This window comes from Chelonus insularis, unplaced genomic scaffold (genome assembly GCF_013357705.1).
Source record: "Chelonus insularis isolate UGA/USDA-ARS -01 unplaced genomic scaffold, ASM1335770v1 contig_131_pilon, whole genome shotgun sequence".
In the NCBI taxonomy this organism is placed as follows: Eukaryota; Metazoa; Arthropoda; class Insecta; order Hymenoptera; family Braconidae; genus Chelonus; species Chelonus insularis.
Genome location: NW_023276372.1, coordinates 2,621,326 through 2,728,826, shown reverse-complemented (window position 1 = coordinate 2,728,826; position 107,501 = coordinate 2,621,326). Strand labels below are relative to the sequence as shown.

The 107,501-nt window shown below is 31.4% G+C and overlaps 10 protein-coding genes across 20 annotated transcripts; 6 read left to right on the top strand and 4 right to left on the bottom strand.

Annotated features, from left to right (window-relative positions):
• Positions 1 to 3,730: 3,730 nt before the first annotated feature.
• Positions 3,731 to 12,639, bottom strand: LOC118074111 (probable ATP-dependent RNA helicase CG8611). Of its 2 annotated transcripts, XM_035095032.1 has the most exons (10): positions 12,441 to 12,639; positions 11,643 to 12,368; positions 11,487 to 11,565; positions 11,299 to 11,417; positions 10,995 to 11,215; positions 10,377 to 10,836; positions 10,051 to 10,284; positions 9,134 to 9,476; positions 6,779 to 6,977; positions 3,731 to 4,811 (listed from the first exon to the last, which is right to left on the bottom strand). In XM_035095032.1, the coding sequence occupies exons 1-10, from the start codon at positions 12,510 to 12,512 to the stop codon at positions 4,682 to 4,684; spliced, it is 2,583 nt and encodes an 860-aa protein (XP_034950923.1). In that variant the 5' UTR covers positions 12,513 to 12,639; the 3' UTR covers positions 3,731 to 4,681. The 2 variants fall into 2 exon arrangements, with proteins under 2 accessions (XP_034950923.1, XP_034950922.1); XM_035095031.1 differs by having other exon boundaries at positions 11,299 to 11,565.
• Positions 12,640 to 13,315: 676 nt separating this feature from the next.
• On the top strand, positions 13,316 to 16,212 carry LOC118072985 (uncharacterized). The gene is made up of 5 exons (XM_035093221.1): positions 13,316 to 13,561; positions 13,668 to 13,815; positions 13,890 to 13,972; positions 14,058 to 14,214; positions 14,315 to 16,212. The coding sequence occupies exons 1-5, from the start codon at positions 13,499 to 13,501 to the stop codon at positions 14,527 to 14,529; spliced, it is 666 nt and encodes a 221-aa protein (XP_034949112.1). The 5' UTR covers positions 13,316 to 13,498; the 3' UTR covers positions 14,530 to 16,212.
• A 7,163-nt stretch (positions 16,213 to 23,375) lies between these two features.
• IntS10 (integrator complex subunit 10) lies at positions 23,376 to 25,687 on the top strand. Its single transcript, XM_035095250.1, has 6 exons — positions 23,376 to 23,562; positions 23,632 to 23,699; positions 23,765 to 24,008; positions 24,086 to 24,943; positions 25,012 to 25,176; positions 25,243 to 25,687. Exons 1-6 carry the CDS (start codon positions 23,410 to 23,412, stop codon positions 25,666 to 25,668), a joined length of 1,914 nt encoding a protein of 637 aa, XP_034951141.1. The 5' UTR covers positions 23,376 to 23,409; the 3' UTR covers positions 25,669 to 25,687.
• Positions 25,688 to 25,771: 84 nt separating this feature from the next.
• LOC118074204 (mitochondrial mRNA pseudouridine synthase Trub2) lies at positions 25,772 to 27,230 on the top strand. Its single transcript, XM_035095251.1, has 4 exons — positions 25,772 to 26,061; positions 26,144 to 26,552; positions 26,614 to 26,750; positions 26,847 to 27,230. The coding sequence occupies exons 1-4, from the start codon at positions 25,905 to 25,907 to the stop codon at positions 27,152 to 27,154; spliced, it is 1,011 nt and encodes a 336-aa protein (XP_034951142.1). The 5' UTR covers positions 25,772 to 25,904; the 3' UTR covers positions 27,155 to 27,230.
• drosha (ribonuclease 3 drosha) lies at positions 27,150 to 33,384 on the bottom strand. 2 transcript variants are annotated; one of them, XM_035095248.1, is made up of 4 exons: positions 33,277 to 33,384; positions 31,539 to 31,977; positions 30,556 to 31,451; positions 27,150 to 30,469 (listed from the first exon to the last, which is right to left on the bottom strand). In XM_035095248.1, exons 3-4 carry the CDS (start codon positions 31,413 to 31,415, stop codon positions 27,247 to 27,249), a joined length of 4,083 nt encoding a protein of 1,360 aa, XP_034951139.1. In that variant the 5' UTR covers positions 31,416 to 31,451; positions 31,539 to 31,977; positions 33,277 to 33,384; the 3' UTR covers positions 27,150 to 27,246. The 2 variants fall into 2 exon arrangements, with proteins under 2 accessions (XP_034951139.1, XP_034951140.1); XM_035095249.1 differs by lacking the exon at positions 33,277 to 33,384 and having other exon boundaries at positions 31,535 to 31,906.
• Positions 31,908 to 34,183, top strand: Rab9 (RAS oncogene family member Rab9). The gene is made up of 3 exons (XM_035095252.1): positions 31,908 to 32,986; positions 33,296 to 33,552; positions 33,897 to 34,183. Exons 1-3 carry the CDS (start codon positions 32,558 to 32,560, stop codon positions 33,913 to 33,915), a joined length of 705 nt encoding a protein of 234 aa, XP_034951143.1. The 5' UTR covers positions 31,908 to 32,557; the 3' UTR covers positions 33,916 to 34,183.
• A 564-nt stretch (positions 34,184 to 34,747) lies between these two features.
• On the bottom strand, positions 34,748 to 37,474 carry Ctr1A (Copper transporter 1A). 3 transcript variants are annotated; one of them, XM_035095135.1, is made up of 5 exons: positions 37,193 to 37,474; positions 36,003 to 36,190; positions 35,693 to 35,925; positions 35,575 to 35,604; positions 34,748 to 35,381 (listed from the first exon to the last, which is right to left on the bottom strand). In XM_035095135.1, exons 2-5 carry the CDS (start codon positions 36,186 to 36,188, stop codon positions 35,180 to 35,182), a joined length of 651 nt encoding a protein of 216 aa, XP_034951026.1. In that variant the 5' UTR covers positions 36,189 to 36,190; positions 37,193 to 37,474; the 3' UTR covers positions 34,748 to 35,179. The 3 variants fall into 3 exon arrangements, with proteins under 3 accessions (XP_034951026.1, XP_034951024.1, XP_034951025.1); XM_035095133.1 differs by lacking the exon at positions 37,193 to 37,474 and adding an exon at positions 36,882 to 36,952; XM_035095134.1 differs by lacking the exons at positions 35,575 to 35,604; positions 37,193 to 37,474 and adding an exon at positions 36,882 to 36,953.
• Positions 37,475 to 37,496: 22 nt separating this feature from the next.
• On the top strand, positions 37,497 to 38,465 carry LOC118074156 (anaphase-promoting complex subunit 15B). Its single transcript, XM_035095137.1, has 3 exons — positions 37,497 to 37,914; positions 37,995 to 38,054; positions 38,151 to 38,465. Exons 1-3 carry the CDS (start codon positions 37,789 to 37,791, stop codon positions 38,361 to 38,363), a joined length of 399 nt encoding a protein of 132 aa, XP_034951028.1. The 5' UTR covers positions 37,497 to 37,788; the 3' UTR covers positions 38,364 to 38,465.
• Positions 38,466 to 38,523: 58 nt separating this feature from the next.
• Positions 38,524 to 107,286, top strand: Eip74EF (Ecdysone-induced protein E74). Of its 7 annotated transcripts, none has more exons than XM_035095127.1 (8): positions 38,524 to 38,657; positions 61,412 to 61,665; positions 61,931 to 62,204; positions 62,267 to 62,374; positions 93,376 to 93,621; positions 94,102 to 94,269; positions 94,724 to 94,966; positions 104,593 to 107,286. In XM_035095127.1, exons 2-8 carry the CDS (start codon positions 61,522 to 61,524, stop codon positions 105,141 to 105,143), a joined length of 1,734 nt encoding a protein of 577 aa, XP_034951018.1. In that variant the 5' UTR covers positions 38,524 to 38,657; positions 61,412 to 61,521; the 3' UTR covers positions 105,144 to 107,286. The 7 variants fall into 7 exon arrangements, with proteins under 7 accessions (XP_034951018.1, XP_034951020.1, XP_034951022.1 ...); XM_035095129.1 differs by lacking the exon at positions 38,524 to 38,657 and adding an exon at positions 39,856 to 40,484; XM_035095131.1 differs by lacking the exon at positions 38,524 to 38,657 and adding an exon at positions 46,433 to 47,364 and having other exon boundaries at positions 94,727 to 94,966.
• On the bottom strand, positions 52,606 to 60,763 carry Lsm11 (U6 snRNA-associated Sm-like protein LSm11). Its single transcript, XM_035095136.1, has 5 exons — positions 60,593 to 60,763; positions 60,459 to 60,495; positions 56,841 to 56,968; positions 54,181 to 54,319; positions 52,606 to 52,805 (listed from the first exon to the last, which is right to left on the bottom strand). The coding sequence occupies exons 1-5, from the start codon at positions 60,761 to 60,763 to the stop codon at positions 52,657 to 52,659; spliced, it is 624 nt and encodes a 207-aa protein (XP_034951027.1). The 3' UTR covers positions 52,606 to 52,656.
• Positions 107,287 to 107,501: the final 215 nt, after the last annotated feature.

Sequence of the window (107,501 nt, the reverse complement as noted above, 5' to 3'; positions counted from 1 at the left end):
TCACCTCCCCAGAGATATACTCATTTACTGTTGGAAAAGGTGTTTACCATGACAGGCGTCATTTACACATAATTTATCATTGTTCAAGCCGACTATCTCTTACACTTTATGTGCTAAAATCACCCCGAATTATCTTTAAATGATTCATGTGTATCTACAAGTATTTATCTCTTATCGAAGAAAACTCTTTTATGCCTTTTTTTTTTTTTAGAAAATTTCAATTGCTGTTTATCGACTTATTATGTCATTCAAAATATTTTACCAAGATTAAATCAGTTAATAAATGATTCTACATGCGTACAATCTACCCTTTCACCCTCAAATAATTATTCTACTTATCAATAATCCATCTATTTATCTCAATATTATTCTCTTCTTTACATACACATATTTACTATTATTTTTTTCAATTATAATTAAAATAAATAATTTAAATATTTATAAAGAATAATTTTTTTTGCACTTAAAAATTATAATAAAATTTAAGTAAAGAATTAATTGAAATGATTAGAGTTATTTTTAGTTAAAAAATTAATTAATGACAAGATAAATGAATTTATGTAGTGGAAAATTTTTCCATTATGTACAAAAAAATGAAATAATTAATTTCTATGTTTCTTTCTTTTTGTTTAATTTCTCAATTATGCAATATAATAAATTAATATCACACATGCTTTTTATAAATATAATATCGCATGCAATCCCATATAAATTGCAAACCAAAATACATAATGCATTTTCTAATTAAATATAATATAATTTGACTTTATAGATAAATTTATGAGTAATGATTTCTTTAATTTTTCACAAATGTTTTTTTTATGTTAATAAAAGCTATTTAGTGTTGTTATTGTTGTTGTAGATGGAACGGTTGATTCAAGATATGTTTAAACTACTTACGACAATGTAGAATTGCACAAAAAAATTATCAAAATATTCATTTGTATCTAGAACATCTTGGGTTTCATCATACACTCATTTCCAGTAATTCACTAAATTGGCACACCTTGAGAACAATTTTCTGAAAAAAAAAATTAATAATTTAACAATGTGTTAACACAGACTCATTATGTAGTTAGACTGGAGACTATCTCTTTTAATAAAAGAATAGAATAAATTTAGAGTTGAAAAGGCAAGACAAAATTTTTCAATAGAAGTATAAATTTTCTAGTCAAAGATCTGTCGGCAGGAGTAATAATAGAACTGCCAATAAAGTTGACGTCCGATTTGCCATATGTCGACATGTGGAGGTTCGCGTGTGCTAAGCTGGAAGGCTTTTTAAAATTCACAACATCTCACGTGAGTGCGGCGAAGACCCGTCATCGAGCTGTTAACAATCGCTCGAAGCAATTCAATTAAACTATACATTCAACCACCAAAATGGTGTTAAAATAACAAAACTTAAAAAAACTATTTTTCGTTTCAAAAAAGTCTCTACGACTTTGTAATTTATTTTATAGCTCGTTCCGGTGTGCACGTTAGCAGATAATAAGAAGCCCTAAAACGTTGATGGTTTGTGAGTGTTAATAATCCTTCAAATGATAATAACAATGATGATGATCATCATAAAGTAAATAAAAAGAGAGAAAATTTCAAACGTTCTTTTTCAACCACAAAGAAGAATATTCAAATAAGTAGTGGATGGATAAATTACCTGGAAGTTTACCAATTCGAAGCTTTTTTTTAATTCATTTTTTTTTAAGTGCCGCAACGAAGCGCACAAGTGGGAGAAAAAAGGAAAGGCAAAAGGGAGAAACTGATAATCTTGGAAGGGGCTTTTTAAATTGGCTCCTTTGACGCCAACGTGCCGGGATGAGTTTTATATCAGAATAATTTTCGAGACCTCCTCCCGCCTTTCCTTTACAATTTGCTTTTTTTACTACTTCTCATAGCAGCAGCTACAGCAGTAGTCAGATATCGTACTGCTGATTCGTTAAATACAAGATCAGTAAGTAGATTATATTAAAGCTCATCATTTTATTATTTTTTCTTTTATTTTTTATAAACAGTTCAACAAACATGACACATGATTGAGGCGCGAAATGATATTTAATTATTAAATTGTGATGACACTGATTGTTACCAGAAATAGAAAAAAAATTACAATTAACTGGAAAGTATGATTTACACATGACACATGGACTCATCTACCACCACCAAGACCTACAGCAACGTTTTATCATTATATTCATTGGACATTATTTAATTATGTTATTATGGCGAGTGAAAAGAAAGTTAAGTGAGGATTTCTCAAAACAAACGAAAGATCGCCGCGTGATTAATGCTAGAAAATGAAATTACAGGTAAGTTGAGAACCGGGAAGATGAGTAAAATAAAGTAATTGTTGCTATTACTTCAAGTGTATAAGAACGCGCGTGTTTTGCGCGCGATGAGCGTGAGCACGATAGAATGCGCTCAAAGAACGCGAATACAACAAGAAGAATTATTATAGCATTTTATGTGTGTGTATCTTGATGTGAGAACTTGAGCAATTATGACTTCCATTGAGATCAGGATCCTTGTTTATAACTAATTAACTTAGATGTCTCAATTGCGTAGATTAATTGTCCTATATTACAATCTTAACAATGCATTAACGCACATTAATCAATCAGAATTAATTTTGAATTATTTTTTTTAAGAAGTTTAATTAATAGCTATAAAAAATTTTTAATTTTACTGAATAAATAATTAAATGAATTATATCTGAGTATATAAAGTTATAGAGTGAGGATACAATAGTTATATCTTGAGGAAATGGTACCATTATAAACGCATATACAACGTGATTACAAACATACGTCGCTCTCACTTTCCTCCTGGGAAAGTTTACGCATTGAGCGTGTTAATTATAATACAAGTTAAGTAATGGCAATACACTAAGCTATTATCGTTATTCCGGTACAAGAAAAATCACGAAGGTTTCGTGACACTAACTGCTAATATGAAATAAAAAAAAAGTTGGAGAATTTTAAGCGGATATAACTATATACAAACGGTATAACGTGATGATAACATACTCTTTTAATTAAAATATCAAATAAAATAATAGAAACATTTTATTCTTAATGATTTTTAAATTATAGATTGATATGTTCGGAGTTCAGGAAAGATTTGACGGAACAATTTATGATAAATGTGTACCATATCATTTGCTTTACGATTTTTTGCATATTTTATTATAAAAAGTTAATCATATGATTTACATTTCATATTTCCTCGTTAGTATCTTCTTAAATATATGTTATATTTTATTTCTAACTCTACTCTAACAAGAGTACTTTAACTTAATTCATATATTTACATACAGTAAAATTATTTTGTAAAATATATTATCATATTTTAAGTTGAATAATTTTCTCTATGTAATGTATATTCTATAATTTTGATGAATTTTTTTTTTCTTTTCTTTCGATATCAAAGTATCAAAAAATTTAATTCATTGCTTTACTTACAACTACATATATTATTATTAACCATGATTAATCTTCTATCTTTTTTTGAAGAAGCACTTATATTATTTTAAAACTAACTTCGCTTTATCGATGTGATTATCTATAAATATTTTTCTTATAAATCTATTCACTAGCTAATTAAAAAATATGTACTTAAAATTGTTACAACATTTTTTTACATCTAAATTAACGTGATTTTTTTCTATTCTATCGAAATGTTTATTTCTATCATAAATTAATTCTTATCTAATTCAAGTAATAAACATTTAGCCATTTGAAAAAATACACAGCAATAAAAAAAACATTTTCTATAAAAAAAATTTCTCTAGCAAATAAATCATTTTTGAAAGTCTTCTCATATCTCCAATCTATTCTAAAATCACGGATTAACATGTTTCAGGCGTTAAACCGAAATGTTAAGTAACCAATGAGAGTCAATTTAGTGGTGAATGGCATAAGTAGTGAGAGTAATATACATGCGAATATGTGAAATAACTCGCCACGTGTATATTTGAACCGACAGCGGTCTATGGCTTCTTTGCACGACAGGCCAATAAACCGTTTCCACACCGTAGTATACACCGCACCCCTATAAAATGCTAATTTCAAGGATGCCAGTGCGTTACCAAACAGATTTCGCAGTAGTTTGGTATAGAAAACTGCACTCTCAGGTAATGAAAATAATTAAATACAATGAATAGCTCCAAGTGGGAGTGTGGATTTTTATCGTAACTCCAATAATACACCATGTCGCATTGCCTTTTCTCATCAGGTAAATTAAGATCCGGTAATTCACGCTATCAACCCTCTAAGGCCATCCATCTCTCCATGCAATGATAAAGAAAAGAGAGTGCATAATTAAATTGAATTAAAATCCCTTTATAAATTGTGCATACCACCACAATATCTTTACGAGACACCGCCTTTATTTGCAAGTAATTTTCATTGACCATTGCACCACCGCAAAAAATTGGAAAATAATGCAATCGTATTAATCATATCTGCCTCCATTATACAATTATCTTTTCTCTTTTCATCTTGCTCCTTCTCTAGCTCATATAACAACCCTTGGCATTCTCCAATGTACCAGTCGGCTCGGAGGCACTGCAGCCAACGAGACTCAGTAATCACTCGTATGGTGAGCACAACCATCGATCATTGTTGAACCATTGAAATTCATGTAATTACTTTCAATATTTTACCTCGCGACAATTGACATCAAATCATCAATGTTTTGCTTTTTTTACAGGCTCTAATCCATCACCATACTCGGAAACATTCAGCATTCGCGATCTCTTTAGCACTTCAGCTCCTAATCCTTCATTCTTTGGCTTCTGATGTTTCATCCTTTCAGGTCTGGAACAAGCAAAAAAATACAAGTTATACAGTCTGGAACAAGCAAAAAAATACAAGTTATACAGTTATCCATCATAAATTGAAAAAAATTTATGAAAACCTGATATTTATTAATGATTAAAAAGTGTATTTATTTTTTCTGCTTATTCATTACACAAATAGATATTTTTTATGAAATATTTTGAAAATAAACTTATCGTATCACTCATCAAATCTAAGACGAACTAAATTAAAACGTAATTAAGAAAAAAAATACCACGTGCTGACTGCACAATTTTTTTTCAAACGATTAATACATGTGAAAGCCTGCAAGAGAGTTTTGAACTTTTACATCTATAGTTAAACTTAGTAATTTTTGATGATTTGATGTAAACGACATGTGGTCCACGTCGGGGTGCCCGGCGGTGAGGATAGCATTATAATGAGAAATTGACAAAAAATGATTCGCTCCAAAGTGAGATTATACCGGTGAGCAGAGCGTGACTACCAACGGCCGTGCCGAATTCTTTCTTGTTCCCATCCATTTTTTGTCTTCTTCGCGACGTTGTATAGTATGACATTCGAGGGCTTATTCATATATACCGCCTACGGTTAAATTGCCATAGATCTGTTCAAATTTAGTAATAACCTCCGTACAGTTTGTCCATATTAGTGACAAGTAATTTTTAATATTCACACGTTTCCTAACAGCTTTCAATTCAATCAATGAACTAAAACTAAAAAAAATGATTAAGTAATAATCAAATATAACAGATGTTGGAGTTAAGGGTGTACAATGTCTATAAGATGAACAGAAATCGAATGACAGGATAGCTCTTAATTTTTGCTTCCATAAATGACCGAGTTACAGGCCGGAAGTGGTGGTCGCATCAGTCTGTTTAATAGCCGTATTGTATAATTATGAACAATGGAGAAGCCTCGAGAGGCAGGAACGATGCTTAGTGAGTGGGGCTTGGCAAGTGAGAGCATATACGTTCACATCAACGAATGCTACACCAAGTACAACCCCGTGCAGAAATCCAGAGACAGAGAGAGAAAGAGGAAAGGCTGCGTATGCCATTGCTACCATACGACATCATGTCCGCTTGTCGTACATGACGAATGACACCACACGAAGCTTTCGACGTCCAATGTACGCTTCTAGCTCTTGTCTCATCGTCCGTAATATAAAGCCACCCATAAATCCTTTATCAATCCTTAATTCGATTTCATACATTTCATGTATTAATTAAGGAAAAATTTTTTATCATTTTATATTTTTTATTTTCACGTCAACTTTTGTAGATAATTGTTTAATTGATCTATTAGCATTGGGTAATTATAATTAGTTTGAATTTTCATGAGACCTTGATGGTAAGTGATTTTGATTCAAAGAAATGTTGCATGTTGCAACAATGTTACATGTAAATAATTTACGCAGAATAATTTTGTTTTGATCTTTCATAGGAGTAAGTTATGCTCTAGAAGATTGTAAAGTAATAAATAATATTTTAAAATTAGTTCTATTAAATGTAATCACTAAATAAAACACCAATATGCATAAATAATTATGACGGGCACTATGCTATTATTATAGTAATTGGACATTTAAAATTTTATAATTATTTCTGTATTCTTTAATTATTGACTTTATATGGATACATTAAATAAAAACACTAATTCGCTGAAAAGTTAATTACTTGAAAGCATAAAAATTTAAGATAAATTTAGAATGAACAAAATTATATATTCTTTTGTTTAATTGTTAATATTGATACGTAATCAATAAACATAATATAGAAGTTTATGATATCATAAACTAGTTTTTCATAATGTCAACTATGATTATGTGGGTCAAAATAATAAGTGAGTCATTTACAATTGGCAATAGATTAGATATACTACTTGTGATTGCTTGGCCTACATCTCAACTCCAATAGATTTATTTAACTAATTGGAGATATAAAAATATTTAGACAACTTATTACCTTTCATTAGAGAGTCTATTATTGTGAACCTTGGTTGGATTTTTTTCTCGAATTTTCTTTCCAATGCCTCCTATCCTTTGGGGTGGATCTCTTAAAGCGAAGGACTTAGCATAATGTCCCAGGTGAAGATCCTTCCGGTTGAAAATCCCTCTCATTTCTCGTGGATAACTTGAATAAAATCTGATCCACGACAAGTAAGCTGAAAATAAGATGAAAAAAGTTAGAATGAGATTTGAAGTGGATGGTATAAAAAATAATAGGAATAACAAAGGTTGAAGATGCTTATAATTTTCTTTGTTATAGTTAATCCTAAAGAAGTCACAGGATAAAAAAGAATAAATGTTTTTCTCCATTTAACACATAAATCTAATGAAAGGCGGTGACGAGAGGGCGGCAGCAAGAGAGTGATGGGTGGAGAAGCCTCTGAGCGCCGGGTAAGCATTGTTCCTAAGTGATGTAACTGCGTCTTATTGTATTTGTATCCTGTATCGCATTGTTAAGACTCTCTCGCCACAAAGCGTAAGTGGTTTCGGCGGAAGCCACATTCAGTGGTTGGATTGTGTCGGCCCTCACACCCACTACTACTATACCCTCCAAAAGGCGTTCGTGCTTACTAAAACCACATTTGAAGTAACTCGTTACAATGTCTATCAGTTTTTCTAATTAAAAAAATTACTTTTACTCAGAACAAGCTTCGTCGAGATATTAAATAGAAAAGAAATTCAGCTTAAATTAATGTATGGGTTAAGTAAATTGAATTGTTGTAAGAAATGAAAAAAGATCAACATCAAAATTATGGCAAAGAGAGTATGCTTCACACTTGGCACGAGTGAAGAAGGGTGTGAGTCGCATATATGGGATTGAGTGGATGAATCCCTTAGCTTAGTGGCGAGGGATAGAAAACCCAGGGGGTTGTTCTATAAAGCAATACTTGGTATTAAGGACTGTTCAGCTCTATTGGGGTGATAATATTAGGAATTAGCGAGATTTCCACTCCACGCCTTTGGGTTATAGACTTTGATAGTTATACGATCACATCGAATAAATTTCAAAAATATTTTTACTCATGAAATAAATTTATGTCCTCTTTCCACATCAATGAAATTTCAACAAAAATATTTATCCAAAAAATTCAACATATTGACTTAAAAGTAATAAAATTTCTTGATAAAAAAAAATTATTCATTTATAAAGTTAATTATTTATTTGAGTGTAGTTAATGGATCGATTGTATTTTATAGAATAAAGATTGGGGACCGTATAGAAGGATTTGATATAGCTACAAACAATGTGTGATAAAGTCTCCATAAAAGTTTATATAGATTTTTCCCACAGGCGTGACAAATTGCACTGAATTCTATTGATCTCGCAATTTTTATTCCCACGAATTGCCGTTGGCAATTAATCTATCAATCATTCGACACGAAAAAAGAAATGGTCAAGTGGTTTGCCGTGTACCGTCAGTCAAATCTAAATCTCTTAACTGCTGAAAAAGCGTGCCTAACCTTCGTGTAAAATTGAGTTCAATCGAAGAAGTAAAATATAAATTATTGTAACTCTAAAAAAAAAAAAAAAAATAAAAAACATAATTGAGAAATCACAATTTAAACTTGTTATTGAATTGCATATTAGTTTAATTATTAAATAGCACAAAAACTATCAGAAATATAAACCCAAAAAAAATTCTATTATTCATATAACCAATAAATGAATATTTTCATAATCATGGTTATTATTACTTCTACTGTAATCATTTCAATGGCGTCACGCAAAAATGATTGGTGACATGGAAAAAAGTCAATCTTTGACCCAGAACAAATAAGTACTTGTTTAAATGGAAATAATGATAATTCATGAGAAAGGAAATGTTTTTTTCTTTCGAAAAAACCACAATTTATTAATACTTAGTTAAAAAGAAATGTATCTATTAACTTGAGAATGACATTAGGAAGATACATTCAGAATTTAAATCTTAATCGAATAATAAAAAACAATCTTTGAAAACGCCTCTGTGAACGAATGCGAGTGGCCTCGGTAATAGATTTATTATTACAGCAAATAAATTCCTCCCTATAACAACCCTAATAGAGTAACCATGGCTTGACAAACAAGATCATCCCTCCTTGCTCATATACTATGTAAATATAACTGCTAGAAATGACAAAGAAGGAAAGAAGCTCCCATAACACGACAGCATGTGGGGTGACTTTATATGCTACCAGGGTGCTATAAAAATTGGCTGAACCCCTCGCTGTTAGAGTCACTTGGTTTCCGTCATGATCAAACAAAATCAAGTCTCTCCAGCTACTCAACACTTCATTACAAGTTTAGGCAAATATTGTATTTAATGCTCACCCTTGCAAGCAGCTTTATGCAGCTTAGAATCATTCAATACAAGATTTTCGAATTTATTTTGAAGGTTTGTTGCTGCAGACTGTAGAGAATTATATCTCGATAGAGGCCCGATTAACTTATTCAGCATGTCATCCATGTCCTCTTGCTTTATTCGTACTCGCCTAGACTCCAACATCCGTACAAATTCCATTTCTGATGGCGTGAGGAAAATGACAGCAGAACCAGAACATCCAGCACGTGCTGTTCGTCCTATTCGATGCACATAGTCTCGTGCTGATATTGGTCCTGTAAACTGTATGACACTGTCAACCATTGGCAGATCCAGACCACGAGCAGCCACGTCCTGTAACAAATAATTGGGTTGTCTTCTATACATAATGTTGGCGGTAAACTCCAAAGCAAACTCCTCATTCTCATTCTGCCTCTTACAAATATCTTACAAACTGAATCAATTTTTTGTTTTGTGACAAACAACCAACTCGAAATGATGCCTGCTGGGGTCTCCAACGGTGAACGTTTGAAACTAAGGGCGTCCTTCAACGACTCTCTATGTTTGGCTAGCTTATGATTTAGTGTCGCGGGTATACAAGACTCCACTTGATGGTCCGAAAAATCTTACAACAGTAGGGGGGCACATCCAGTGGATACAAAAATTCTTTCACGGAACGATTATACATCAATATATTTTATTTTATATTTTTTATTCATTTCTTTTGTGGTGAGAGTTGATTAATTAAATGAATGCAACACAGTTAGGTACGAGTTTCGGCGCCAAATGAATAAAACAGCGGTAGTTAATGTACTTCACTAAAGTACAAGTGATGGGTGAAGGCATTACAATGATATTACAGTGTATATTAAACAACATGCAATAAAAAAAAAGTTTAAAAAATAAATAAAATTTATCATAAACTTACCGTACTTAAAAGTACTCCACTTCGAGTTTCTCTGAATGTTTTAAAGACTTCTGTTCTTTCTTTCTGTGTCATGTTTCCATGTAATTTAAAAAATTCTACATCTACTAGTGGCTCCAACTCTTCTTCGTCTTCTTCTTCCTCTGACTCGGTCAAGACTGATGATAAAATATCGATATAATAATCCACCATATCCTGTGTAGCCATGAATATTAGTATTTTATGATGTCCAGAACTCTGAAAAATAGTCAAAAAATAACAGGTTATATTTTTTGAATATGATTTATTTTTGTAATGAAATTAAAAATATATTTATTTTATCAATTTACCTGACATTTTCCAATAATGTAAGCACACAACGTTGCCAATTTTAATTTTGGTGGAACAACAACATAACTTTGAATGACACCATCAGGGATAATAAAATCTTCATTAACTTCATTGGCATTACCATTAACATCGCGTAAATTTTCTTTAGCAGCATCAATGAATATCGGATTAGTCATCGTGAGTCCTGCTAATTTTTCAATGGCATTTGTCAATGTAGCAGACAACAATATAGTTTGTCTGCCTGAAGTAACTTTATTCACTGCTGAATCAACCTCCTGCTTATTTTGATCTTCTTTTATATTTGTTTTATTGTCATCATCATTTTGTATTTTAGATTTATGATCTTCAGAACCAGTCTCATTATCGGTGAAAATTTTCCTTCTATTTTGACGAAAAATTTCCATAGCATCGTAAGTGGTATTTTCTTGTGACTGAGATACATTTAGAGCAGATACGATACTAAAAAATTTATTTCACGATTAAAAAAAAAAGTTTAATAGTTTCAATTGCTTTTTGATGATTGAATTTATTATAAAAGTTTTATCATCTTTTATAAAATAATATTTCATTCAAATGGTAGGTATAGATAAATCAATAGATATATAATAAGTACTTACTCAGATATATCTTTCTCATAACCCATATCAAGCATACGATCAGCTTCATCTAATACTAAACACTTAACATCGCTCATTTTTAAGGCTTCTGTGTGCTTAATGTGGTCTAATAATCTACCTGGCGTTGCTACTAAAATAGTACAACCACGCCTTAGTCTAGCTTTTTCTGCTTTCCTCTTTTCACCACCTAATAAATACCCTGGTACAATCCACGCAAATGACTAAAATAAAATATACATTTTGCTATTTGAATAAGATACATTATTCTTTACGATGTTAATTAATAAGATTGTTGTAATCTTACCCTAATAAGTTTAAGAAAACATTCATAAGTTTGCAAAACCAATTCTCTTGTCGGTACAACTACAAGTGCTTTCAAACCATCATTTCTCGATAGCTTTGGTCTGATTCTTTGTAATGATTCTACAATAGGGAGAGCATAAGCCAACGTTTTACCAGAACCTGTTTGAGATCTAATCAATACATCATTACCGGACAAAATCATGGGTATTGCTTTTTGTTGAACTGTGGTTGCTTTCGTAATTTTCATATTTTGCTCCAAGTTTGATATCTAAAGTATTGATAATTGTTTTATTCTTGAAAGACTAACAAAAAAATTAATAATAAAATATTCAAATAAGTACAAACCATATAAGGATGAATCCCAAGGTCAGCAAAATCAACTTTAGTAAAAACTGGTTCATGTACAGGTTTAACGAACCTCTGACCTATTCTTGGAATCTCTGGATTATTTCCAAATAATGAAGAAATTTTTCCGGATGGTCTATAAAAAGTTTTATCTAATTTTTCTCCTGACGCTGAAGAGTTTTCTGTATTGTTTAATTTTTTATTTATCTTTTTATTCTTTGGAAAATTTTTATCATTTGCAATTGGTTTAGAATTACTTCTAGATTCTTCAGAAACTACTCTATTTTTTAATAAAGTCACATCATTATCCTTTTGTTCTGCACTATTATCTTTTTTTGAGTATATATTAGTTAATGATTTCTTTGAGTCTTGATTGACTTTTGTTTTAGCAATAATTGTTTTTAATTTAATTTCTGAAGGTTTAACAAATGACACTAATGGTTTATTAACTGTATCATCAGTATTTGATTCTACTTTATTTTGTTCATGTTTTCTAACTTTTACTATTGTCTTATCTTCAATATTTTTACTACCTTTTAAAATTGGTTTTAAATTATTTTTAGCTAAATTTTTAGATACAATAGCTGCTAATGATTTTTGTTTTATTCTTTTTTTAACTCCGGAACCAACAATTGGAGTTTGAGTATTTTTAAGGTTATCTTTCAACCGTGACTTTTTATCTGCCTTTTCAGTAAATGTTTTTAACAACTCACGGTTGATTTTCAACTAAAAATAGAATTTTTTTAACAAAAATATTTTCACTCTGTAAATAAAGTATAAAAACATTGCAAAACATACCTGTGAATATTGCGAATCTTCTGTTGTTCCATTAAATATGTTTAACTGTATATCCATATTTTCTATTGTCATCTGTCTAATTATTATTTAATTTTCACTAAAATTATTAATTTTAAACACTTCCAAATCACTATTTACGTAGTAATAATGAGAAAAAATTAAAAGAAAAACAATAAACACGTGTCTACGAGAGAACTAATCGAGCACCGGCGTCATAACTACAAAGCATGCGCACTAGTCAAATACTGAACGCATGCGCCGTGATTGAAGTCATGCGCGCGGCTTATTAAATTCGAATTCTAAAAAAATGAGTCATTAACCCATATATGCCTATCGTAATTGTGTTATTTATTTAGTTAATACATTGAAACGTATTTGAAACACCTTTTTAATGATTTTTCATGATAATTAACCGACGCACTAGATGTTTCCATTAATTGTTTATGCTCCAAAAATATTTATCAACTTATATCAACAATTAAAGTTGACTTGGATAATCATTGTTTTGAAAAATATTTAAACCAAGACATTTAATTTATAAAATATTTTTAGACATTCAATCTTCTATATTTGAAGATGAAATATCTTAAGACAATAATGGGGTGTTTAAATAATGATTAATTTATCATTTTATCCCATTATTTTATTTGTAACTTACTGTTCATAACTGCAAGTTGGTTATAAATGAACATAAACATGTTTTATCATTTTATGACAGTGAAAATATTAACGTAAAAACAACTACTGCAAGGATTGCATTCCAAGACTGATAATTTTGAGATTTCTGCTAAAAGAAGAATCAATATTTTGAAGAAGCTTCTAATAATAAATATGAGTCTTTACAATAATACAAATACCATCGACATTGCTATACCCATTATTACACTTGTGTGTAACCCATGTGTATTTACATTTCTTGCTAGAATCATTATCACGCAGTGTCCTCGCTAACCGCCGCACGGAATAGAATAAACGTTGTCATTCGTGAACAGTTTGTACGCATTAATATAATTTAAACGTACGCAAGTGGTTTAATAAATTGAAAAGTTTATCAAATTATGACTACTCTATGTTGCATTAGTTTAACCATAGCAGCAAGGATTATTGCTGCACTAGGATTGGTAAGTCAATCTATTACCATTAATAGTGTTCATGATTTTTTAATATGACACAGATCTTCAAAAGTTAATCGTTATCTAATACATTATTTATTTTTATTCCATTTAGTCGACTGCTATTCTGATGATCAATGTAGTTGTGAGTGAATATTTTGTAAGAATTGAAGACGACGAATTTCTAACTGCTATTAAATCCTGGACCTTGATAGGACTTAACTGGACTAGATGTATTAAAAGTTTAAAACTTACCAATGAAGGTATTTTATTTATAATGATTTATCATAACATACTTATCAATGATATAATATTAATGTATTTTTTTGTTTTGTAGTTCAAGTTACTTTTATCTGTTTACTTTCCTACGCTACATTGTTACTAACTGTCAATGGATTGCTAGCAATTGGAACTATTTACGTAAATACTACGATTTTAAATTCCATTTATTATTCGACACTATTTATATTTAGTTAAATATATAATAAGACTTTACTATTTTTAGAAAAAATCTAAACATGCACTTCCATGGATGTATGTACAGATATTTAGCATTGCAGATCAAATGACCTCAGTAATCATTTTCTTGACATCTTCAAGTATCAACAGTAATCAGACTTCACAAATACAAGCGAGTTCACCTTTATCATGCATTTACCTCAGTAAATAAATATATTGTTAACTCTATCAATTATATTAAATTTTAAAATTCGTTAAACAAATGGATTTTAAATTTTGATTAAAAATAATTCTTTTTTTCAGTTACCAATATGTATTTCTGGCTGATAGTGTTCTCAGCACGTGAACAATGGATTAGAAAATCAGAATTATCTTTAAATAATGGAAACCCAAGTGCAATAATTACAGAACCTCCGAGAGATTCTAATGTGCCTAAAACTCCATCATATTTATCACAAAATCAATCATTCTTCCAACCAGTAGTACCGGAGGTATCAAATAAGCCTGATAATTTATGATAAAAAAAATCTAAACATTTTTTTGAGTAGTATTAAATTAAGAAGGCTCGTGCAAAATGCTAGATTCTTTGAAACTATTAATGGCTCTCTAAGTTATTAATTAACATCAAAAACGATATTTTAACAAAAGTTAATCTTAACTTATAGTAAAACTTTTAATTTAAACGTAATATTTAATTTAATGTCAAACAAAAAATTGTGACAAAAAAGAAATAAATGAATTCTAACGAACTGATTAATGATGACTGATGACAAATGTATTCTTTTTAATATAAATAGAAAAACTGAAAATGATACACGATAAAAGGTAGTTGATAGTGAATGTACAATTGAGTAAAATCTAGTAGTCACGATAAATCAAGGCGGACACACGACTAATAGCGTGTATCAAATGTGCGTGATCAGCCGAGCGTAGTAGCATATAAAATATGAGAAATGACCACTATTTACGTCAAAATACTCTTAAACTCTTAAACTTTTTTAAAAACATATTTTACATTCTCCAAGATCAAGAGATTGTTTGATTAATTTTCAAACATTCCAACATGAGTCTTACATAAGCCATCACTAATACTTTATTTAACTCATTGAGCTTGCGTCATTAACCTCATCAACACTATCAGCGACTATAAAATAAAAAATCTACACACCAATAATTATTATCAAAAAAACTCGACATTAACTCAAATAAAAAATAATGTTGGGAATAATATTTTATGGATGTATGTAATTACAAACGAATGAAATCTATGTAAAACCACATGTGGCTTATCTTATCGCACAATCTTATTATAAACCGATTAAGACGTATCATTGATAAACGATAAAACAGAGCAGTGAATAACATAAACGTTAATCATTTACTTTTTTTTTTGTATTTAAATATGTCAAAGATTTTTTAAAAAAAATATCTGCTCTCAGTTTATCCTTATTCATCTTGTTGATTCATGTCTGCAAGCTCTTATCAATACATAATATTATTATCCGTATTGAAACGATCAGTATCACTATTTCATACTGGAACATCGTCAAAATTCATAGCTTGATACTCTCAGCTCTCTGCTTAGTTGCACGTGCTTGCAGACTGGTCTGGTGATATTATACATAGATATATTAGATAGTATGTAATCTATAGATGTACATATTGTGGAATCGAGGGTGGAAGAAAAAGATAGAGAAAGCTACGCGGTTGGTTGGTTGTGCTTTTAAAAAGAACTGAGCGAGTCAATTTGTAGTCTGTCGCAAACTTTTAAAACACTAGTTGACAACCAGCCTCTCCAGCTTGCTGGCAAGGGGTTTTTTATCTCACTCACTCCTTTGGTTTCCTTTTTGTAACATCCCCTACCCTGTTGAGAGTCCACCCTCCGTGTCGCGGGAACCGATGGATTGTAAAATAAAACTAACTTGGCTCTTTCGTGGCCTGAGAACGAAGTACCTACCAAGACTAAATTTCATTTCCTCAACATCTTTCCTCTTTTTCTTTCGTATCTCATCTTAGTGTCTATGTTCAAGTTGTAGTAAAGACCAAAAAGTTTATCAATTACTCACAGTATAAAATCCTCATCAAGTCTCGTAAATCAAAACTATGTATCCATTATACTCTGGTGGTATCATGTAATCAATCTGAAATGTAAGAAAAAAAGTAATTACTTAAGAGAAATAAAAACACTTGACACGTTTTCATTACAGTAAATCTTAGTAATATACACATTAAACATGCATTAAGATTTCAAGCAAAAGAATGACTTTGACTTTTGGCCAAGAACTTTCAAACGAACGGTCTTTATTGATCCGCGATACTTGAACGGAACTGAACGGTCCATAAAGCTAACCAATGCTAATACTTCGTATCTCCGCATTGGCGTCGATGTGTCCAGGGGTGAGTTTAGTTTGTATACAGAAAACACGCTACGAAAATACGAGCCGATGCCTTTAACTCCCAACCGGAATCCGCAATAAACGCGTAACCGAACCTAATTCGTAATGTCGGTAGAGTCATTGTCTAGGTATTGTTGTGGGAAGCGGAGAAACTGAGAGGGCAAACCTCACCCTTGTGACTGTCCAATGCACATAAAACCCTTGTTGGGGTTATTGCTGCAAGACTGCCAGTAATACTTACTTCTAAAGCATCCCCATGTCTGAATATAAATAAATACAACCTCATCTTTGCTAAAAATCAATTAATTCTTGAGATAAAAAAAAATCGTCTGGTCTTCAGTAACATCCCGGGCGTCCATATCATTTGCCAAGATTGAAAATTTGCCTCATTTTAGCATTGAAATTTATTTGAAAAAAATTGAAAATGTTTACAGTGAAATTTATTACTTGACCTATAGCCTACACTTGTATCCATTTATTTTTTCTTCGATCAAGCAATAAAACTCTGATAGAATGTTGAAAAGTAGGGAGAGAATATTGCTTTTGAATTTGTTTGGGGATTTTGACGACACGTGCTAGCCTTTTTCCGCGACTGAGGGAAATGGACCTACGGAAGTAAATTTGTGAAGGCGATGAACGATGGGCACAATAGTCGTATTTAATAGTACATTGAATACAACGGTTAGCCATAAACTTACATAGCAGTATGATGGTACAGCCCATGATGTAGTTTGTTGGACTTTCTGGGGAAAATGTGGGTAACGGTCTACACCAAGATAGCATTAAATTCTCAGTATATTTCAACGTCTACTCAGGAAACGATGTATCGTCAATTGCCCATACTGCTGATGATAGTAATAGAGTCTATTGAATTTCCTGATTCAGTTTTGTCTGGCATAAAAGTCTCGGAATGAGTATAAAAGGTGGAGAAATAAACCGAGAGAAGTGGCGTAGTATATTAATTGAGTGTAATAGAAAAAAAGAGAAACGAGTAAAAATATTGGGGATCTCTTTCAGAGGGTCGGAGGCTTCAACGAGCCACAATTAGGCGGTCCCGGTTCCTCGACTAGCTTTAGCATTATGCAAAACAGATTTTAAATTTAGATGCAACGTTGGTGGGTGAAATGTCCAGAGTATGTATATGGGTGTTGAAAATATATCCATACATTTAAACTACTCACACTCTACTAAAAAGAGGGTGTCGTACGTGGGCTCGTAGCGTCGACAAATTAGCGCGTTTTAAATCCAATCCAAGCTAAAAGAGAACTACTTTGCATTTCTCGCGTACACCCAACATTTGAGGTGTAAAATATTAAATCCCAACGCCTCTGCCTCTGAGCTTCGTCGTCGGTACATGATTCTATCTCACTCGTTGCTCCTGACGCTGCGCCACTCTACGAGTTTACATTTAAATGTAAAAGTGTCGCGAGTGCCGTGGAAAGCTGCTGTTTTGCATTCGAAAGCTCATGATTGCCTCTGAGCTTTGCTTTTGACGTATAAAGCACAAATGCCATCATCCGAGGAGCACTTGCGTGAGAGCTTTATCCATGGAACTAGTGACGAAGGAGTCTGAATGGTGTTAGTGAACAAACAGAATATGCTATTATCTCACGCAAGAGACTAGAGAAACGTTTAATTAACTAACATTACCCTCTTTGATTTCATTTTTTATCGGATTATGATTGCAGTAGACATGCATCATTGATTCTCATACATACAAAGTACTTAAATACTGAGTATTGTCAATGTGAATAACATACGTACATCTATTAGGTATATATGTTGACCTCAATAGGGCATATGCGGACAATTTATTTCTCAAGGCCTGATCAATTCTTAGAAGTCTACAGAATACACCGTGAACAAGTATTAAAGGAGATTCAGGATAAAAAAGAGAAATAAACGAGAGAGACAACAAGATAAGCCGTTGCTATTTTTCTAATATGTATGTTTCTCGTGAGCGCGATAAAAGAGCTTCGTGCAATTTACTATATGATAGATTGTGCTCACGGACAAGTTCCATTACCGAGCTCACTGAATTATTGAGTGGGCAATTTCCCGAGACACGCGGTATCCTGCATCAAAGTGTCAACGTGCGCATCGAGCCTCCATCTCTCTCTCTCTCTCTCTCTCTTTCTCTTTTCACTTCCCCTCAGCTTTCGATAGATCCCCGAATCACGTGAAACGATGCAGCAACATCCCAACATCCATCGTTCGCCATTCATTCGACCGTTAAACATTATAATTTAACGATTATTACCCCTTGCTTATTACTTTTCCACCTGGGTGATCTCCAACTTTGACAAATTGTTGCAGTTCTAAAAACATATATATTTATAAATTATTATAGGCAATTAATAAAATAGTAGTCGATATAAATTTTTTGATGTGATGATTGAGTTTAATAAATCTTCAAGAGGCAGGAAAATTATTTATGAATATACCTTGATAATCAGTAGATCAATCTATTTTAGATTGTTTAAGTATTCTTACTGGTGTAGTGTCCTCTGCAAAATCCCTCGATATCCAAGACTTGTATGTATATAACTGTATTATAATCTTGCAATTGGGGCGTTAGAGATGACTATCTCTACTCGTCCCTCTCGTCCATATGCCAGGCTAATAAGAGCCCTAATAACAGAACCACCCTTCGACCTGTCACTAAATATTTTTCTCCTCCAACGGTCTCTCGTTGGGAATTGGCCCATGTTCAAGATGGTCAATCAATATTTCTTCTCTATCTTGTTGTCAATCAAAACGAGTTATTACCACCACAAGCGCTCTCGTTGATGATGACAGTCAAAAAGGTTTCAAGTGCTTCTGATAAAAAATAATGCAAATATAAAAAAAAAGAGAAGAAGAAAGAGGAAAAGAACAGAGAGATGATGATGCTTTCATAGCAGGGCATGTTCTCTCGCGCCAGAAAATTATGCAGATGGCGGAGAAAAGCTTTGATAAACACGACAGTCTCTGATCGTTATGCAGATTCACGGTGCTGTAAAATGGCGGCAATATCACTGCGTCGAGGCCAACCCGTGTATAGTAGCAACCCCTCTGCGTATCCAAGGCTGAGGCTGGACCCCGCGGGGATACGTGTTTCGGTTTCTCACCCTCTCGACCATGTCCCTCCCACGTTGATTTTCACACCCCGGGTATTGCCTTGCCATTTCTGTAAGCTCTTTCTCTCCCTCTCCATCTATCTATCTCTCTTCCTTTCACACCCCAACTTTTCTCTTAAGGGGGTGAACGTACTCTCATCTTCACGCGTCTGCGCGTCGCCTTCACCGGATCTGATTGGAAGGCAGACTAGACTTTAAGACGTGCAAACTCTGTTGTCACTCTAAACCCCCACTGCATCTCTATTCTCTCTCTCTCCGTCATCATATCGTTCAAGCTTTTATTGTCCAATCTAAGCCACGAATTGTTCCCAAGTACCTACTTAGAATGTAGAATTGACAATTATCTGTCCATGGACTAGCTTGAGAGATAAAAGATGTTCATTATCAGTCCCTTTAATTCTGTCCGATGCTGATGTTGAGATGTTTTATTCATGGCTACGAAGAAAAACACCTTGAAGACATAACTTTGTTAAAACTAAAGTCTACTGTTCTAGTTGTCATTGCTGAGGAATAAAATACAATTCATGGATAATCATTATTGATGATGCTGATAGCATTGACAGATAAAATATAAGAGCTATTTTGTATATGTATATGATGAATTAGAATCGATTGGTGGACGTTTAAACCGTTGGTTATTTTTAAACAGAGTGGTTGATAATTCATGAGAACAATTATTGAATACTAAAGTTGTGTTACTCACGCGATTATACCGAGTGATCATGGCATACTTTGGGTGTGGTATGATATTTATATATTCCACGCTACATGTCCAACAATCAGTCGTTAGTATAGATATTGGATAATTATTTAATGCTACAAAATAGCAAGTTCAATAACAAATTATAATGAGCAATGGATTCAACAAATATCTCTGAGGTAAATAGCAACAGTAAGAGGGAGAATTAGCTTGACAGTTTAACTATGACAAAAGCACAATAGAATACGCCGTTTCCTGAGTTCTGTATGGCATGCAGCTGTAATTTTTTATTCTCTCTTGCTCATCTCCATTTATCTCTTACTCTGTCTATTTCCCTTTATTTTTACTCTGTTTCCAGTGGTGGCTTATTTCGAAATGGCGGATATTGCGGACAGTTTAATGTCGTGCTGCCGTCATGCATGCTCGTTAGTTGACGATACTTTAATTTAATCGAATCACCGGTAAAACCGAGTCCGCACGAATGTCTCTACTGTATCACGACGTGGATCACTGCAACTATACACAGTATTATACCTACGCATCGTTTTCCCTCATTTCCCACTAGAATTTTCCATTTCCTTTCATATATTCATCAACTACATTAACTCGACATACCCATTATTTTAACAATAAAACAAAAATTCCTCTTTTCCATACGTTTAAGTGATCATCAGTTGATGATAGTCATTATGATGATATGCTGTTTCCTGCGACCATGAGTATATATTCAAATAATGCGACAGCAGACTCGTATGTCATTTCGATGTCGAGGGGTTATAAACTTGAGGGCTGAAAATCCATTAAAGCCAATTTTAATAATTTTATAATCGTTTGCTAATGACTGACTATTTTATCATGTTATCTCATCAATTATTTGTTTAGAAAATTTGCGATTCACATTGTCTTATTGTTAAGTATATATTTCATGGAAAAAGGAAAAATTTCCAAGTTTCAATGACTTGTCTTCAGCTAATAATATAATTCAATTAGTTGAAACAAACGAGCTGGCGAACGCTTCAATAAGAGATTGCCCCTCTGGTGTATTATACAGCTCTACCTCGTTATCGGGTTACTACATTACTCTTCAAGGTGATATCAGCGGAATATCAATTATAGTGATTAACTACGACGACCCAAAGAAACTTTATCCACGAATAATAGATAGACAAAAGCATCCAGATCGCTGCTGTAGACCATTTCTTCGTTGACAGAAGAGTGAATAAAGTCTTTTGTTTTAATTCGATTTGCAAAGTATATATTCAAATGTCCCTTCTTTTATTATCGGCATTAAAATCTTCGGGTACACGATCTGCTTTCAAATTGATTAATCTTTTTGTAATTCTCATAGCTTAGAAAATTTGATCATCCTTGCAACAATAATTTCGCGATGTCACCATCATGGACCATATGAACAGTAGAAAAACTCAATTCGCTATGGGTTTGTGAGCTGTTTCAATTAGATCCAGGCTCATGTATTATAATGTAGAATCAAATGCCTTGCGGCCAAGTCTCTCTTAGTACAGCTGTCATCTCGCGTGCATTCGCACGTAGTAAATACATAGATGAGTAGGAGAGAAGGATGATGACCATTGTGTAGACCAGATCGCAGTAAACCAACCGTAAATATTGAACGTCTAATTGACAAATTCGATTTCACATCCATAATGGAATTACCAATTGGTTTGGTCTCTACGTCCACTTATTTCGAAACTTTCTCCAATATTTCATCAATACTTTGACAAATTAACACGCCGATGACCATTCTAATGTTCATCTAAATATAGAAACGATAAAAACGTTTGATTAAATTATATTAACAATTAAAAAAAAAAGTTATTATAAACTTTTTTTTGAAATTGCAAATTAGAATAATAAGAAAGGGATAAGTGAAGAGAGATGTCAGGTGGTCGAAATCAGAACAATAACTCAATCTGCAAGCAGTAAATCCTGCAACAAAATCGTCCATTCAAATGCAATCTTGATCCCCTGTGTCAAATGGATCTAAGTAGGTACTTAGTTGCACATTTGGCTTAAATTTTATACGATGCCACCCGTTCAATGTTATCAATCTTTAGCGATCTTTAGATAGGTATAGCTTACGTGATATTTTGTAGTAGTAGATGAACATTCTATTAACCTCACGAATCCTTTTGTAAATATAATAAGTATTAAATATTCAAATTATCTTAAAAGTATAAGGTAAATTTGTGATGCTCAGGAGACTATTCCCTTAACGAATATCAAGGCCAAAACTTAGAGAGAAGTCGGTGGGTGATTTAGGTTTACCGGAGCATAAGCAGATAAGGTACACTACGTGCACTACGTGATACGGTTGGTAAACTCAGACCTGGCTTTGTTAAGCTCGGATTCTGAGTGCCTTTGATACGTGTACTTGCTTGCTAACTAACCAACCTAAGCTATCTTACGATGCTAGACTCTATTTAATAACATTAACTGTGAATATACTCTCTACTAGTTCTCATGACCTGATACTCACATTAGATTAACATTTTTTTTTCTAACTAATTTTCTTGATGTTGTCGCAGAATCATTCCCCAGTGTAATCCACTATCAAAACATCATCATTACATTATCTAGGAATTTATAAAATAGCTATGCACGTATTACCATTGCAATGGATAACCTGAACAGAGAAAGTAATTTGAGTTATGAAAGAGGGAAAAAGTATATTTATGACGTTTATATTTAAAGTTTGCTATAACCACTTAAAAGCTCTCACCCTGGCAAACGGAAATAATGCTTTCAACGTAAAAAGTAAGCAGCTTTCGCTCGTTGAGTGCTCAGGGTTATATCTTTATAAATGTAGCTACTTCAAGACTATCCACATTATTCACCGGATTTGCGAGACATTTACTATTGATCGTAATAATTTTTTCCGTATATTCATCAAGACAATCATCTTTTTCACTCACAAAAATACAATAAATTTTTTTAACCGTTACGATTGTTGAGGTTTTTTATTTAACAAAAGATGAATATTTTGAATTTCGATACTAACAACATCTTTATGACTTCATCAAAAACTTCGACGTCTATCATATGCTGGTAAGTGAAAATTTATACTTTATCAACAGCAGATTATTTCATTCTATTCAAAAGTGACCTGTAATTATCATTTAATTCTTGTTTAGTAAACAGTAAAAAAATTAAAATAGGAAAAAAATGTTTGAAAATCATAATATAACTGATACAAAAGGATCTAAAGAAGATTATTTATTATTAAGGGCTAAAGAAGCCATGTCTACTGATATTTATGCCGCAAAATCATGGTTAATAACAGCAAAATCACTTTTTCCACACAGTGTAAAAGTACAGGTTAGAACTAGCTGGAGAATAACATCATAATAAATATAATTTATTCTTAAAGTGTCTTTTATTTTCCAGTTCGAAGCTTATAGAATAGAAAAACTATCAAAAAATGTTAAGGAAGCAGCTAAATGTTTCAGTGAAATGTAAGTTTTATCATGTTAGCTACTAACTACTTATTTGAATCATAAATCCATTGGCAATTTAACAGATTTCAGAATTTCCCCGAAAATGCAGAAATTTGGAAAGAAATTGAATCTATTACTGCATGTTTGAGATCAGAAAAATCAGATCCAGAATGTGAATTATTGTGCCAAATGTTTCAACATATTCCTCAAGAACTACAACATAGATTACTTATTATGACTGCTGATCATAGTGAAGATACAATGGAGCACTGTAAATTATTATTATTGTTACTCAGGCGGTTTCCACAAACGATAGCTACACATGGAGTAAATAATTATCTAGTTATTTGTTTATAAACATAGTTTTATTTTTTTTTAATAATAATATTGTTTAACTTTATTAGCCAAGATTAGTAGAAACATTGCTGACTGCAGAAAAACATAGCCATCCATGGGAAGCTGTAAATGATTTTCGACGTCTATTAGCTTGTGATGCTTTACCTTTATTAGGTGAAGCTCCAGTTGAATTAAATGCTAGACTTAGCCTTCGATTGCTCTGTAAAGCAGTCGAATTTTATTTGGTTTATATTCAACAAACTACAATCCCAGACTATGATATTCAACTGGACTACGGGGGTAATCAAATCCAACAACCATGGGACAAATTATTCAAAGTAATGGAAGTTATGGGAGCTAAACTCAGTTGGGAATTAGGTGAACTTTTTTCAACGCCTTGGAATCAAGAAGCTTACTGTGACAGGTTACAACAATTCAGTACAAATCATACCAGTAATTTGAATGACGAAGCAATGGTCAAACAATTGACAATTTGCACAATTGTTGTTTTAATAAGAATTTTAAGTGGACATTTATCGAAAATTAATCATGACAATACTGAATATTGTCTTGTCGAGGCATTCGCAGAACCATATTCAACTACAGAGACAAAAATAAAAAAACGAAAAAGAGAAGATAATTCAGGAATAGTTTTAACAAGTGACGACGACTACGATGGTCAAGGATTAATTTCTGCAGTAATGTTATGGGATATTTTAAACAGAACTGAATTGATGAAAAGAGAAATAGCTAAACTTAGTCAACAAATGCATTTAGAAACTTGGATAAATCCATTTCTAAATGATGTAGCGATATACAAAGGTCAGCTACATGATGTATTGACGAGATTTTCACAAGTAACTATTAAATCAATAGCAATACATCTGCGACTAGCTAGTACATACTTTTTTCTTAAAGATTATGCGGTAAGTATTGGAATAGTAAGATAACTTTAATGGTTTATATTTAATTTTAATACGGATGACATTTTCAGGCCATGTTAGAAAATATTGTCAAGATAGCAGAGTCACGTTTTCAAGTACGTGGTAAAGTATCAACGAAACTTTCCGTACCTGCTATTAGACATGTACACTATTTACCAATTGAAGAATTACCTGTTCTACAATTTTGCTGCAAATTATTGTTAGCAGGAATGAAAGTAAGTATGATTAAAATAAAAAAAAATTTTATTTGTTTTTAACATTTCACCTTTAATATTTTTCAGACTAAAATACATTTTATCAGTGATCCTGGAGATTGGACGATAGGCAATTCTCTTGTTCTTATGCAAATTGATTGGCCTCAAGAGGCAAATCTTTTCATATCAATTATTGAAGCTATTAAAGCTAACAAAACATTTCAATATCCTTTATTTCTAACATACATAATTAATATTGATATACTAGAAGAATTGACGTATCTATGGACTGAGCATGGTGGTGGAATTTCTTTAGATATTGCTATCGGTTCTGAAGTTCTTCAGAAACGTCGTATAACAACCAGAGGTACAGACAAAGGTGTTCGAGAAGAAGTAAGACAAGCTATGAGACATCAAGCTGCTCGAGATTCAGTAGATCCAATAGAGAAATTGATTCAAAAATTTATTGTAGATGAAAAGGCTGCATTACTTCATAGTTTGTTAAGAAAATAATATTTTTGTTACCAAATAAAATAATTTTATAAAAAAAAAAAATTTTAATACAAAATAAATACCAAGTTTTATTCAAAATGGTCTTTATCAAGATTAAGAGATACCAATTACATAAAATTAAATGTAAGATACACGAAGTGCCAAGTACAAAAGCTGACTGTTATGTATACGTAGCGCTGTGATCTAAACATATTGCAAACAGCATGCAAACGTTTTGAAGGTTCCAAACAAGTATCATGTCTACAATAATTGTACCACCAAGTTCAGTTTATAAAACTACTACACAAGCTCCAAAAGTATGGAATGCATTAAATGGATTAGTAGCAATATATAAACCTCAAGGAATATGGACAAATGTGCTTCTGAATCAATTAAAGCTTCATTTATGTACAGGTTAGTTTTTTGAATCACTTTTATTCCAACCAAAATTTTATAAAATATTTTGATGTATGAAAAGCAAGTAATATTTTCTTAGATTTAAATGAACTTGATAAACGACCACCTGAACCATATGTTCATATTCATGGTGAAACAAACAAAGAACTGTCAGTGACTGTTGAACCAAGTTATGCTGATCATGAATTGGTTGTTGGTCCTCGATATCAACCATCAGATATCAGAATGTTACCGGTTAATCTCTTATCGGGAAAAATGTCAGGAGTTACTATTATTGGTATCAATAACGGTACTGCTGCTGCTCATCGTTTGCGAAACATCAAACCAATTTCATATTTCAAAGTTAAAGGCATTTTAGGTAAAGCAACAGATAATAATTTTGTCGATGGAAGAATTATAGAAAAAGCAAATTACCACCATATTAAAAGACATCACATCGATAAAATATGTGCTACTTTACAATCATCTTACCAAAAATCTATGTTTGAGTAAGTTTTCAATTTATTTTGGATCATTGTTCTACATTATTTAATCAATATTTTTTTATAGAGCTTGTGGTGTTGATATTCAGTCTCAAGCAGCTTATGAATTAGCAGTTCAAGGTTTAATTCGGCCGACACAAAAAGAAATTCCATTAATATACAATCTTAAATGCATTGATTTTAATCCTCCTGAATTTACTTTGGGTAAAAAATTTATAATTTTCAAAAATGAAAAAACATAAATTTTTTAATTAATTTTTAGCTTGTAATAGATAATCTTATTCATTAATTTTTTTTCAGAAATTGTTTGTCTAAATACATCTGAATTAGCTCTTAAGCAACTAGTACAGAATCTAGGGCTGGCAGTACGAACTAATGCGACATGCTCTTTGCTTCAATGTTTTCAAATAGGGATATTTAATATTGAACATGCATTATTGAAACGAAATTGGTCAGTACAACCTATTATTGATAATATGTATATGATAAAAAAAATTATGCAAGAACGAAAAGAATTGTTTATGCCAGAAGATCCAATTTTGAAACAATTTTTGGCAGATGATGGTTCGGAAGTCGATACAGATGTAGAAATTTATGGAAACGTTTAATGTATTTAAATTATTTTATTGTATAATTATGTACAGTTTTTAACTTTATATTAATACTAAATACTATACATATTTACTTGAATCTATTTTTCTTAATACCCATCTTTATTTTTTTGATTGACATAATCATTATCATTACTACTACTTCTACTTCGATCATTGCTCCTGCTCCGATCACTTCGGTCATAGCTACCGCTCCGATCGTTGCTTTTATTTCTATCATTACTTCTACTTCGATCATCACTCCTACTTCGACGCCTGCGTGATCTACTTTTGTACTGTTTAAAACTATCATCAGAATCTCTATCACGACTTCGACTTCTTCTCCACCTTCTTTTATTTCTTCTGTTTCTTTTTCTCAGCTGTTGGGTCGAATCTGAATCATCTGATTTCTCTGACATGGTTCCTTTGATCCTTGGCCATTGCTGCATTTTCATACTTTTAGCTATAACTCTCTTTTGATGATCTAATTGAGGGAATAGATCTTGAGATTTTTCTAAAGCTTCTTTAGCAGCATTCATTTCAGCTTCTTGAATACTGTGACCTGATGCTTTAGCTAATCGTTTTCCTTGGAAATATACCGCAACAGTATACACCCGAGTATTAGTGGGTCCTTTGCATTCGATAACTTTGTAGACAGGAATATCAGGCTCTCCACCATCCATCGTCCTCAAAGTTAGACAACATTGTTGCAATTTACTCTTAGGATCGTTCCAATCTTGATTCATGATAAAACTCTGAAGTCGTGGGAAGAAGCAAACATTACAGAAAACTTTGCAAAATTCTAAACCTTTATCAACATATAAAGCACCAAGGAATGCTTCAAGTAAATCAGCTCTGTCTTTGGTTTTAAGTTCTGCTTTAGGATTACCATACAGAGCATACTGAGTCATTCCTAAATCATCACAGACAACAGCTTGGGTTTTATTATTTACTAATGAACTGCGTAGCAGTGATAAATGTCCTTCGTGATGCTCTGGGAAAAATTTATAAAGGTATTCTGATACAATCAATTGTAAAACTGTATCTCCAAGAAATTCTAAACGTTGATTAGAGCCCAACGTTAAATTAGTGTATCCAATACTGCGATCAGTAAATGCTCTTGCCAATAATCTGATGTGCATAAATTCAATACCTATAGACTCCTCAAATTTGGTTAATTTCTGTAATAACTCAAAACTTGGAATCCACTGTCTATCACCAGTTGGTTCTTGCTCTTGAAGAGGATGCTTTGGATAATTAACCCATACCAAAGCAAGATTTTCTTCATCTTTAAATAATGTTTCCCCAAATACTCTATCAGCTACTGTAACTCCTCCATCTAAAAAAAGAGATCCCATTAAAGCTTCAAAGCAGTTAGCCATAGCGTGCCTTAGTTCGAGATCATGACATAAATCGCTGCCGTGAGCATACAACATATACTGTTCTAAATTTAATTTTTTTGCTAAAACAGCAAGATGTTGATTTTGTACAATAGCTGCTCTATAAGTAGCCAAGCCTCCTTCTTCAAGATCAGGAAACATGTGAAACAGATGAATTGAAGTGAGAAATTCAACTACTGCATCTCCAAGAAATTCCAGACGTTCATTGTGGGCTATTGACGACTCTGTTTCCCTTCTCGCTCCAAATCTTGACATTATATTTATCAAAGTATTGATTCCTCTTTTTCTTGTATTCATGTAATGAATTCTTCGATCTCCATATTCAGGTTGGCTAATTCCGCAATTAGTTAACGAATTACGAGCATGATCAGGATTTGTACCAAAGTTTTCGCGATAACTAGGATGAGTTAAAGCTAATTGCAATAAATATCGATTTTTAAATTTATATTTAAGCGTTTCTTCAAGATTATCTAGTGATTTATGGAATCTTAAATGACAGACAAGGACTGGAATCAACATCGCATGTTGAACAATATCACACATTATACCCGTACGAAAGAATCCTTCAGAGCTTACATCTACTGTGACATCTCGTTTCATTTTACTCTGAGTTCTCAGCTCTTGAAGTCTATTTTCTTTTGCTTCCAATTTTCTCTTATCTTCAAATGATGGCTTTGGCATATTTGCCAATAAATGTCGAAACTTGACATAATCTCTCCAAGCTTTCTGATAATCAGCATTACCAGCATAACTGAGTTGTGGAGGTCGAATTCCAAAATGAACTATTTCAGGATAGGCAGTAACGCCTGGAGGTTGGTCTCCTTGAGTTCTGTCCAATTGATCAACTCTAACACTGCATGGTTTTTTTCCTGGGTAAGTTACAACCATTCCTTTAACTTCATCTGCGAAATTTTGCCACTCATATTGTGGCATTGCAATTAATCGATCAAGATCTTCAGGATTTATTAACAGAGTACTACTTTTAATAAGATAATTTAATACTTCATTCATCGATAAAATTTCTTGTCCTTTGTCAGGCAAATCTCGAACAAAACGTGGCATAAAATGAAATTGGCCGCAGCCTGATTTATCTTGAGCTGAATGTAAATCAAAATCCACTAATTCCAAAATTTCCTTAAATAAATATTCTTGAAAGTAGTCTAGTTCTCGTATTGTAAAATTTTCCGGCAGTTTTTCTTCGATATACAGAATCGTATATTCAATATTAAATCTAATGACTTTACAAGTAGGCAGTTTCACAAGTGGAAAGTGTGATAGCATTGAAAATCCTTCAAAGATAAATTCGTGTTCGTCATGTTTAATGATTGTTGGAGTTTTAGTCAGAAAGTTGGTTGGTGGACTTATAGTAATCCTGTAGTGATACAACTTATCAGCATTATTTGAGTTTAATTCACACCGATTAATTATTCCTTCTCCAGCATAAATTCCATGTCTAATACCAGAACGTCTGGATTTGGCACTGCAACGACAAAGAGGGCCATCATTCATTTCTCCGTGATCATTAAACCACATTTCAGGATGAAGCCTTTGAGGATGTTGTTTCTTTGCCATTAATTCTTCCATTGTACGATCATCATCGTCCAGTGAACTATCACTATCAGAAGAAGAACTGCAAGCCTCAGATTTATGACGACATAATCGAGCTTTTGTTTTTCTTGGTGGTGGCTCATAGGGTGGTTGAATAGAACGTGCTATTTTTGCTCTATCCAAAAGATAATGTTTAAAATTATCGCACAATTCATGCAATTTACTTGTACCTTTCATAATTTTAGGATTATTATCATCTCGAGAATAATACAAATCAGCTGGGGCAGTTCGTGTCCAAACTTTTTTATCACATTCTAAGATTCCGTCCGGTCCTAATTCATCTATCTTGCGTTCGATGTCTTTACTTGTGGCACAATAATTACGCCTGAAATTAATAACAATAAAAGTTGATATCAAATAAAAAATACTTTAAGCAAAATTACAATAATGAACATTTAATTCTAAACTCACCGATATTTTTCAAGAATCATTTCTCTTTCAGTCATTTCTTTTTTAGGCTTCGTTGATCTTGAGGATTGTGATTGAGAATCTGGCGACTTAGATCTTTTCCTACTAGATCTTGAAGATAAATATCGACTATCTCTACTAGGGCTCCTTCTATTAGTTGAATCTTTTCTTATTTTTTTCTCTGAATCGTCATGATAATCAATGCTACTTTTTTCTCTACTGTTATCTCTGCTATAATCATTATGATGATCTTTATAATCCCTATTTCGTGATCTGTTACGATAGGGCCGATCGGATTTGTCTGTATTCCAATGGGAAGACTTTTTATCATTATTTTGCCAATCAGATTTTCGATCGGTATAATGAAAAGGTCTTTTGGAATCATTATAAGAATTTGTAGAAGAATCTTGTCTTGGAGGATGAATTGCTTTCCAATTTGAATTTGAATTCCAATTAGAATAATCAGGAGCTTTATTCCACTGGTTTTTATCGTTGTACTCATAGGAATTTTTATTTGTCCATTGAGAATTATGATTTTCTGGAATGTATGAACTGCAACTGGTGGATGCTAGGTTGTAATCTTGATAGGGATAGGAATTATATGAGTTAGTATTATCAACAGAATAAGAGGAATACTGTGAGTCAACATACTGAGAATTAGGTTGATAGGTAAGTGGATTATTGACTATGGGAGGTGGTGGAATATTAAACGAAGGTGGAGGATAAATAACATTTTGTGGCGGATACGATGTTGTTGGCGGAGGAGGTGGAGGAACAGAATAAAATCCCATATCTTGATTTTGGAGCACTGGTGGATTCCACAATGATTGCTCACCAGTGCCAGTATTTGGTAAATTAGCCATTTTTAATTAAATTATATTATAAAAAAGGAAGTGACTCTGAAATCAAAGTTATTATAATAAATTTGTTTATAAAAATTAGATTAATAAATACAAATTCACAGCAAAAATAAATTTTATACCTACAGTTGGAGGTTATGTCGTGTGAAAAATTTCAAAGAGAATTATTTGGCACTTGTATTGTGCTAAAAACAAATATTTATGTTTTTTTTAAACACTTTACATAAATTTTAATGAATACACTACATGAGTCTAATTATTGATAAGATGGTTTTCTGTAAACAGAACTTGTTTTTCTTACGACGTCGATAACAAAACACATCAGAAATGCATTTGCAAAATTTTGGTATAGTCGAGATAACCAGAATGACGCTATCCCCTCTCTCTCTCAAATGTTGTATGAATCATGTATCCCCACTAGGAATTGGACGGCGTGGGGACAGCACTTCTTTGGCCAATTCAACTATACCTATGTCACCAATGTCAAGTTGCATTGAAGTGAACAGCATGGGCGTTCCTCGTTCTAAATAGTAGACTGTCAGTGATGTGTCAAAAGATTATTTTTCTACAAATAAATAAGAATTAATTAATATTACTAATAGATTAAAAGAAATAAAAATTTTCTTTACAATTATCTAATAAATTAAAAAGATATAAAATTGACTGTCAAGTGGAAAAAGATGAAAAATTTATAAAAGATTATCAATTATTCAAAATGTATAAACTGACTGTATAAAAAATCGAAATATTCTTCAGTATTATCATCGTCTTATATTTATTGAATATTTTGCCAACGTAATATCAACATCGACATTTTAAAGTAACATTTTATTACATCGATGCTACCGTACATGAAGGATTTTTCAGTTCTTTGTATCCATGATAAATGTAATATGAGTAATGTTTTTCTTTTTATGAAACATTAAACAAAGAATGATAATCGTTTTTGTTATTAATATCTACAAAAAAGCGATATTATGATTGAGTAGCGTATTGTTGATCATTTCTAGTGTACCAATAATGAAACATCGTAGAAAATTATCAAGTTAATGACAAAGTGATTATTGAGTAGTGTAGCTATTAAATTGAAAAAATTATTTTATTATTACACTGTTTAATGAGAGAAAGAATAAGAAATCCTAACTATGTCTGCCAATAATTCAGCTGCTACACTTGTCAATGCAACAATACCAAATAGAACTTCACAAAAGTCTACATTACTGAAAGTAGTCATTTTGGGCGATGGAGGTGTTGGAAAATCTTGTCTTATGAATAGATTTGTATCGAATCATTTTGATGAGCACAGTTTTCACACAATTGGAGTAGAATTTTTGAATAAAGATATTGAAATAAATGGAGAAGCTTATACTCTACAAATATGGGATACTGCTGGTCAAGAACGATTTAAAACTTTGAGAACTCCATTTTACAGAGGTTCTGATATTTGTTTACTTACATATGCAGTTGACGATAGAACTAGTTTTAGAAACTTGGCTCTTTGGAGATCGGAATTTTTATATTACGCTGATGTGCAAGAAGGCTCTTTGTTCCCATTTATTGTTGTTGGTAATAAAGTACGTAATATTTCATCTAATAATCTATCAATAATGTGGAAAAATCAGATAATCCAAATAATCAATATTTTTATCGACTGTATTAAAGTTAATTATTTTCATGAGATAAATAGTACAGCTAAATATTGAATTGATAAATGAGTCATTATAATTTAATATCAGTTTTTAATGACTTATTATCGTCAAAATATAAACTTAGAAGTTAATTTTATTAAGAAAATATCATTGATTATTGTATGGATTCATTTGAATATTCTACTTATATTATTTAATTGAAATATTTTACTTACTTTTTCATTGAATTGTCAGGTTGATGTGCCAGAAGTAGAAAAAGAAATTTCAACAGAAGAAGCGCGTGCTTGGTGCGCAGAAAATGGTAATCCACCGCTAGTAGAAACGTCTGCAAAGACTGCCACTAATGTGGAAGCAGCTTTTGGTGCAGCAGTAGCCACTTGGGCAAAGTTAGAAGCTAGATTAGAACGTCCATTAGTTGAGGATACTGTGGATCTCTCTAAACAACACTCGCCTCATCGTTCGAGTTGTTGTATGCCTATGACTAGTACTGAGTAGGTGTCTAGCATCGGAATTAAATTTTATCAGTTGTATAATTTCAGATAATTGCATGTAAACAAAATTTTTACTATTATATCGAGTAATTATGAATAATTAACGGTGGAGAGATGAATATTTAGATCAATTGTATTATTTTTTGTAATTTAAACCAAAGTTTTTAATGAATTCTATTAATTGATGTTATTTTTCTGATCGTAGAGATTACGATAATAATAATTGTAAATGTAATATCTAATGCTTTAAATATGATGTAGTTTTCAATGCACATTATATTAATGTTTTTCATTTAAATTTTAAATGAAAGTACTGCACTTCTTATCAGCAGCTTTTTTTTTAGGTGTAACAAAGTTATTTGAAGGAACTGCATGCTTCTACTATAAAACGTTAGTGGCATTACAATTAACTGTTTATAAGAATAATCAAGCACTATTGACTCAACGCATCACTCATTATTATTGATTATATGTATCGTGATTTAATATTAATTAATTCCATTATATAATAATTTGCAGTATTAGAAAGTCCATCAGCTTGTGATAATCAAATAACATTAAATAGTATGCTAAATTGGCTTCTAATTGTTTGTTCTTATCTTCTGCTTTACTGTAACTTTTCGTACTGTTTAATTTTAAGATATGTGTATAAGTGAAAGTCATGCACCTTTGTCGCGGGTACAAATAATTTAATAAATATTTTGATTGTGTTTAATTGTTATTTATCGGTGCTTTTAAAAATTTATACTGTTATTAAAAAAAAAATATTAAATACATAAAGCGCAAAATAAATCATATCAATATTAAAATCAATAGTAATAATTCATAAAAATTATCAATATTTTCGGAAAAATATCATGATGTGTCATGTTTTTATATTGTAACAATTATAATCCTAAAATGTTTATCAAACGCCAACATCTTTTTTAATAAATGATGTATTGATAATATTAATAAAAAATTCTCATTACAATGATACTGATGATAATAATATTTATAATATTAATAATTAATAACATTTAATATAATGATGATACTTTAAATTATTGCGCCTTAAAAAATTTTATATAATAGAATTGATTTTAAAAATAAAGTTACACTGTGCTTGTTTATAATTAACTAAAACGTCTTTTTATTAAATTTTTTTCAAAAATTCGTACAAATGTACGATGTAAAAAATAATTTATTTATATATTAAAATCCATCATAATTCATCATTTCTACATTTAACTATTGTATATATTTATACTAACTCGCAACGTTTCAACAATATTTACAAGTAAAACATCACAATTATTACAAATTGTAGAAGATTCAAACCCTCATTCTTATAAACACCTTTTATAGCTTATTCAAATGAATCATGCGTTGCGATGCATAACATATAGTAAAATACTGTTGAAAAAGATTTTTTCTTATTTTAAGATATTATGTTTCACTTGAAAAATATATTTTCAGATGAATTTTTCACGCTTTACAGTCAGGCAAAAATGGGAACGTAAAAATACGTTTTTATTACAGAATAAAAATTTTATCTTTCTGTTTGTTTCATATTGGCGTAATATTATCATTACCCAACGAATGATAATTCAATCTATGTGCGATATTGTAGCCTATAGCATATTTATTAATGACAGTGTTCCGTAACGTCTACTATTACGGATTTCTTCCATCCAAACAAGAAGTATCCTATTGCTGCACCGAGCACTACGGCAAAGCAGAGCCATACGTTGTATGTCATGAAGATTAACATGAGGAAGTACGACAAAACAATTTGGACGATATGTAAAAATGTTTGAAAAGTATGCATCCATGATAACATTGTCGGTCTGCAACATAAAAATTATAAGAATTTTAATTAAATATTTAATTGATTATATAATTATCGTGACTAATCAAGTAATTATCTTTCTCTGACATGCAATAAACTACAGTCTGTAAGTAAGGATGCAAGAAAAGAAATATACGAGTTCATGCAGGAAAACTTCTGGAAAGAAACGTTAAGATTAATTTTTTACTCACGGTTGCTTGTGGATTACTTCACCGACCATACTATAAGATTATAAATATAACATTAAACTTATGGTAATAATTAGAATTAATACTATGTTAATAAATGTAAGTGAATGCCAGTACTTACTGCACCACCCGATTGTCTTCAGCAACGACATTTTTATCTTGAGGCATCGAAACACTTCTGTACTGTAAAGCGTTATATGTTTTCCAAAATAGATATTCTCTATAGTATTTTAACCCCTCATATAAGGCAGCCATTATAATAATTCCAATCATTGAGCCAATTAATCCACCAACTGAAGAAATTTGCCATTGTTTGAATAAAATTGTTTCAGAACAACCAGAATGAAAATACATCTGAAAAAAAATATTTTATTTAAAAACCAACAATATCTTATTATAATTATGAATAAATTATTAAACACGATAATTACAATCATTGTGTGGGCCATATTTCCATGATGCATTGTAGAATGATCTACGTCAGCATGATGCATACCGGAGTGGTCTATGGCTTCCTGGTGCATATTCGAATGGTCCATACCATGATGCATTGAATGATCGTGAGCGCTATGATCAGACATGTTCATTTCCATGTGCGCTGAATGATCGTGAGCCATATCTAAAAAATAAATTGCAAATATACATTGGAGTAAATAAGGAAAATATGATAAAATATTTAACCTTGGTTTTCTAACTCCTTATCGTATATTTTTTACTAGCACGTGCAAATTCAGTAACATAATAATTTAATGAAATCATTACAAAAGGATCTCGGGAATAGATATGACAACAGAAATATAAAATAAATATCTTACTATAAAGTGTTGACTGCGTGTTATTTATTATCAAAATAGGACATTCTAATCTTGATGAGAAACCGCAGACAACAAATATAAAAACAGAATAGATAGTGGAAAAAAACTTTTGACTTAGAATAAACTCAACAAATTTATGATGCAATCTAACATTCTCTGTGAAAGACGGATATTATTATTGAGTCGATGAAGGTCTTGGAATTTTTTAATAACATTCTGAAATATATTAAAAATAGTTGATAGAAAATTTTAATCAATAAGTAATAAAAGTAGGAACTGAAATGGTATTTGGTGATTGTAATGCATGTTACATCATCAAACAAATTTATTTTTTTAAATTTATTTTTCTCCAGCTTGATTTTATTAATTTCAATTGGATCAATAAACGCATTTCATTAGGGTTCGATAGTTAAATAGGATAGGAGAAAAGAATGTGGAATTTGCAGTTCGTGAGAAGTAATCTTTCTTGAAAGTGAGTTCAAGGATATTTTATACCTTTCTCGTAGAACGTTAAGTAGAAAGTGTGATGGATATGTGTCATTACGTTGCAATGTTTGTGACTAACTACAAATTTTATATCACATAATAATTATTTGGATTTGATTGAAGTGATAAAGTTATCAGTATCGATAAGAAAAAACTAAAAGAAAGCAATAAAAACATGATTGAAACAAAACAGCTGTGAAAATGAATAAAGATAAGCAAGAACAAACTTTTAGTTTAATTAAAACATATCAAACAATTCGTTGTCTTCGTGATAAGGTCAATTTAAATGAATGTCAATGATAGGAATAAATTAAGCTTACCCGTTAATGATCAAAGTAATAACACAAACACTAATTTATTTATATTCTTTATTATCTACTATTTTTCTTAGTGTTCATTGGAAGTATTCAAGAAAAAGTTAAATTTTTTCACAAATGTTTCGGAGCAACGAAAGGGAGTGACTGTACAAAACTAGAACAACTTTCTGCTTGAGAAAAGAACTGGGGATCGTTGCCCGCGTAATATAAAAACCATCGGGAAGAACAGTACAGAGCAATCGTAAAAAGAAACTCAGCCGGAGTCAATATGAACAAACTACTGTGAAGTTTTAATGAATTAACCTCCGCTTTACTTGAGAAATTTTTCTTAAAGTGTATTTTTAATTAAATTCATCAGATGGCTCTAAAAGTCAATTCAAAAATCATTATTTTATGTCGGTAATGCAGAAAAAGCCAACAGTTTACCAACATAAGATACAAGTCAACAATAATTATATTCAAATGGCGCTGTTGATCAAAAACAAAATTGAAAATGACGCCATATTGTTTGTGATTCTTCATGAAAAAATAACGCAAATCTGTAACGCTCGTCAAAACATAATCAAACAACAATTTTTAACGAAATAAAAAGTATTATTATGGCGTTTCGACCTTTATGGCCAAATTTACAACCTCGAGCAACGGATCCATTATGGTTTAATGCTGATAAACCTTGTGATGATGAAGAAGAAGTAGAAAAATTGGAGGCCCAAAGTCAAATTTGGGTTTGTATATGAATGTTGTCATAGATGAATGCATGTACATTTTTCATTGAATTCTTGATAAAAATGATTTTTTATTGCAGAAAGATAGATATCGAACAATTAGTAGTGATCAAATACCTATAGGAAAATCAGCTAGTGATGTAAGATAACCTCTTTTATTTATTAGATTGTATTCAGACTAATTTTATGGAGTTGATTAGTATAAATTACCATTTAATTATTTGTTTGTTTTGTAGTTTAGAGGTTCAGAGGAAGAAGATGACGAAGAGGAAGAGGAAGAAGGTGAGGAGGAAGAAGAATCTGATACTCATGAAGAGGAAGAAGAAGAATTTGATGAAATTGACATGGAAGTGAGTTATACACAACAACAACAAAGATCTAGTCCAACTGATACTCCTACTGATCCGGTATCTATCCGAATGGTCACTCATACTCCTCGATATCCTTAACAAGATCTATTATCTCCACTATTTTCTTTATAATTTGAAAATAGTTCAAGGCAAGAATTATGTTCACGTATATACATATATTTATTTATTTCCAAGTTATGAAAATAAAATTTTTTTATTTAATACGTTAGATGAATGGTGAATAACTCTAGAATGTTGACGTATTGTCAAATCCGTGAATTTCGACAATTTCCTCATATGAATCCAGATGAGAATTTTTATCCTTTGTGATCCTGTTCGTACTCCTGTATGAAATTTTTTTCTAATAGCTACAAATAATTTCATCCACTATTGGTAAGTCATTTTTTACTTCAAATAATTAGCAATTTTAATACAAATCATGATGAATTAAATATTGAATTGCATTATCACGTCTTTTAAGTAATTTCAAGGATGTCTCAGTGAGCAAATATTCGGGTTTTCAAGGTCAATCGATTTTTGACCGTTAAATGATGTATTTAAGCCCCCTGAGTAAACGTCCGTAAATTTCAAGTTATTTTTGCTTTCAAGCATAATTATTGATAATATCGTATGTGAAGTTTCATGGATCGTTTTTTTCTTTTATTTTAACAATAGTAGTTGGATCGATAATGGTTTTAATGGATATTTTCTTTTATTTTTGTCAAATTATTATGTTGGAAAAGTACTAGAAGCGAGTGTAGGATTCTTTAATGGAAAGTAAATGTTTTCTATTTAATTATTAGTTTGGTTAGTTTCATGGCTTGACTTTGAGCAAAGGGTTAAATGCTCCGAACATTTGATTAGGATACTCTTATAGGATTCTTCATAGATTTTCACCTATACTTTAGGTGTGTGAAAGTATGTACCTATAGAGCGCGTCGACTCTTTCAGCGAGTAACTGAAGTAAAGCCAGGTTGGTGCCCCCGCTAGGGTGAACGAACGGCTATGCTCAGGCAAAAGCAATCCCACCTCTTTCATACATATAACGTTGTCCTCTGCGAAAGGCCTTCGCCTCTGACGTCATCGTATTTAAATCAGCTAAAAATTCACAAATTTAATAAAAAGTTGCATAAACAAAATTGACCAAAAATATATTCCTTTAAGATGTGCAAGTTTTCACCTTTTATTTAGCCATGTATTATCATACATTAGCTAGTGATGATTTGAATCACAATAGAATTTAAATCTTTCTCCTGAATGAGTCCCCTTTCACTCTAAACCTGCGGTCCAGGCAATTACGAAACTGCCCGAAAGTTTAATGCTGTTTAAGTCCTAACCTGCCTCAAAAAAAAAGTTACAGCATAGAAGATAATAAATGGGCAGGGTTGGCAGAAAAAATAAAGAGTGCAACGTTTGAGCGTGAAGTTTAAAGTCAGGTTGCAATTGGTGGGCAATAGGGAGAAGAAGCAGCAGCCACAAGAGAAGAGGATTGCGAATCAGGGAAATAGCGAGAGCGATTTTCGAAAGTGTGTGTGGGGGTGGATTGTAAAATGATAGAAGGGGGCGAGTGTTGTGTTGATATGAGTTAGGTAGAAGGGGGAAAGCGGCGCTTATAGTAAAATGAATTAGACGAAAGAAATGAAAGCAGATGAAAGAATGAGTAGAGATGTACGATAGAGAGAGAAAGAAAAGAAAGATAAGAAGCAGAGAGATGGGTGCGCACGCGAGAAAGAAGGTCGGGGAAAGAGTAAAGGAGCAAGAGAGGAAAAGGTGCGCAAGCGGGACGGCGCTCATGCAAGGAACAAGACGGACAGTAGGAAAAGGCGCAGAACGAACTTAGCCAGAACTCACTCATCGTGCTCTCCGGTCTTCAGACGCACGTTAACAAGTACACGATACGCGTGGATCGGCAAGGCTAAAGTGTCGCCGCGACCACGTGTCGTTCGACCTACCGGAGTTCCCATTTATTTCCAGTGCTGCTGTTTTATTTTTGTATCACACTTTATACACACGTTGGAGATTGCTCATTTTTCCAGTGTTCTATATGTTAAATTATTTTTGGGAAACATCATAAAAACACGTGGTGATTGTGATTTGATGAATTCATTTAGAACTTCTAATAGAATACTTTTTTATTCAAGTTGGAGATTATTTGCTAAATATCTGCAATTGTAGTAATCGAAATAAAATAAGGAATACATCAGTGATCTCTCTTGAAAGGTATTTTATCATATTTTTTTCTTATTATAGCCAGGTTAGTTTTCGGCGTAATTGCGGTAATTTATCATCAGCTATTGACATAAACAAAGATTCAATTGAGTGGCTTTAAAAAAACCACAAAGTCGACACAAAGTAGAGCCGCATCCACGAGGCATTATTTAGTATATTGTTGGGTCCAGGTTAAGATAGAGCTTGGTCGAGTGGGTAATGCTGTACTGTTTGCACCGGCTCTGCGGGGTCTCTGACCGCCCGTCCGCGCCTCTCAACTCAGCTTGTGCTTTAACTTGTCCACAGTGGCCGTTGCTACATAGCCCGTATCTATTTACTCGTCATTATCATCATTTTAATGGCTCCATTACTTTTCCGAAAGTCACTTATTCTGTTAATTAATCATTCTAGAATGTCTTCTTTTAACCCAATATTTTGTAATCAAATTTTTTGCACTATTACATCAGCTATTATATAGATTTTCACTCTAGCAATATAATGCTAAAAAAAAATCTAATAATGTTTTTGATGGGAGTATGAGTCGCGCTAATATGTTATAAAATGAACAAGAATCTCTCCAGCAGTGCAGTAAATTTCCGTGAAAATAAATGTGAATGTTTATGTACGTTGGAGATAAGCATCGTGCACGTGGAAGAATCCTCAGAAACAGCAACAGAGTCTTTTGGTGGCAAGAATATTCTGGATGAGAACTTCTCGAAGAGACCGTTACGTAAGAAACGATCGAATGCTCGCTCGCAAAGCATAATAGTATGGCTATATACATACACTGACCATCGTTGGTTCACTATGAGTTAAATCACTAAATATATATATGCTTGTTCCAAAAAAACTCCAATTACACCTGCTAGAAATCGTCTTTTTAGTCGTCTGTTTTTACATCTTGGGCAAAAAGTACTTATAGAGGTAGCCAATAAACTCATGTTGAGCGAAATCGTTAAAAATTAAATATATGCTCGGAAGAGTTCAAAAATTTATTACAAAAAATTAACTAATCTTTTGCAAACAATTTTTTGTCATAATGAAACATAATTTTAAATTAGAAATATTTTTAAAATCAAATAGACGATTGAATTTCGTTTCTGTAAATTAAGAAAATAGGTCAAAACGTCCCATTCATTTGATTTAACTACTCCATCTAAATTAAATGGATGAGTAATTTTTCCCCAACTACTCTGATATAGCTACCTCATCTAGTTTTATCCCAATTGCGAAAATCTTGCGAACAAATTATTGATAAAATGATCAAAATTAATTTAAAAGTTAAAAGCAATAATTTTTGTAGTACATAACAATATTATTCAAATTAATCGATTCATTAGATTTATTTAAGTGTAAAGTTGGAAAAAAAAAGTAATAAGCCATTACGAAAAACGGAGTTGATTGCAACATTTCAAATATAGTAAATAAACATATTTATCGAGCGTAACTAAGCTTTTCTCTCGGTGTATGAAAATCGATAATTCCGTCGATATATTCTCCTTATTCGTACTCTCTTCCTAGGTGGTACAATTTTGCCGTCGCTTAGAATAGATTGTGCCGATTACCCAGACTTCCAACGTCGTGTATTAGGAGTCAGCTACGGGGTACAAGATACTAAGACAGAAGCTGATGTCGAGATAATTATAAATATCACAATCGGAAACTATTTATGATATTCTTCATCTTCTTCTTCAACTTCTTTTTCTTATTTTGTCCCTCGTCTAAAGCTACTACTGAACCATACGACTTTGGTTTTCGCTAGATAAAAAAAAATCCAAATTTTTTTCTCGCGATGTGTACATGTGTGTTATCTGTCCGCGTTGCGGCTTAGCTTTCTGGTGAAACAACTCGAAGAACGGCCGGCTATATGGCTCGTATATGCCCCGCAAGAAAGAAACGCGCCCGAGAGAGACTCTGGTGCATTGACCGCAGTTGACCACACGTCATCAAATAAGTGACGTCACAAGCATGCTGCTCAGAGATGCACGTCACGGTTGGCTGCATCCCCAAGGGGCGGACATCGAAAATACCACATCGATACTCACTCCCTTCATCTCCCATCCGGCAAAAAAATCTTCATTTTCTTCTCACATTTTTTATTCACCCTTAATTATCATTTTAATTAAGTTAAAAACTAGTTTTTCAGTCTCTAACGATTGATATTAATTTTATCAAGCTTTTTTTTTAAATGTCCGATCAATTTAACCCTTTGCTTTAATGGTGATGGTAATGATAATGACGGTGATAATGATAATGATGATAATCATGCCTCCATTATTTAGATGCATTCACACGTCGATATATAAAATGATTTGAGCGATTGCATCGACCGTGCACAGAGACAGCGTGAAAGTCTTGGCAACTTTCTCCAGTGGGTTTAGCTTGCACCACACGGGTCACCAGGCACGGACATTAAGAGCAATCGCTCTAGCATTATATTTCTTGGATATATAAAGTCTACGAGAAAGAGCAACAAGCTTGATTAACTGCTAACACGCGTTTGCTCAACAAAAAAAAATTGCTACGTAAAAATGGGAATAAACATATTGAACATTAATGAAGCTACAATGTGTGTTTTATCTGTCGTGATGACATGTAGAGCCAATGTAACATTAACGTAAATGATGATTAAAATTATTTATGAGTACGAAAACATGAAGCAATTGACTAGTAACATTGGCCCAAATATTGGCCAACAACCTCACTCAAGTTAACTATCTATACTGACAGTTAGTCATTCTGCTCATCAGTTTTCTCAGTTTCCTCCTCGCTTTTAATTCATTCGCGAAAGAGTCGATGACTGACACTGGCCCACTATCAGGACGTTAACATTGGACCAGAGCTTGCTTTTAGTTGTTCATAGAAAAAATTTTATTCAATTTTTTTCTATCAGTTTATTGTACTCGATACAATGGATGAAAGTTAATAAGCAGATTGGATATTTTTTTTTTTTTCAATTTGCTGACATTCAAATTATGTTTGTAATGAAAGAAGTACAAGATTAAATTCTTCTTCCTTTTAATCAAAAAGTTATGAGATTAAATTCCTTTACTTTAATAATGAAACTTTATGGAATTGGGTTGTTAGTAGATCTTTATTATTTCATTAATTCTCACAATGTTATAGATTTTGATTATTTTCCTTTAATAAGCCTACCTAATCCATTCAGATCATCAACTACATTATTTCCAAGTAATTGTAATGCAATTTATACTTAAGTTTCCTTTTCTTGCTCAAAAATAACTGTTTTAGAGTAAAGAATTGAATTCAGCAATAAACTTGGTTTATTCATTTTTTTTATCACCTCAATTAATTTCATTCAAGTTTTAAAATTCGTTCCTGGTAAAGTATCTCATTATCCCATCAAGCAATTGATATTATATTTATCATTTTTTTTATTCGTCGAATTTGATAATTGATTTAAGAGTAGTAATCATAAATTAACATCAATTATGAAAAAAAAAGTATTGTCATGAAAGATAATTACAATTGTTGGAAATTCTTCAACAACTCCAAAATAGTCTACAATATTTTTTTAAAAAATTGATAACACAGATAAGAGTCCTTGAAAACAAATTACATGAAACAATGTTGCTTTTAAATTCATTTGATTTAAAAAAAAAATGAAACTATTATGTAAGCGTTCTAATGTAATAATTGAATTCTCTAGAAGAGTCAGAGAAGAGTATCAGAAAGAATTCTTTCTCTGTTCTAATTAGTTTCATCCGTCCTAAATAGCTTGATTTCGCGGTGTGTGTATTCTATTAAAGCATCCAAATGTCGGAATAGAAAAAAGGCCATCTGAGTTGTTAGCTGAAAAGCAATAAATTTTATTACATCATTATGCATCAATAAAAATTTAATTAGTTGAGGTCAGTTGAAGTGTGAAGTAATTTTCATGCGTGTATAAATCGCATCCTCTTCCATGGTCATTTAATAATTCAGTAATTTAATAGATTTAATTCGCCTTGAGACTCATGCTGCAAGTTCAGTGGATACATTGTAAAGATAATAGATAGACCCCCCGATTTATATGTCATGGCAAGTCATTGGCTGAACCTTGACTATCTGTGCCGCGGGCAAGTCCGTGGCCGTCAAAATAAAATATTAGGAATTTCGTTTTGGTCCATGGATGAGTGAAGGTCTGTAACATTTAATAAAAGAAAAAAAATTGCAAAGATATCATGGCAGAAAAAGAAATTTGCTTTGCAATGAATACTATGAAGGAGAGAGTAATTTATCTGCGATTCAATTTAAAACAGTACACTGAATCATTAAAATTAAAATAGGAATTAAAGATTAGAGGAAAAAAAAACGGAAGTATAAAAAGATAGTTATCGAATCAGTCTCGTTTGGGAAATCATGGAAAAGCAGCGCGGGAAAGTCTCGTCAACGCTTTGGACGGTTACGCAGACCCGCGCGGAAAATACTTACACTTTCGTTAGAAAGTAGAGAATCATTCATTGCAACTGCGCAGACCCCGACGTTTAATTATATTTCCGTGTGCATTTACCTTGTTGGCACATTCATTAAATTTAAATATAATATCTAAACTAAATTTATGTTATATTAAATTACATTCAAGAAACCAAAATTACTTGCATCGTGGTATTGAAATGATAGTTGTTTATGAAAAATGTTGAAAATTAAATCAAATTTATTTTAATCACACTTATTTTTTTTTTTTTTTTTCTTAAATGAAAGATGATGTAGTAATGAAAATCCGTGAAAATGAATTAGGAAAATTAATAAATTACATAAACCTTTTAGAAATAGAGTTGGAGAATTGTTTATTTCAATATTTATCTAAAATACAAAAATATTTTAATTAATTTTAGACAGAAAAAAAATAATATTAATAAATTTAAAGAGATAAAATTTTATTATAATGATGTATATTTAATAATTAAACGTGTTTTAATACATGTCAAGTTACTAAAGTGTGGATATCAAATAAATTATTCTTACGATAATAATTATTCCAATCGTTAGTCAATGATGAAGATAAAAATGTGTAAATGTAATATTTTAAAATATATGAGTAATAGCTGAAAAAAATATAAACTAATAATATTAAGAATGGTTTTAAATAACAATAAAATCGAATGAATTTCTAATCAGCTAAAGAAGATTTAATTTCTTAAAAAAAATATTACTACGACTTGGAATAGAATTACATGAATAATAGCAAAGATTTCAAATTATTAGCATTATTATTAGTGTGTAAAAATAAAAGTAATAATAATGATAATGATAGTAATATCAACAAAACGTTTTTCATAAAAAATACTATTCAACATAACTATATAAGAAAAAATTTATGCAATACAATGGCTTGCGGTTTTCATACTGTAAATCTGTATATGAATAATAAATCATTGAAATGACGACAAAATTACCATCAATAAAATAAATTTTTTTTTTCTCTGTTGAAAATGTCATTTCAATTACATTTTATCGGGCTTTCGAGCGACGTAATAGAGTTATTTTTGAAGATAATTTTATAAAAGGTTAAAAAGTGTTTAGCATAGCCATTTTTTTTTGTTCTTATTATTATTCTCCGCACATGGATTAAAATATTAAGATTGACAGTATGAATATTGATAATAATAATTGAAGCATTAGTTGTTGATTTAATAATTAATAAAGAGAGAAAGAGCGAGGGAATAATTAAAAACAAAATAGAATAAGACAATTAAAAGAGTGCAGCAAAAAGTGTCTTGACTTTGTCACTAGACAACACATCGTATTCACTTGGTTTAGTTAGTCGATCTCTGTCTCTTAGTGGCGTGAATATGTAAAACTATCTCACTTGACTTTGCGTGTGAGAGCGCGCGTGAGCTCGACTCGGTGGCCGTGGCTATGGCCTTACGATTCCCCTCTCATTCTCGCACCGAATCCATGCGACGTGTGCACTGTATATACCGTCTAGGAGGTGGTGGCGGAGGGAGGACGAATGAGTGAGAGAGTTATACGAAGTAAAGGAGTGAGACGGAGGCCGCAAGCACACTAGTAGAACCACGAGGGCGAGGCGAACAGAGAGGGAAAGAGGACGGTGTCGCGAGTATCTAACCTAGGATAGTGGTGTTTAGCAGTGGCTAGGCTAGGCAAACTCCGAGTTGCCGCGTCGACTGCGTTCAGTGTTCCTTCTTCGAGTGAACTGCTCATTGCACCACTCTATATATTCGCTCCTAAAAAAATTGGTACGAATTTTTTCGGGACTTTTTTTTTATCAAATTCAACCCACGTTAATTCATTAAGTGACTCTTTTTATACTTGCTTCGATCAAGTAGATTTTTTGTTTGTGATGATGATGTTAATGATGATGCTGATGGATAATTGTTGAGTGTCGTAAAAATGTTTTTATTGTGAATTTCAACGAATTGTTATTTTCTTTTTTTTTATGTTTGGTATTTAATTATTTTGTATTTATGCTAATGTTGATTGTTACAAATTCCTGGTGGTTGGAATTTTTCATTAATTACTGTCAACATCTGCCGATCTGACTGAGAAAATATACCATCGTTTCCTTAATTTGAATCTTGTGTGACGTAAACAGTGCCCTCTCTTCCATCGTTATATGTATATGTAGCAAGACGTGTTATACAAATATATCCATCACAAAGATCCATAATTGAAACAACGGTTTTCTAAATATTTTGTATATTGCTCCAATTTTGACCTTGTGAATTTCATCAATTGTTTATGCTTGGAAAAGTAAAACAAAATTTAGTTATACCAGTGTGGGACAAATGCAAGTGCTGACAGTGGAAGCATAAGATTAGTACACAGTTGTTGGTGAACCTGAACGGTCAACGTGTTTTAATTCAAACTTTAGTGTGTTTCTTACTTAATAATTATCATTATCATTCTTCATTTTCGGTTAATCGTGGTAAGCTTTATTCTTATTTTTTTCTTTAAATTTTAAATGACTGATTTATTCAATTGTTTTCTTACTCTAATTCACTGTGATTTTATCGGAAAATAAATAAAACTGCATTGGTGCCAAGAGTATTTGATTTTAAATTGTCAAGGCTGCTGTTTAGATGCCAATTATCGTATAAAAGTGGAGTTCTAGCAGTGAGCCTTGTAAAAAATTTTTTTTCATATAAAAATATCTTTTCAATTAATAAATGAATCAATACTTACGTCATTTAGAAAATATTAACACAACTAATTTATATGTATTTTAATCATAATTTTATTTCAAGTTTAACTACAAAATTTGTAATAAATTTATTATTATTAATACTACTTTTTAAATGCATGCTTTCATGAATTATAAATTTTTAAAGTTATCTTTCTATTGTAATCTCTTGTATCTTGATTCATTAGCTTATTGAATTCACTCATGTGTCATCAATTATTTATATTTTAATACCAAACACTCTGTAGATTCAATTAACTCCAAAAACTTTCTTCTTAACTTATTGAACTATTCATTAATAATAATCAAATTAATAACGATAGTAAAATTGAAGTTTGCTAATTATACGTTAGACTATAATGAATTATTTTAGTTTGTGATTAGGAGATAAACCTTGAAAGTTATTCTATTCGAATTATTAGATAAATGATTAATGACAAAGTGAATCAGAAAATAGCAACGAACAATAGTTAGTTATTTTTATTTATAATTATTCGACTCTTTTTTTTTATCAAACAACAATTCTAGTCCAGCCTTCACGTGCTTTCTATCTCTTGACTCTAGTGTAGAATAAAATCTATCTAACATATCTTCCAACTTCTTTCGCGTTGTTCAGTCTCTGAATGTATCTTTGACTCGAGTTTTCTCTCTGCAAAAACTATATTCTCTAGGCAACATTTGACCTTGACGTCACCCAAAAACTGAGGGCCAAAGATTGTGGGTTTAGTATTACGATGCGTCCTGACCGTACAATCAACAAATACAACCTTCTACAACAACATAATAAGGGTCTAATAAACTATAGAATACATAATATTTCCATAGCACATTCATGTGTCAACGAGCCGCTACGACTCCTGCTCTTTTAGCATCACCCTCAATGCCTCTTCAAGGAACGAAAAAGAGCAAAAAAAAAAAAAATATTCATCCTTGAATTCAGCCGAATGCGCAGTAAAAGTAATTGACCTTAAAGTCTTTGCGCGCGAGTATAAAAGTAGTATATACAAAGAGAACTACAACATGTGTTTCATTTTAGTTGGTTGGATGTGTGACCTATCCTCTGGTCCAGTGGGTCTTCGAACCCAAATTGGGACGAGACCTTGACTCACGCTCTCGTTGGGCAAACAAGAGACCTACGTAGTATCCTTCTTTATCCCCTCTTAAATTGGTGATTTTCTCTACTATCTCATGTGCTTCTTTCTACCAAAATCTCCATCATCTCAATTATAACCGGCCTTCAACGTAACCTCCGCTAGGGCTCGTGCTCTTAGTCAATCATGACGTAATTTACAGAGGTATAAGGCATATTTAGGAACCTTGAGGAGACCCACAAAATCGTAATTTAAATTAGTTACACTTCATCAGTAATTCTCAGTGTGATGCTTAAAAGTAAGCAAAGTTCCTTCAACACAGGAATTGATAAATAATATTATTACTATTGTAACTTTTTTAACGCTTCCTATTTACAACAAAAATGTATCGTTTCGTCGGTTTCATTTGAATGCCGCATCTAGATATGTGCGTAACGAACGTGATTGCTATAAATATACTCCGAAAAATTTAAATTTTTAACGCATTTCTTTTACTGATCTGAATTAATTGTTGAGTTTTTTAAATTTCACAACTTAATGTTTCGTGTTTGTAAATTTATTTATATTTTATGTCATGTTTTTGTTGAAATAAAAAATATTTTATTTTCTCAGAAAATTAATTCGAAAATAAGTGAGAAAATTCTTTTGTGTAAAAATAAATTCTTTTCCAAATTTTATTTTATTATTAAAACATCACATGCTGAGAGAATTTCATTGATAAAAATGTTTCCCCAATAAATCAACAAATGCTTTCCACTATAACATTATTTAAAACACGTTCATTCATGAAAAAACAATTTTTTCTATTTTTAAAAGTAGTTATTTCTAGTGTTTACAACGTTATCAAGTCTCGAAAAATGATAGAAAAATTATGACTATCTATTTTTTAAAAAATTTATTTGACAAATACTCGAAAGATAAGCTACTAAACGAGTGAAGGTTGGCTTACTATGGCACACGACTCTATATAACGTCATTTACCGCGCAATTGCGGAAGGCTAAGCGATCGTCGGAAGGCCACACAGTACCAATGTTAAACACTCTACATTTTAAACTCTTTACTGTTTATTTATACTTTGATTTTCCTCTCGTATCAATGAAATAACCGTATGTTCACATATTTGTGATTTAGAGCCTTAGGGAAATTTTTTAAATCTTTGTTGAAATGACGTGCCAAGGTTCCATAGTTTCTTTGAAAGGTTACAACTTATGACTCAATCATATATATTATTTTATCTTAGGAGATGAACAAAAAATTGTTGTATCTGTACAGTGTCTAGGTAATGCAATTAAACATACTATTCGTAGCAAACTAAACATTTCTACTCGTCAGGGACATTCAAGTGGTTATTTTCAATGCCTTAGTCAAATATACGAATCGTAATTTGTTCCGGAGTTGAGGTGATTTTTTCCAAGATTACTTCTACATAGGAAACTTTGGCTAAACCATAAAATTTCATTACACAGAAATTTGGGTATTTAAACGTAAAAAACACCATAAACGTCAACTTTTGTCGAGATATTTTTGATTTATTATCAATTTGATTTCATTAGATGATGATTTCTTTTCTAAAAGAAAGATATTCAATAGGAAAAGTTTGTTTATTCATTGAAGAAATATTTAATTTTTTAAATAAAACGAAAAATTGATTAATTACAATTATCGTGATGAAAAAAAACTTTATTTACTTTGCAGCTATTAATAAACTAATAATATATTATTAATACCATTATATTATCAATAAAAGAATAATTATCTTCTAGTTATTAATAAAATAAACATCCCATTGACTTTAATTACCATCAGAACAATTTTCTGTGATGAAAAAAAATTTGTTTATCAAAAAAATGAAATAGCATATATTTGTATCAATTATCGGGCAATATATTGATATATTTATTTAATAATTCTTGGGTATTGATAGAAGTAGTCGCTTTCTATAATTGTGTTGATACCTTTGTTATATTTGCATAGAAAAACGGTGTTTTCAGCATAATTCATGATCATTAATTCTCGAGAAACAATAATTCATTAAAATTCAAAAAAATGTCTTTTTTTTATCAAGTAATCTAATGTGAGTTTTCTGCATCAACAACGATGTTATGTTAAAAATAAATGTTAATTTGTAATGGAGTCATCGATAATTTTGAAACAACGAAAGATAAAATTTTCTCTTGGTGGTCGTCTATTATCTGCGACCTTTTCCGATGGATTTCGAGTCATCGACGAAGATCTCTGAGTGCCAGCGAGGTCTTACTACCATCGTTATTACTCCTCCAAGGTGCTGGCCGGTTGGCCCTGACTACCGCGCATGTATTGCCTGCTGCAGTGTATATAGAAGCGTGCTCGCGCATATAATTGCGTGTACATCGAATTATTGCGTAGCTATCCAATCGCTTCATGGTCATCTAAAGAGTTTAATCGAGTCACTTAAGGTCTGACAAATAATGAAAAATTCATTTTTTCATTAGAGACCTATTATCTGACGATTAATATATAGAATGAACTAAACTCTCAACAGTTACTTATGACTTGAAGAGTGCATTAACCTCTCAACGTTGGCACTAAGTATAGAGCCATGGGTGCGCAACTGCACAACTTAACTTTGCAACGAATAATCGTGTACTTACTCTCTCAATTTGAAAGTAAGCGAGATATGGAGAGGTACAACATAAGGAAGAAGACAAGAAACGAAGCTAGACTTTCTCTGGAGTAGGAGAGCGAAAGTGAGAGGCCCTCGAACTGTATGTCTGGCCCTGACAAGACCCCACCGATCATCAGAATCACCCTCATGGTCTTTTTCTTTATCCACTACTTTCACCAGAATCTCATCATTTGCTGTCCTTACACTAAATTTAAATTTTAATTATATTATGTTTCATATCACTCATTTCAAGTAATCCACTTGCAATAATTGCTTGACAGTGAAGAAACTTTGTTTTATACACAAAAAACTGTCATAATGGTGTAGTTTATAAATTTCTACTGAATTTTATCTTAATAATAATAATGAAGCAATTTCTTATGAAGTTTGAAAACTTTTATTATTTTCTTTTCTGTTTAAAATTGAATTATAACTTTTTTATTTCATTTCCAGTATTTTTTGATTTTTATTGTTTTCTTTGTGCTAACATTATTATGTTTTGTTATTTTGTAGCAATTTTTTCTACAAAGTTTGATAATTTTATATCATTGAGTATAAAAAGATGGCGGTGATGTAATTTCTTTTTCCTGTGATTTGAGTAAAATTAAATTAACTCTGATAAAATTACGAGAAGTGGGCTCGTGGAACAAAACATGAAAAAAATTAAATCGATTATACTACTCTCTGACTAATTGCAATGAGCCATTACAGATAATTACAATTATAATGATAGATAATACATCATACTATGAAAATAAAATTAGTTTATAAAACTAAAGAATAATTTATTTTAAAAAATTTATACTTTATCTACATGATGATACTTTACATGATTATTATCTTAACAGTAACTAAATGTGTTGGTTCTATTTATTCAAGTATGATAATACATCATACTTGGATGAACAATATCGAAAAGAGCTTTACATGTACCTTACATGCATGATGAGCCCTTTTTGAAACTGCTCGTTGGCTTGTACTATAAATGTAACGGAATTATCATTTGATATTTTAAACTACTTCGACAATTATTAATACTTGAGAATTAAATCGAGAAAAAAAAATTATTTAAAAATAATCACAGCTTGAATGATAATTTTATTAACAAATTAATTATTCATAAAATGTCATACATGTATTTTATATCAAGCTAGATATTGATAACAATAATAATATTAAAAAAAAATGAATTCATTTGATTTTGTAAACTTATTAGGAAAAAAAAAAAAAATAATAAAAGTAGACTCTAACATAATATTATTATAATTAACAAATAATATTGTACACTTTTGATTGACGATCTAATTCATTTTGATAATGATAACTACCTGCTCTCCCCTCAGCATCATTTGTGGCACGTGTCTCTCCAAGGTCTCAGTCTTTCCGTTAGACTTCTTTACAATCATCTTGGGCACGTTCTCTTCGATCATTTCTAATTTTTCAGCAGTTCCTGTAGATAAATAAAAGAGAAAGCAATTTCATGTAAATGCTCCAATAAAACAGTCGACAATAATCCAGATAATTTGATGTATACGTGTAAGAAGAAATAAAAAATGGTACGTCCTTCTAATAATAAAAATAATGATAGAGACTTTATCAGTTCATTGACACAGCAAAAAGTTACTCGCGTACAATGTAAAAGACAACGCGGGGTGGATTCACTAGAGGATGAAAAAAGATAGGGAAATAGCCTTGAGAGGTTTAATGTTGTATATAGGGCTAAAAGACCAAGTGGTAAGACACGTGTACGAGCACCAATCGATCCTTTTCTCTTGCCTCAAGGTCGTTGGCTCTAGAGCCAACCCCAAACTCTGTCGTATCAATGACCTCGCGACCTTTTTTTTGTAGCTATATAAGGTGATAGATCCAAAGTACGTCAGTAGGACATTTCCCTTCCTGTTTACAAAGGGTAAAAAATCACCCCTTGTGTTACCAGGGTAAAAATTATGCTGTAAAATAATTGTATTATTCTCACACAACTCGTTATTTGTCGATTATCATTCACAAAAAGTCATGTTGACTGAAGAAAAAAATAATAATCATCATGATAGGGATGGGGAATGGACAAGGGTGTGATATAATAATTTGAGACACCTATAAAAGGTCAAAGCTCGAAGTTTGGAGCAAAGACCGGCCTTGACTACACGTATGCCACGTTCGATCCGAAGCCCACGTGTCCTCGCATTTTTTACCCTCTCTTATATGTCTCGCGTTCTAATTCTCTTTTTCATTCTTCTTTCACTTTCCTCTTCGCATTCAGATACATTTCGGTTTTTTTGTTGTTACATACACGACGCAAGGTGCTTATTACGTGTATATATTTATTTTATTTGGACTTTTTGTTATTATCTTTGCCGACGTAATTGGTGGATTTGTGGCGATTTATATCGAGTATCTTTCTAACTACGATTTCAAGGTCAGTTTATTTTTGAGTCGCTAGATATTTTGCCGACTCGTCTCACTGTTTTGTGTGTTTATGTATACACATTTGGTCAGAATAAACGAGGTAATAAATAAACATCACTCACTATTTGTCAAACATTTAGAAAAGAACTCTGTTTAAAGAAAAAAATTTTTTTTTTGCCAATTTAAAGAGACACTATTGAACTTTAAAAATAATTAAAATTGATTTTTTATTTTATTTTTAAAAAAAAATTTAATCGATTAGTCTTGATCCGTCAAGTTGATTATTTATTAATTTTTTATCCTGAGTAATATAATAATTACTTAGAAACTTATTGAAAGTTATAATTTATCATCTATTTACTGTTTACCGTTAATCGAGTGACTTTAAAAAAAATATTTATTATCAATAATTTTTTTACCTAATGCCGGAGCTTTCCTTTTGACTTTACGAGTCCATGTTTCAAGGCAGTCTTCAAGAGCGAGATTCCAATGTTTGTCAAATGCAGTCACATAAGCTTCTATATATCCTCTAATACCTCGAATACTTCTAGTATAAACCTGTAAATAAGACAGTGAATGACTAGTTAATTTATAGACCACAATAAGTTCTTCTATATCAGCACATAAACTCATTATAGACCAGACAGAAATTCATATTTAATATCTTCAATGCCTTCACGTGAGTCAAATGTAAATATTTGATAATTGTTCGAGGATAATTTCTCAATGAAATCTAAATATTACCGTAATCGACAGTCGTTTTAAAATAATCCTTATGTAATAATTCTTATTACTATTATCATTAAAAATATTCAATTATTATTGTTATTCAATTTAATTTAAAAATACAACTATTGATGTAATCGTTAATGAAACCTTTCGCAATTTTCTACAGTGCAAATAAACTTTTATTGTGATTACATTATACTTTTTTTTATTATTTAATTTTTATTAAATTATTTATAAATTGATCAAGTGTTATTCTCCGCAATAATTACATTAGATAACCTTGAATGTTCGGTGTGCTTCATGCACATTTTTATTGTCACTACATTTAATTTACGATACAAGGGAGATATCAAAGGCGATACCCGGAAGTAGTCAGTTATTAGAGGAAACAAGGCACTTGTAAATGACTGAATTTTAATGATTTTTAATACTATAAATTACGTTGATTGTTTACCAAGAATTTAAGTAAATTTTTCCGAAAGAAGTAGTGACCTTATGACGTTAAAATTAAATACACAATATCCTAATAAATAGTTAAACAAACATAAACAATTAAATATTTAATTAATCAATAATTGCTTAAGAAAAAAATCCTCATTGATATTCCACAGAACGTGACCTCGTGACTGACATTGATATAAACAGCATGACCTTGGATCACAAGGCCACGCGTGAATAATTTTATTTTATGATTATTCTGAACATGTAATTCGCATTATATCTATAGGGGTCAAAATTTACTTGTATTGAATATCATTTATTATTTTTATGCAAGTCAATTTTGTTTTACTTCATTTGTTGACTTGGATAACCGATTCTAGATTCAGTAGCATTAGGAAAAAATAATTAGTTAAATGTGCTAACGATGTTTAACAAGTTTGGGGATTTAGAAATGACCTTTATATGTTTTTGAACTTGAGATGTGACCTTAGTAGATCATCCATTTTTCCAAGAAGAATTTGAGAGAAAAAAGGCATTAGGGATAGCGATACTATGATGAGTTAGGGTGATTCGTTGTCATGACTACGAGTGTTGACCCCAAGAGTCATCGGCTGGCGCGAAAAAAAGGGCTTGCACACGTTTGACAAAACTGTGTCATGTAAGCGTGTACGCCTTCGTGACTGATAAAAACGAGTTAAAATAAAAAAAATAAATAAATAACAAATTAATTTATGCTAGGAAGAAGGATAATAATTATAGAAACAATGTTTTATTTGACATGATTTAAAAATGATAATCTATTTCTTTTATATCTGAATTGATATTATTTTTATTGTTGATAATCCAAGATTTTTTTTAGCAAAGAAAATTGTTGTAGTTATAAAAAATATATAAAAGATAACTAATATGTCAAGTGGTAAGAGTTAATTGAATATTTAACGGGTTGATTTTACATAAAAAATAACTTGTTGCTCTCATCTTAAAGTAATAGTCTTGTAAATTTCTTCTTTAGTATTCTATAAATAGTTTATTATATACCGAAGAAAAAAAAAAAACACGAGAAAATTTTGTCTTTTTCTAGACTCTGTTTATAGATTTATATGAACAAAAATACAATTTATGACAGCAAGTAGAAACCAATAGATATTAATGTAAACGTTTTCAATATATTTATCATTTTATTGGTAGCTTTCATAAGATGAATTTTTTTTTTTTTAATTAATTTTCTTTTAATTATGTATGTAAGCTAAGTTCTTTTTGCTAATTAAAAATATATTTTTCTTCTGATTAACAACAAAAATAATAATTTATATTCTTCCGTTTTAAGTAATAAAAGGGAAATTTTTCCATTAATCATGAGTCATGTCATAAGGCTCATTAATCATTTAATTAATTCACCATGTAAATAAAAGATTTAAAATGTCTGTCTAATGTTCAGCTTATTATGAAAGAATCTTAGAGAAATTTTCATCCGTAAAGATAATTAGAAATGTACGAGAATATTTTTATTATTCAAAGCTGAAAAAATAAACTATCATGTAATATACTATTGAATATCAATTTTTATTATAAAAAAATTCAAATATAAAATTTTTCTCTTTCTTCAATCTATAATAATAAGAATAAAAATGCAATACGTTTATAGAAAATAATATATTTATGATTAAAAAAAATTTCAATTGAAATTCCAATCTATAACTTGTCATTTAATTCTCTGCTGCAATGATTCTTCTATTGGAAATATCATCTTTTATTAAAGAAAAATAAAAATATGAATAATAAATAATGATATAAAATGGTTTATTAGCTATCACTCGACTAGTACGTGATAAAATAGTCCCCTCAAATACCTTACCAAATATTTTAACATCTCAAATGTCTAGTAATTCTTTCATTTTTATCTACGTACCTTTATCCTAGTCTTTGTCTCGACGCAATTGTAGAGAAGTTGAAGAGGACCCAAGATATTTTCCATGCGTGACAAAACATTTTTGCCGTTCTTGAAAGCATCGAATTCCTCAGTACATTGGCTAGATGCTGAAACATACATCGATAAGACTAGAAAAGTCGTCATTTTTATGTCATAAATATGATAATAATAGTATTCATGGAAAGTACCGAGATATGTGTATATGGTAGATAGCTGTATAAAAGTGCGGGAGGCTAGACTCAAGGAAGCGAATCAGGTATACGAGATTGCCAGTGCCAATTGGCTTTCTCCGATAACTTTCATCCTACTACATAGACAACGCTGGAGCAACAGCAATAACGCGAGAGTGAGTTTAGCTACAGTTTCTCTCTCTTTACTACGCGGAATCACGCTTCTTTTTCACCTTTCTTTGTTCCATTCCACGTCTATCTGAGACACCAGGAGGTGGGGAAAACTTTCACTATCGCCTGATCCAAATGGCGAAGACGAGAGCAAGAGTTTACGTATATCTACGTGACATAAATTATAAAAAAGACTTTAATTGTTTAATTTATTTCTCAAAAGAATTAGCATGAGAAAAAAAACGATACATATATTATCGCCATAGGCAAAACTCGTATCGATGATAAATATTCCACGTTGATTTTTTATTTTCATTCAATAGGAATAATAACAATAATATTGTTGGTAAGGTAATGAGAATTGATGGGAAATTGGAGATCTTTTGGTTACAATCATTGTCATATAATTTATCCTAAGGTTCCTTTTATTTTTTCTTCTCTTCTCTTCTTTGTTTTTCTTCTTTTATACATCCCGACAGGCTTCTCTAGATACGATAACACGGCCTCGCCAGCATTTCTGCGCTTGTATATAAAAGAAACCGTTAGGTTTGCACACGCAAACTTGAATAACAGAGAGAGTGAGGAAGTGTTTTGATACATTGAGGCTTTTCATCTCTATGTAATTTTATATACAACATTTAATGGAATAAATACTTGTCCAATAATCTGATTAAATATCAAAACGCTCATCAAAACAACCATTATTATATTGACATCTACCAAAGAAGGGAAAGAAAAAAATAAACCAGAAAAAAAAATTCCATTCTCAAGCCATGACTTATCTGCAATCATGATCGGAAACAATACAGCAATAAAATAGAACAGGCCTACATACCAAACTATAACAATTACCTGGTGAATAAATAGTTTGATTAGCTAGAGCCGAGTAGTCTCTCCTACCCATAGATGATCCCCAAGTTGAGTCGCGCTGGGTTCAACGTCCTGGCGGGCAGCGCACCCGAGAGCGGCCGAGCACCAGCCCACTCCACATGTATACCTTGCTTGCTCTTGCTGACTTTGCTTTACGTGAACTAGCTGTAGGTACTGTTACTTTCGCGACAATAAGGCCCTTCGAATGATTTCCACTGTTGCCCGCTTGCCATTATTCATCATACCCGAGTTTCAGTTCAATGAATTATGACTTCATTTATCAGAACACTATTCTATATCCGACATACAGGTGTCTAAATCAAGAGCATTGATTTATTCAATTGTTTCAATTCCTAGAATTAAAGTGTACATTCAAATACACCTTTTTCGACTGGGCTTATCGAATTGATAAGATTTTATATCATCGTTTGGTATATATTAGGATAGGTCAGGATGAACACACTAACGTTTGGAATTAGATCATTAAACATGTGTATGAATGTATAGCATACTAAACCATACACTTGATGATGTTCTGTGGCTACGAGTAACCGGAAGCCGTCCTCAAGTGTATAACAAAAATAAAATAAGTATTACGTAACAAAATTTTTAAGCACTCGAATTATTTTATCAAAATATCATATTGGTATTTTTTTTTCTTCATCAGTATCTTGGATATATATTGTATTGTGATGTCAAAATAAATAACTTTATCATCAAAATTGTTTGATGTCAATTCTTACTTTGACTTGCATAATTTATTTGTAAAAGCATTGCTTAATGTTTGTATATATGTATACATAGATGATGGAGCACGTGAAAATGCTGGTTTGGAAAAGACGCATGAGAGAGTATGCGCCAGAGATGCGAGTAAGTTGAGGTCGACGTCCGACGCAACAAGTGCTGCACTCCATCCATACATACTCTACAGCACCCTACGTCCCCACCCTGCATTGCAAATATATGTACGCGTGCGAGTTACCTTCCCCGACCCTTCTACAACCTCCACAAGAGTCTTCTCTCTTACTCCTCGCTCGAGCTCTCTTTCACAGCACGTATATATAATACATATGTATACAGAGTATGTATATACGTATTATACTTTACGAGCGCTTTTCACCGCGCTTCGATTTTATATGTACAAGTCTCTCACTACATTCTATTCTAACTAAGCTTCACTGGCTTCATGACTGCCAAGTGAGAAGGATGAAAGGAGAGAGAAAGAGAGAGAGAGAGAGAGAGTGATAAAGATGAATGCACATACGCGTGCGTGACTTTCACACATATACATTCATGTGCACACGTAAATATAAAACTACACTGGGTCAGGGATCCATGATTTATCGAGTAACGCGTGCAATTGGCCGTCCGCCAATAGATAAATCATTATTCGGGGTCACTTAAGGAACTCATTTAATCCTTTTTCAGCTTATCAACTTCCTCCATATTATTTTAACATCATCAAATCCTTTCAAATTAGCCTATTTTTTTTTATTTAAGATCTTAATATTTATTAATAAAATGCTCTAATGATGATTTAGAAATAATTAACGAGCTAAAATAGTTTGGATTTATAAAGTAATAATATTGAATTAAATTAATAAATTTTTATAGTGTCTAAAAAGATTCATGCAATAATTTTAAAGTAAGTTGATTTTTATTTCAATTAATTTATTTTAAAACGCAATATTTAAATATTCCTTGCACTTTCTTTTAATTTCACGGATACATGTATTTTAAATTCCAAGGAATACTTGAAAAATGTATTGATGTAATGTTTTTCTGTTGAAAGGATAATTATAAGGAGTTGTAAATTATCTTTGACTTATATTATTTGAGTTTGTATTATATGACCTTGATAGTGGCTTGTTAGATAGTAACTTGAGCCAGGTAATATCTGGATAGAAGTCAATATCGAGTTTTGTCTGAGTATAAGACCGTGAAAACAGGTAGGGCGGGAGGAAGAGAGGGTGGAAGATTGAGATAGCGGTACTTGTGAGTCATTCATCGGTGATTTAAAGATTCATTGCCATCTTGCATACAAGCATTCATCATAACAAATATTCATTTTTATCTTGTTACTGCTTTAATAAGACTAGAATACCTTATGTTACAAATATGTAAGGTCAATTTCTCTATTTTAATTATGCTTGATAATTGTTTTTATTGAACTACACTGATACTATTTAAAATCATGATAAATATTAAATTATTTGAAATATGGAGGGAAATATTTGAACCGACACTCTAATGCCATCTATTGACCAAAGTTATAGAAACATTTTATCAACATTCCTAACCTCAGTATTGAAATACATACGTAACGTGAAGAATAATCAAAATTTTATTTATTAAATAAACTGAGTTTAATTATTAAAATACTTACCAGGATGTGGGTTAGACACATTAGAATGGGCACGTGGCTGGAAGGGAAAATCAATTTTAATGAAAGAAGTAATTGGGAATTAAAAATTCATCGAATTGTTGATTCAACATGATGATTACAATGTAAATACCTACTTTTGTAACTATTCCTTTTAATTTTGTTTCGAATTTTGATACATTATCATAAATAGGTGCACTTGGAACGGGAATTTTTGTTTTTTCAGAATATAAAAATTTTAATGGATCAAAACTTGTATTAGTCACGTCTAAACTTTCATCTGACGAACTTGATTCAGCGTCTTCCATGATTAAACTGGTTTGTAAAAGAAAGAATGCGAATAATACAGCAGTTAACATCTATATCAAGTTTAATATTTAATTCAATGAAATGAATGGTTAATTTTTTTTCTTAACAAATTTTCTTACATTGAATTTGAACAATAAAAATTATCTAGCTTCGTATAATTATACTTATTTGAGTGTCTGCGTTAGTAAAATATGAGTTTCAATGCATTCCATAGTTGCACATAGACGAGTAAGGATATTCACCTTTGAGAGGTAGAAACTTTCTTTCTTGGTTAGCGATTACATAAATACTAGTGGAGGTACTGCACAGAAATGCATCAACAAGATAGCAAGAGAGTAAGATTACGCGCTCAGGAAGTGAAACAGCCTATAGAAAGAAAGTTTTCATTTAGTTTTCACTTTCATGAAAATGTCGAGTCTTATACTTAATATCTATTATGTGTAATCACTTTAACTATTGGGCTGTCTTTAGACCTGAGTGCTGGACAATCTAGATACTCTTTCCTTCTTCGTTAATGTAATGAATCAGTGCATTAAGCGTGTAATGCATATTAAAATAGAGAAAATTTGTATTTAAAGATTATCTAATGATAAATTGACCAATTAGATCAGTTAATCATATGTTTAATTTAATTATTTTTATTGTAGAGAGAAGCTGGGATCCAGCTGACAGCGAGTAGAGGAGATTTGTCGGTGGTTTTGAATGTTAGAAGGCGCGGGGGTGGCTAGAAAGGCCCCGCCGCCCGGCACGGGTCTCGATGCCGGTCCCCGTATCACAAACGCTTACGCTGACCTCCAGCCTTGTCCCCAAGGAGGAATCAAACATGCCCTTCATAGACGACGAACTGTTATGGTGCCCTGACAATGATGGCCGAATGGTTGATTTAACTCAATGTCTTCAAGTTAGTATACGTTAACATTATCCTTTAATATGTTCTCTGACTATCTGATCATCATATACAATGTTACTTTGGTTTTGTAAATCTATCGCAGAAATATCACGCCCAAAGACTCATTAAAATGTATTGTTCATGCGAGAGATAAACGTGGGATGAATATCAATAGGGTTTACAAGATTTTTGCAAGATAATCTTGTAATTTCTGTAGTGTAGGATAGTTAGAGAGCTGGTTGAATAAATAGAGAAACTAATTGGAAATTTGTTTTAGGAAAACAATACAGCTCAGTCTGTAGAGTTTTCGACGATGGAATTGAGTGCTCTTGTGAGTGCACCAAGCGCTTCCAATGTATCTTCTGAGGATGGTGAAGGCATTTCGAATGTTAGTGAAGAACCTTTTGATACTATAGATACATTTTTAAGAGAATTACAAGCTGATTTGGCCGAAGCCAATCAACCAACGTCGACAACGGCGCAAATTAGTTTGGCCAATTCGTGTAGACGGCAAAGGTACAATATTGCTGCTGCAAATCCTCTTTTAGCTGGTGAGTATCCTTCAATAAAATTTATACAAAAAAGCACATGATTCTATATTTTTTATTTACAGAAAAATTAGCTGCACCTTCCATACAAGTTTCACCGGTATCTTCAACATCGTATGCAGCCAGAGCAGAAATCAAGACGGAGGAAAATATCTTACCGGAACCCAGTAAAGGTAGGAATCTTTTTTATCCGTCGAAGTAAAAATTTCAAGATATCATTTGAGGATAAATATGGAAGAAAACTTTTTTACCTACTGAAGATTAACAATGATTTTTCTGTCTAATGGTAATGCAGTCAATGAAAATATTTACTGAGGTCTTAATTTGTGTTAGTGTATTCTTTACACATGTCAAGTAACTTCCATATTTATGATCGGATCTACAAACCGGTATGTGGTTGGGATTACTGATATGAAAGGGAAACCGGCCAAGGCCCGAACGAATCGCAAACGGGCATCCGCGTTAGCAATAATTGCGTAGCCATTCTCATACTTGAAAATGACTTGAGTAAAGGTAAGCGCACACGTTCTACGCATCATGTTTATGCGTGGCCCAATTTCAACAATTTACAACCATGTCGTAATACATGAACGTGTAGTGTGTATGATCGCGCAATTTAGTACCAGTAATGTTGTTTTATTTCTACTCAATTGATCTACTCACTTGAGAAATTTATTTCCTATCTTTTTTTTTTCTTTATTTCCAATGAACATAAACTGAAAAAGCTTTCTGAATAAAAAAAAAAGTATATTTTGAAATATTTTTTACAATCATTTAAGTCATTATCTCTTTTAAAATTCTTTTCTCATTTAATTATTTTAATGTCCCTCATTGATACGAATCTTTTGTAATCGCGTGCGACATTTAACCACACACCTGATCGCGCTGCAGGCTATTTCGCATACATTTAAATACACGTGATCAACATGAAATCTACAATAAAGTTTTAGTACACTGGTCAGTTATTGATCTCTCTCTCATTCATTCATCATGTTTACTGGGTTCTTGATACATAAATCTAGTTCATTCAGAGTTGAATCAGTAAAATATACCAAATGAAAGTGAATGAAAATCATTGCTATTTAAATAATTCCAATGAATAATTTATATTTTTTCTTATCAAAGGATGTACTCTAAATAGATTCTACGTATTGGACTAGAAAAAATAAAATCAATTTTAAAAACATCATTTATAATCATCGATAAAAATTATAAATATTTGAGAGTGAATTATTAAAAGTTGAAACATTTTCACTTTTGTTCTAAATATTAAGTAAATAATAGTTAATTTTTAACTATTACAGTGAAAGTATATATTAAAGATTTTTTTATTTGAATACATATATTTTATTTTGTTATTAAACTATATAATTAATACGGGGAATTCCGTATAAGTAAAAGATTTCACATTAATACACTTTTCTAGGATTATTTATAAAAAAAAAAAAGAAAAAATATTTGATATGGACATTGTAATACTAGTATTAACGACTTATAAGCTCACGCAATGCTCGTTATAAACATCCAGAAAGTGTTCGTTTTCAGGACGTGTATCACTTTCGCTGTGTTTACAAATGCGTGACAATCTCACCGGATTCTCGCATCAATCATTAATGTATACGCGTGGTCAAGATATTTTCTCATCATTAATCGGAATTCCAACCTACTCTCGTGTTATTTTAAACTTTTGGAAAATTTTTTTTGTTCTTTTTAACATGAAATTTTTCTAGAATGATGTATAGACAGTTTGATTTGTCGAAATGACACGGGGCATTGAACACAAAAAGCCCTTTAATCCTCTAGGAAAAACTTGGACGTTTCCCTCGGTGATTTTTTCCCCTTGTATACAGCTGTCTGTCTCCTGCACTTGTTACTTTTATTCCCTTGACCCTTTCTGAACGCATAAATCTTCAACTCATGGCCCCAAGACCCCAAAGGTTCCCCTGAAATAAATTCTAACTTCCCGATCTGCTTCAGTACCTTTCGACATACCAAACTATGCATATTGACAAAGAAAACAGATGTATCATTATTACACTTATCATATATTTTCGACATCATCTAATAATCTGATAATGTACCGACCAATAACAGCCATATCATTCTAACGAAACGACGCCATTTAAAAAATGTATTTTTGTACTATTAATAACTACTTATTGCTCATTATAATACAATTAAATGACAGAGAATGATATTTTTTGTTTTTGATTAATCGCCTTGTGTTTGATCGATTTTATTTTTATTAATAAATTATTTTAATATTCTTGAAATAAAAAAAAGAATAATAAAAATTTTATTCAGTTATTAACAAATGTATAGAAAAAAAAAGCTGTTGCTTAATGAACTTTCTAGAATTTGATGCTGGAGATTAATATGGTGATATAAAAAAAAAAAGTTTGAAATTGAGAAATATTTTTGTCCCCGACATCTTTCGTCTTGAATTTATATTTTTGTCAGACAAGAAACTAGACTTGATTCAATATAACGTAAGTTGAGTGAATATTTGATTGATTCAATTTGATGATTAACATTGTTTGAAATAGAATAAAGTTTAATATTTGTATGTATTAAATAATCGTCTCGAGCAAAAGAATATTAATCAATGAATGCAGTATAATAATGTAACTAATATTTTAAAATACTCTTGTATAATAGAGAATAAAAATAATCAAGTATATTTTTATTTTTCAAAAATTTACCATTGATTATGAAACGATAATAATCTTCAATAAATGAATCTTGAATGCAATTATTATTTTTTTTTTTTTTTCTGCCGACTGAGAATTCTAATAATCGGATTAATCATCACATAATCTAAGAAAATGTTGACATAAAAACGTGACAAATTGATAGGAAAAACGTAAGGATGATAATTTAATAGACATGTTTCCGTACAATTTAAATAGACTTGGTACGAACGTAAAATGAGAAATACGCGAGTGAGTGTAAGTTTGTTGATGTCGTGTATCAAGCAAGAGCCTCCGGGAATTAAGCAACCGGCTTCCTAGTATTGCCTCATGGTCTGATAGGCCGTATGTTTTAGCGTCTGTAAATGCTTGAAAGTGACTGTTCAACGACTACTCGTACACACGCACATTCGCAAGGAATCACTACTTCCAAGTAGGTACCAGGAGTGTTGACATTTTGTGTAATCGGGGTCAGGGCTTCCAATCATTTTAGTCTATTACCATCTTCTCTTTTTTTTCTTTTTCATTTCCATTTTATACATACTTTTTTTGTACTCTTTTCTAACGAATGAAAGGTTAAAATATTACACTATCCATATTTAATTAGAGATTTATCATATAGATAAATGTTATTCAACCCATGAAATTTTGGGTAATAAATGGAGGTTAATATTTAGCTTTGAAAAAAGGTTAGAAAAATGTTTAATAACAGGAAGACGTTATTTAATAAACATAATTATATTCCAAGCAGGTTAGAAGTGAGTTGAAAAATGTAATAGAATTTGATTATGTTGATGGTTGTGGGATTGTTGTTATTATTAACAGTGTGAGTAAAGAGACTTATTTTATGTAGAGAATCATGTAATCCTTTATCCTTGGACCCTATCCTATGTATAGTGCCGGCAGGTAAACAGTTTCGCAAGAGAATCGTGCTTTGCCATCGAGAATTTCCTTATACACGCGTTTCTACTCACTCATCGAGTACGATCGCAATCTCTTGTTGTCTCTTTTTTTATTCTCTGTCTTCCTTGTCTTTATTCTTGAGATTTACAGATCTAGATAATTGATATGATAAAGAATCTTTGTTAATTGTCATGATTATTTTGTGATTGGAGTTTTATATAAATGATTATGCTTTTGTGTATGTACTTGTTGAAGAAATTTGAAGAAAGACGCTCTTCATTGCTGATGAAGAAGAAAAATAAAATTTTATATTGACATCAATTCATTGATTGCTAAATGATAACGGTCTGATTTTTATTGTTGGAATTTATTCACTACAAAAATTATGATATAAGAAGATCGTATGTACGGAAATGTAATGAGTTTGTTAATCCACGTGTGTTGTGGAGTTGATAGCAAATTCATATGCACTTTATTCTATGTCTATACTCGACACATTGAAAAAAGGGGAATGGCAACGCAACAGTTTACAACCAAGTACGTTACGTCAGTGAAAGTGTTATGCCAATGTGGGCCGAGGCTAACCTGTAAGCCCTGTCTCCATTGCTTGCGCGTGATACACGCGTTTACAGACTTACTTATTATTATGACGCATCTTTCAATAAATCCAGATACTTTTACGCTTACAAATTTTTTTTTCTTCCAAAGACTCTTCATGTCATCGTTCTAGAAATCAGTTGCACTTTATATGTATCTTGTGGGTATTCAAGAATATTGTTGAAGAAAATTTTTTTTTTACTCAATCAAAAATGTTTTATTTGGAAAAAATTTTATTATTTCTTAAGGTCAAATGGTAATCGAATTTTTAGATTGTAGATTTTCAATAATAATGAAAAGTTTGTTTGATTGAAGACATCATAGGTTGTTAGAAATTTGTGATGAGTTTTTTTTCCAGTTTTATTTATGGATTAAAGTATTATTCAGTTGAGTAATTAGAATTTTTTCATGTTTTGTTGTTATAATGATTTTTTCCTTTAATTACCAAACTTATTAAAAAAATATTCTTCTGGAGTAATTAAACAATTATTTAAGTATGAGGAGATGAAGGAATGACGTATAAAAATGAAATATATCTTCTCTTAATTTAATTTCATATTTTAGATAAATAATTTTTTAAATATCAATTATCAATCTCTTACTTTTATTCGTCTAAGTACTTTAATTTATTTATTTAATTATAGATAAAAATTTATATTGCAACAAAAAATCATCAAATCCCCATTTTACTTAATGTAATCAATTTTAATCTATTTTTGATTTAATAATTTTAGCTTTGCGTTTTTTAGTATTCTAATAAAATACTCCAATATTGATAAAACAATGAGAAATTGAAATTTTAATAATAATGAGAATATTTTAAAATGTGACCCAAAATTTCTAAAAGGTGCGATAAATCGATAGCTGTAGATAGCAATTCTATTTCCGTGTGGTATTAAATTTATAATTAATTTTCAAACGTCGCTGACTTGTCGACTATTGATTTTCATGTCATCCAAATGAATTTCAAATAATTCACATTCGCTCAAGAAGAGTTGGAAATAATTTTGAATCATCAAATTTTCATTCTTATTTTCCTACATCGATCCTTCACGTACTTTTGTATATACATGTATAATTAGTTAATATATATATAACTTAATTAAAAAGTCGCCCAGAAAATTATGATTCGCGAATAGACTTGTCTGGGTCACACTGACTATGAATGGAATCCTCGCAATATAAATCAATATTATTTCTGATTAAATTAAACTCTTTTCATACCTACTTTTCATGTGTAAAATAATAAAGTCAATTAATTTTTATTTTATATTAAATAGACTAGAGAGTGAGAGGAAAAAAATAATTCTCGTTAGTTTTTAAGTTAATAATCTTTTCTAATTACTTCCTTAGAAAGTATAATGAAATAATAGTTGGCCGCAAATGTTTATTGAACTCTAAAGTATGTGTGAACAAACACAAATGTCATAAAGTCTATTAACATAGAACGTAGATGACTGAGAGGGCCTTGACATGGTGCATACTGTAAGCAGTAGCATGCGATAACGAAAAGCTAAATCTATTTATCACAATCTATCGGTAATTCCATGCTAACTGTTGATACGCACGAATATTGTGAATTATTGAGGTTTAAACAGACACCATTAATCATTTAAACAACAAAAATTTTTGATTCCTTCCCAGATAGACAAGTCTCTATGAAATTTAAATCAAATTGATACCATTTTTTACTATTTATATGAACTCATCATGACCGTTTTGTGAGTACCTCAGTTAGACCAAATTGAAAGCAACTGATGACATACATGATTGAGTGTAGATTGTCAAAATATCAGATCAAGTAAATCATAGAAAATTTGTACTAAAAATCGATAGTTTAGTTTCAGCGTTATATGATTTCATTACAAAAATTAAATATTCTTACATGTATGCCTATTACGATGATAAAAATGTTTGACTCATATTTTCCTCATATTATAAGCATGCCGTGATGGTTTTAAAAACACCATATACTCCTACAAATATACTTGTGTAAATGACGAATATTTTTAAATCATATTTTCGTCATATTCACAGCATACGATGATTACATTTGAAGCGTTAAATATGTACACATATATACTTCTCTAAATAAGAATTATTTTCAAATCATGATTACTTCATCAAATGATCAAAATGTGACACTACTAGAGAAATCGGTATGATAGATATATGCAGTAAAATTATTTATTACATTTTTTATTTAACACCTGAATAATATTAAATAATACAAATATAAAACATAATTATCATTAACATTAAAATATATTAAATACTTTCATGATTATTTAAAAATATAAATGTAATTATATTATAATGTTAGAGGATATGAAATACAAAAAAACTTTCTTACTAATAATTATTAGATTAATCTTAATACAAAATGCAGAGTAGCCAGGGATTTAATTTCAATGTTCTTTCGTTTAAATTTTAATCCATCATTGCTTCATTATCTTCGTCATCTGACAATAAATATTAATCTTCCTCATTTTGGCCTCTGTTTGCCCTCTTCTTCTTTAAAGCTTTCGAAATTTGTTTATAAGATCGTAGGACCTCGGAGAAATTCGAAGTGAATTCATTCAAAGTGAACGTTTTAATTTTCTTAATTCTTTTTGCTGCACCTGTAACATTATCATGTTTTCTTTAAAAATAGTAGTCATAAATAATAAAGTCGAGTATGACTATAGTGTTAATATCATTATAATAATTAATCAGGTATAATATATCAAATATACTTACTCATAAACACTTTCATCATTTTTGTTCCTTTAAATTTCTTTTTTGGCGAACTATTTGGTCCTGATTTACCAGTCCATGTAAATTTGAATAATGAAAATCTTGCCGAGAACTTTGATACTCTAAAGAACAGAACGCTTCCAAGTACAAGACGAAACTGAGGGTTTGTTGAAATAAAATAACAGATAAATATTGAATATTTGGTGGAAAGGGAATATTTAAACAAATGTCTATACAAGACATAAGATTTGTCCTAAAGGATCCAGTTAAAAAAAATGAAACACGTGTTCATAGTCTCTAAGAGCACGAATCAATCCTTGAAAAGTAATAAAATTTGTTGCCAGACGTACGGTTGGGATTTCCCTGTAATAGACCGATTGTAAAATCCAGCATGTTCAAACATGTTTAAGTACAATGCAGCCATACAAAGAGTGCATTGGATAGTTTTTTTAAGTTTACATAATAGTTTATTTATAAATAAAAAAAAATGAGCAGAATTCATTTTTACTTAGAGCAGTACTCTGCTTGGTCCTAGTTTTTATAGCATATTTTAAAATACTATTGAGGTAACGCGTATTACCCATACAATTACTTATTTTTTAGAATGAAATCATGCTGGGTAACAGAGTTTATGTCATCAACTTTAGGCTGTATACACCGTTAATTGATGTGGAAGTGCCCAAAACAGGCATTTAAATGTATAAGTAATACAATGCATATTAAAAAAATGCTCATTTTCTACTGTTGATATGAAATGCAATTTTCAATGTACAAAACTATCAGTAATGTTAAAAATTGAATCGTAGTTTTATTATTCGTAAAAATGTTGTAAAAATCTGTGTTTTCGTTATTTCCAAAAAAATAGTCATTCTTTCATCATTAAATAAACCAAATATGCTTCTAATGAAACATTCAATAATGCTGACATATAATGAATTCATTTCATTTAACAATTTTGAAGCAAAAATGAGTATCCTCGTTGTTGATAAAAAAATATTCATTTCTTCATCACCAGATGTATCAAATATGCGTCAAAGAAAATACACCATAGTGTTTTGAAAAAATGACCCCACCATTTATGACAGTTTTCAAAGGAAAATGCATATTTTTTTTTTCACCAGAGAAATACTCATTTATGCATCATCACATGTATCAAATATGCATTTTAAAATACTGTGAATGTTAATTAAATCAAATGAATACACTCCATGATGTATCCTTGAAGTATATGTAAGAAAATTGAAGTATGCATTATTTTAACTGAAATTATACTCATTATATGCCTTTAATTTGTATACATTTTGCTTGAACATATTTTAATATATAACAATGCATACAAATTAACAAAAAATTGTAATCATGACTTTCAATCATGTCATGACGATCATGATTTTCTATCTGGGTTGATACTAAATTATCTGATTTCAGTAAATTAAATTCTTTTTCAATTTTTATTCATTTTTTTCTCTTTAATATTAAAAAATTTATCGTCTATTTTTATTTTTATTTTACATCCCCCTTTTTTTTATTCTCATAAACATTGTAAATTATTTTATAAATCGATATCAAGGTTATTGCAAAGTTAATGTAATGTAAAATAGTATATAAAGAGTTATAGTTAATTCTTTTAGAAAATTTTTTTTTTTTATTCGTAACGCAGAATTGAGTTTTATACCTGCGCTTATGTTACACGATCTCAATATATACAACACTTTCTGTTACCCCTAGTGTGATCGAAGCTCACTCAGACATGCTAATTTGCTTTAGAACACAGAGACTATCGTCCCTATTTGTCCCTTTAGACTCTACACACTATAGCATATATTTTTTTTTTGTATATTTTGTTCGTTATATTTCACGTCTCATATAGTCGTTTACCGCAATAACTCGCTTCATGTAATTTTCATCGTGAAAAACTTACAAAATTATCGTAAATGTCCGGTTTGTCATCGACCGTAAAAAAAGTATAAGTGAAAGAGGAAAGAGAGAAAAAGGCCAATATATCACTTGCATTATTGAAGTATACAGACTGTGGTGTGTAAGGGAAAAAATTTTTCAAAGAGACGTACACAAAAACAAACTTTATCGATACCTTTTATCAACATGATTGTCAGTTTATGATTTTTTATCAAATTCAATGCATAAATAATCCTCTATATTGATGATAAGACATTTTTTTTATATACCTAAATTAGTGAAAAAAAACGAATTTGATCAGACGTGAGGTAGGACATGAATGTCGGAGGGAGGAAGCAATGTGAGCTTTGGGGAAAATAATGGAGAAACTGGGCGTCGAGACGTCCGGACATTTTGGAGGTTGTGAGCCGGGGTGAACTGATGGAGAGGGTGCTTGCTCTCTCCAAGGTCGTCTGGGGCAGCTTATCGATTTGCCCGGAGAGTCCTTTCCCTTGCGTCAAAACCCTCCACATGATGGCGGCAAAGCGATAGTTTTCATGCTCAGACTACTTAAGGAAGCAGACGTGATCAAATAAACGACAGGGAAATTTTTTATCAATCATAAAATTGTTCAAATTTATGCTTATGATTGAATGAACTAAACAAAAATGTCTTCTAGTCTTTTCAAGTCTTTCTTCATAATTCAACTCCAGTAAATATTTTGCTTTTTTTTTCTTTTACTATGAAAAAGACTTTTTATTTAATTTATACATCAATTAATATATACATGAGAATGTCCTGAAAATAACTTTACTAGAATCATTGTGAGTCAGCAAATATTTAATGTTTCAAGTGAATATGATCTTTTAATGAAAACATCAACTTTTTATAATTCCATTTTTTTTTATTTTGTGTCAAGTATTACTTTCAAACATAGCCAACTTTCTGTTGGTTTTTTTCGCTTGATACTCCTTGAAGTACGTCTAGAATAACACGTTTTCAGAATCCAAGAGATTCAACCGCGAAATAAGTGAACCAATCTTTAGAAAATTCACTCAATTCATCCCTAGAAAGATAACCAAATTATTTATTAAAATCTGATATTTATTATTTTAATAGTTTGATCTAGTTATTCAGCGAGCTCGAAAGTATTAGTTACCCCCTAAAGGGTAACTCCAAAGTCTCTGAAATGCACTGACTTGGCATTAATTAAGCTTTTGTTTCCGCAAATTTACCACCAATCCAAGAACCACTTGGATATAATAATTCCACTTGAAATAATCCTTTATTTGCAATTAAATATTGATCTAATCTGAACAAAAAAAGGAGGAGGAAAGTAAAAAATACAGCTCGCTTTGATTCATGTAAGGGGTGAAGTTAAGTTTGTAAAAAAAGAGGGAGAAATCGTCTAGACTCTAGACTTACCTCGAGGGGTCATTCTGTGGCTGGGTTTAAGGGTGTTGTATATGTTGACGCGTGTAGAATGTGCGCACAAACATGGCGAAAGTTCCGGCGGTGGGAGTTTTCTAGTGGGTGGAATAGGCTTGAGGAACAGTGAAAGTCCTGCCGTTCGATAAGCCATGCCAACCAAGGTCACGGTCGCTGCTTCCACACGACAGCTTTGACCCCTGCAAAATGTTGCGAAATTATCTGACGTTTCTTCTTATCCCACTGATGAATTTTTATTAAACATAAACAATTTTTATGATTTCTTTCTCAAGATGAAATTAGCTATGAAAAACAGGTTATCTGCTAAGATTTCAGCCAGGTTTTTTTTTATAGTAAAAATTTTATATCATTCTTTTTATTGTTTATATGTGCATTGTTTTTTTTTAATTTTATCTAGAATTATTTGATTTGTTTATTTATTTTTTTTTTTTTTTGTGTTGTTTATCAACATATGGAAATGTTTATAAATATTTGTGGTAGATATGAAATTTATTTTAATTAAAAAAGGGTTTGAATATCTATGATTATTTAAAAAATCAAATATAAATACAATCAAATGCCTCAATTATTCAAATTTTATACGATTAAATTATAAATGACTCCAACGTAATCTTGGATAGAAAACCAACATCCATTTAAATTGATCAAACATCTCTTAATTGGCAATAGTTTGAGCATACTTAATCAATTTTTCTCTTTTACTAGAGATTATTTAATAAATATGTATTAATTTCCTGAAATTGAATAAGCAAATCCTATTGGATGGTTTTTATTTTTGTATCATTTGTGTATTAATTTTGCGCGAAAACGAAATAAATCGATAGATTTAAGTATCTATTATAGACTCTTGAAAATTCTCAAAATTCCATTCGAGTGATGGATAAAAGTAGGATTTAGTTTTTGAATCTTAAAATTCAAATGTTTGACAACAACCTTGACCCTGGTCGATCGATCGACCGCAGACTTACCCGGCAGTCACCATGGCTACGAAGGAAAGATCGTCTTTTCTTTACACACACTTTCATATCTATACATACAGACTTATGCTCAAATACTTTAACAGTACACTCATTTACACGTTGTGTTTTCTAAATGACAGAGGTGCTTGACTGTCTCGATCGAACATTAAACTTTGGTATATGCATCTATTAGAGGCTCAGATGATGAAAAAAAATATAATTTAAGTGGCTGAAGATTAGGTGTCATTGATTTGAATTATTTTTTTATCTAATTAGCATCATTATTCAACTCAACAAAAAATATTATTTCCAAGAAAATAATTCTTGCTACTGCGCTGATAACTTTTTGTCAACAATTTTTTATGCAAATGTTATTTTTTATCATTGCTTTTGTACATCTGGTTATTAACAGTAATTATTTAAATCACTAAGATAAAAAAGATATTTTAAGAATTAAATAATTAATACCGGAAAGAAAATTGTTTTTCGAAATAATGAATTCGTAAATTGTCAGAATTCTTTTTTATTTTAGCCCCATAGATTCTATTTGTGTGCTCGACTTGTAGTAAAAAAAATTAGTACAATTTAATTGACTTAACCTGCCTTACGACGAATCATAGCGAGGTCGGGGGTGATATATAAAAAAAACTACCAAAATGAATCCAGAGTGAAAATTGATGATGACAGGGTAAATTAAAAACATCATTATTTATATATTGAAATAAATAAATTGTTGTTGATGAACGACAAATAGAAGGTGACCTTGTTGAATTATTCTATACTTTTGTAGATATCTTATATGCATACATCTAAAATAAACAATACATGAATAATTCAGTAAAACAATTTCCTCACTTCCGGTTACTTAATTACACGCCTCGACAACAATGAGTCTGACAAACATGAAATAAAAGAAAAAAAAAAAAAAAAATTTCAAAAAAATGTAGATGCTAGTAGTCGAGCTTTTACTTTCAGAGTAAGCAAGTTCAAGGACGACCACGCCCTGTCTGACACTTTCGATGATCCTGTCGGAGACAAGGAATTACAAGAGACATCAAATTATCGTGTTTCTACGTGAATTTAATTAAAGCAGCGTATTTTTTTTTTTTTCTTCTGTCGAGGTGGGAAGAAAGTGATATGACCTAGCCAATAAAAATTTATTAAACATTCCGATTGTCTTTTTGCACATAATAATAAATAAATACTTGGTAGACACATATATAAATAAACACTTCCTTTAGAATTCTATACAGTTAAAATACTTGATATACAGTCAATAGGCTTCATTATAAGCCAATCAGAACGAGGTTAAAGGTTCAAAGAGATGCACTTCATTCGAGGCAACGATAAGACCGTGAGGTCCGTTTACAAAATGTCCCCTGCTTAAAAGCAAACGTATATTTCAGTGTTGATATATCGCGAGAGGTCACTTTATCGTTTATCGAGTCGAGCGGAATGAATTGAAGAGAAAAGAGAAAAAAAGAGGACGTTGAAATGACCAGAGAGGAACGTGATATTTTTCGCATGCGAGTTAACGAAAGCGTTGAAATACAGTGAGAGTTTGGAATTATTAGGACATATCGTAAATATTAGTGTGTTATTGTTTTCAATTGGAAAATCATTTTTCTTCTGTAGAGTTTGAAGTTTCAATTAAATTCCATTCATTTAGTCATTATTGTGTTGTTATCATTGAAGAATAAGACGTTAAAGAAATGATGAATAAGTAAATAGAGATAATAAGCATGAGATAATTAATCTTTAATATTCAATTATAATTTATAATCGTTTTATTATTGAGAGGAAAAATCATATGAGAAAAGAAAAATAATTTATTATAATTATATACTGCGATAGGAAATCAGTCGTTTTTCCGCTGAATAATCCGTAGGATTTCCTTGCCGACGCATTTGTTACACTTAACATCATGATATATAAACGAGAGGGATCAAAGAGGAAAAGAATCGCTTAGGCCAGACAGACAAGGGCGTCGTTTGCCGACGCGAAGAATAAAATAAGTCTAATCGTTGGGATAGGACTTTGCCCAAAAGGTTAAAAAGAGGACGCAGCGGATTTGTCAAGGGCGTTAGACGTAGGTCAGCACCACCTACGCAGTCAATCAATAAATTCTCTCTATTGAGAGGGACTTACCCCAATTTTTCTTATCTTCAACCTTCACCTTCACCCTCATCATTATTCTCAAATATCACCAGCCATCATTAAAGCTATATCGGTTGAGGAATATTTTCATTACATAGTTGAAGGTTTAGGCTTATCAGAAAAATCTTTCAGTTACTCATTACTCCAAGTAAACATTTATTAGACTACATTGAATTGTATGTCAATCAAATCTTCCCTAACAAAAGTGTTGATTATTTTTGGTTGTTAAAATTAATTTTTTATTATTATTAATATTGGTTGTGATTGGATACTAAATTATATTGATGTGTACATATTATTTCAATGGATTTAGACAAATATATTATGTAATAGAATTATAAGGCAATTATTATAGGAGCTCGAAGCTTACTTGATACATGACGTCAATTAATTTTCTTCAATAAAAATTCTACTTATAAATAAATATATTTGTTGAGAAGATATTAAATTTAATATTTAATTGTATTGAGTTTTATTAAAAAATAGATCTTACATTAAATTTTTCCAAGTCATTCGATAATTCATATTAGTCTCCACTGAAATTTAATTGACTTAAATAATTAATTTCATCGAATTTTATTTAATACTAATAATCAATACTTTTAAAAATTGCAAGTATTGTTTTTTAAATCAATAAAGAATATTTTTTATTAAAAATGATTTGCATAGTTGTAAGGAGTTGTTAAATATTGATTTAAAAAAAAATAGGCTTATTAAAATTGTTTAAACGAAGTTTATTATTTGTTGGAAGTGGAATAAAAAAAAAAAAGAAATGACTGAAAGTGCATGAAAGTCAGGGTGATATAATTAATAGCAAAGATTTGATGTGAAGACAAAATTAAATGAAATAATCTTGAAATAAATGGATTCATTGAACTGTGCAAATTTTCATATAGAAATAGGGCAGATGGGTATTGCGTAGAAATGAACGAGAAAACAGAGTTTATCGGGTGAATAAAAAGCAAGGAAGGGGTTAGGAATCGCTTTCGACGCACGGTACCGTGCTGTGACGACTCTCGCTATTTTTATGTGAGAGAGTGAGGGGGCTCAGTTTCAAGTAGAGAGACAAGTTGTGGTGAGCTATCACTGGTTGCGATGAAATACTCGGAATAATGGGATAGAGATATATCAGCAAGTAGATGTAACAGGTAGAGAAACGTCAGTGACGAAGGAGAGTGAACGATCAGACTAGCTATAGTTGTTGTTATTGCGGGAGGGGAGAGAGTTTCTGTACTGCACTGAGAGTAGGAAAATTCAGGTCGCGCCTTGACATACTTGCACTTACCACGTGCGTTGTGATGAAGGCGCATGCGTCAACGATCTCGCTTTTTTCGCGATGTTTCGATCTAATCGGTATCAAGTAGATAAGGACGATCGGACAATAACCAGAGAAGAATATTTCTTACATCAAGTCATTCTCCATTCTCTTCTTAGTAAAGTACTCTTCACTGCAATTAGCATCATGATGATGCTTTAATCAAACACATTCAACGTATTAACAATGTGTTTATTCGTGTCTTATCATGTGTTCCCGGAATAAATAATATTTTACATTTATTTTCTGCAGATTCTCTTGGCTTATGCTTATAAAAGTCAGTGCACATTGTTATTAATAATGATGATATTTAGAGAAATTAAATAAAGAGCAAAAAAATTCAAGCCCGGTTTCACTGCTGTCCACAGCTCTTACTTTAAGGCACTCGATGAGAGTATATTCATTAAATTCGCGCGACTAAACTCGCGTGATATAGCTTAACTGCATGCAATGCCGTCAATAGCATTTCCTATTCTCTCTTTATCTCAAGAAAAATCAGTTAAAACGCGTGCAGTAGACCTCTATAGTATACACTTACATCAATTACTATGTGAACAACTACTTACATACATGCATTAAATTATTATCAACCTTACACTTATAAATGCTTCTTTTACGCTTCGATCGCAATAATAACCTTTTTAATAATCCTTTAGCTCAATATAAAAACCAAATTTTTTGCATTTATGGTTCAAGGAAAGTTTCTCATAGTGTTTCGAAGAAAAAAAAAATATAAATAATAGGATATTAAGGATATTTTTAGAAATATTTCAAAAGTACATTTTTAATACTTATAATAATACAAATAAATATTGAAATTATGGATGACAAGCAGTTTTAAGGCAATTTTACAGTAAATAATACTTTATGACTAAAGAGTTGCCATGTAATTTCTATAAACAATTGAATAGAAAATTTATAAAACGTCTCTAAATATTTTTCAATACTTTTTTCATTTATAAACAATTTTTATTTATTGATTATTCTAATAAATTTAATTTTACCGACAGTTTTTTTTGCAAATGCAAAATTACTTAAAATAAAATAGTGCATATTATGAAAACAACTACGGAATCAGTAAAAATTCACTGATGTAACAATTTAAAAAAACAATTGTTTAAAAAAATTGTCTTCACTACAAATTTATGCAAATTAAAATTATGCATTTTTCTGTATGTATGTTCAATTCTATAATTTATTAATAGAAATTAAGTATTGAATATACTTTATAGAAAAATAATGAATTAGCAGTGATTATGTTCACTGATTCTGCATAATTGTCGCTGTTTCATTTTTAAAAAGAACTTTATAGGACGACATTCAGTTCAATATCATGTAGGGTTTCGCGGTCAGGGCTTTTTTTTACTTAATCATTATCCTATTAATTAATTGCCCGAGTTAAAAATAAAATCATCAAAAGCTCCAAGGAAGAGTACCAAAAAATTCTCTAGGAAAAAATGGAGTAACATTTATTTATTTATTTATTTATTTAATTGTGAATTTAAGGAAAAGTATTTAAAATAAAAATAGTACATTGAAATGTAATATATAAAAATAGTAAATAAGATTGGAGGATTTAAGTAATTCGTTGGACACGCGATAGAGCGGAGCGGAAAGTAGTTGAGGCATCGTGGTGGTCGTCCATCAGTAGTAGTGGCAGTTTATCTAGGCCATGGCTAGCATGCGTTTGCGCGGCCGCATTACGTACCTACTGCAAATGCAACAGACCGCACGCGGTTGATCTTCTTTGTGTACATATCTATCAACTATCTAGTAAACTACTAGAGTATATAGTACATTAGGTATACCATATAGAAAAACTCACAAATGTGCGCGAGACGCGTGTCATGCAGCACATATTTTGCTGCTAAATTAAATCTAACACGTATATAGACATAGCTTTCTACTTTCAATGATTCTTGCACTTGTCGGCATCTAGATCACTTACATTTGCTATCAATGAAGTAGAAATAGAGAGAAACATCAATCAGTGACTTTTAATAATCATCAGGTTTAACAAAAAAACTTTATAAGAATAATTAATCGTCCATCAATATATGTATATGCAATGTTTACTTGTAGGTATTCTTGCGTGCACCCATTCCCTTTTTCTTTTCTCTTATTTCTCATCGTTCTGAGCATGACGAGAAGTATAGGAGAGGTATTTTTCAAGGATGAGAAAGGGATATACGCGAAGTCGACGAGCCGATGGCCTTCCGTGAGTTTCCACGAAACGAACGTACGTTCGACGGAAGCGCTGGCAGACGTGAAAAATAAATTAAAAATAAAACAATCAAGATTATAGACTCAAGGATGTCATCGTTTTCTTATTTTACATTAATTAATTCTTTAGTTGATAGTCGATTGAAAAATCTCCGGGCCTTCACCTCTTATTTGAACAAAAAAAAAAATAATATTGTTAAGATGTTATGATAAATGTTGAGTTTTTGTGTAATTTTTTTTATTGTCGGCTCTATTATTTATAATAATAATGATAAAATGGTATTTGTTGTAGAAAATATTCGATCCTAAATAGGTATTAAATCATTTAGCATGAGCAGAAATAGATAAGGTTGGTTGAAAAGAGAATAAAAAATTGAAAATTCGAGAACATTGTTTTATTTCTAGTATTAGAGTTGAAGGAAAATTTATGTTTGCTGCAAATATTTACTCAAAGTATAGGTGAAGTCAAACTGCAAACATGCAAAGATATGTGCATCTTATTGCAAAATAGATCCAATCGTTATTTATAGACTTTAACAATCTCTATAAGTTTTTTTATTTTTTTTTAAATGAATATTTTTCTATATTTACATTAATTCATATTTTCATTAGTTTACAAAATTAAGAATCGATAAATAATTCTGTTAAAAATAAAATTATTAAGTAAATAAAATTTTTAATTAAAATAACTCACAAACATTAGAAGTGAAAAAAATATAAAAGTGTTCTTATTTGTTTAAGTACAAATAAAGAATGCAATCAATGAAAAGATTTATGCATCTCATTGCAAAATACATTGATTTATTATTTATTAATGCGAAAGAAATGAATATCCTGTGACATCAATGACTTAATATTTAATTAATAAATCTCTCGATTAAAAAATAATAATCATTTTAAAGAAATATAAAAAAAATGTATAGTAATAAACATAATAACATGACTGAAATCTAGATTTTTCAAAAAGAGAGATAACAAAAGTTGCTTGGTCTAATTAAAAAAAAAGACTGGTAATGAAAAATGCATGACTTACATGAAATTATTAATGAAAATGACTGAGAACTTATGTTGAAAAAGTATAGGAAATGATATAAATGTGTTAGTTAATTTAGCTTGGAAGTCTTGTATTTTGCCAGAATTGCAGTTTAGTTGGTGTGTAGTAAAGTGGACGACGAGGCGTCCGCTCGACGATCAGAGCAGAGGGGTCAAAAATACGAAGCAGGGAGACGCGTAGCGTTAGTGTAAGTATATTGTGTGAGTGGGGATTAGGCCTTGGAAGAGTTCGCTGCACCTCCCGTCCATCGATGCGTCTTGTTCCCCCCTGGCGTCCTCGCCTTTTTGCCGCTGACTCCGACTTCCCCTTTTCAAGTCGAGTTCCAGGCTGCATGCACATGCAACCGTGTCCGCGAAGTTTTCGCGCGCGCTAACACACACATACATGATAGTCTTGTGCTCGTGTGGTTCTCGGTGTGACGAGTCACACTGGCCCAGTGGTGCACTCGTGTCCATATCATGAAGCCTAGTAATTTTAGCTGACAATAGTCGAAGCATTTTTCCTCCTCTCTCGATATATTTTATTCCACTGATGATAAAAAATGAAAATAAACGCATACTTGGGGTAAATATTGATAGGATAGAAGTCTTGGAGGAGAAGAAGACGGCGGTCGATTATTATGAGGGAGAAAAGAAGAAAAATAATCATAAGTAAGGAAGGAAGAAGCAGAGTAGAGAAGAGGAGTGTGTATAAAGTCCAGGAGTATAGATAGAGGATGGTGATAGAGAGAAAGAGTGTGGTGGAGGTAGAAGAGTTGGCGGGACCTTGGAAGTAGCGGATCGGGGGAATCTTTCCGGTTCTCGCGACTTGCGTACACACTAAAGGGGTTTCTTCTTCGTGCCCTTGAAAAGTCGTGCGAGCCAACTAACTCTCTTCACGGTTTCCGACACCTTATGCGCTCGACTGTATAGCTGGGAAAGAAAACTTTTTAAGCATCAGGCCTCATCGTCATCCGCCACTGATTCTATTTACTTTTATATATATATTTATATCACACTGTCTTGCTTACTCTTATTAATACCTCACTTTCTTTCTGATGATGGCAAAGTGAAAAATAATTGACGATTCTCGCCAATTTATGCCACCGGAAACTTCGCAATTTCACTATTCAGGAAAGTAAATTTTTCTTACCCACATGTGTTTATATGTGTATATATATATATATATATCTATATTGTAAATTTATCTATGTAGACATGGGAATATTTATTGTTAATTATTACACATACGGAAATTTTATTTTAACCATCATCATTCCTTTGTTCTCTAAATCGTCATCTTCTGCATCAACATTGAAATGTATTAAAACTAACATTCAGTTAGTTAATCGATAAATACATTGGATATCGATCATTACACATTGATTCCTTCGTTAAAGTTAATTGACAAGTGTCTTTTTATTTTTCTTTGTGCAAAGATGCGAGGAGAAACGTGCCGAGGAAAAGTGCGCGTTAGTCTCGGCCTGAATCGCTAGTTAATACTCATTCTACTACCTCCAGATTGTGTTCATGATGATGAGTTGGATATTCTTTTTTTTACCTTCTAATCATTCCACCAAAAACAAGTGAGAAAAAATATCCTGACACAGTTCTCTAAATTAAATAAAATTCATTGTTGTATTAATAATGGATTCCGTTGATTTTTTGTGAGATTTAAATTTTCATGAATTTTTTTTGCAGTTTTTTTTTATTTGCTGACAACAATAGAATGTAGTTCTGGCTGTTTAAGCGATTACGGTCGCGTTTTTTCATCGAGAAACGACGACGACGATGGTTGGCATAGTATGATGAATTAGAAATCGTAGTTTTCCTGGATTGGGCGTCGTCGTCCTAAGATAGGCGAGAGTCATGCGTTTTCTCTCGGTCACTGGTGAATGACTTTTTCCATGAAAATATGCCACAATTGATATTATAAGGAAGTATCGCGATTTTTATGGCTCTGTATACATAAAAGTTTTTAATAAAAGTAAGAAGATTTTCTCAATAAAACATTCTCAAAAACAAATGGAATACATTGACATTTGCATTAGTTAAAATACATCATCATCATCTATTCAGAGTAGAAATGAATCACAGTGTGTGGTTGTTTTATGTAGAAAAAAAATTTTTAGTCATGTATATAAATAAGAATCTAATCAGATTGACACGTAAACTACTTGATCAGGACACAAAAGAATCAAAAGTTGATTGAAAAAATTTTTCAAGTATTTTAAATGCTAATATTAATCAAATGTTTTATTATAAAGTGGATAAATATAATTGTTTTGATGAACTTGGGTACTTTAGTAAGAATATAGAACTGAAGATGCTTTCTGAGAAGACATTAAGGGTTTATTATTTGCATCCTTTATTAACTTGTTTACTGATGGGATAGACTCCACAGACTAAGTCAGATCGTAGCAACTGATCTCAGAAAAGCAGACTGACACTGATAAAATCATATTCCTTGCATCAAGAATAATTTCATTCTTGATCATAATATTCTCAAATGAAGTCATACAGAATGGATCCACAATGATAGGAGGATGATAACAGAAATGCCATAATCCTGCTATCATTTCGGATCCATTCATGTTATGTTGCACATGTATTATTGTTTTATTTTAAAAATATTATAATCAGGAATAAAATCATTCCATCCAAGAATACCATTTTGTTCAGTAAATGCAAAGAAAGAAATTACTTTTGCACTCTTCTGATTGCTCTTGACTTGGTGCTATTTTTCTCGACACTTTTATCTTTCAGTTTTTACTCCAACAATTGTCAATAGAGTCATCATGTTGGTTTTAAGATCCACTTGCTGTTTATGGTTACAATGTAAAAATTTGATCCAAGATTTTCGATCATAAGACCTGGGATCAAATTTCATCAAGTATCCGTGGGTATTTATTGAGTTTTTTCCCTAATATCTCAACTGATGATGGCTTGAGTGACATCAAACGAATTTTCTATTGCTGGAATATTCCAATTTAAAGAATAGTTGGTCGAGTGTATCCGTATTTCACCTTATATAATTTTTTTTATGTCAGCATTTCTTTGGGATGAAATCTCAAATAAGCAAAGCTTGGATAATCGTTGGGGTACGTGGCCCCAACAAGGATAAGATTGCGGTCTACCTGATACTCAAAAGACTTGAGTCTCTTGCTGCACACTTTATCCTTTTGTTATCTGTGAGTCTTTTAGACTTACCTCGACACTCTAACACATTGTTACAGTATTCTCGTAAAGCTCAAGCAAGTATAACCTGAGAATCTTCTTTACAGTATCACAGCAAATGAGATATTGTTGACTGATAACTTGGCTCACCGATAACCCGTGCAATTTATTCGATTTGTTGCGTGCAAATGACGTTAAAAAATCCACACGCAGTTCTAGAATATCACAAATTATATCCTTGAACTGAAATCATTTTATCTTTCTTTATTAATCGGTTTAAATAAATCAAACATTTTTTAATAATATTCAATGTCATCGTTTAGATTTTGATAACAAATTTTTTTTTTTTATTATTTTGAATTTATTTCTCAGTTATATAAATAAATATTTCTGTGGTTTAATTAAGGTAAATTAAATAATCTAATATTAATGATAATCTAAAATAGGTCGATAATAATGAGTTAATTTTCTAGGAAATTATTTAGTGACATCTTTATGGTGTTTGAATTTTTTATTGGACAGAGATACAATGATTTGATTTATTAAATAATGAATTAAATCAAAAGATGATAATAAATGTATTCAATCATTAACGATTTGCCTTCTCAGTTAACTTTTGTCAATAGAAAAATTTAATTTATTTCAATATTACAATATCTACATTTACTAGAAAATTTATCTCTAGAATTTTAATCGAATTATTTCACAGAAATGTGTATAAATATATCTATAAATGATATTTTAGGGTATTTGATATGATTTCATTTTTGGAATAACGATTGAGTTATTAAAAATGAATAGAAAAGTTGAGACGACAGTATATGACACTAAATATTAAATATATTTCAATATAATTTTTGATAAATATAGTTACTTAAAATTGACTATAAAAAGTTGGATCAATTAGTCAAGTAATTGTGTCACTAATGATTAAGAGAATAATTCAATTCCATATTCAAGAATTTTATTTATTTATAAAATAAATAGAAAAAAAAATTTCTGAATCACAAGCGAATCCATTAAGATTTTATTTAATAATAAAACTAAGTGGATTTAAGTGAAATTAATTTTGCCAAGTACTTTAATAACAAAAAGAAAGTCTGTGGAGAATCTAGATCATAAATAGAGATGAAGAATTTTATTTATATAAAAACAAATTGAAATAAATAAATAAATAAAGAGATCTGTCATATGAAGAAGTGGTGAAGAAAAGAGCAACTGTTGATAATTCGAAAGAAGAATAAAATTTAAAAGGCCTCGACATAAAAGGGTAACTCTAAAAGATAAAGCGTAAGAAAAAAGAGTATTTAATTGATTTAAAATGATAATTGGAACGCTTCAGCAAGTAAGGAAACTTCTCGGGTGTGGAAACGTTGCGGTAGGCTCGCAGGCGTCGCGACGCCGGCAATTGACAAACGGGCAAGTGCTTCGTCACTTACACATGTATGTCTATTGATGTACAGAGTGGTGGTTGTAACACATGTGTGTGCAAGCAAGTGAGAATAATTGTTGGACTATCCCGGAGCGAGGAGTGCCGAGTTGTAGCGAAGTTTGCCGAGCAATTGTTGGTCTTGTCTGAGTATACGAGACTCGAGAGTGAGTCTGGAGTAGCGAGTGAACAAGCGCGCCTGGACTAGCGGGCTACTCGGGCTCGTAAGCGCCGAGTCAGTCAGTGTGCCAACGGCAACCGAAGTTCGTGGGTCTTGTGCATTGTCTGTCACGCCAATAACCCGTCCGTGTGTCCGTCGTTGTGTGAACAGAGATAGAGATATTTAAAGCACACAACATTCGGATTACTTTATTTTCAATATTATTTATCAACAATTCATTTCTTCTTAATCATTGATTCATCAGGGAATGATAGAACCGGGTACACGCGTTAGAGTCAGTCAGTGTGTCAGCGAAAAAACGTAAACACAAAGCCGTGAGTGAATTGTTGACAGAGTGCCGGTTGTTGCATTATTCTTTGCCGGTACATTACATGGTGGAACCTTTTCTCATTCAAGGATCAATTTGTTGTTCATCAATGAACTATGTATAAAACAAATTTGAAGAAAGTCAAATTTATTTATCGCTTGTTAGTAACATTATTGTAGTTGTGATAATTCTTGTGAATCATCGTGTACTTGTGTATGTGGATTACCGGAAATAAATAAGATAATTGGCAATATATAAATGTTGAGAGATCATTTTTAGAGGTATAATGAATGTTTGTTAGTGATTTGAGGATATAAAAAATACTATCACTTTAGATTGACAATTATATAAACAGTAGTGCAGTGCATACGAGAGAGATGTTGAAGAGTAGTAGACTAACAGAGATGCAAGTTATTTGGTAAAAATAAAATAAAAATAAATAAATAAAAGCAGAAAGAAGAAATATTTAAAGTTAAAAAGCAGTCGCTGAGAAGATTTACAACATGTTGGAAGATCAGCCTCTGGACTTGAGTGTTCGCGTGGGCGATTTTGCTGAATTTTCGCGTGAAGATGATTCGGTCGAACGAGATTCACGTGAATCTGAACAGCAGCTTCATCGTAGAGAGATTGAGGATTATGATAATGCTGCTCTTAGGCTTCGAGACTTGGTAACAGCACCGTCGTCAGTGGAATACTCGCAGGTCGAAGATAGGACATGCTCGGAAGATTCAGATGATTCGTGTTCTGATAATAATCATAAAGATGGCACAAGGAGCAGAACTAGACCTCCAGGAACTAAACCTTATAAGAAGAACCTTATGAAACGATACCGTGAGTCTTTTATCGATCCAATTTTCAATTAAATTTATTCCATCTCTCTTTTTTTTTTAAATATTTTCATACAAAATTTTTTATCTGACCTCTATGGTTGTTTATAACTGCAGTAATAATCAATCGAGACATCTTCCTGATGCTAGAGAGTATTATTTAGACATGTAACAATGTTTGATATCTCGATCAAGTGTTTTTAAAAATATATCTTATTGATTGTAATCCATATTGAGTGATTTCAAGCATACAGATAATTAAATAGGTCGATTAAATTCACTCGCACAATAATTTCATTACATATTTATAGGATATCGAATTTTTTATTCATTATTTTTATGTTAAGTTTTATGCATATATTTATTATGATTGATTTTTATTTATTTTATTAAGCTCTTAATGATATTATAAAGAAATACTTATACAGCGATGCGCAATCATTGAGCTTAAACAAGAATAAGAACGAATGCGTACGTAATTTCACCGATAAAAAATATTACACAATCGTACCTCATCAAGGTCGTTTTTCGATTTAAGATTACCATATAAATATATCTCTACATTTGTATGGATAATGTTGTGGATGAATGTGTGTATGTGTGGGGGGTAAATTCATGTGACACACAGATATTCACAAATTATCAGGATATATTACAGCCTTATAAATTCATCAGTCGTCCTTTTTTGTATCCACCCATTTAATTACTTATTGCAATCACACAGCATACTTTATGATAAAGTTATAAAGCTTTTTGACCTGCCTCAAGCTTTTAATTAAGACCAATTTCTATTTTTTTCTCTTTTCATTAGAAAGTTTATTAATAGTTGATCATTTATTACATCAATTATTTAATTGCTTTTATTTTAATTTCCAGAGTAAATTATTATTATTGATAATAATAATAGAGTGATTTTAAAGAGCAAATGATAAAAATCATATTTTTTATTTCCATCAATTGAATTTTTAATGAAACTCTAAAGTTTTGTTAGAATTGATATAAAATTTATGTTTTCATTTATCGTATTATTTTCTCAAGTATCATCTTGTAGTTTCCAAAGGTAGAAAAAAGATATGCGGCCAAAAGCAAATATTAAAAATTTTTCAACTTCCGCTTTTCATATTTTTGTTTAAATCTTAAACATTTATCTTATGAAAAAATATACAAAAGAGTGAAAGTTATTTTTTTTTGTCATTTGAAATCCTTCTCATTTTTCATTTTTCGTCACACTTAAAACCCCAAAAATTTTACCAATTCATAGTCATCACACCACTGCTCTCTCTTTTACCCCAAAGGAGAGGGTCTAGTTTCTTGTCTTCTCCTTCGTTGACTTAGTATAGCTCGTTAACGACACAGTCACCGTACCTTCTACTTTGTGCCGATGACTTTCACTTTTTTATCCTCATCTCAAAGAAAAAAAAAAATTCAGGATAAACTTATATACATATAGCAGTAGAGTATATAAAATAAACTTGAGTAAATTATATAAAAATTCCTTTCGTCATTTGGATACTTAAAAATAGCTGATATTCCTGAGAAAAGAAGCGGCTCATTGAAATTCAGGATATTCTTTTATTATTATCGAAAGAGGAAGGAAGGACAAGTTTCCTGTCTACTCGCATAATTGTACATTCTATTATTAATATTACGTACTTGTAATATTTAAAAATAAAATTAAAAAAAATAATCATCTTGACATCATTAGAAATAAAACAATTTTTTTCCCAAGATATAAACGCTTTCTCTGGCGATAATTTCGCCCTATATTTGTAGAGAGATCCTGTGAAAAAGAAAGGGAGCATGTTACCTCATATAAGCAGCTTTACGCCCGACGAATTTTCACCTCAGAAGAGGATCGATTTTCCACGCCGATCGGCCCGGAAGATCGAGAGGTCGGCGTTAGACGGGGGGAGAAACGACTGTAGGCGGGTCGGCAATAGGAAACTAGGGTAGGCTGTCCTTGTGCTCTCTCGGGTGGTGGGTTATTGGAACGTTGGCACGAAGACGTGTTACTTTCATCTACATAGTGAACACACACCGGAAGCTGTGTTTACTTCTACCCATATCTTCAATTTGACTTTATTATCTATTTTATTTCGGAAGACTACTAAAATCATTTTCATGGACTTTATTATCCCCCTAATATCTTTTTGAATATCATTTGATCATTAGATAACACTATTTAGTCTTTTTTAAAAGGTTTTTGAACCATGTCATCAGCATATCTGTGTATAGAAATTTATGTAAAATTATAATCAAAAATTTGCAACGTAAACTAATGAGTCTTTTCCGAATGAAAAAATTTTTTTATTTTTATCTATATTGAATATATGAATAAATATTTACTAGAAAAAAAATATTTAAATGTAAAATAAATTTTTTTCTATCCTAAATAAATATTTTTACATAACTATTAATTAAATATTTATTAAAAAAAAAAAAGAATTAGATTAACTGTGGATTTTAATTTTCATTGATTTTTAAAAATAGTCCAGTAGATAAAAAAAACAAAGTGATAACAATGGTGAACAATTTTCTTATAATAATTGGAATAAATAATAAATTCGATAATAATCCAAAAAAACAATTACGTTTTCATTGGAATCAATAAGACAATTTGAGGAGGGTCAAAGCAGTTATTATTATTGTGCTCTAATAATCCTGTTATCATTTTTATAACGACTTGTCTGTTATTTCCTTCAGCCATTAAATTATTCAAATTTCAATATTCATCGATACCGGAAAAAATCCATCATCATCATCAAAAGGGAATATGCTCATCAAAAAGATATAAATACATACATATTACTTAATAGTAAATAAATAAAGACACCCGTTAGACATCTACCAAGTAAATGGAAGCTAGAGCGTAATTTTCTTTCTCTCTCTTCGTCATTCGACCACTAGTTTCCCTCTCGGTCAGTGTAGAGGTAATGACAAGCCTCCTCGGTGCATAGAGGAAGAGACGCGCGCTCGTTGAATGCACCAGCCCTGACCTACATAGCAATAATGCGCGTTGTGGACTAGGCGAGCTTGCACTAGGCTACTACTCAAGTCTATTATTGTTACGAAGTAGTATATAGCTATTGTATGCGTGTCATCATTCGCCACACTACCGTTTTGCTACCCTCAACAAATTTTCATCCTATTCACTAATTTTCCAAACACATTGACCATTCAATAGACCACCAAAAATACATTTATCTTCTTTTCAAGAATTTATTTTTCCTTCAATTCTCTTATCTTCTTGAGACTCTTCAAGAAGTAGCAGAACAATTAGCTTCTTTGCTAGTGAAAGTGTTGAGTCAAGTCATTTTTAGGTTGCACTAACTATTTTTAATTGTTATTTAATTATTTCTAATTAACAATCATTCTTTTAATGATCTAGTTTTGGTTTATATTGATGTTTCATTGATTAAGTAGTCATTATTACTTTTTATAGTTTACTTTCCAGAAATAATTACTGTTGTTATTCTTATTTAAATCATCAACCTAAAAATGTTGACATTTATTATTATTTAATCTCTTCAATAATGTTACAAATTAATTGCTAGAATTTCGATGAAAAATATTATTCCTCAAGTTATAGATTTTTTTTTTATTTGCTAAAGATTTAAATAAATAATCCATCGTTTGTTTATTGATTTTAGTTATTCATTTAGAATGTCCTCCTTTTTTTTTTTTTTTCTTATTTATTTATTGAAAGTTATTACACATTTTATCTGCTTTTTTCCTCATTTTATTTTGGTAAAGTTATTTCAGGTTAGTTATAGGCCTCGACATACACGTCTATACTCTTTTCCTTCAAAGTTAGTTAAATTTAAAAAGTGCTGAAACTCCATTAAAGTTGAAGAATTGATATATGTTCAAGTAGTCACCACTCTTCCTTGAATGCTTGCTAAAAGGAAGTAGGCGTATGTGAGGTCGCGGGTACTTAGTTACACGTTCTTCGACTCATGACAATGAAGCAACGTTTCGTCTGAGCGCGTTCATCGAAAAGAAAATAGGTCAGGGCCGAAGCAAGAAATAGTCTTTGGGTACTACTTCCTCTCTTTCAGTTTATAGAGAGAAGAGAAAATAAAAGTAGAGTGTACATATAAAAAAGAAATCTTCGAATAATGTATAATAACTTGTGATTTGAAATATAGAAATAAAATGATAGAACTCAAATTTATGCTCTACTAAATATTATTATTCGGCATTTGTTTAACCAACAAAAGCAACTGGAAAGTTTGCAATGAGGTAGCAAAGTAATAAGAGATAAAAAAAAATGTGAGTATTCCAAATATGTGTCAGTCGAAGCATAATTGGTTACACGTGTATTATTGTTGTATTAAGGAAATGAACGAGTATGTTATCTCTTTCTGAGTCATGGTCTCTCGAGTCACTTTCATTTTCACTAAACCCACAGACACTCAGGGAATTCCAAAGTAAATCATCAAAAGTAATGTTTTTTTTTAATCCATCAAGGAGCAATTTAATATGGCACATTTGCTAAGAAAGGAAGGATGTAAATAATTGATTTGAAATTCGTCTTGAGATTATTCAAATGATTTCGTAGGAATTAGCGTACATGGATATATGTATACGTACATTCACCATGCGTTGTACTTGAACGTCTGAGAGCGAGCGATGATGTCACATAGAAAGAGAGAGTCTCACGTTACCGTTACGCAATGCCGGACACAAATGCCAACTTCTATCATATGTTTACGTTTACACACAGAGAAAGTATTCTGTCTGTCCAAATGCTGACCTTACGTACTAACACTAACATCAGCCACCTCATCTAGTTAAATTTAAACTTAACGGACAAATTATTTTTAAAATAACTAAATAACACACTATAATTAATTGATTAATTTAAGTAACAGGAAAATTATTTCAAGTCTGTTTGAATTTATTCCGGGTTATAAATCAATTTTAATTGTACACAAAAAAATATCCCATAGACTGAAAATAATAATAAAAAAAGTTATCTATTAAAATAAAAAAAGATAAAATTATTTATTTATAATAATATGATTAATGAGTATATTTATTTGTAAATTTATCATTTTTCTAATGTTTAGTGTTTTAAGCTTATGTCACTTTCCCTTCCGTTGCCATTTTAAGATCATTCGAGAATAAATTATTTCGAAAGAAGAATCATTATAAATTCATAATGATTTTTTAAGTAAGTCTTCGATAGGATAATATTACATAATCATCACGGAATTAGAAGGAAAAAGGGAATTAATAAATAATATAATGATAAACAGTGAGATTAATAGGTTTTTGCTTAAACTTTGAGATGAGAAATATTTTGAAACAGTTAATTTGCACTTTGATGATCAGTTAATAACAGATAGTTTGTTGAGGAAAAAATTTAACTTTGTATATTCTCAATAACTTTAAAGTTTAAAGGTTACTTCATAAGTTCAATAAGATATTTAAATTTATTTAATTGAAAGTCTGATAATAATAATAATTAACTATTTTTCTTTTAATGAAAGCAATGAGAAATAAAGAAAAAAGCTATCACAAAGAAATCTCATAAATTCTGAAGTTAACAGGAGTTGAGGATTTTTTTCAGTTCATGTAGTGAAGTATAAAAAGAGGAGGAAATTCAAAATTAAATTTTTTATACCATTAATTAAGGCTTTAATGAGTTAATATAAACCCCTAGAAGGTCCTGAAAGATAAGCGAAAAAAATTTCGAATAAAAAACAGCAGGACTTCTTAAATATTTTTATAGTAGAATTTCGAAGTTATTTCAAGTTTGATGGAGCTTTTTGATTCATTTAATTTAGACTTTGATGGGCTAATATCATCTTTGTAGGAAAAATTCTCAAGAGAATAACAGACAAAAAATTGATTAAATGTAGGCGTTGATGGAGCGGATTGAAGCACAGGATAAGGATAAATGTAGGATATCTACTGGATCGATGTGGCTAGACGACTATTGCTCTCTCTATAGCCTTTCATTTATTTTTCTGTGTTCGCTCAAGTTTTTGTCAATGTTCCGTTCACATTAAGGTCGCACAAGGTCAATTGTAAGCTCACCAACCACCCGCTTTTATATAAGAATTAATTGACTTGCTAGCAGTTTAGAGCTTTTGTTTTTGTTTGAATTAAGCACAAGGTTACAAAGTTTGACGATTAACATCTCCAACATCACCTCTCTTTAATCATAAATTAATCTTATTATCTTTAATGATTTTTTTAAATTATTAATTACTATACTTTATTCGTGTTTTCATCGAATAAAACATAAGGAAAAATAGCAAATTCTTATGAATTTAAAAATGTTGTTTTCCAATAAGCGGTATAGGGAACACGTATACGTGAGCATTTTACGCAATGCCAGGTGTATTTGTCGTACAACTTGGTATTCGTTACGTGGCATTGGCACATACACGACTAATATTACTGTACTATTGACTACATGCAAGTAATGTTTACTGCTCAATATCGAACCCTTAAAAAAGAACTCACTATAAATCATATTTAAAAAACAATTATGATAAAGTCATACAATACAAACTTGTTGAAAAATATTTAAATTTTCATGATTGGAAGGAAAAATAATAAGGTTAATTATAATGAAATATTTATTTTTATCATTTTACGAAGAAAATAAAATAAGAATTTGAGCTTAAAAATATCAAGTAGTGTGATAAATAAAATATTAAATGTACACGTGCACGCATATTTTGAATAGTCAGTGGTGTATGAAAAATGCCATTTGCGTTTTAAGCCATAAAACACGATTATAAACGTCATGATTGTGATTATCTCACAGCTATACGTAGTCCCAAGTGAGTGGATATGGGCAATTGGCCTCAATATTTTGACAGCTAATCCTGTGACCATTTATTGTATGACCCTCTTGGTCATAACGTACTAAATTACAAACACCTACATGACTTTTATGTAATAACAGTAATAATATTCAAGAAAAAAGTCACAAGACTTTATGAAAACTGAAACAAGGCCTAGTGTGGAGAGTATAGATATTTATTTTCCACGACAATTTTTCCCTGATACCGATGAACTCGTTGAGAAATTGCTTAATGAACCTGATGGTAGTAGCTGCTGCCTGAAAGGAAGGTAGAAACGTTGCAGTGGGTCAAGGAGAGTCTACACTGTGGCTTTCACTTCCTCTCCAGCGGTCTATACAACTCACTTACTGCCTATCTCAATACTTTTCAAACACATAATGCGGTCTATCGAGTCATGAAGCAGAAACATTATTTTTTTTTTATCATTAAATATTGCATGACAAATATTTTATTAACTTCTTGGAATTTACAGTGGACACGAGGGAAATACAGGCACCTCATGATTCGTCACGAGAGGATGAAGCTATGGGTCTTGCAACAGTAAAAGCTGAGCCAGGTAGCACAACAGGAGCTCGTTTACTTCATGGGATATTGTCACAGCATCCTCAACAGCATAGCCTTGGTATTCCAAGTGGTTATACAAGACATTTAACAAATCATGTTCAATTAGGACAACCTCCCTATAGCACAAACGCTATTCCTACTACAAATACACCAGGTAAATAGACGTTGGTTCATCTTGAATTCTCTCTATCATTATTCCAAAAATTTTTTTAAAAGTTCTTTTACAAGTTGGTGATAATAAAAGTAATGTCGATAAGTTGCTGCTGTACTGTTACTGCTGCTACTACTTAGCATCAGAAACCCTTTTGAACGAGTTTCAATTGTCTTCTTAGCTTGGTTACCGTGGGAATACTATGGCTGCATGCATACCAATGACAAGATGACCTTCGGCTTCTTGCATAAAGATACCTTTAATTGAACAGCCACGCGAAAACAAGTTTGCACATTCAATCATGCCCTTTCGTTGTTGTCTTCATCTTACATCTCATTTTTTTCAACTTTATTCTTTTTTATTTACATATTTGATTGATAATAGCAGAAACTTGGACTCATTTTGTTACTTATTTTATTTTTATTTATTATTTTTTTTTTGGTGAATTAATTCTTTTTTTCCTATAATTTTTCTTGTAATCAGGAAGTGGATCACTGCCAGCAAGTCCTGCCGATAGTGGAGTCAGTGATGTAGAGTCTAGTACATCATCTGGTGGCAATGAGGACGCAAATTTATTGCTCAAAGCGAGACTCAACCCAAACTCATCCCTCCAATCGAGTCTCGGATCACACCACTCTCACTTGCCGTCAGGTAAATTTTTTTTTCTTTGCAAATTCATTTATCAAAATAAATGTCCCATTTTATTGTCGGGTTAATGTATTCTAATTAATTGTCATTCAGTCTTACAGAAGATTTTTTTTATTTATTCAAATGATTTTGAAATGTAAGCTAAGAAAAAATGACTTGAAAAAAAGAAATTGAAAAAAAAAAAGAACTGAAGGTTAGAAATAATGAGTTTCAAAATTTTTCTTTGCATATACAATTCAAATACAAATGGTTTAGCTATTGCTCAATATTATCGTTGGAATAATTAATAAAAGTAATCAGTAGCGTTCATTCAACTGTCTGTAATAACCTCTTTACTTAAAATAAGAATGACTGCAAAATATTGAATATGATTTTTGAAATTTAAATAATTGTAAATATTATTCAGTATCTAGTCATTGTCAATCAATAATGAATGTAAATATTTTATTGGTAACAGCAGCTATTGCTAGATCGGCTTGTCACAGTCCTGGAGTTTACTCAACATCAACAGGATTCTTGCCACCTTCTTACCATCCCCATCAACACCATCCTTCCCAATACCATCCCCATCGAGGAAGTTCGCCGCATCATCCTCACAATGGCCATGCAATGCCATCAACTATGGGACCACCACATCATCACCATCACCATCACCAAACTCAAAGTCTTCAGCATCTCCATTATCGCCAGCCATCGACGTGTAAGTTTTTCAAGAAAATATTACTCAATAATTTTTCAACTTATATTCTTTGCTTTTGTCGTTAAAAATAACCTTTTTCAAGATGGTAAATCGTCTATGATTTTTAAATACTCGTGACCTAAATGTCCAAATGATAGCTGATTGTTCTAAATTAAAGTCCATTAATTTATAATTTTTTCTAAAAAAAATCGAAACTTGAATGTCTCTTACCACATCAAGTCAATATATTTTATCCATGGTAAAAAAGAAATAATGTTTTATAGATTAATCGATGACTATCAAGTGCTGAAGAGTAAATACATAAAAAGTAATTCATGTAGGTAAATAGTTGAAAAAGTAATATTAAGCAGGTAGCAGGAAGTAGAATGATGATAAGTCAGTGTTTAGGAATTGTCTCAGAAGAATAATAGAATAGTTGACGAATGAGAATCGAGTTGAGTTGTGCCCACTCAGCAGCAACAGACGGCAGTAGTGACGGGATGCCGAGTAAAAGTGTGTCGGATTGTATAATCGAACGTGAATAAGCAAAATGTTGCGCCACGACGATTTGGTAACTTCAAGAGACCCCGCTGCCGCTGTGTTCCCATTGCGGATACTATGCCAACAGATATGACTCTGATGCCATTCCAATCTCGTCACATTACCGCATTTTCATCACAGACAATACATTACAAATATTTCCACACTGTATTTACACTACTCTTGACTAAAAAAAAGTCACATCCTCTTATCGGTTATTTGCGTGAACTAGTTTTACATTTTTCCTCAATTATATCAAGAGCACGTTCATTCAGGGATTTTCCAAACAAATCTCAATTGAGAAATCAACTGATTAAGGAAAGTCATATTGTCATAAAGAGTCCAAACGATTGAATATACCATCAGTGTCAACATTACGAAATGGCCCTGTAGATTTCACTTTTATTACATTCGATATCGTAAGCGGATTCTCTCTGTCTGGCTGCTTTTTACACCGACGCAACGAAGGTTTCTTTTTATCAATTTTTATTCGATAAAAATGAGCAAAATAAATATGTAAATAAATTAATGAACATTAAAGGCGATATTAACAAGCCATTTTCATCATTATTAAAAATAGACATCAATATTTTATGCTGATGATGTAATGAAGGTGGACAAAAATGATACCAAGTTTAATTAAACTTAAATATATTAGCGATGGGATCAAGAACATTTTAGTTGTCCCAGATCAAGTACTTGGCTGGATATTTTTAAAAGATTGCCATTTAATATACGCAAGAGGCCCACGCAACTTATTCAGCAAAAAAAGTAGGGGAATAAATGAATATAAAAATACCTTAAATGATCGACAAGTGTTTAAATATAAAATTTTGAGCAGTTCTTGAATTCATTTATTTTAAATATTAACTTTATCGCTTGGAATACAACTATTTACATTGCCATATTTACATATATATATAAATATATATGAAACATAGCAAGATAAATTTGTGGAGATTAACATCGTCATATAAATGAGTAGAAGAAGCTGATTGAAAGATTCCTTTCTTTCCCTTACAAATGATGCCAGTATGTATGGACGATAGTGAAGAGAGATACAGATGATGACGTAGAGAATGAGAAGAGTAAAAATAAAAGTATATTTGATGGAGTTGAGAGTAGAGTCTATCGTAGTCTAGGTCTAGGTCGGTTGTTAGCGCAGTCTACCCGTATATTTATCTCTTCTCCTCCTCCTACTTTTCTCTCTCTATTATTACACTCATTTTAAATTCTCATGAAAATTATACTTTTTTGTTTCTAATTACTAAATTACTAATATCCTTTAGATTTTTTCTAAGCCTCGCTTTAAAAGCTTTCCCATCAGATAAAAATGCTAAAAGCCTGAAAAATGATATAAATTTATATTCATTTACGTAAATAATATAACCCAATTTTTTGTCAGATTATTATTTGGTGATAATAATATGAGATCTAGGATGAATGATTGATAATGCTAAATTAGATAGTGAGATTCGGTGTTATGGGGAATCATTCAAGACAATCAATCAGATTAGAGATAAAAATGTGCGTTTATTTAGAAAGAAATAGAAAGATATTAGTTTTAGTGTTTGATGATGATTAGGAGAAAATTATTTTTTTCGTTTAAATTTTAAGTTTTGAGATAAGACTTGTTTCAATGAGCATGGAAAATCCAATTGATATAGAGTGAGATAATTATATCGATCAGGTTAATTAATTTAGTGATAAAATCAATGATTGATATCTGTCTTTCTCAGACATCAAAATTTAGTCAAGTGGTTTGTTTTATTTGTGATTTTTTTTTTGAGAACTCTTGATAGTGAATTATAAATAAAAGAAAAACTATAAGGAAGTGATATTTTATGTTGAAAATAAATATTTTTAGTGATATTTTAAAAAAAATATTTTACAAAGAAGAATTGCTAAAATTGAGTCTATTTTTATCAAAGTCAAAACGTAAACTTTTCTTCTGAGATTAAAAATAAATGTGAAAAAAAAATAAAAAATGGAGGATTCAAATTTAGTTTTGATTAGATCAGCAGTAAAAATATCAAGTACATATAAGAGAACAAAATCATTTTTTTTTTTTTAGTAAATTCTATAAAATTTTGATCAATCCTATAATGATCTATTTATGATCTTTGAATGAAAAAAAAAAATTATTTTCAGGACAGTTCAGTAGAAATATTTAATATAAAGTGAACAACGGTAACACAGAGCTAAAGTTCTTTGAATAGTCTGTAAAAAAGTCTTTATTTTCGGAATGAAAATTTCAATGCTTTTTTACATTACTTTTCCTATATTTATTAAAAATCTTTCATTTTAAAATTTACTTTTTTTCTACACTGTAAAAGGGCAAAATATCTTTTGTACTGATTTTCCATATTTATTACTAACAATGAAACTTTTAGAAGCCTTATAAAATAACATCAAGTAATTAATTACTTGTCACGTTTTATATTTATTCAACAAATGGATTTTTTTAAAATTTAAATCCGTTATGAAAAAATAATCTACTCCATTTTCTTCACTCCAAAAATTGATTACTGTAAAAATGATTAAAGACAATTTGTGCCACTTCTCATCAGTAATTATTTATTAAATATACTATTATTTATTCTGAGCAGCCTTGGAGAACCAATAAATGGTATATTATTGAAGAGAAAAATAAAAAATGCAACGAATTAATGAAGTATTTTACTGAGAAAAAAATAAGTCAGCAAATGAATGTAAATGTAGTTCATCAAATGTAGATAAACGGTAAAACAAACGAAAAATTATCATAAAAATGTAAGGAGGATACAGAGTGTATTTCATTTCGGTGCATCCTCTCAGATGTCTAGATATCTTCTTTGTGCGTTATACCTAGAAATAAGCGGTCTCAACGGCGATAGCCGAGTGTATGTCTGCCGGCGACTGGCGGCGCGTGTCCTTCCTGGGTCTCTGCCCCTGTGCTGACGATACATAGTATTGTGCGGTATTGTATATTTGCAGTGCCCATATTATCAGAGCGTACTTTTCTATGTATTCTCTTACACTATAATATCGACTATATACTACTATCTTCAAATGTATTGCTCACCACATGTATACATATATAATACATCTACTAATGCTCTTCACTCTCGCACACTCTGATGTCGAGAAAAATGCATAGCGCTGCGAGAGGGACAAACGGTTCTCAACTCACACGATTGGACTATTTAGACTTGTGAATGATCGATAATTCTTCCCGCTAACGGGGAATCGTGTTGATTAAACGAGTATAAATATTATGTGCTGATAACAACTTTGTTCATACTGATGCATATTCATCCAGTGCTAGAGGATAAAAAAATTATTCCTCTCTCTCTCTCTCTCTTCAAGGCCTGAATAATATCCTAGCCCATCATCACTAGCAGCAACAGCATCAGACAGACACATTTTGAAAAGAGCTAAAATTTTTAGCAAAAATAATAACTGACTGAAAAAGCATATCAAGTTAAATACAGTAGATAAATTGCTATTTATTTGGTTGATGTAAAAAAGTGTTTTTTACTGGCAAAGTTTTTTTCCTGCTGATAAATAGTTAATGACCGAATTCCATGGTTGCTGAGTGTCACTTTCCTCATTCCATTATGTGCATCTGACGAGACACACACCAACACGAAGATTGTTCATGTTCCCGGACGCAGAGAGCACGAGTCGATGGTGGCATGTGTGTGTTTAATGTGTATATGCACACGAGTGTAGTGCGTTGGCACATTCGGACTAGAGTGTGCCGTGCAAGTATGTATAATACTCGAAGAGGAGGCATCGTCGTTTTAGCGAGGTATAGACGGTGACCTTGTCGCCGGCAATTCACCCCGTTTGTCCCTTCCCCACGTCGCTCTCCGCCGACTGACTCCCGAGCAGATCCAATAGCTAAGCAGTGGCAACCGCCTGCACCACTCCCTCTTCCCTCCTTTTTTCTCCGCCCTTGCTTATTCTACCTTCTTTTACCCCTCTACTCGTTCCAGATTTCCTCTTATTCTCCTCAACAACCTCCTCGCACTCTGTCCCACATCCGTATATAATGTATCACATCTCATCTTTCATCCTATTATCGAAGGAACCTAAAAAAAAAATCATCCTTCTATCTGTATTTATCCCTTCACTAGTTTTTGCATTCCCTTAATCGCAGTTTATGCCAAACAACCAAATAAAAATTACCAAATGATTCATTTCCGGTATATATATATATATATATATATATATACATTGTACTCATCTGATCCTCAAGTACTCTAGATCCTGACGGCTGCTTCACGCTTTTCACTATTCCGGGGCTTAAAGGGCTGCATCACCAGCTACTCAGACACATATCCAACCATTTTTACAGTGTAGTTAATTTTGTTTAACGTCCATACAACATCATAAAAATAATCGTTGAGTAATTGAATGAATTTTTTTTATAGCTCAACATGAGTGATCTTTTATTTATTGCCACTTTGTATGTTAGTTTCTTTGATTTGTTGCTAAATGTTAACATTAATTTACTGTTAGAATCAGCTTTTATTTTGCCTGACAATAAATTGGATTTTGCATAGTAGGAATTAAGATTATCAGAGAATATATAAATTATTATAGAAGATAAGACATCGCTTTATTTTATCATGTAATATTTATTTATAAATTTAATCTTCTAAAATCACAATTTGTTTTATGGATGGAAAAAAAAGTATTTTTATTGTATACATTATTACTTATTGTCTCGTAGATTGTATTTTAAATGTAGTTGCGTCAACATGTATTTCCTTTTTCCTGCTTACTGCTATTTGAATTAAACTCAGTTATCTTAATGACTGAAATCATTTCAAATGACATTTAAACTTTGTTTATGATAAATCAATCAGCGCTTCACCACTATATATCTATAATAATTATTTTTTTTTAACATTTCATGAGTCTGATTTTGAGTTAAATAAAGGTAATGATATTTAGAAATTTATTTGAATGTAATAAACATCGTATCTTAGATAAATAATATGTTTTATAGCAAAGTATAAAAATTGAATAAAACGTCTTAATTCCACACATTTTGATAAAAAGAAATGATCATCAATTACTCGAAAATTTTGTTCTCAATTTACTTAATATACTTTACAGCTATAAATTCACATTTTTTCGTGCTTTTTACTTCTCAAAGTGAACCCTCATATATTTGTACTCACTTACACTAAGCAAGTTTCTAAATATAATGCACCAGTTTAAGCGTTGTCAGAGTACTTATATCCGCGTTCAATGCGTACACGTCACTTGAGCCTACTTTCTCGCTTTCTTGCTCTACCCTCGTATCACTTGCAATGCAAAATAAAGAGAGACAAGAATAAAAGTATCGTTAACTGCGTATGCATTTATCTATTTATTAACAAATCATGCAATGAATCGATGCGTAAGTAATAAAACATGACTTGATTATAAAGTTGCATTAGCAACCTAGACCTAGGCTAGACCTAGACCTAGACCTACTATTACATGTCCCATTGAGAACACTAGACTAGACGAATCAAGTGTCTAGGAGAGTGGGGAATACTGCAAAGGGTGACGTCACGGGTTAAGAGGAAGACTTTAACTTTCCTTGTCGACGTAGCCTGAGAGCTGAAAGTGAAATGAGCAGACTCAAATAATCGTCTTGGTGGCATGATGTTGATAATAATGATGATGAGGAAGAAGAAGTTACTTATTAAAATAAAACCTCACTCATGACTTTTGTTTAGTACCAGTGGTTTTACAATCCCAATTTATTGGGAAATATTTAACGGTGGAGACAAATAATGATTGCGGTTATAGAAGGAAGAGGATGATGGAAGAGTTTGGTAGTTGATGGTGCACAACTTGACGATCTGGCGGGTCGGGTCGCAAAAGAGAGAGAGAAAGACATGGCCACAGAGACAAAATAAAAGGAAAGAGAGAGGTGGACGTGCGCGTATGGTGCATCAGACTAGCAGTTGCGAATCGGCGTAGAGAGAAGAGAGATAGGGAGAGAGAAACAAGAGAGACAGAGGGAGAGAGAAAGAAAGAAAGAAGAAGGATAGAGCAGTTAAGTTAGTCTGTCGGTCAGTGACTGGCTGACTTTCCCGGCGCAGCTGAAGGTCAACTCTCCCCTTCTCTTATGCACTTCGTCCATCTTTATCCTACTCTCTCTTTTTCACTCTCTGCTCTTCTATGCACTTGGAGTTCACGCGATCAACAGTCACACACAATTACTAATCTCTTTCTTCCTAATTATCTAGTCTATTTAATAATTCATCAATACTTTACGTCATTAGTGAGAGTAACTTTAAATTCTTTCAACTTTATCTCAAACCCAAATAATTAATCATCAACTTTACCAGGAAAAAAATATCAGGATGTTTTTTTAGAAAACAATATCCTGTTTGCTCAACGAGATCAGAACATCCGGGTACAAATGAGCTGGATGATAAAGGCAATAATCTAATTTTGTTTTAGCACTTATTGTGTTATTATTATCTGACTTTTAGTCATCACCATCACCTGTCATCCACAATTCCGGTAACAGCATCAGTTACTTTCAGGCTCAATGTCGTGTTTTTGCTTACAACCCTTTCTTTCAACAATTTAGTCGTGAGATTGCCGCGTCCCTGGAATCCCCACCTTGCTACATAGAAGCCTGATGATCAGCATTCCCCTTTCGTCTCATCAACTCTTGCTCGTCATACCCTTCCCTCTTTATATATATTGACTACTCTTCTCTCCGGCTTTGCTATACTTGTACTTCCGGTCGCGAGCTGCTAGCGCAAATTCTTGCAAAATAAACGAGTACTTCACTACTACTATTACTACTACGACAACTACAACAACAACAACTACCACTACTACACTACTTCTCAACTTCCCTGCTCAATTTTTTTTCTCTCTTTCTAAGTCTGCAGCATTGCTGCTGCTGATGGTTAAGACGCCCCAACGCAATGTATTTTTAACCTCTGATTCCATGACGCGTTTCGCATTCGCCTAAACTTCCTGTCACGACTGTCAGGAAGAAAGACTACCGGGTAATTGATCCTGCAGCTTGCAATTGCTATTTTATTTTTATACTTGGAATTTTTTTTATCTGATAAATACAGCCGTTGCAAAAAACATTTCAAGTTAACAAGATATCGATGGCTGGTTATAAAAATCTATAAACAAAATACTTCGGTATTGATAAAAAGAAAAAAAGAGAAAAAACGTGCAATGGAAAAGTGAAAATTTTTTTTCTTCATAAAAAATCATTCGAGTTTAATTTTTAAGTATAATAAAATGATTATTTTCTGCAATATTGATTGTATGACCGTAAAAAGTCAACAGAGATTAGGATTGAATGCAAAAATATCACTGATAAATATAAATGTATATATTATTATCTGTTCTCTAATGTAATAAATAGATAATCAGTGTGAATGATAGCGAGTTCACAATGGCCTCGGTTATACCTCAGCGTTGTATATCGCAGTGGTGTAGGTCAGTGAAGTCAGCCTCTTCCCCACTCTGATCCTAGACACAACGGTCTACGATTGACTCATCTAAGCTATAAGTCATATGGAGTAGGTAAACAGTTGACTAGCCGCGGTATTAAGTGATGAACATTGCGAAAAGTTCCTGCATGATACTGAGAACTCCCGGGGTCTACAGGGTAATAAGAAAAAGACCAAGTTGAAGAAGATGAAGAAGAAGAAGAGGAAGAGAAAGAGCACACAACAGTTCTTATATTTTTAGACTAAGCATTGGTAGCACAGCTCAAAGAAGAATTCGCCGGGATTTCTTGTTATTTTTATTTCCATCTTTTTCTACTCTTGCTGCTGTGTACTTGATCCGCAATTCAGTTGTAGTATTTTTAAGACAATTTTCATGAGTAGACATTTCAAAGTGAGAACGGAAGGAGATATACATTGGTGATGCATATATACATTACTGTTTTCTTAAATGTTAACCGTGGCCTCATAAAACGTTGTCATTACACACTAAAAGCTGATGGCGTCACCATACAACCTTGACTCGGGTCAGTCCTCTATCACACTGTAGAGTTGTAGACTGCAGACAGTTCTCTTCACTCTTCACGCCCCTTGTGTTTCCCTTCTCACTCGTCATGCTTCTGGACTCGCTCTCTGCTCCCACGAGATCAATCCTGTTCTCGTTTATACGTCCATCTAAACCTAAACTATACTCGATTCAATTTTTACTTCATTATTTAACACAGACATCTAATCCATTACACGCACCTGCTAATTTTCTTATATTCAGAACATACAACTCTGATAATAATCATCATTGTCTGATGTTTTCACATTGTTGCAATTTTTGTAAAAAATTTTTTGAGATAAACATATCTAAAGGTGTATTTTTATTTATTTTCAATCAATAATTTGTGGAAAGATAATTGCAATCAAAATTTGTGCTAATTGTCTTCATTGGAGATTAAAAGTTCAAATTCTTTTTACTACTTCATTGGTTTGGTTAATTAAATTAAAAAGAAACTGAATTGAAAATTGACTAACGATGTTCACTAGAATAAAAGATTGAGCTGAGAAAAAATAGAGTAGGCAGATACTAAAATGTCTTTTTTCAGTTACGATATACCTTGAAGTTTTTTTCTTTTTTGAACAAGGTGCAAGAATAAAACAATGTAGTTTCTGTGATTGATTGGATTCTTTAAATAACTTCTATGAATTTTTAAAATATATTTTTCAATTACGTTGAAATATTATCAAGGTATAAATAACTTTTTATAATTGAATTAAATAAAATTAAATGAAATTGCAAAGTTTAAAATTTTTATTTTAAAAAAAAATTCAAATAATCTTCTTTAATAGAATTATTAGTCACATGAAATAATTACAGAAAATAATAACTTAATTATTGTCTTATATAATAATTTCACTGTAATGTATATAAATGTCAAAAGGTCATTGAAACGATAAACCTTTCATTGAAATAATCAAAAAATAAATTCTTCTATTGGATAAATATCTAACGCAGATTCCAGAATTAATTTAATTCTGAATAAATAAAGCAGAGAATATAAAACAAAATTAGAACTTTGATGAATTTTTTTTTTTTTTTTCAAAAATGTACAGTTAATAAATAAATGATTTTTATTTTTACAGTAACGGAAAGCTACAATAGTTATGTAAATTCAATGTACAGTGGAAGTGGTCAATTCGCAACGCCGTGTACACCAAGTCCCCCACGAGGACCTGGTGGAGTACCAACAAGTGTAATTCAAGCAGCAACGAGTTCTGTATCAGACGATTTGTATCTTTTAGAACTTGGATTCCCTCCACGAGCAAAGAAAAACAAGCTGAAGAAGGCACGACAGGGAGAAGGTGCAACAGTCAAGAGGAAATCTCGCGAAGGTTCTACGACTTACTTGTGGGAATTTCTTCTCAAGTTGTTGCAAGATAGGGAATATTGCCCGAGATATATAAAGTGGACAAATCGTGAGAGGGGTGTTTTTAAACTTGTTGATAGTAAAGCTGTTTCACGACTGTGGGGTCTGCATAAAAATAAACCAGACATGAATTATGAGACAATGGGAAGGGCATTGAGATACTATTATCAGCGTGGAATACTCGCTAAAGTTGATGGACAAAGACTGGTCTATCAATTTGTTGATGTACCAAAAGATATTGTAGAAATTGATTGTACAGGTGCGTGAGATGAGGCTTGGAATATTATATGACAGAAACGTACTACGCTATTTGGACAAGTTGACTGGTTCAAGATTGTTGAGCTCTTCCTGCCAAAAAGTGTCAAATAGCTTTGGCACATCTCTTAAAACAATGCAGTACCCTCTCTGACTCCATTACATTTCATATTCTAGCTGTTATTTTTCTCAAGTAAAAGCATCGAATCCACTATTTTCACATTTTTGTCCTTGTCCATGTAAAGGACATTATTTATATATACAGATTACATAATACCTATTGGTTTTATATCGTTCGGTGAAATTTTATATGAAACTCAACGACTTATTTCATTAAATTATGTAAATGGAGATGAACATTTTAACGTAACTTGAATGGTGCTCGTATTGTTGTAACTCTTTAAAAAAAAATTATCGAAAAAAATATTTAAAAAAAGAGAAAGAGAGAAGGAAAATAGATGGAAAATTTAACAGGCAATTTACTTAAACTCATCTAGAGTCTAGAAAAAAAAAAAAAAAGAAATTGTATATTTAGATTCAAGAAATTATTTATTGTATATTTGATAACTTTATAAAAAAAATTAAAAAATTGTTGTTGGAAAGAAATTATAGAGAAAAAGGAATATGGATAAAAAAAATAATTTGAAATATAACGAAATGTGGGCTGTGAAATGGTTGAAGATAAAACGTTTGAAAGTTTTTGGGAAGAGGGCTAATGTACATGATGTCTGAATGCGTGTGGATAATTGTATGAATGTTGCAAAAAAAAATTAGGAAGAAAATAAAAAAAGAAAAGTGTGAGTTAGGGAGCTAGAGCTCAGGGAGGGTTACACAGTATATTTTTAAATGAATAAAAAGTTTAAAAAAAAAAAGAGTGATGTGGTAAGAATATTTTAATGAACTGAGAGAGTTTAAAGGTGTAAGTTGGTGCTGGCTGATTAATAAAATGAGGTCCAAGAATGTGTTATTGAGCAATCTATTCTGTTATTGGTTGGTAAAGAAAAAAAAATATTGAAACAGACATTATCTAAATTTGTGTATATATTATATAAAAAGTACATGTTTAGTAAGTTTTATTAAAAATAAAATAATGTATATGATAAATAATATAAAATATATATTGGATATATATTGTACGTTATGTTGTAAATTGTGAGTGTCGATGTGTCTCTGTGAGATGTATTACACCACATCAGGGATCAAGGACGAGGATGCATGCGAATATTCAGATAATAATGATAATGAAATCGTCAAAGTACAACATTTGTACCAATCTCACACTTGACCAATGCTCAGATTAATTAATTCCTTAACATTAATGTCAAATCAAGCGATTGCATTCAATAGCGCACATTGAGAAAGCTTCCAAGTTTTTATACGAAGCATTATATATTGTATAATAAGTGCGTTGCCTCTCCCTGATCAACCTGGGATAATGTAATAATATTAATTAACATTTAAGTAAAGTTTATTATATTATTTATTCACGCACTGACTCGCGTCGTGAGCTTTTTAAATAAATATGTCTCATAGTAACAATTTTGTATATAAAAATTATTAAATGAGAGGTAAAGCAAATATCTATCGGAAAAAAACTATAAATAAATAGTTATAATTGTTGTTTCATATAAAGACAAATGAAAATCTGTGAATGAACAATTAAGTAATTATTAAAAAAATTCTTGGATACGTAACGTACCCAGTGTGTTACCTATGCCAATAAAAAAAAAACATTTTTATTGATTAAATGATTATAAAATAATTGGGTATGTAAACGTACAGCTCAGCAGTGCTCTCTGAATGTAAATTTTTTGTTTCTTTTGTTTATAGCCTTGAATTTTTTTTTCTGTTTATCTAGTTACAGTTTAATGCAATACTGTACACTGATCTTATGCTGCCAATAATGCCTGTGACGATCCCACGCATTTTCAACAAGAAAATTTGATATAAATAATTAATGAATATTAACAATATCATAGAAATGGTAATGATAATAATTATGATAATGAAAAGAAACATAATAAAAAGATATAGAAGTCATAACAATAAATATTCCGGGACGCCAGACATACTAATGATACAAAGCAAATTGCCTTTATGTAATTACAAAGACAAAGTTGCCTTTTAAAAGATGAAAAAAAAAATCCTTTATAAACTCGTATCATGATACTGTCATTGTCTCATCGTCAGTACTTAAAAATATGACATGTCTCCTTGACCCAATTATCCTCTCATTTTCAAGAGATTTAAATTTAAAGAACAAAAAGAACATAATAGTAATAAAATTTTAATATGTCAACATTTTGAAGCGATAATTATATAATATGTATTTAAATGAAAAATTTTAACATAAGAATATGTTTAAATTTT

What these genes read in the sequence shown, in the direction of transcription:
- drosha (XM_035095248.1), bottom strand. Translation starts at nt 31,415, where the DNA reads ATGGCTAATTTACCAAATACTGGCACTGGTGAGCAATCATTGTGGAAT. An exon ending in ATGATTCTTGAAAAATATCG is followed by an intron (nt 30,470 to 30,555) that starts GTGAGTTTAGAA and finishes TATTAATTTCAG; the next exon opens with GCGTAATTATTGTGCCACAA.
- LOC118074204 (XM_035095251.1), top strand. Translation starts at nt 25,905, where the DNA reads ATGTCTACAATAATTGTACCACCAAGTTCAGTTTATAAAACTACTACA. An exon ending in TACCAAAAATCTATGTTTGA is followed by an intron (nt 26,553 to 26,613) that starts GTAAGTTTTCAA and finishes ATTTTTTTATAG; the next exon opens with AGCTTGTGGTGTTGATATTC. An exon ending in TCCTCCTGAATTTACTTTGG is followed by an intron (nt 26,751 to 26,846) that starts GTAAAAAATTTA and finishes ATTTTTTTTCAG; the next exon opens with AAATTGTTTGTCTAAATACA.
- LOC118074111 (XM_035095031.1), bottom strand. Translation starts at nt 12,512, where the DNA reads ATGACAATAGAAAATATGGATATACAGTTAAACATATTTAATGGAACA. An exon ending in GTTTTCTTAAACTTATTAGG is followed by an intron (nt 11,216 to 11,298) that starts GTAAGATTACAA and finishes ATTTTATTTTAG; the next exon opens with TCATTTGCGTGGATTGTACC. An exon ending in ACATTATTGGAAAATGTCAG is followed by an intron (nt 10,285 to 10,376) that starts GTAAATTGATAA and finishes ACTATTTTTCAG; the next exon opens with AGTTCTGGACATCATAAAAT.
- IntS10 (XM_035095250.1), top strand. Translation starts at nt 23,410, where the DNA reads ATGTTTGAAAATCATAATATAACTGATACAAAAGGATCTAAAGAAGAT. An exon ending in AAACGATAGCTACACATGGA is followed by an intron (nt 24,009 to 24,085) that starts GTAAATAATTAT and finishes TAACTTTATTAG; the next exon opens with CCAAGATTAGTAGAAACATT. An exon ending in TATTGTTAGCAGGAATGAAA is followed by an intron (nt 25,177 to 25,242) that starts GTAAGTATGATT and finishes AATATTTTTCAG; the next exon opens with ACTAAAATACATTTTATCAG.
- LOC118072985 (XM_035093221.1), top strand. Translation starts at nt 13,499, where the DNA reads ATGACTACTCTATGTTGCATTAGTTTAACCATAGCAGCAAGGATTATT. An exon ending in TTATTGCTGCACTAGGATTG is followed by an intron (nt 13,562 to 13,667) that starts GTAAGTCAATCT and finishes TATTCCATTTAG; the next exon opens with TCGACTGCTATTCTGATGAT. An exon ending in TTTATCATGCATTTACCTCA is followed by an intron (nt 14,215 to 14,314) that starts GTAAATAAATAT and finishes TCTTTTTTTCAG; the next exon opens with TTACCAATATGTATTTCTGG.
- Ctr1A (XM_035095133.1), bottom strand. Translation starts at nt 36,927, where the DNA reads ATGACACATATCCATCACACTTTCTACTTAACGTTCTACGAGAAAG. An exon ending in CTTAACGTTCTACGAGAAAG is followed by an intron (nt 36,191 to 36,881) that starts GTATAAAATATC and finishes TTTATTTTTTAG; the next exon opens with ATATGGCTCACGATCATTCA. An exon ending in GAAGACAATCGGGTGGTGCA is followed by an intron (nt 35,605 to 35,692) that starts GTAAGTACTGGC and finishes ATAATCTTATAG; the next exon opens with TATGGTCGGTGAAGTAATCC.
- LOC118074156 (XM_035095137.1), top strand. Translation starts at nt 37,789, where the DNA reads ATGGCGTTTCGACCTTTATGGCCAAATTTACAACCTCGAGCAACGGAT. An exon ending in AGGCCCAAAGTCAAATTTGG is followed by an intron (nt 37,915 to 37,994) that starts GTTTGTATATGA and finishes TTTTTATTGCAG; the next exon opens with AAAGATAGATATCGAACAAT. An exon ending in TAGGAAAATCAGCTAGTGAT is followed by an intron (nt 38,055 to 38,150) that starts GTAAGATAACCT and finishes TTTGTTTTGTAG; the next exon opens with TTTAGAGGTTCAGAGGAAGA.
- Rab9 (XM_035095252.1), top strand. Translation starts at nt 32,558, where the DNA reads ATGTCTGCCAATAATTCAGCTGCTACACTTGTCAATGCAACAATACCA. An exon ending in TTATTGTTGTTGGTAATAAA is followed by an intron (nt 32,987 to 33,295) that starts GTACGTAATATT and finishes TTGAATTGTCAG; the next exon opens with GTTGATGTGCCAGAAGTAGA.
- Eip74EF (XM_035095127.1), top strand. Translation starts at nt 61,522, where the DNA reads ATGCCGGTCCCCGTATCACAAACGCTTACGCTGACCTCCAGCCTTGTC. An exon ending in CTTACCGGAACCCAGTAAAG is followed by an intron (nt 62,375 to 93,375) that starts GTAGGAATCTTT and finishes TGGAATTTACAG; the next exon opens with TGGACACGAGGGAAATACAG. An exon ending in CCACTCTCACTTGCCGTCAG is followed by an intron (nt 94,270 to 94,723) that starts GTAAATTTTTTT and finishes TATTGGTAACAG; the next exon opens with CAGCTATTGCTAGATCGGCT.
- Lsm11 (XM_035095136.1), bottom strand. Translation starts at nt 60,763, where the DNA reads ATGGAAGACGCTGAATCAAGTTCGTCAGATGAAAGTTTAGACGTGACT. An exon ending in TGTGTCTAACCCACATCCTG is followed by an intron (nt 56,969 to 60,458) that starts GTAAGTATTTTA and finishes TGTATGTTTCAG; the next exon opens with CATCTAGCCAATGTACTGAG. An exon ending in AAGGAAAGCTCCGGCATTAG is followed by an intron (nt 52,806 to 54,180) that starts GTAAAAAAATTA and finishes ATTTATCTACAG; the next exon opens with GAACTGCTGAAAAATTAGAA.